This window comes from Glandiceps talaboti, chromosome 3 (assembly GCF_964340395.1).
Source record: "Glandiceps talaboti chromosome 3, keGlaTala1.1, whole genome shotgun sequence".
In the NCBI taxonomy this organism is placed as follows: domain Eukaryota; kingdom Metazoa; phylum Hemichordata; class Enteropneusta; family Spengelidae; genus Glandiceps; species Glandiceps talaboti.
In genome coordinates, this window is record NC_135551.1 from 24,697,392 (window position 1) to 24,835,294 (window position 137,903).

At 34.7% G+C, this 137,903-nt stretch overlaps 3 protein-coding genes across 3 annotated transcripts; 2 read left to right on the forward strand and 1 right to left on the reverse strand.

The window, feature by feature from the left end:
• The first annotated feature begins 15,426 nt into the window (after positions 1-15,426).
• LOC144432882 (organic cation transporter protein-like) lies at positions 15,427-23,661 on the forward strand. The gene is made up of 10 exons (XM_078121179.1): positions 15,427-15,867; positions 16,496-16,602; positions 16,958-17,112; positions 18,360-18,528; positions 18,941-19,094; positions 19,559-19,650; positions 20,290-20,510; positions 21,917-22,031; positions 22,307-22,516; positions 23,037-23,661. Exons 1-10 carry the CDS (start codon positions 15,427-15,429, stop codon positions 23,137-23,139), a joined length of 1,767 nt encoding a protein of 588 aa, XP_077977305.1. The 3' UTR covers positions 23,140-23,661.
• A 3,683-nt stretch (positions 23,662-27,344) lies between these two features.
• Positions 27,345-32,679, forward strand: LOC144433261 (oncoprotein-induced transcript 3 protein-like). Its single transcript, XM_078121570.1, has 7 exons — positions 27,345-27,405; positions 29,099-29,301; positions 29,882-30,015; positions 30,581-30,838; positions 31,341-31,545; positions 32,143-32,249; positions 32,667-32,679. The coding sequence occupies exons 1-7, from the start codon at positions 27,345-27,347 to the stop codon at positions 32,677-32,679; spliced, it is 981 nt and encodes a 326-aa protein (XP_077977696.1).
• Positions 32,680-33,427: 748 nt separating this feature from the next.
• On the reverse strand, positions 33,428-99,617 carry LOC144433262 (uncharacterized). Its single transcript, XM_078121571.1, has 28 exons — positions 99,574-99,617; positions 55,471-55,543; positions 53,671-53,751; positions 53,203-53,337; positions 52,607-52,738; positions 52,022-52,153; positions 51,262-51,393; positions 50,476-50,524; positions 49,514-49,642; positions 48,370-48,483; positions 47,719-47,856; positions 46,735-46,863; positions 46,292-46,417; positions 44,958-45,074; positions 44,664-44,774; positions 42,332-42,436; positions 41,381-41,491; positions 40,436-40,543; positions 39,966-40,136; positions 39,444-39,554; positions 38,760-38,936; positions 37,808-37,972; positions 37,286-37,494; positions 36,298-36,434; positions 35,790-36,041; positions 35,143-35,320; positions 34,884-34,987; positions 33,428-34,692 (listed from the first exon to the last, which is right to left on the reverse strand). Exons 2-28 carry the CDS (start codon positions 55,525-55,527, stop codon positions 34,680-34,682), a joined length of 3,423 nt encoding a protein of 1,140 aa, XP_077977697.1. The 5' UTR covers positions 55,528-55,543; positions 99,574-99,617; the 3' UTR covers positions 33,428-34,679.
• Between the last annotated feature and the right edge of the window lie 38,286 nt (positions 99,618-137,903).

Sequence of the window (137,903 nt, forward strand, 5' to 3'; positions counted from 1 at the left end):
CCCATCCACATGGAGGGTCTATGGATTAACCGTTTGTTATTCAGCATTTATGTCTCTGAAATTGGAGCGAACAAAGTTTGTAAAAGACAGATCTAAACATCACATTCGTTTTAAAAAATTTGCCATTTCAAAGTAGCTATATTTTACTGTCCTTTTTCATTCCGGGAACAATTAATGAAAAATATATTTTCCATTCTAACTGTTGTTTTGCTTCGCAATTTCATAATTGTAAATGGATTAGCTTGTTTTGTGTAGTTCTACCAAAATAGGTCTCGTCAAATACACCAAATTTAAATGATTTTTTAGACTTTTCGCATTTTCTCCATGAACACATATGATTTAACTTTAGTACTTCAACGGACATCTCATTGCATTTAATTGACATGACAACTTCGTACAGCATTTAGCCAATGACGTCACAATGTTATCAAGTTGAATGAAAATGAATTTTTCCCAAGGTACAAAGTAAAGAATGAAATTATTGTCTTGGCGTGACGTAACTATTGGACAATAGGAGACAGCTTTGTTCTGTACAGCTTTATAGTGATATTTAAATGAACATAATTATGGAAGTGTTCATCAATTTAACAGGGCATTATGGATACACTTCCAATATTTCCTAATTATTTGATATTTCGTTCTGTATTTTATTAGGTTGTTATTTTCCTCAATTCTAGGTCAGCTATTATTTTTGATCTGCAAAGTCACCTTTCTGTAGAAAAGATGCTAGACTTTGTGTGAAGTCTGGTTAAGACTACCTGTTTCTGAAACTTCCAGCCACTGTAGCAGTGTTTGAGCCAAACCATTTCAAATTGCACAGCTTATGAAAACGATTTTTGATTGGCAGAATGTAAAGGTTTGCATTAGCATTGCAGAATGGTTCTAATGTCTTTAAATATTGTTGTTTAGATCACAAACAATCTTCCTAGTCTGTGTTTAGGTCGTGTGCATTCATTGTTTACGTCCGGATTTGTATATGAATATCTCATTAACGAGGGAACCAGTATACATACTTAGGTGAAAACTCACTACTTATACGAAATTCTTTTCATTCTGCCGCACTTTTGATTCATTTCCTCAACATTTACTTGTACGGCCACAGAGAACACCACAGGTAATATTACACATCATTACCCAGAAGATGCTAGTCTGGCATTCAAGTGACATAGAGTTTTGTAATAGTGTAAACAGAGTAAATACCCAAGTGTTATCCATTCTTTAGCCGAAAATTGGTTTTCCTTTTTGCAAATACGAATAAGGTGACAACAGCAAAATCTTAGCAGGTATTTTCAATTAGTCCAATGCTTAATGTTCTCATTGAAAATGAAAAGAAAAAAGAGAAAGATCATTCCTACGGCGTGGCTTGATTTCCTTGTGTGATCACCATATAGTGTTGAATGTGCCACTGTGACGACAGCTAAATATGAAAACGGAAATGGCATACACAGTCACCGAGCATAAACGAGGTAAATCACCCTGACCCAATGACTGCTTAATGCAAACCGATATTTGAAATGGCATTATGTAGCATAAGTATTTGATTTGAGGGAACAAATATTGGGAAAGAACCCAGCCGATACATCACATCTTGATGGACATACATACATACATACATACATACATACATACATACATACATACATACATGTTACATACATACATACATACATACATACCATGGACGTGTAGGGGCTGTGTATGCATTCACATACATACATACATACATACATACATACATACATACATACATACATACATACATACATACATACCATGGACGTGTAGGGGCTGTGTATGCATTCATATACATACGTACATACATACATACATACATACATACATACATGTACATACACACGCACGCACGCACGCATGCATTCAGACAGACAGACAGACAGACAGACAGACAGACAGACAGACAGACAGGCAGGCAGGCAGGCAGGCAGGCAGACAGACAGACAGACAGACAGACAGACAGACAAAACTATGATGTTACCTTTCTTTGATTGGTAAAAGCTAGATATGCTGTGTAATTCACATACGGTTGTACTTTTTCTTGACTTACATAACAAAGGTAGCTTGCAACAGTTTTTCGTATAATAGTTAACGAAGTTTATTTTTAATTGAGTTTCAAACACGGCCAGTGTGTCAGTTGACATTTTTTAATTTTTTAATAGTTTTATTGATTAAACATCCAAAAATGTATATTTTTCATCCACATGGTCACTTGAACGTAATACTGATCGCACAATAGTGCAAACTGTTTACACTATAACTTTACAGTAAGTAGCAGCAATGTACATATACAATATCCGCGTTGCTTCAACTTGTTGAACCTCGTTTGCATAAATCTTCTGTTATAGAAGCAAGTTGTAACACGAATAAGAATATGATCAATCAATTGTAAAGATTAGCATATGAATTAAATATTACAACAGCTAAAAGCTGATGATTGCAATAACTCTTATTCAATTCACTATAATATTTATAGTAGTCCATGACCTGTCACGATGCTAAAGTATTAATATCATGAATCGATTGCTGTGGAGAGTCACATAACAATTCTATGTTTTACTGAAACGAACACCAATCTATAGGTTATTAGCTAAAATGCTTGATTTGGTAGATTTCAACTTCTACAGCGTTTAGCGACCATTCTGTATAATTTTCATATTGCAAATAAATCTCATAGTTACATTAGGGGAAAATTGTGTTGCTAGTTATCATGTACACGTACACGCATAGGAATCTATAGGAAACATAAACTTTATATCAAGGTTGTCAAATCTAATTTGAATCCAAGAATTGTCAGCAAGTATAAAAACTATCGGAACGTTTTAACCTCTGTTCTAAGGAATGCTGAACAAATGTATTTTGGTAATTTATTTTATGAGATTAAGGGCAATATCAAGAAAACTTAAAGAAAGAAAGAAAGAAAGACTTATTTAAAGAGTATGTTGTATAGCAATGTATATATATATATATATATATATATATATATATATATATATATATATATATATATATATATATATATTGCTTTGCTTTCTTTCTGCAAAGATAGTGTATTTAAGAGAGGGATGCGGGGTGGGGCATAAGGAAGAACTATAATTATTAGACTCTAATTTGCATCCAAGACATCTACTATTTGTATATTCCTTCCAGGGGTCAGACCCGACTAGCCTAGCTATTATGTGACTCCTTTTTTCCGAATTCATTCTTTTCCCTTTTGATATAATTGTGATGTTAATTAATTAATTTTTGTTGATAATAAAATCAATTTCACAACCAATGGACATACATCGACATGGTTGTCTCTTAATCCATTCAGTATGCATCACCAGGGCCAAGTAAGCTGAGGCACAGTATGTACGTATACTGTATAATTTTTGATTATTTGACTCATTTTTTACCAACCTAGGTATTTCTTTTTCTCCATCCAATACATAATCAAAATGTGTTGTAGTACACATTTCTTTGTAGAATGAGAACTACTAGTATTCATACTATCTCTTCACTATTTCATTCTCAATCAAAATTGAAAATCTTGCTTGTACTTCGTTCAATACATGTGTACCTGTTTGCACTCCCATGTGTTTCTGTTTGCCGTGAAAGCATGCATGAAAAGATCGTCGGTCAAACCCGGTCAGCCTCAACTTCTACGTCAAATCTCCTGCTTTCTGCGGAAAACTCTTAATGGAGGATTCGCCAAGGTAAATCCATAAGATCTCTTCTTCGATCAAGATTGAAAATCTTCTGTCTTTTTTTATGTAAATCTTTCGATACCGAGGAGCGAGTTTGCTGTCAGAACGCAGTGCAATTATTTGTATTAACATAATCACTACAATGCAAATGAGAAAAGTAAATGCTGTTATGGTGTTTGGCTCTGTACTCAATGCTTGAATTGGGTCAAATTTCCACCAATTTTCCGACGTTGATTGGCTTAAGCCGTTCAATGTATTCGGGTTGCTTGTATTAAAACGTACTTATATAGATATATATATCGATAGGTTTCTGTCCAGATTTGATTTTTAGATTTTGAGAAACCAAACGAATATGAGAGCCATGGAAATTCACTTCATTGTGGCATGCATCGCGAAATTCTTGAACTGAGTGTTACATTAAAAGGATGTTGCCGTAAATGACTTGTATAGAATCAAAGTATAGACGTTTATCGTGCTTACCACGAAGTATGTAACTTTACGATCCATACTAGTGACGTGACGAGGGTTTTGAATTTTGTTTATCATTTGCCGTTGAAACGAGTGTACATATCCCGGATATGTAGGGGGTCGCAAAGGCCAGGTGAAGTCGAGAACGGCAACCTTTCCTGTACTGTGAATAACTAGCGGGCATTTGAACAACTTTTTCGACAGGTAACTTTAACTGGGACATCGAAAATCACAGCTGTAGAGCTAAGTTCTTGCATAAATCATGAAATTCTAGTCGCATTAATTTGACCTGATCGCACAACATCACGTCACGTCACGTCACATACGTGTAATTCTACCAATACTCTGCCGTTGTATTGACACTCGTGTTGTGCGGTAAGCTATTTCCATTTCATATACTTGAAATTTCATCTTTTTCACTTGTTATGAAGACTTGGTTTTTCTGTTTATTTTCAGGTTCGTTGCAAGACTAGAAAGCACTGCATTCAGCTCCGGTTTATGCAGCTTCCTACTTTCTTTTCCAAGTTTGGAATTTTAATGTAATATTCAGATTTGATATAGATATTACAATGAATCCATCCAAAGATTCATCACTAAACAAGTTTTATTTTGTATAAGCAATCCTAACATTTGTTCTGTATGCATGGGTAAATGTTATCTGTATGTATGTGTTTCTCTGTGAATGTGAATAATTATAACCCCATTTCAAAACCATTACACCTGTTCCACTACATAGTAGATTGATATCACAAAGTCCTTTCACATTGCGTATAGTTTGGCACACCTTTTTGCCAATTGAGGGGTATATCATGTACTATAGCCAAGATTTTTACATTCCAGCTATTATTATGTGTAGGAACAAAAAACTCAAAGCTATCCTTACGGAAGGCATTCAGTTTAAATCTGGTGAATGTTTATGATTATCACGATGATGCTCTTGTTGGGTAGATTGAAACTGTAGCAAACACCCGTCCTCCTCATTCTTCTTTCGAAAAAGTCACAATACAATTCATTACAGGAATGGACATAATATAATAGTTTAGGGAAGGGCGTTACCCTAATCAAAGTGTGTAGGGCCACATAGAACGCTTTACCTTTTGAACGATACAAGAATGAGCGAGACAACATGACTGCCAGTATTGAAAATATATTATAGTTTGTCGTGCTTACCTCTCGAGAGTATCAATGTGTCTCGACGTTGCACTCGGAGGTATTGTTTCCGTAGTATAATTTAATAATATAGTTCCAACAGATCATTCAAATTTGCAACCCTTTGCAGGATTGCAACCAGTGGGGATGAGTAAGTCAAACTCACGCTTATATAGGCAGCGCCTCCTACCCGTCGAGGGCGTCCTTTTGGCAGGCGCTGTCTGGCCATAGCACTCTACTCCCCCTACTTTATGGAAACATAAGTTACTGGAGAGAATATAGTATGAGTGCTACAGAGTATATATAGAGGAGATTTACTAAAGGAGAGTTATATTTAGCAAGTGCAGCCAACCAGCCATGTTTTCAGAAATTATTACAGAAAGCTAAAATATAGCTAATAAACACTTTTTACATAATTTTACGTTTGATTCAAGATTGGAGGAGAAAGTGAAAACTGTTCGTATCTGCAACAGTTTCTCCTAATATATACGTATTGACGGTTGTCAGATGACATATTGAGATTGTGCTGCAATCACAATGCACTGCCTGTCCAGTTTCGATGACACATGTGGTCAACAATTAATTATTGTATTATACAATTAATTTACATCTTTAAAAAAAATAGTAAAATTTGTTCACTAACTTCCTGAAAAAATATCGAAAACTGCCCGCTATGCACACTGCCTTCCCTGTTCTACATATCTTATAGCTGAAATATATGTTGCCAGCTGAAATACCGGGCCATTTTCCCTTCCCTCTGGCCAAGCTTGGAAATTGCCCGCCCACTGAAAAATCGTGTACGAACAGCTTTTTGCACGAATAGCGCTAGCTTCGTTGGCTGCACCTAATTTAGTTACCTACCTCATATTGTAAGGTGCAACTAAATGCAAACACCTTGCTATTTCTTAGTTATCTACGCTTGTTATCTTAATGTGGCTTTTAATATGTATCTAACTTCAGCAGTTTAACTGGGAACCCAAAATAGTAATGCTATCTTACAGGGGTTCATCTGGGCTGGGTAGTTATACTTCCTAACAATTTCGCCTACCACCACCAGTCATCGTTTCACCTCAAGGCTTGAAGTGCACTTTACTACACAGAAGTACCACAATCTGCCTACAGTCAATTCTACCTTCCTTAAGGGAAGTCTATATTATATTTTCGTCTGTCTGTCTGTCTGTCTGTCTGCTGTCATATCTCTACAAACACTGTATCAGTACTTTTCGTATTGTAATCACCAACTAGGATAGGGAGATTGTATAAAGAGTTTCAATATTTACATTTAAATTTCTTTATATGTAATATGCATACGATTGTTCAATGGTCTAACTCTGCTTTTTCATGTAGTTTCAACAGAACCGGTGGGCCTAATCCCATTACTGGGTGAGCGTAGTGCACTTGAAAAACTTACTAGTTTATTGTCCAAATTGCAGATAAAATAATATTATGTAGAAATATTAAATGTGAAATGCTGAAAAACACAATATGTTGCATGCATACATTTCCTTTCATCACGGTTTACTAATTACACACTTGCTAATTGCTCACCTTGAATAGTTGTAAAAACGATGTGGAAAAATGATATAATTCTAAAACTGATAAACAAATCGAATTCTTATTATTATAATAATAAATGAGTCGAGTATAGTATTCAGATATTTCAGTCAGTGTCGCGTTATCTATTTGATGTTTGTCCATTAAAACAAAGGCACAGTATTCCACCTAGAACCAGCATCAAAATGTACATCTTGAATTCGACTATGCCCGTTGCAAATATTCTAGTTCCACACACACAATTTACCACAAATATATAACGCAAATTCTGGAGATAGCATTTACTAGTGCCACTATAAAATACATTATTTACAAATTTACGAGGAATTTAAATAGCAATAACTACATGTCATCTGTTGCTTCTTTCTTAGTGTGACGGGGGGGGGGGAAACAACATGACAGAAGCGGTATAAAAAAATATTGAAAAGCCAATCTTTCAGAAACCATTGTAATATTTGACCATTGGTTTGAAACATGTCGGGTAGTAATTGATTTTTCTGAAAGCTTCAGAAAAGGTCATGCATATAACACTGGCCGACTAGATCTCAACATAAACTCCCTTTGTAGTTATCTGTTTACGATTATGTAAAATAGTATCATCATCCTATTCAGTTTTATTATTATGAATATTTGTTTTTGAATATTTGATCACTCTTTTCTCTTTATTGAAAAAAGTCACTTTTGAAGCTTTCTGGCGAGACACCTTTTCTTAGTTTCCCTTCAAACAATTGCCATTTCTAGTCCAATGATCGAAGATGGCCTTTTATTTTCATGTTACGAATTTTTGGCGATCTGAATTGTACAATTCATTTTACTTACTTAGTATTCAAACTCTATAAATAACAGTACCACACATAAAAGAAACACGCAGCCAGTGATATTTCCATTCGTGCAGTTTACTACAAACGTTATATCAGGTATGTTGACATTGCATGCTTGTTCTTGAGTTCGAGATTTAATTTATTTTATTCCAGTTCGTATGTACGATGTAATTGAAACACGGTTCTCAGTTGAAATTATTCCATGTTACCAGTGTTGGTTGTACTATATTTTCTATATAAGAATATCTTTTATCATATACCTGTGCTTAGATCAGTCATTCTTGATGACGTTTAATGCGAAATATCACTTTGATATGGCACGTTAAACGACATAATGTTCATGTTGAACATCCTAAAAAACGACTTTCTGATTTGACAAGACACAGCGATTCCGAACATAAACAAACATTTTTAAAAAATGCCAGTCGATATACGATGTTGATGTTACAGCGTATGGCCACAAAACTGAGACATCTTTCAAAAAATGCCAGTCAATATACGATGTTGATGTTACAGCGTATGACCACAAAATTGAGACATCTTTCAAAAAATGCCAGTCAATATACGATGTTGATGTTACAGCGTATGACCACAAAATTGAGACATCATTCAAAACAGGGAAATTTTGACGAAAATATCCATACCCAAATGATACTATTTATGATCATACATTCAATTGCAAATTCACAACCACACTTTTCAAGTACGTTCATTATTATTATTATTATTATTATTATTTTAATTTCTTAGAAAACGCACTACACATACGTCACAGTGCGATGTACAGAAACTCTAAAAAGAATATGCAAAATTTAAAAATACACATTGCAAGTGGTAGGGTAAAGAACACACAGTCCTGCGGTGAAATAAATGTACAGCAAAGCAAAAAACGAATCACTGATAATACATATTAAAAAGATAGGTTTTCAAACCGCGTTTAAAAGACTCAACATTCCTTGCAGTACGAATCTCTACAGGTAACTTATTCCACAGTGATGGCGCGCAAACTGAAAAGGCTCTCTGGCCGTATGTCTTACTGAATGTACCGCGGGGTGGAATCAGACGTAACTTGTCTGCAGAGCGGAGATCTCTAGAAGGAACATACTGCTCTATCAGCTCTGTCAAATACACTGGTGCAAAGCCTCTGATTACTTTAAAAGTAATTAACATAACCTTGAACTTAATACGTGCTTCTACTGGCAGCCAATGTAAATCAACTAATACAGGTGTAATATGGTCAAATTTACGGGAACGACTAACTAAACGTGCTGCAGCGTTTTGAAGAGATTGCAAACGGTGAAGCTGATCTTTGTTAATTCCATACAAGAGACTATTACAATAATCTAACTGAGTTGTTACAAATGCGTGTATCAATGTCTCGGTAGTGTCCCGATCGAGAAGTTTACGGATCTTGCCAATTCTGTATAATGAGTAGTGGGCTTTTCTACAAACTTGGTTTATGTGATCGGACATAGCACCATTCCTATTTAAAATCATGCCAAGATTACGGACCGAGTTCGAAGGGATGATATCAATGTCACCGATCCTTAGGCTAGACAGTTCTGTTGCATCAGGTTTCAAGCTTGACGAGAAATGGACAACTTCCGTTTTGTCATCGTTCAGAATGAGTAGATTTGACTTCATCCAGCCACGTACATCGTCGATACATTCCTCGAGAGAGGTACGTACATCATCTGGTTGCCTACAAACAACATAGACTTCGGAGTCGTCGGCATACATCATACAATCCAGACCATGACCTTCGATGATATCCTCCAAAGGTGATGTATATAGTGTGAAAAGGATTGGCCCAAGTACCGATCCCTGTGGAACACCGTACTTCATTGTCGAACTGGCCGATGTTACATTGCCGACTTTGACACACTGATTGCGATCTGACAGATATGATCGGAACCAGGACAGAACGGTGCCAGTTATGCCGAATCTTGATTGCAGTCTGTTTAATAGAATGTCATGATCGATCGTATCGAACGCAGCCGACAAATCCAACATGATGAGAACGACGTCCATTTTATCGTTCATTTCACATAGCATCTTCCACGTGACTGTCGGCGACCCATGATGTGTAAACTACACTGTACCACCGTACCATACTACCGAAGTTACGATCATCTGGTTTTATTAAATATTGAATATTTGAAACTTTTAGAGAACCTACACTATAGTACTACTACCAAGTAATTATGACATTTTACTCCGAAATCTTAGGAAAGTTGACGATCATTTTACCGAAGCAGGTTGACACGCACACGGTCACCAGACTATGTGCACATGAACGTTACCTTTAAATAGAGTCGCTAGATACACAAAGCTCATAACAGACAGTGCTCTTACATATAACCCTTTAAGTTACAAACCAACAGATTAAAATTCAGCGAAATCATAACTCCATGTCCTCCATTGTTAACTCTACACTTATTTAAACAGGATAGCTAGCGTTGCAGGTAAAGTCAACATTTTCAACTAATATTTCGAACATGTGCGAAACTTTCATTAAAGGGGCCATATGGATGAAGATTGGATATACATTTTGGATATGAAACAATTTTATCATGTTTCACATTAATTGTTCAAGTAGGAGGCCATGATAAAGTTGTCTTATAAATCAAACATCAATACCCAAGTCCTCATCCATATGGCCACTTTAACGTTTCCACCAAAGTATAGTATTGGCTGATTGTTTTGTCTTAAGGTATGAAAATGATGAAGCACTGCACTCCACATAAAAGAACATGCAAACGTAGGACTGTATGAAAGATGACTCACTCGACGACCAATTGTTGTAAGCCTGGGTCTTTCTCAATATAATATACTGTTCTCCCTGAAATGGACTCTCTAAGATAAGCGTTCATGGAAACAGAACACCAGTGCCAATTGTTAAAAAAATTCACAGTCTATCGATAAAGAAAACTTTTTAAGTTGTATCGCTGAACTACTACAAATGTATTATACTTTGAGTAGTGTTTTTACTTTTGGCTTATTATGTTTGGCTGGATATATTAATAAACAAGACAAAGACAGACTGGAAAAAATCATCAAAAAAAGGGGAGGGGTGGTAGGTAAAAAAACAGAATAACATTGACAACAGACATACAGACTCCTTACGGACAGACCGAGAACAATATTAGGTGACGACACACATCCACTAAGGCCAGAACTTGACAGTCGACAAATATATAGAAGTAGCAGATTCGGATTTAAACGCACCATCAGTCATCCCATGGCCCAGCATTAATTATATTACACAACCAACAGACAAACAGAAAGACAGACAGACACATATTTTAGCCCTAAATGATAATTTAAAGACCATGCTTTCCAAGTGATTGTTGTTCTTTTGTTCTGTACTTGTTTACACATGTTTGCATATGTACTCGTTTTAATTGTTTTTACCTTCCGTAAAGAAGATTTTACAATAGGGATGAAAAGTCTGTGTGTATGTGTTTGTCTGTCTGTGTGTATCATCATTTTCTAAAACACGACTGGCCCAATTCAAACGGAATTTGGTGCATGTGTTCTTTTAGAGTAATGTCGAGAACTGATGAGGTTTTGGTAAACATCCATGAATATTAATGATGATTTACATAATTATTGGTTTCTATATCTTTAAGAATGCACATTTCATATTCAATATAATTTGGTACATACATTGTGATACCAACGCAATGAAACGCATCTGTTCTGAAATGTTGTTGATGTAGCTTTTAGCTTTGAAAATTTATTTTTCATATTTTTGGTAATTAGATCTGTAAAAAAAAACTCTAGCTACAGAGAGGCCGATGCTACAACGTTCTATAAACGCTTCATATTGTATGTTGTGTTGACCGTAAGACCACATCAACAGGAAATCATGCTGGAGAATTCGACGAGATAAATTCATACGATCATTCTCAATCAAAAGAAATATTTTTGGTACTTCGTTGATACATGTTTGCACTCCCATGTGTTTTTTCTTGCCATGAAAGCGTGCATGGGAAGATCATCTGTCAAACCAGGTCAGCTTCAACTTCTGGGTCAAATTACTCCTCTTTCTACCGACTATTCTGAACAGATAATTACACAATTGTCAATTTTTCTTACTATAGTCATTTAAAGCATATAAGAATTCATCTTTTTTGTGAAATTTGAGATGTCAGTGGAGGTTTATCTTTTTCAGTGTCTAATTTGGTGTGCTCTAGTGAAATTTACAGCGAGTTGAAAATACGCTAAACTCAACTTTTGCAGAAGTGGATATGTACAATGTGTCAGCCGGAGTTCCGAAGCTACGTTTTATTTATTGATGTAGTAACTAATGGATATACAATATCATGTCTGGTTGCGCAGAAATGTTCGTTTTCGACAAAGCGTGAAGAACAATAGCCTAAAGGTTTCCCCTTACGGAAGGCAGTCAATTTATATCTGTTTATACTGTCAGCCATTGACATTTCTTCTTTATTGTATTGCATTGTATTGAAATACACATCCTGGATCTAGCCATGCAAACAACATACAGTAGTGTTAAAAAGCAGATGACAAACTACAAAATCATGTCTGGACTTGAAAAGGATAAAAATATGACCGATGTATTTACGTGTACCAATCATTTCAGTTTATTATTAAACAATGGCATACGTGTTAATGCCTCATATATTTCATATTAATTCTTTGCCCTCCAGTGCCGGTCAGTACAGTTAGTTTTTGGTCAGGTTAGGTTAGTTCAGTTCAGTTCAGTTCAGTTTAGTTCAGTTCAGTTTAGTTCAGTTCAGGTCAGGTCAGGTCAGTTCAGTTCAGTTCAGGTCAGTTTAGTTTAGAATAGTTCGATTAGGTTTACTTGAATTTAATTGTTTAATGCATACGAATTTAATGTAATGTATAATATTGTTTACAATGGACGTTTTAAATCAAGTATGCCATAATTCACTCAAAAGAAATTTATTTATCCTAATAATGATAATTATCATTATAATAATAAAAACTGATGAAAATATATTTTGCAAAATTATTACAAAATGCACATGAAAGAAAAATAGAAAAAGAAATTATAAACCTTATCAACAGCTGGAAACAATCATAATTAAACTTTAGGCTGCTTTCACAAAAACTTGTTGGGGGGGGGAAGATTTTTTGTAAAACCCTAATTTTTTTTCAAGTACCCCCCCTGCCATTTTCCAATTTTTTTCAAGTACCCCCCCCCTCTGCCAAAGCCCCAAATATTTCAAGTACTCCCCCTACCCGAATAAATTTTCAAGTACCCCCACCCGAATAATTTTTTTTGGAATACTCTCCCTGTGCGTTAACATTCCACACCAAGTACAAAACTGTACATAATACACTTAATACCAACTTTGTCCATTATATATATAACCAATTTGTATATTGTGTGTATATATATACACAAACACCAGTTAAAACGAAATGTTATGTTAGCTAGTACATTGCCTTTCCAAAAAACAACATATACTTGTAATTTGTAAATGAATTACACTTTGAATAACTCTTGTAAAATGATCAGCAGACCAACTGAGTCTTTGTTTTCTGTTCAATATTGTATTAGTACATTATACTAGTAATGTTACAGTTGAATGTCATTTTAGTTGTATTTGCAAATATTGTGATGCACATGTTATCTAAAGAGAGTTTTATACTGTATTGTTCCAGTTCATTTTCCTAAATGTGTGCTAAAAGAAATCAAATTGGTCTAAATAACACAGAAAAAACTCTTAATAAAATGCATTGCCATGTATCCCGTTCCTGTTTGATGTAAATTAGTTCAATATAATGTCAAAAGAAAATAAATGTATGACTCAAAAATGCCAGCCACATTTCATCTAACAGAATAGGAATCAAGTGATATATATTAGTGGTAATGATAATTAAGATGGCCCTATTATCATAGTAATTGTATATCTTAATGAACCTGGTAATACATTTACCTTGTAAGAGCCTGATTATTGGACTGGTTTTGTTTAAATTTTTTATTTCCAAGTGGTAGCTCTCCTTCCAGATCTTGTGAATATAAACATGGCATTGTCATCATCATCATCATCATCATCAGACTCAATTTCTCCTTCAACTTCATCAGAGTTGGAACTAGCTGTATTTTGATAATAGTGGCATCTTACAGCCTCAACTTTGACTATTTTGTGCATTCCTGCCACAGCTGGAATTTCATAGTTGGAAAGGTACTTATCAAGTTCTTTCACTTTCAATTTGGAAATGTCACCGTTTCTGACAAGCGCATCCCAGTCATATTCATCAAATTTTTTTCAGCACGTTGCTCCCTTTCTTTCATTCTCTTTCTTTCCCTCATAGAGTCAAGTGTTCTCTGTTGTTCTAAATGAAGGATTGCTCCCTTTAATATCTCTTTCTTGACACACAGATTCTTGCTCAATTCGTCAAGTTTCTTTACAATTTTACTTGATACTAACCCTTTACTATACAGGTGCTTTAGTTGTGCACGGGGTTGGAAGTCATCTGGTGGTCTTTCACTACCATCATCTCTTGTTAATGGTGTTGAGAATACATCCATATAGTGTCAAAGTTTATTTATTTATCTTTATATTTACAAGTAATAGTATATTCATGCAAAGTTGAAAAGTATGTGCAAAAATCTTATTTTACTTTTTCTCTGTTAACTCAGCTTGTGAGATATTGTCTTCTGTTTCACATGTAGCAGACGTTGCCAATATGCTAATTTTAGGACATATTTAGAATGTGTTATTAAAAGTTTGTGTTGAAAATTATAGTCATATCTATAGGATGAAAAAATACCGTGCACAGAAGTTTTTGATACTTGTCGAGTATGTTTTAGTGCAGGTGCATCTTTTTACAGTTTGATGACAGGCTGTGATAAACCTTATCCAACTCTTTTTTTTAACTTCCAAGAGCTGCAAATGTAAAATGTTGTCTGTCATATTTGTCTGTCATTTAATACTAGTAAGAATTTACATGAAAAAGTTACATATCATTGTGATAACCACAAACCAAAACACAGTCATGTCACAAAGAATATTTTCAGTACAGTGTAAAGGTAATTTCACACATTAAATGAACCAAATTTAAGTAGATAGTATTGTACATGAAAGACACTGGTATTTTCAGAAAAAAAACCAACAATCTGTACCACTCAATTCGCCCATTTCAATTCATCATTACATTAACAGTTTATTAAAAGAAAATTAAAATTTGACTGTTTTTGTTTTTCATTTTACTAACTTGTGAGCAACTGTTGTTTGCAGCTGCTGTTTTGTTGTTGTTGTTGTTGTTGTTGTTGTTGTTGTTGTTGTTGTTGTTGTTGTTGAAAAAGGAAGACCAACATTTTAAAAGCTTATTTTCCCATGTTTGAAAAGTCATGATGTCAATTTATTTTCAGGTACACCTCTACAACCCATAACATTTTTTCAGGTACCCCCCCCCCGCACACACTATCCATATATTTTCAAGTCCCCCTATAATCTCCCGACCCCCCCCCCCCCAACAAGTTTTTGTGAAAGCAGCCTTAGTTTCTTATTATTTCGGACTTCTAGTCCAAAGGGACTTGGAACATTTGGTACTTGATAAAAATAAAGTGAACATCTTTGTTTTTTCAATACATGTCTGGTGGTATTCTGTAAAGATGTGTTTGAAATTAACAAACAAACCAACATACTGACAATAAACACTTTATCTATAGTAAATGGAGAAAAACGTGTGAATATTTTCACATGAACAACGGTTTCTCTTTTTTTAGAATGTTGCAGTTTGATGATGTGTTGAGGTATCTTGTTGGTGAGTTTGGCCCCTACCAAAAACTGATGGTGGCTCTCATTTTAACAGTTGGCATACCGTCTGCACTCCAAGTTATATCTCCGGTATTTCTAAATGCTAAAACAGACCACTGGTGTACAATTCCTAATGTGGAAGAGATTAGTAAACAAGTATGTCTGTCAAATTTCACTGGGAGTTGCTCAGAGTTGGTAAAGAATTTAACATTGCCAAGGGAGACGACAAATGTAGGATGTGGCATGGTTTCTACCTTCAGTCAATGTTATCGATACAATATAACACAAGATTTTATATCCTATTATGTTAATGGAAACATGAATGCTTACGTAAACAGTACAAACAAGATTGGGTGTGATCATGGCTGGGAGTACGATCGATCACAGTACAAATCTACGGTCATGCAGGAGGTAAGGGTATTTCTGATGGCATATTTTACCAATATGTGGGATTATACGTTTAACATACTCGAAAATAATACAATATTGCAAATACACTATTTTACGTTGGTTCTTTATCTAAATTCACCATGTGTAATGTGATGACGAAAATAGGAAATCTGGTATAATTACCGTATTAAGAATATATCATCCGGTTTCTTACATCTGATTATGTTGTCGACCCTCAAACCAGTGACTAACTTTTGTGTTGTTCTATTTGCTATGGTTGAAACGGAAGTTTGGCGAACAGCTGATTTTCTTTATAAGCTTTTGTGTATATTTGATAATAAAATAATGTTGCAATACATAACACTAATGTGGTCATTTCACACGCCTTGCAGTACATTAATAACAATAATGATACTAAAAAGAGAGATTAATAAAATTGATAAACTTAACCTTCTTGGTCTGATTTTCAACAACAGAAATGTCACACCAAAACTTTGGTATTTAAAGGGGAGGGAGTGCCTCCCATAAAGACGCATTATTTCCTTGCATAAGTCGAGCAGATCTAAAGAACCGCTATTGAATGTATATGTTAACGTCTATTTTAAGCTACGTGGACGTCATTTGTCAATTTTCTCGTCTTAACCTGCAGTTTGACCTTGTATGTGATGAACGATTTTATTTGAATGCTGTTGCTACAACAATATTCATGGCTGGATATTTCGTTGGATCATTACTTTTTGGATATGTAGTGGACAGGTAAATAAGAAAAGAAGTTCGGGTATTCATAAAGAAAAAAAAGAAATGAAGGAAGCCAAAGTTCAAACTTAACAGAGCGAAAAGGCACTATTAAAGCTATAATACAATATGTCGTAATTGGTATTCGAAAAATTGTTTTCGTGTTCCTTGGATATTGCATTACCATGCGTACCACAATCAGAAACAATCATGTAGATAAAACATCAACGCTTTCTATATATGTGATCATGATGTGGGACATTTATAAAAATTGTTACTTCGAATAAAGCACTTTCTGTTGGAACATTATATCCGCTAATTCCCAACAGCTGAATATCTAATGCAATGTTTGACCTTCTATTCTTCTTCTTTCAAGATTTGGGCGTATGTTTGGCCTGATGGTTTCTTTGACTGGACTGATCATTTTCGGAACTACAGTGGCATTTGCACCTAACTACATTGCATTTGTCATGATTCGCTTTCTCGCAGCTATTTTTGCCTACGGCACTTATCTAAGTGGATTTGTCATGGGTAAGTCAGTGGTTAGATAATTATATATAATCCCACTAAAGCAATGTTAGTTTTACGTCATAATGTTCAGGGGTGTATGATTCCGCGGACTAATATAAATTCATGACGTTAGGCAAGAATTTGTACTCCACGGAATCATACTAGGAATATTATTACGGAAAGCTAACATCGGTTTCGGGGGATTATATATTTATCACATAATTTATAAGTTTTTCTACATATTTTTTTCTCCGATGTTGGATGAGTACTGCATCGTTTCATCGCACTTTATTGTTCATCACCCATCAAAAATGGCGTCTGACGGTTATGCAAATTGAGTAATCGCGTGACCTGTTGCGAGGTCAAGTTTACCTACACGGTACAAGTCAAGCTATGCTGTGATTTCTCAACCAAAATTATCGGTTATAACCTTGCGATGTACATGTAATACCAAATTTAGTTTAAAAGTAAGTAAAATTTGTCTGAATGCGGTCATATTTGCTCGGGATGCGTAAGTTCGGAACTCTGCTCGACGGAAAATCGGAAGTAAGCTTGCCGGCTGCTACTTCGATATTAAATCTACATGCTTTTTAGATAGAATAGAACTTATCAAATAAAACTGAAGTACCTCTACATATCAGACTCATGCCACCCAGGGGTATGTGTAACGTAATGTGTGCATTTACGTGTTGAAAGTTCATAATTATTACCATATATTAACTTGCTCGTAGCGAAGGATTGGCAGGAACACTCGAACAGTATAGAGAGCTATAAAGCAAAATACTGCATGCAATTGACGTATAAAATATAGAACAACCGAAACAACCTATTTCTTGAGTAATAACCACAACAATTTAATCTGTGCATTAATATGTCGAGTCTTAATTACCATGCTTGATTCGTTCATTTGTTCTTGTTTGTGGAACTTCTTGCAATCTTATACATATGGTATTACCCATATTGTTCAAATACACCGTTCACTTTCCCATCTGGAGTACATTATCATGCACAAAAAATAGTCGTATCACATTCAACGAAATATTGAAAATGTATCGCTAAGTGATACTCAATAATGATATCGTTACACATAATTTTGTCAAGGATGTGTTGATGCAAGGAAAGCAAAATACAGTGAACAGAATAAGTAACATAAAAAACACATTTCAGCAATCGCAGATATGCTAGCCTACACAGAATGCAGTTTTGTACTTACATTGATTATTGATGTCCATCCCACTATTAAGTTTTATTTTATCTCAAAATATTAGCTACCGAGGTGGTAGGTCCTTCATATCGCAAAGTTGCTGGCATGGTGTATCATTTTGGTTTTGGTATTGGTTACATGTTGCTTGCATTATATGCATACTTCGTGCGATACTGGTGGAAACTGCAACTTCTAATGACCATTCCACTGGTTGCAATATATTCACTATGGTGGTAAGTAGACGGATATTCATGATTATGATCAGAGATATTTGGTTGCATGTTTGATATCGGCATGTGCACGACATGTTAATGTTTTACCCAAAGCTATATATGTAGTGAATAACAACAACAAAGTTCCATTCGATGATAACTATCCATGTCTGATCATCTTACGGTTGAGAGAGAAACAAATTGGGGTTTCAATTACATTGTTGAGACATTAGTCACCAATAATCATTGAAGTGTAATGGTAAATATGCAATATTTTTAGATCTTGAATTTAATAGAGATAAAAGGACGGTTGAATTGGTTAAGAAATGCATAATATCGTACAGACTTTGGCCATGAAAAAAATGTTTAAAAATATAATCCCAAATTTGTTTTAATCCTGTACACAAATCTTTTAATAATGATACTTACAAAGGGTTATCCCAGAATCTCCAAGATGGTTGCTTTCGATGAAAAGAAATGAAGATGCTGAGGAGATTATAAGAAAATATGCAAAATACAACAAAGTTTCATTACCCGATGACATCTTTGATGAGAGCTGGAAACCGAAAACTGGGAATGGTCAGCAGGTAAACTGTAATAAATCTTTCACCTTCTTGCTTTAAAATTATACCTTTTTACCTTCCATAAGGGGGAGGGGGTGTTAAAAGCGAAATCCACCAACACTATATACAACACCGAGGGATAATATACGATCTACTGTTGTTGAGAATTCTACCTAACGAGTTTAACATATTGATAATACCAAGTGAAAGATATTGCATGCATATTACTTTGTCAGTATAAGATAATATTTTGTTTGTAATGAAGGAAGACATTTATTCGTAGAGTTGGAAAATGTAAGTATTTGGAGATATTGCTCGATATCATGCATAATGGAAATACGACACAGATTCAATGGTCAATATGCTTCACAATAAATCAATATGAAACTTACAAGTGACCTTCAGTTACAATTCTACATTTCCTTCTTCACCCCCCCCCATCCACATTATTATTAGTTATCACTATGTTATATCTTACTCTTGGTTAGGTTAACAAATATGAGGACCGCAAATATGGTGTAACTGATCTGTTCAGACTTCCAAACACGAGAAAAAAGACTCTTATCCTGTTCTACTGCTGGTAAGGTTCCATCTAAATCTTTCAAAGGACAATGATATATGCTTATTGCATAATTGGTTAGTATGCGAGTATATTGCTAGCATATTAAGTACCCTTACTTGCAAATCATCTTACAAAATTTATTGCGTTTTCATTATATCAAGAATTTGATAAATGAAAGAATACTTTGTGGAGCTCGAGTCATGCGCTGGCCTCGCTGGTGCAATTTATCCTGATCAGCTTAAGTCTTTGGGCAATATTTGAACCACGATTATGCCTCACCTAGGCAGACTGTATAAGTGGGGATCTGGCAGGATATAGGTTGTAGTGTAATGTGAATGCTCTCATTATATGCACTCATAGAGACTGCAATGGATTGTACGCTCCTCAGTGAGTTTGGGAATGGGCCGATGTGCAACTACAGGTCTATGCTGGCGGTAATAAATATTAAGCACTTTGAGCACAGTTGTGGTTAAGAGCATATAAAAAGTAACATTGAACAATATTATTATTTATATGGCTAAAAAATTTTATACTGAAATTCTATAATAAATAGCACAATAAGCATTATCGTTAGGTAATGTTCTCAATTAGCAATTGCAAACTAACTTATAGAGTACATTTTTAAATCCGGTTTTGTTTCTCTATTCCAATGAACAGGGTTGTCATTACACTTGTGTACTATGGTCTATCCTTCAATACGTCCAATCTAGGCGGTGATGATTACGTAAATTGCTTCCTAGCTGGTGCAGTTGAAATCCCTGCATATGGTCTAGGCATTCTTCTTTTGGACGCGAAAAGATTTGGTCGTCGGTGGTCCATGTTTTATACATTAGTAGTCGCTGGGGTTTGTTGTATTGCAGCAGCGTTTGTGCCACCTTGTAAGTAAAATACAAATCGTTAACTTTTATTTTAACATATTTACAATAGTAGTATTGAATAGAAGGTTATGGTACCATGTTCATGCACACATGCCCTTGACCTCATTTCCACGTACTATGTACTACTCATGACAACCATAGGGATCTTTATTTCACATAATGTAGCATTTTATTATAATACAATCAGCAAGTACTGTATCCTTAAGATTATAATAAACCAATACATTTACTCTGAAGACTGCTTATAATAATAACATACATGTATGGGATATATACATTTGAACTGGAAAAGGTTGGGCAAAAATCAAGAAATATGTAGATAGCAAGAAAAATATATAGATTCCATTGAATGCTGGCAGAGTAAACAACTCAGTAGCCTTTAACTAATAGTTATAATACACCTCAGAGCACATTTACTGTTTTATTAGGAGTTTTGGTTAACTTTACCGAGGACAAAATAATTGATGGGTTAAACCAAAACTGTCCTAATAAAAACAGTAAATGGTCGAGGACGTGTGCTATAACGATGTTATACTTCGAATTCGACGAGGTTTTAGGTTTTTCACCAGAAAGTCAACCTTGTTATCTACAGCTCTGTTATATAACCTCTTACCCATCCATTATCATGTTAATTACAAACTTCGCTATAGAAATCCCATCCCGCATATCTCGGCAAATGATCTGATGTTTTTCCAACAGTTCAGTGTGAAATCCATTAACCTGGCAAAGACTCGTACTGCAACAAAATTACAGTCCCAATTCGAACAGTTTTTTTCCGTTTTTACCCGCCCATAGCTCTGTTGCTAACCCTGGTGCACATACGCATTGTCATGTCAGTGAACAAATTCTATATGGAAACCTGCTTACTGCACAAGTCACTTTGTAGTGAAGTAGTTATAGAGCAAGTCTTTGAATAGATAGGTACAGAGCTTAGAGGTACTGTGTTCGAGACCCAGCAAAGTAAGGGCGAACTTTTACACGTACATTACAGAATGGCAGGTGCAGAATTAGATAGTAGAACACGGTTTTAGGAGGGCATTGTAACAGTTAGCAAGTTGGGGTCAGTGCTATAGAAATGATTTGCTTGCTGAAGACAGTTAGATTCATTCACTAGTTGAAAGTGTTAGCGGACAGTTCCTTTTAGGGATTAACGGTATGCAGACACTTTCTTTGTGTAAAAGTGTCCCGTTAACTAAAAAGTGTCCGCTAAATGAAATTAAGAGCACAGTTGAAGCAATGGGGAAGAGTTGGAAAGAGGGAACCCTACAAGAGTCGATGACTATTTAAGATCTAACTTGAGAGATTGTGTAGAAACAGTTGCAATCTATGAAATCTATAAAAGAATCAATTACAAATTTATCATCTGGAATGCAATGAAATCTTAAATATAATTTGCTTTTTTTCAGGTGGAGACCTTGTATGGTTTGGTATAACATTGACAATGATAAGCAAGTTTTCAATCACCTCATCATTTGGTATGGTGTATGTGTACACGGCTGAATTGTACCCAACTCCAGTAAGGTGAGGATGGACATAACCCCTCTTCTCTAAAATTCATAATCTCACAATTTCCTTGTTCATGAAGTAAGAGTAGAATTCTCTGACCATTTAAATATTATAATTATAAAAAGAAGTTTCAGAACCATGGGTATACTTTTGTCCAAGGAAATATTTATATGTTTTCTCAAACACTCTTCTCTCTCAAAAATCAATCACCTGCACATGGGTAACTGACTGCCCCTGACATTTAACAAGACTCAAGACCAACTCTTTACACAATGCATTAATATACACAGGTGCCTCGGCGTCGGTCTGTGCTCTATGTGTGCCCGTGTTGGTGGGATGTTGGCCCCACAGCTGTTACTGATGGGAGAACTGTGGACTAAGCTGCCGCCTTTTGTGTTTGGGTCTGCATCAATCATCGCTGGATTTGTTACTTTGTCCTTGCCGGAAACCCGGGGAATTAACCTGCTGGAAACCCTGGAAGAAGGAGAGCAATTTGGAAAGTATGTTTCGTTATCCAAAAAAAAATTAAAGTGAAAAATGATATTTTGTGACCTTTGAAATTGAAACACAACTGTATTTTATGGACAGCATACAGAATGTCAATAATAAGGTTTAATTTTAAAATATTTATTTATATTTTATCATCTAAATGCAATGTATCGATATTTCATCTAAAGTGTACGCTCCAAAGCTCAATAAAGAATATCTGATTAAAAAAACAACTATTATGTAAATGTCCACTGTCACTAAAATCGCATCGACCACAAGTGTACGTACAGAAAAAAGTATGTTTTAATACACCTGAACAAACCTGGCGTATATAATATGAGGGTTTTAATTTCAGGACTTGTTATAAATCTTGTAATTCAACACCCAAAAACATAAGTTATGTTTCACCATACACTCTTTACTTGTTTTACATAATGCTGCTGCACGTCAACTAAATTTAAACGTTAGCTAAAAATTATATATTATGTGATTAATTATTATATCAATTTTACTTTGTATTATCACTTTTAGAAAACAGGAAAGAGAAGAAACAACCAGTAGTTGCCTAGCAGGTGGAGAAGTCAGAAGAGTGAAATTAGTTGTAACAGATGATATTGCTATGGATTCTATTTAAAATGGATGAGAATCAGAAATACCTCCGGGTCATAAAACGTCATAATTCTACCATTGGCGGAACACAGGCCAATAGGTCTTTAGATTAATACATTGCCTTTACACATCTTGATGTTAGCAGTGGAAACCACAAAATTCAATGTAGTTTTGTTACCAATGTGGTGGTAGCAGTGGGATAGTTATTACTAGTGAATGAGTCTCAGATGCAGATCTCTTTTCATTTCTGACTATATTAAACCATGTTGATGAAATATTATGAGGGTCGCGAAAAAGGATATTGCAGATGGACAATTTTTTAGAAAATGGAAACGAGGGAGGGGCATATTTTACACGACAAACAGTACTTGATTTTCTCCCCCCCCCCTGTCATTACTGAAGGCTTCATAACACGATTTTAAATTCCAAACATAATTTTAAATTTCACATTATATTTCTTTTGTAAGGCAAGGTATTGTAAAATTGGGTAAACCAGTGTATTATTTCTACGCTAGTGTTTACAATGATATATTACTTTGATATTTCAGGCCAGTGAAATTACTATAGATATATTTGTAATAACATATGGTGTGGGTGCATGCTATTTTGAGTGGAGTTTGATGCATATATTGACATATATTTCCTACATTTAAAAATAGATGTTTTGGACACAGGTAAATGGTGAATGTGTTGTCTTTGTAGTACTTTACTTATACCTTTACATTGTTTTCGTATAGCTGATTATTCCATCCTTTTATTCAGTTTTACATCAATAATTACATATTATTGCTCAAGAGGGAGAAACAATATATAGGCTAATAAAATATAGATAATGTTATTTAGTTGTATGTGTGTTAATGTATAAACTCAAAACCTCGGGGGGGGGAGTACTCCGGTGGGTAATGGGTACATATGTACCCTGGTGGACAAAAATTACAACCACAAACTCTACAAAAATTAAAAAATAGGGGTCAAAAGTTAATATTGTAGCCAGAAAAAGGGGTCAATTGTCATGGGTTTTGAACACTTTTGATACACATTCACGTTATACGTACATGCTCCACATGCTCATCGCTTGTTCATTGGTTGCCTGGGGCGGGGAGAGGGGCGCCTACTTCTGATAAAGATGACTGAAAACAACTCCTTGTAACAACATTGTTCAAAATATAGGGTCAGACGGCGTACGTGCATTCAAGGAGGTGGGTCAAACCTCTACATAATGCTTTAAAAATCAAGATTCAAAAGTTTACATGAGTCGAAAAAGGGGGGGGGGGTGTTCAAAACCGCGGTACATACGTATATACCCTTTCTATGGGAGTACCCCCCCCCCGCAAAACTATACAACACATTATCAAGACATATTACTCACTCTATGTATGAATATTGTTAAAATATATCACCATAACTTTTTATTATGTTCTATATCGCAAACTAAGGAAAAAACATTGTCTCAAGTTTCATGGAACAGCTGCACTTTTACCGTATAGTTTGCTACATTTTCCGACGTTTGGCTTGTCTATATACTGGACAGGCATTTCATGTAAATAGATCGTAAAATGGGAAGAATGTATTTATTTACAATCTATCAAAATGGCTACATCAGAGGAACGCATGACGTTTAAAAAATAATAATCTATTTGGTATCGAGATTTTAGCTAATGTTTTGAGCAAATCTTTCTAAATTTACCAACACCAACTAACGGCACGCGGACGGCATATTAGTTGAAGGCACTTTATTCATTGAATTTAAATTGTACAAAATGTTAGGTAAGTGTTTTAGAAGCTATCATCTACTTAAGTCAATAATTTACCAATCCTATAATATAGATTTGCGGATCTGTAGCAGTCAATTTGGAACACGTTTGCATTTACAATACTACACAAGATTCAATTAACACTATAAATAGTATGATGGATGAAGAGTGACAATTATTGAATTCACCGGGTTTCATTTGTAGTGATGTGCAATTGATATGTAAAAAATTGCCATACGACTATCACAAGTCGCCATATTCCTATCTCTAAAATTGGCCAGGCTCTTTATGTCTGAAATTGATTCGCTGGCTCTGTACAATCGATAGATAACATGCTTACTCGTGTTACAACATGCTTATGAACACATAGTGCAGAGGTATCAATCATATTATCAGTCATAAGAAATCGAGCCATTTAAATAACAAACGCATATATATAGACAGTGCTGTAATTTTACCATCAAATTCCGAATGTTAGTATGACCTACATGCATAATACTTTCAGTATTACTAAAAATATACTTACCCACTGTACCATAACACATCACAATTTATGGACATCCATTCATTGTCAAATGTAGAGCAAAACGCAGTAAAATTCATTCATTGTAATATATCACTTTACAATGCATGAGTAACTTTTGAAGGGCTCCACGAAGATAGTGTCATATGATGTCACTTTACCGGAAGTGACGAAATGAAGCATTGCTAAATGGTTGCAATGTCGTCTGCTGTGAATGTTAAAATACAATTACTATATTTGTACAGTAAGGAAAGTATCCAGAATTGAAATTAACAATAATCAGAAACTAATTAATTCAAACAAATTATGCTTATGGGACTAGAAATGATAGAAAAGTCAGGAATAAATCATTTTGTAATTGAAATGCAAATAGCTCTCCGCTAATGAAAATGTACCAAATTCAAAGAAAAGACACCAAAGATAATTATATATCAGAATATCAGTCAAATGTAGTATATTGCTGCTTCGACAAAGGCTCAATGAAGCCCCAGTATAATCGTGATATACAACAGTTGGGAACATACAGTATGACGTATTAGTACTAGTACTGCATATACCCCTCCCTCTCATCCCAACAGGTGAAAGGGTAAAGGTCGAACATCTACATTTCGGCCTCACGATTATCTCTCTATAACTAGGATAATGTGCATGCAGATTCTCAATGACTTATTAGAGTACTTCAATACAACGAGTTTGTGCAAAATACTTTTCTAAATATACCTGCTGTTATTGGTGGGGCACTATATACCTCATGTATCACAGTCGATGTATATTTAGATGTCATTCCCCAATATTTTTCTTCGTTCAGCCAAGGAAAATACGAGTGACCTAATAAGGGGTCTTTGTGACTACGAGTCGACAGACGAGTAGTGACAACCCTTAGCTTAGGTCACAAGTATTTGCAAGGCCACTCAGCATTTATATAATCTTTTTAATGATTTTATGTCACAATCATGCCTAGCCTATAATGCTATGCTGTTAGACAACATACCAGTTACAGTCTTGATATAGGCTGCCGGAATTCAGTTTTAGAACGGTAGGAGAACAAATCTCCTTTTTTTCTGGCAATACCAAACTGTTCTCTAGATATTTCAACATCTCACCAAATTAAAGCGAATTAGATATCTTGGCCGAGTACTAGTATAATTATGCACATGTGAAGCGAAGAATTTAGGAGACAATATCACAGCAAACCAATGTATCGGCCATTTTCATGCAGAGAGCACAGTACAGACAAAGAATACCAACATGGCACAATGTCATTGGACAACAACTGCATGCCACCTTATATTTTCATTTAGGCACGAGAGTAACATGAACTAATTAGGCCCAAAAGCCTTAACAATATAAAAGGAAGGATAAAAATTGTGGAAATCTTCGCAAGAATGCCTCCTGTTCCCTGTGGTATAACGGCTCAATTAAATAACACGTGTTCAGTACGTGTTTAGTGAAGTATAGGGAAAGTTTAAATAATCAATATATATCTATGTAAATACCTATACATCTTGGACATCAGAATGACGGGCTGTTGTTATGACAATTGATGTTTTATGTTTGGTGTTGTACGTAGAATTCAAGTAAAAAGCTTTACATTTCCTGAAATATCTGCAATTGTTTGACATAATTCACTTTTTGTTTTATCATGTTTTGTTTTTATGTTGATTAATATCGTATTTATAAATATTACCGTGGCTTGTCCTTGGTGTTTGACGAATACATTATATACATGCATTGTCAACTAGTCAGCCTTTATTTATGCATACATTCCTGTTGACTTTGCAACATATTTCACTGGCCGTGAGATGTTTGATTGCAATTATTGTCACTCTGACAGCTGTGTTCAACGGTAACAATAATAATGATTTCATTTGTTGAAGTCTATTTAAGAAAACCCCGTTGAAATACAGAATGTTAGTATTGAATAGTGGACCAGGCGTAAACAACGTTGCAACCATGACGGCTATAATGACGATGGTAGTTTTGGCAACATTTGCTATTTGCGGTGTCAAATCAGGTAGGGTACACAAAGTAGTTTTTGTTACCACTATGTGACGTTGTTGTATAAGTTCCTGGATAAAGCTAAAATGGGTACCTCACCTCTACTAAATAATATATATTATCAAAATAGCATAACCAGAAAAAACGTCGTCTACAGTGTGACAAAAATCTTACTTACACTGCTACATTTTATCGTCTGGCTTACCAAATATCTCTGTTGGTAAGATTTTTGTTGATTCAGGCGATAAAATGTAGCATTATTAGTAATATTTTTGTCGAGCTAGGCAACGCTTTACGATTTCCTTATTTCGATTGTAATGGAGTCCATTGTCAATTTCTTTTCTACTGTACCGAACTGTGTTTTTCTAACACCGCATACATTCCTTTCACTTATAACATACCCACCGCAAACACTTAATTTGACGTGGTGAAAAAATCATGTTATAAATAAAATATTACTAATACTTCTTACTGATATGTACAATCCAGTATATAATTTTCATTTTAAAGGAATAACATTTGTATATGATTGGGAACATTATGAAACTTGAAACTGAAAACCCGACTGTGCCTTTTATCGTATTCAATCACCATGTGATGTCCTATCATGTAACAGTCAATTACATAGCTATTCTTTGCAAATAGAATAGATTCGTTAGTGAACTGGATGTAAGCCGAAACCTGAAGGCAATAAATATACAATGAGTTCTCACATGACCATAAGGAAACCATGTATAGATACAAAAATGCAACTATGTTCAGTCTTATTCCATGGATTTCATAAAAAAACTAATTACTTGCTTTAAAGCCAAAATTATTTTTTGAGCGAAATATGCAGTTTATGATATTATATTTTGCGTTCAACTTCACAAATTTTCTTTCACCGTCCACAGCGTGTCTGTGCATTCAAATTATTTTTCACTGTTGGAGATCAAAGAACAGGAAAGAAGATAACCTAAAACTTGTTATTTTAAATATAATACTATATCACGATTATTGTGAATCGTAAATGTAAACCACGTGATAGATTGCCCCTGACTTGCACATTATCACATGTTTGCAGATTAAATTAGCCATTTAAAAAGTGCGCCCTCAATCATTACATGCAATTATCTTGTGTATGGACGCCTACTATATGATTGGAAATTAAACAAGTTTTTTCGTAAAATCTGTATTGCTGTATATAAATACTGATCACTGTGTAAAGTGTATGATGGATGGGGAGATGAGTGGGGGCAGGACTGATGTTCTATTTATAATTTTCCTTTTGAGAAATATTAAGGATGGGAACATTCGGGTAAGTTTTCTTTGACCAAGTGGTTAAAACACTTGCCTCTTATCACTGCGGCCCAAGTCCGCGTCCTTGCCAGGGTTCGATTAAATTTGCCTACTGAAAGTAAGAATCGTGTTGTTCACTTGTAACTCTGTTGATCTACTCAAATTTTCACGAGCATTCCTGTTTCCTCCTGCATTGAAGCCATGAGGTAACGTAAGGCCCTCACTGGACTTCTTGGAATACAAGTATAAAGAAGTATACAGAATGCATACAGATTATTGTTACTACTTGAATATTTCAGGATGATAGGATATGTGTTCATGGGTGAATACTTTATGAATGTACTGGTGAATTGTAATCAGCGGTCAGCTAGTAGGCATATCATTCGTTTATCTGTGATTTAAATATATATGTTTATTCTATCTTTACACAGATGAATTAGACAAGAGCATTACTTGTCTCTCAGACAGAATGACAGCTTTGGTTGCAGTGAGTTGGTTGGATGAGGTATTACCGGGATATAGTGATACAGCAGAAGATTACAGGTTAAATGGTGACAAGTGTGTTGGCGTATCTCGACGTGTTGGAAACAAAGAGTTCTCCACTACTGTAGAGCATTGTGGTACAACGTCCGTTGTAGGTGTTACGGTTACTCGAAACTTAATGAACCGCAGTAGCGTTTGGACAATTTATATCTTGCCACCTATCGTCATACATACATACATACATACATACATACATACATACATTCGAGTTTATATACTTTTATACCCACGTTTATTTTTTAAATGGGGGCGGGGGGGGGGGGGTTCTTCCTTCTCAGTTGTGAGTAAGATATCAAAGACAAAATACTCCCAGCGCTAGCCATTGAAAACGTCTGATAAGGAAACGTTCAGTTTGACTTTTCAAAGCTGCTTCTGAGTGTTTTTCATTTGCTATCCTGGTAGTTATGGATTGTTGTTACATCTACTTATTAGACGTATACATTTTGAATAAAAGGGATGGAACTTTATACATATTGTGAATCTTTATGCCGCGCCTCTTTCGCTAAGATAAGTTATACCTCGATTTTATCACCTCTCAAATGCATTTATGGTAGTTCTAGCCACACTTTCATTTCCGCGATTGATGTACCCATATGTTGGCGATGTATGGTTATGGCAAAAACAAAAGGTCTAGCAGAAATATTTTGAAAAAAATCCTGTCTTCCTTTCAGGAACACAGTGCTGATAGTACCATCGTCTACTACAATACCATACGCACTTCGAGAGGAACACAAATATTGGAAATTGAATGTGTGTATAAGACAGTATACGATATTGCTCCTATCATGGTTATAACAAACCCATGGTAGGTTAACTACCTATATCATTGCTACATGCTGTCTCTGTGACTGATAACCTCCCCCATCATGCTGATATGTCTCATTGAGACTCAGTATACGGTGTAATAATATTCTCACTTAGACAATTTATTTTTAACTCGCAAAATTGGAATGTAGAGAGAGAGAGTGAGAGAGAGACAGACAGACAGACAGACAGACAGACAGACAGACAGACAGACAGACGGACAGACAGAGACAGAGCGAGACAGACAGACAGACAGACAGACAGACAGACAGACAGACAGACAGACAGACAGAGCGACACAGAAAGAGAACCTACTTGTGATATATATGTATATTTAAATATATATATATATATATATATATATATATATATATATATATATATATATATATATGTGTGTGTGTGTGTGTGTGTGTGTGTGATAGTACAACTGAGGCGACCTTGAGTGGGAAAGGTTAAGCTCTTAAAAGTAAATGTAGTTCATTGCCCCGTTTACTTGTCATATGTACATATTAAATTATTATATTACTAATACTGCCTTATGTTGAATCATCTTCACTTTGTAGTTCTGTAATGGTAACACTGCAGGGATTTGGCTCATTCAACATCACTGCATCGCTTTTCAAAACTCAAGAGTTCAAAGAGTCAGATCTGTTCGATGAAAAAGACTTCCCTATCATGATATGTGATGGTGTTTTGATCTACTTTGGTCTCCAAGTCAACATACGTGACACGAATTTGGAGTTGTTCACTGAAGAATGCTATGCTTCAGAAAATGTTGATCCAAACGCTGATGTGGCAAAACATTATATGATTGTTGATGGGTATGTTTATAATTTTAAAAAAATAGTGGATTACATAGAACTAAACTACACTGGAAGCAATTCCCAGCACAAAAATCTTCTTTAAAGTTTAAAAACAAAAAAAAACCTACATTAGATCATAGAAAAAAGTGTGACACTTCAAGCCGTACTTGTCAGGATGAACTTCTACTGCATTTGTAAAGCAAAGTAGATTGAAGCGTGCAAATATGAATATAGCGCCCTCTTTTGGCATAGCCGAAAGCCATCTTGCGTCATCATGGAAATAACGTAAATGTATTCACTTCCGCCTATTGCATATTGAAAAACAATCTTCTCTCCTTTGGACAGCAGTTAGATATTTCCCGCAGTGAATACAATAGTGTCATACTTGCCGACTGTTTTTACTTCTCCAAACATTGATGTTTCTTTAAATGCCATGTGAAAATATTTATGAGAAAGAAAGCAACAAGATCTTGATTAATAATAATTGCACCATTGTAATATATGGTGTATTGATGTACAGATGTCGTCGGAATAACATAGAAGAGTTTGGCAGCGATTCTTTAACCAATAATTATGGATGGGATGCATTTGAAGTAGTTAATGATATTGGCGGAGATGATTCTGATTATAGACTAATTGAAGTTCAAGCAGAGGAAATGACACTTTATATACACAGCAGGGTACATGTGTGCAGGAAAAATGTAGTTGGAACACGCTGTAGCCAGGTAAGCCTCGACTGAGTACGACTTCTCTCCACATTCTATAACCAATTCACTGTGCACTGTCACCGTATGATGTCATCATGACGTCACTTTGCCTAATAATCGTTGTCGATAGGCTAAGCAATTCAGAATGAGATAACAGGAGACTAGTAGCGAAATTTGAAAAAAAAAAGTTTCTTAAAATATTAAAAATGTTTATTTTCTTTAATATTGTTATACTACCCAATTTAAGCGCTTACCTACGGCCTTGACATTAGTGTAAAAAATGTCAATCACATTCATGATAAGATCAATAAATGATAAAAATTCGACTGTAGGCTGACCACGTTATTGAGATAACCTGCTTATTCAATACTATAATTAATATATTGTCAACTGTACAATAAACTGATGATGATGATGATGATGATGATGATGATGATGATGATGATGATGATGATGAAGATGATGATGATGATGATGATGATGATGATGATGATGATGATGATGATGATGAATGTGACACATTGCACATGATGTTCGTTATAAAAATTGGAAACATTTCATTATATGATAACCTGGGGATGATCGATAAAATACTTATAATTGTTTTGTTTTCAGGGTTGCATGAATCGTAAACGAAGATCGGTCTCCGACCTGATTGACACGGACTATCCCGGCTCTACAAGTACTGTTATTACCCATGGTCCTCTCACGAAACCACCCACGTATGTTACTTAAGAATACATTTATATTGTATCAAATTAAACTTTTGTTCCAAACACAAAGTCGAAAACTATGACCTGACATTTTCGACTGTGCACTTCAGTCTTTGTCAACAGGTTGACCCGCTATTCAGAACACGTGACCTTACGAACACGTCAGCCTAATGAAGAATCATAGGTACCTTGTATCGCCCTCTGCTCGTCGTTTAAAAACCTGAACCCCCTGTTCAAAATCCATAGTCTCAGAGTCGATATTAAATTGATAAATGACCAGTCGGAATTATGAACTTGGTAACAAAAATATGATTAGTTCTGATTTCAAATGCAAATTACTTCCTTATTAATAATTAAATTTGATTGCATGAGTGGCTAACTAAATGAATACATTACTGAACTATTTACATATCTTTTATATTACAGTTGTGGCAACTGAATGAATGGAACATAGTCCAAAGGTGGCAGAGATGCAGGTATCTATATTGAGTAATGCACAATCGTTCACTTAATGAACTAATAAATGCATCACTACTGAATATCATTTGTGTGTGCTTGTGTAGTTTTATTTGTTTGTTTGTTTATTTGTTTGTTTGTCTGTTTTGTTTGTTTGTTTTTCTGTTTGTTTGTTTGTTTGTTTGTTTGTTTGTTTGTTTGTTTGTTTGTTTGTTTGTTTGTTTGTTTGTTTGTTTGTTTGTTTGCTTGCTTGTGTGTGTGTGTGTGTGTGAGTGAGTGACATATGTGTGTTCGTTTCGATCTGCTTCTTTTTCCTGCCAATATTATTGTATTATAATTGTATTTTGTGTTTGGAGTTCATCAATGGACCTTTTGTATACGATAATTGCTTTGTTTATATATGGTTACACCACGACTGACACAGCGTATGGGAATGGCGCTATGAGAATGGACCGAGTCCGTCCGAAAACAAACCGATTTTTGGCACCCATGTCTCAATTTCAACCAAACCTGGTAAGGTGTCAGGTACCATAGGAGACATATGGACAATGTTTTATTTTGCGATCTTCGTTACCATTGTAGCCGAACAGCAGCCATGGTTGTAAAAATGACCGTTTTCAGCAATTAATACTCAGAGACGCCATTAAAGTATGATAAAAGAAACTTAAACAACACGTAAACTTACACTCAGAAAGATATAATTGAGACAATTTAACTTCCCAATATATTTTATTGACCATCGAAATAAAACATATTTTTGAACACCATCACCAAAATAATCAACAAAATGAACACTTTATGCAAACAAAGTGGTTGTAACCTTTTGATTACTGTCTGTCTAAGTGTTTGTTACCGGATTTGTCTCGTCACTATTATTAGTTGACACGTTCTGAACGGATGTAACAATGAAACATAGTGGGATGATTATTTTGTTATTTGAATGCGGTCACCCGGACTTTTTTATGAATAGAACTTACAGAAAATGAAGCACCTTCTTAGCTAAAGCCTGTTTACTGAATAGTTGGTAACTCCGCATTTATCGCAGTATGCATCTCGAAATTAAAAGTCTTATATACACTTTTATTTCAACTTTATTCAAGGCAACTCTAAACCCATTATGTAAGTTAAATAACATATCAGGGGTCACCATACAAATGTTTGATATAAGGGTATATCAGTTATATATCAAATTTAAGTCATTTTAGAATCCAATATGGCCACCGAATACTGTGTTTATTCTATGGGAAAATGACAAAGTCGAAGAACCCTTATCATTAATATATTATTTTGAAGGACCAGTTACAGGCTTTGATGTGGCAAAGAACTTTGATTTGAAGGGGCCTCTAGGTGCACAAAATACGTTACGTCAGGACAACGTGATTCATGACGTTTGAATAGATAGGTTATCATTCAGCCATTTAAACATCTAGCCTACACTGCCACTATCACCATTGATTAAATAGGGGCTAGCGTTAATTTAATTGAAACAGTTTATGGAGTTCGTGTGAGATGGATATCTATAAATTAATATTAAAGTTACAACCATTTTGTAATTCACAAAGTTTAACAAATCAAATTTAACATGAATAAGTTAACAAAACTAATAATAAATATATAAATATAAAATATGTGTGAATTGGAAAAAATACCCTCAAATATCCCCATTCTGCTGCAATCTGATTTTCGGCCTGTCAAAAACTATGAAATGGCTACTGGACAATTAAAGCTAATCTTGATATTGATGACACGTGATCTAATAAATCATGTAATGATATGAATAAATATTACCATAAAATAACAGATAAATGATTATTTTTCAATCTTAATAAAGTTGAATCCACCACCATAATGAATTATAATTTTTTAGTTATTTGATAAACATGATTGTAATAAATATATTATATAATAATTTAAGAGGAAAAGTTTCAATGAATTATTGCTTATTAATTTTCCGTCAGTGTCGTCATTTCCAGTGCTTCCTTCTCAGTGGCCACAACTGTGTGAAGAAAAAATACATTGAATTAATATATATTTTCACTGGTCCGGACAGGCTATGTAGCCCCTTCACCACAAAAAAACAATATCGACTTCAAGATGGAATATTCTTCACTATCAGTACCATACTCACTTTCTATGGCACTATGTATTAATTAAGAAATGCTTTGAAAGAACCTAAAGTCGACTTACTTGTCGGACTTCTTTATCGGGCCATGGGTAATAAACGTACTGGTAGACCCAGCTGAGCCCTTCATCTCCAATGTTGATCTTCGTTTACGTGCTGGAATGCAACCCTTCAAAGAAATGAAATACAATTGTTTTTAGTTTGACTTATATGTCGAGATGTGCAGAACCAGTGACTTTGACACAGGTTTATATAATCCATATTTTTTGTGCAAAGACAACAACTTGGCTTGTGCATAATGTAATAATGTTTATTCAGACTCACCATGCTGCATCGTGTCCCGACTTCGTACTTCCTACAGACGTGAACCTCGCAGTGAATATAGAAAATAATTTCTTGACCTGGCACAACGCCATCACGGTTCACTACGTCATAGGCAGCCCATGCGAAATGCTTGGTAAGTGAATCAGCAGCAAATTCGGTGACTTCACTTCCAATGCATCTACAACGGGAAAAGGTTACAGAAATATAATCATCAATTATTGATATTATCCCCAAAATTCAGTGTATTTATTGATCTGACGAAGAGTTTTTTTTATGTATTTGAATGTATTTTGCTAAAATGACATTTGTTATCAATGTCTGCAATTTGATCGTTTGGACGTCTCTAAAGCAAATCTCACTGAAATTTCAACAAAACGGTCCCAGAAGTTTTGCTTAACCTTATAATTGTACAGTGCAAATTTGATCATAAAATGTTTTTATCTCACGAGATAGCTGATTGTTTAAGTGAAAGTTCATCTGTGTTGGTTAAACATTGTGAATTGCAGCTATGACTTCTCCCATATTGACGAACAATTTGTTTTTTGTTGTTGTTCTTCTTTCTTAAACATTACGTCACCCCCAGGCCATGCTTCTACTGCAGACAAGAATTTACAAGCCACCGTGAGGCGTAATCATAACTAGCTTACCCGTCTGTGATCATGTAATGTCTGTCAACATTAGCATGGGGATCTTCACTTTCTGTGGCGTAGCAATTCTCAATAAACAACTCCAAAGTATTGATATTCAATTCAACGTGAATACCAAAGTAGATCAAGACATCTTTACAGATCCTTAGAGGGAAATCGGCTTCATCAAATAAGGTGAGGAATGCATCCGAATCGTAAAGTGATGCAGTGACATTGAAGGTACCAAATCCTCGGAGGGTGACCAACACAGAGCTAAAACAATAAAATGCATATTGACATGAAATCATCTTTTTTGACAGTTTAAAAAGCCTAATATTTAGAGACGTGTAAGTTAGGAACCGATATATGTGCATTTGTGTTGTTGTGAAATCATACTAATCTGTTTCAGAAGATAACTCCATATATCTAGTTAATGCACAACCTATTATGTTTCCCCAAGGTAAATTAAACACATCGCCACCACTACCCCCACCAAGACATAATGTAAAGGTTCATGTTATTGACCTACCAAGGGTTGGTAATGACCTTTATTGTGATTTCGTATAGAGTCTCATAGCAGCATTCCATTTCAATAATTTCCAATCCCCCTTCTGATTCAGAGTAGACGATGTTTGTGAAAACAATTCGGTCGTCCTCAATACGTTCCTAGTATGGTAACATGAACTCATATTAGATTGTCTGTACGTGTTGAATATAACCGTAATGTATCAAAATACTATGATCGTCATCTGACATTGGAAACATTCAATTTGAACGTGTCCTTTCCCAACAATTGTTGACTCCTTTTCCTACATGTCGTCCCACAAATACCCAACTTTATTAATCGTGCATGTTATACAAATTGTACCATCCTTCATTTGTTTTTGTTTTTTTTAAGGAATGCGATTTTATTACTGTCAAATGTTTATGTGTGTTTCATTCACTCGTCACTATTATGGACATTTGTGGTCAAAAGGGAAAAAAATGATAAAAACATGTAGACATATGTTAGGCCTAAAAAGACAACTTCAGAAACCATGGTTGCTTGAAGCATTATTATTAATTGTAGGAAGCGCGCTTTTGGGTTTCTTATGTCTTTCATATTAATCACACACCTTTGCATCACGCACAAAATTTCATTGCTTAGATAATTATTGTTGATTGCAGCTAGCTTGCACCCTTGGGTGTCAATGGCCATTGCCATCACCTTACATATGCTGTCCCCCATCACCATATGTGATAATAACATGCCCTGCTAAGTTGGTGATCTGGTAATTATTTAAGGAGTGAATAATATTGCCAATTGTAATGCTGTGTGGCTAACATCACATACATACTCAACAGGATGCATTCTGTAGTAAAAAAGTCCGTTCGGTGCTTTCAGCAATCAACAATTTCAACAATACTAAAAACATATACAACAAAGGTTCATTTTTAGGTTGACGTACAAGTTGTCTACATCTACAGAGTAAACTTCATGCTTAGTCTTTCGCTGATATAATTAAAATTATACTTACAATTGAAGTGGTGCCACAGTCTTGTAAACCAGTTGAGAACTGGTAATACTCCTTTCCACCTATGTACACTCCCTTTCCTGTGCAATTCTCATTATTTAGATAATATCCACTTGGTCCACTGTTGTCATGAGGCAACATTTCATTTAGCCACTCGGTCGAAATCGTAGCAACCATTCTGTCAGCCTCGCATGTGATATTTCTGTTAAAAGCTATGACAAAGAAAATTTTTAAATGATTGAGTAAATGTGTAAAAGGTCTAAAATACAACCAATAAAATTGCACTCACATATTCACCAATTCTATACTATGGTAGAGTTGACAAAAGTGCTCTTAGCCAGAATTGTTCATTTTTTGATGCAAGCATATAATTTGGTACAGACAATGTCCAATGGCTATCCAGTAGAAAAATACCGCTACCCACGCGAAATCACATTATAGCGGAGATTTCTTTTTTCAAAGTGTTCGCCAACCTAATTGTAAATTAGATAATACCGATGAAATATAGGAAATGGTAATCCTCACCTTGACAGTCGTTTTCACAAACTTCTCTACTCCAGTGTTTGTTTTCGTTTCCTTCACAGCCACCATAAATGAACTCTTTGCACACATTGTCTCTTGGGTCAAAATACCACATAGTTAGGTTTTCGTTACAGGGTCCTTTTACAGGGTCAAGGCAGCACGAGTCGGCTAGGTACATTAAAATACATTAGTGTTACATAGCGAATAATTTCATTTACACTCGGTAACGAAAACCTATCAGTGTAATTCACAATGTAATTTTGGTCGTTAAAGTGATCATGGCATCGTAATTCACCATCAAAATTTTATTCGATTTTTCCCTTATTTCTCGAACTCGATGTGGTAATTCTGGTTCAGTTAATCTGTATGGTACTAACTGGTTTAATACACTTTATCAAGCAAATTGATCGTATAATTAAGTAATGGAATTGTGTTGTAAAAAGTTTTTGAAATCTTTCCGGAAAACAAATGATATTACTACACGCCGAGAATTCAAGAGTGCTGGACAAGATTTGATATGTTCTCCAGTAAGGCTTATTTCACTGACATGTAAACTACTTTAGTTTCCAAATCTACTGAACCAAAACAATTCTGGTGTGTCGTCTGGAGACTCTTGTCTTCCCGTCCTCCAACCGTTAAGATTACTCTGGATGACTGGTTTAAATACTTTCGTAATTTATTTGTACAAAATGTTCATACAGAAGACGAATTTGCAATGTCCGACGAAAGAGTAGAAATGGTTAACTCTGCTGAAAACGACTTTGATGTTTCTGACTGTGTTGGTTAATTGGGACATTGACTACCTGTTCGAATTTCTATTAGTCCGCGGAATCATACGCGGAGCATTGTGACGTAAAACTAGTATTGATTTCGTATATTAAATATTTATATATACATCGCATTTATATCATTTGATGAAAAAATTATTATCATTATTATTAATGAAGATACTTACCTGCACACTCTTCGATACATGTTTCCTTGCTGTCAAACCTGTTACCGTTACCACCACATCCGCTGTACATAAACGTGCTACATATTCCTTCGTTACAGTCGTAGTACCACATGTCTTCATTTCCATAGCAACTACCATAGTCTGGAGTCAAACAGCACATAGTTCGCGACCCATCTTCTGTGAAAAATAAATAATATAAATAATGCACAATTTTAATTTTTGTCATTTTTTAGAATGGTGTGCATACCATTTCTGTGTTTTGTGTTAGCTTAGTGGCTTACTCATATCAACACATGACGTTTCTTAAAGTACAGCAACTAACCCTACTGACAACGCCTGATCTATTTCTTTTATCTTAGCAAATGTGATACATTCTACATCATAAGCTTGAAGTTGCTTATCTCTTTCAAAGATTACGGTTTGCAAGTGAAAATACTGTAAACACATTACCAGTTATCCGAGGTTTTTGTAATGTTGCATTTTATCGGCACATTAACAAAAAAGGTGTACGAAAATAAAAACCCAAAAAAGATTAATTAAACGGTTTTCATGAAAGATCATCAGTGATATAGCGAAGGCATTCGCCATACGACTTTTAGGAAATTAGTATTTCATTATCACTTAAATTGCGATATCATGTCTAGAATAACAAAAATCGAATGTAAACTGGATCATAATACTTGCCGCAGTTTTCCTCGTCACTGTTATCCCAACAATGTTGATGTCCATCGCATTGAAAGAATGCGGCAATACAAGTCCCATCATTGCAAAGGAATTCTGACTCGTCTGTGCAATCTACAGAATATACAACAAGGATTACGTCATCGGACAGACAACAATGTAGCATACGTGTAGAGTAACAAAGATATGTTGTCTATAATATAGGCAATGTTGGCTATGATTGACATTTACAAGTTCTTTCGTTTCCATCAAATACTATTTATCACAATTATTCTACAAATATCGAATGGAGGGGGGAGCATATGTCTTGAATATTAATGTTAGGACACCAAACATTACGTCATCTGAAATTAGGGTATCCTATTACTATGATACTGAATTGTTTTCTTTTGTATTATGTGAAATGACTGAATTTCAAAAGATGACCTTGCGTTGTCCTATTATAAACTCTTAGCGCTATTCCCCAGTCATGAACATGACGAAACTAATTAATGAGGTGGGTTTAAAAGAGAAATCATAACTTACCACTGTCACAACCGATGAGATGACTAAAATCCATGCAATAGGATAGTCCATCATACAAGTACATGTCGTAGTAGTAGTAGTCATAGAAATAACAACGTTCATAGTAGTAGTAGTCCCACCAATTTATACAAACGCCATTCCTACAGTAAAAGTGATATTCACCACTACATTCTGTAATTAAGAAACATCTAAATTTAACCCTTTCTTGTTTTAAGAATACATTCTTAAAGGTACAAATGAATGCATGTGGAGAGATATTTACTGTTCATTTGTTTTACATAGCATGATTGTATATTAGAGCGATCATGGACAACACTGTTATTCTCGTTGTAATTTTCATAAAACTTGATATTAATAAAGCAAGATGGCCGTACAAATAATATGTGCAGATGCTAAATTGTTGTCAAGTAACCTAAAATGATCACGGTGTTCATTTTTTCATAATATCCCCGTTATCTGAGATCACTTACCACAGTTAATTTCATCACTATAATCACCACACTCTGGCCAGCCGTTACATCTACTAGATTCACTAATACACATACCGTTGTCACACCGGAATTCTTCTCCCTGACATTCTTTAAATGGTAGAATGGGTCAATAAATCACTGTTACAAATATAATGAATGCTGTAGATTATGCTTTCAAGCCTACGAAAGTGGTCATATGGATGACAAATGGGTATTTATTTTAGGATTTGTATGTTTAAAACAGCTTTACTATAATTTTTCCTTGAAAAGAGAAAGTTAAACAACATATACCAAAGTCCTGTTTGTAATTATTGAGTTAGAAACAAGGATTTGGTATATGTTTCACATTCTTGTGAAGGAAAACAGTAAAGTTGTTTTATGAATTAAAAATCCAAAATAAATACCCATTTGTCATCCATATGGCCACTTTACATGGTGTAACCCAGTTGTACTTCCTATTGCTGCGCTTCATAGATTCAAGCCTAGTAATCATTACATTTGGGTTTAGCGCAATTATATGGCTCATTCAAGGTACATTGTAGCATACGAATGTAAGGTAATGAAAAACACACCAGGTCACACAATGTAGAAACACTCACTAACATGGAGACGTTGTCTTCAATATTATTCCAAAAGTTAGCTTTTACATCAAAATACGACAGGTGCTAACTATCCTCTTGTCGATACGCGATGCACATTCACCCCATAATTGGAATCCGATATTTTGATATAAATCGATATTTACTACATGCGTATTGGTTATGTCATTCTCGCAAGCCAGAGCATACCCACCCACCCCAAACCAACCTCCAACAAGTCTTGTGGTTTGACGACGATGGGAGTTACCCTGAATGTCTCAACTCTACATTGAATTTAACCACTATAGCAAATTATCATAGAAAAACAACAAACATATCGTAGCTAAGCTTATCATCAAAGCCCTACCTGCACAGTCCCTCTCATCACTGTAATCTCTGCAGTGATCATAACCATCACACACAGCATGTTGTGCAACACATCTACCATTATTGCACACAAAACTTGTTTCAGTGCATTCTGTAACGTAAAACAAACTATAATCAACGATGAAATCATAGGCTGCGCCTTTACATTCACTTAGCTAGTCTACGTATTTTGAAAGTATTTCTCTTGAATGATTTGAAGGTTTTGAATCATGGACCGCTTTTATATTTTTGCTTGTATTAGTAATCACTTAGAGTACTAAAGTTTTAAAGGAACTGTTTCATCTGTAACAAATCACATCATATATCCCACGAAATTAATGTTAGTATTATGTCATACGAGTATAATTTGTTGACGGATAGACTGTCGAGTTGAACCTCAAACGACCCCCACCCCCCTCCCCACGCCAGCCATAAATTATGCCTTACCGGGGAAAAACGTAAATTGTAGAACCATCTTCTATTCTGGACAGATTGACCTTACATTTCTTAATATTACCTATGGCCGGGATACTTTTACGTTCCATACGGGATCTTGATTGGTCACATTGTATGTCAGCCATCTTGGATATTCATAAAATCCCCAAACAAGGAAAAAAGAGAACGTCCCCTTTGTTCAATCAAACATAATCTCTTGTAATGGAAATGACACCGAAAGGTGTGACTCTGACTGATGTCAAGAAGGCCTCGCATAATTTAACACAGAGACGAAATTATTTCTACTGCTAATATTAATAAAATGATACATCAACATACTCTCTGGACTGATCATTTGTACTTTTTGCCAACACCCCCCCCCCTATCCCCGAACATCAAATTTGTATTCCTAATAAGCAAAATATCTAGCTATCATTTCAATCAGAAACAAAGTTTATGTTAATGATGTGATAGACCATAACAAAAAGGAACACAAACTATAGACAGGCGTACTCACCGCAGACTCTTTCATCAGAAAAATCACCACAGTGATCAGTACCATCACATAACTCATATCTCTCTACACACAATCCATTCTCACATTGAAATCCATCATCACAGCCTGCAATATGCAATAGAAGATCAAATTAGTTGAATATATATATATATATATATATATATATATATATATATATATATATATATATATATATATATATATATATATATATATATATATATAGTTTTGGTAGTACTGGAACTCTTTCTTGGTTGTAACTCGGAGTTTCACGCATAGTGCGATCATCAGACAACGCTGTCTGATGATCGTACTATGCGTGAAACTCCGAGTTACAACCGAGAAAGAGTTCCAGTACTACCAAAGCTATTGCGCTCTGCCACTGCGGTATAGAGCACTGTCTTAGCAGATTGATACTCACCGAGTTATATATATATATATATATATATATATATATATATATATATATATATATATATATATATATATATATATATATATATATATATATATATATATATATATATATATATAGATAGATAGATAGATAGATAGATAGATAGATAGATAGATAGATAGATAGATAGATAGATAGATAGATAGATAGATAGATAGATAGATAGATAGATAGATACTCGACCGTACACATTTACCTTAAAAATCCTAAAATTGATTCAAACTTGTTGGGAAAAGAATATCTTGAAAGGGCATGAAAATCAGACGATATTGAATTGGAATATTGATTTAACACCTCGGCCACAGTGTTGCCATTTGTAATATATATTCGCATATTTGTAGCAAGTGAACAGGACTGGTGGAAACGCAAACTCAAAGAAACCATATAAAAAGAGAAGGGTTTGCAATCATCTAAATATCGTAGAGCATCCATCTTAATCCTAGATAATCCCTCTTAGTCTTAGATAATCCCTCTTTTTGTTCATATGCTGGTCAAGTCTAATTTTAAAGTCAACAACTGTCTTGGCTAGAATGTATTCTGTTAAGTCATTGCAGTGAGATACAGTCAGCTGAGTGAATAAATACTTCTTAATATCCAATCTGACGGTAGATTTAGCAAGTGGAATGAACACAATTATTCACTCAGCAGACGGTATCTCACAGCAGTGACTTACCAGAACACGTTCTGGCCTCATGTTCAGCTGTACTCGATATGGTTGAACCATTTGTCTGCATATACTTCACCATGCTAAGTTCTGTCTTATGGTGTAGCTCCTTTTGATAATTCATTGTAAACAAGTGCTGCAGTTCTGATATCAACATTTTATTAACTCTTCCTTCGATCTTATGAGATCAAATGCCAAGTTGGTTGTCTTTGCTCTGATACACACTGATAACTATGCTTTGGTGAATCATGGATTAAAACGCCTAAATCCTTTTACACTTTGACACACATTCAAAAGTTTAGCATTCATTGTATATTTATAGGATGGTTTTGCCAAAGCAATGTGATTTACACTTGTCTATATTAAATGACACTTGCTAATCTGCGGATTAACATATATCTTGAATTGAACTAGTCATTTTGGAGACTGTCTTTATTAGCCAAGGAATTAAGAACACTACAGAGTTTAGTGTCATCAGCAAACTTCAGTATGAATGTCTTTACTGCATTGTCAATATCAGGTTAGGAAATAAAATATGTCCTAACACAGATTCTTGGTGAAGACGTAGACGTTAGAGAGATATGATATCCTTGGTCAAATGGAGTGCACTTGTTAACTGTCAAAGTCGTATTAATGGCCAGATGATAAGTGTTTATGCAAATGATAATTCTCTTATTTGTAATGATATTTTAAAGAATATTGTTCTTTGGAGTACTGTGCTCATCTTTGCTCTGAGTTCCTTAAATTAGGTATGGGTTGCTTTACTTGAGATTGAGCGGCCGCGGCTTGCGTGTATCTCTAAAACCTTTATTTACAGCGGCTTTTGCGAGTTAATAACACATGGCACGCTCGGGAGTTTACTTGAGGATAAATAACAGTCACGATACCTTGATTACAACCGCGTTATCTTCGGTTGTCATTAGAGAAAGTAAGCTTTGGGCTGAAAAATCTTCGTCGAGTTTTGAAAAAGTTGTATATTATTTAGTCCTTGTATTTTTGTATTGTGTGTACTTGTTGGTGTCGTTTTTGTTGTTATGTGGGCTTGTTCCAGAAATAAAGATATAAATAAAATAACTGAAATAAGTCATCATTATATCTGTAATTCATGTTTAAAAATATAATACTTGTATCATGGTTTTCAAATTATGAGCATATCATGGATCTAGGTGCATTGTTTCTCTATCGTCCTGAATTTTGTAAGTATTTCTTACTTTCACAAGATGCTTCATCTGATGCATCACCTCCTCCACAGTCAAATCTGTTGTCGCACACTTCCCAATGTTCAATACAAACTCCATTTTCACATTGGAAGCCTATGCAATCTGTTGTTTATTAATGTAAAATAAAATAAAATAAAGTATCGTGATTTATAGATTTATGCAATCAAAGATCGTTATTACTTTTTTCGTATTCATACACATTGTTGAATTCGAATACAGTTATATAGCTGCAGTTATATACAACCAATGCAACTACAGTTAAAATGGTATATTCGAAGTATATACCTGGACAATACTTTTCATCACTTTTATCTTCACAATCAGCATAACCATCACATTCTGCCCCATCCCACACACACTGACCACTGTCACATTGGAAAGCATCACTACAGTTACCATATCCTGTAAAATTAATCATTACATATTAATATCATACACATGGATTTCCATCATATTTGTGTTAATTTGACATCCTTTTATGAAAGTATTACATCAGTGCAGACTGTCACAACAGCTATATACAGTTTAAAACAAATTTAGTAAATAATGATGTCAAAATCATAAAACTGACTATTATTGTTGTTTCTATTTATAAAATGATTCTGAGTCAATTGCTACGGTGAAAGGGTCAGATAGTGGTTTTGAAATAATGATGTCATCATCATATATATATTTGTATTTAATAATTATCAATATTTAAAACATATTGTTTGTTACTTGCCACAATATATTTCGTCGGATTTATCATAACAGTCATATGCCATCGTATTCCTGCCAATTCCCAATGCATAGACCGTCGTCACAAATGTATTTAATGAGTATCAATATTTCCCAGATAATGAAATAATAACAAGCTGGATATTTAAGCTAAACCTATCACTATAAGTCACACTTGACGTAATGCAAGACACCTCTCAAAACTGCAAGTCTGACAGAGCAGGAGCGACAGGTAATGTTAATGATGAATAATGATCCCTATTGTACAAATATTGCTTGAGTTGAGAATTTCTTTTATACAAATAGGTTTGCTGTTGAGATATGTAGTATTTTTTTTATAATTTAGGTGTTGTACTTACATACATACATACATACATACATACATACATACATACATACATACATACATACATACAATAGTAAAAACAAAGAATAACAATGTAGTATAAAAGGCACTCCTCTCAAACAATCTAAAATTATTAAGCAAGTGTTGCCAGTGCAACACTTTGAAACATCCAAATGTTCTGCTGATCTATGGATAATATATTGTTAATGGTTCGAAGAATCAATATTGCAGTACAATGTAGTTACTTTGGAAATGTAAATTGGAAGCAAATGCGACGTTTCGATATGTCTTGCTAGTTAGTGCATGGGTCCTGAAAAGCTAATCAACTCTTGTGGTAACTGTAACAAAGATATGTATCTAATTACGTTATTTCTTATTTGACTTCTTATAAGTCATTGTGTATTCACCGGGACGGACAGACATACATACACACGCCAGCAAAACCACCCAGTGTGCTCCTTACGAAAACAAAATTGTTTCTGATATATGTTGGTTGATATTTGCTCTTGACATTATCAACACTTTTTTCCACAAGCATATCTTATATATTACATACCACAAATGTTGCCTTCGAAGTTGTTATTTTCATCACTCCAATCTCCGCAATTGTTGTAACCGTCACAAACTTGGTAATCATAGATGCATGGCCCATTTTGGCACATATACATAGGCCGCTCGCAATCTGAAATCGTAAATCGGTGTCTTTCAGAGATAATATGGATTATCGTAATTTATGGAAGTATGATCCATAAACAGCCTGCCCGCCAATCGTTTTAGGACTTTTTTAACGTAAAGGATCAATAAGACCCATAATGATGTACATTATCTTATCTTCGCAATCAAATTAAGTCAGTGTTGGCCTTAAGAACTAAAACAACTTCATTTGTTGACAAACATGTGCCTGTTATTGCCGATAAAATATGTCAATATGATGTGGGACCCAGTTTCTATGGATATTATGGTAGTTTACCAGATCTGTATGTTTTATGACTATCTTACCACAACCTATTTCGTCACTCATATCGGACACACCCCAAAAGTCATTCCCGCAGTTTGGACTATTATCGCAAACATATTCTAGTGAAATACAGCGGCCATTACTGCACGTAAATCCTGGACAACGGTCACCTGTAATTAATTAGAAGAAAACAAATAACGTTTGAAAAAAAAATCATTTCGGTTTGACAGGTGAAATGGTAAGCTTACCAAAGATTGAAAATTTTCTGAAACTTTGTGACAAGCAATCATTGACCTTAAAGATTGTCTTAATCGCACTGTGATTAAACCAAAACATTCAAGAAAGGACACTTGTGTATGCAAATATCCGTGTTACCTCTCTACACCTCATCCTCGGGCCCCATCACTTCCCAGTTCAGAAAGTGGTCATTTTCCATTGATTATCGAACACCAAACTGACCAAATGTTGCATGTGACCAGATAATGATTGAGAACAGAGTAAGAATCCGTGATGTCAACGAAAAAGGGCATCTAACTTTCATTCAGTTGTCAGCATTCCAATATATTTTAATTTTATATACATATTATATTACAATAAATTTCACAATACCGTGGCAGTAGTGTTGCTTTTCTGTTTGATACAACCACGCAGAAAACAATAAGGAACTAGAATTGCTACACTTTATAGTGTCTTGCTACATTTTTGTCTAAGTGAAAGGAACTACATGTGCCACCATACAGACATCAAATAAACACCGCAAAGGACATTTACGCGACTTTCATCGGGTTTTTGAGACTATGAAAATCATTGCCGCCCGAATGTCTGCATGGAGTTGCAATATAGTTAAATAGTTTATTTCATTTAGACCAAACGCAGCAAAAAATGTGATCTTGCTATTGAAGTATGGATATGCAGTTTCTTGTTGGTTTCTGCATGGTGGTAGCAAACAGAAAAGCTGAACAGTATTTTGAAATAGACTGTAGAAGAACTATTATGGCATAAGTATTGTGATTACGGAAACCTACCACAAAATAATTCATCATAGCCACAGTGATTGTAGCCATCACAGATCATGGTATTGTGTATACATTGAGTTGCATCATAGTAGTAGTAGTAGTTGTTGTTGTTCCAACCACAGTACGAAGTATCAGGAAGAGTACAGTCTGTGGTAAAAATAAAAATAGCGAAACAAAGAATTGAAACAATTTAGATCATGGATTGCCTGATAATTAAAAGAAAAATAACTCAATAAGGTTCAGTTTTAGTTGTAGTCTGTGGTTTTGTTTTCTTTAAAAGGTGTGTCATAATTTAATGATAACATACACATTAAGATTATAATGTGAAACTTCATGATATGAATGAATTCAAGATTGCAAATAAACAAACAGAGAGAAAAGAAACTGAAGTATTAATTATAATTACAGGATAAAATTGTAATATGTCAGTCTTGAATGCTTTAATATGTAGTGGCGCAAGTCATACTTCACGTCATATATGGTCAAAACACAATGAGAAACGTACTGGGAATGTATGATAAAAATCCCCTTTATCCATTGACCGATATGGAAATAAATGATACACATATCTATAAATAAAAAAATAAATAGAGTGGAATAAAATGAAACATTTTCCTGTCAACTGAAGGTAGGATTTATGTTATAATCATATTGACTTACCACACAATTTCTCGTCGCTCCAATCACCGCAATCAGTCCAGCCATTGCATAGGTTTTGTCGGCTTGTACAAATACCATTATCACATAGGAAATCACCGTCTCCATCACAGGTTTCTAAGTGTGCGAAATATTTTATTTCATTAGGATGGTTGTTCCAAGTACTAAGCATGTAATACAATCGCTAGTAGTAAATTTCAAGGGAGAGAGAGAGAGAGAGAGAGAGAGAGAGAGAGAGAGAGAGAGAGAGAGAGAGAGAGAGAGAGAGAGAGAGAGAGAGAGAGAGAGAGCGAGCGAGCGAGCGAGCGAGCGAGAGAGAGAGAGAGAGAGAGAGAGAGAGAGAGAGAGAGAGAGAGAGAGAGAGAGAGAGAGAGAGAGAGAGAGAGAGAGAGAGAGAGAGAGAGAGAGAGAGAGACAAAGGCACAAACTATTTCGGAACAATTTCCTTATGATCCTAATTCAATTTAAATCACACTTTCTCTCCGAATTATATGTCTTCGCCCATAACATATTTTGGTGAGATAAGAGAATAAACAACAAGCTATCGAAAAATGTCATCGGGGCTTTAACAAACTGTGTCTTTTTAAAAAAAATAACAAGAAACCCCTCAGCCCTTTTGATTATGAGCCAACTGTAATTCATGTTTTTACAGTTATATTTCAGAATAATGGTTGACCTTTTCTGAAATCAGATATCACACATGGGCAAAACTAGATTTTTTAAAAGTGAGTTGGGCCCTTTCAATTGGTAGTAACCCCATGATGTATACATTTAGTACTAAACAGCTTGAATTTTGCAGAGACGGAATGACATACGACTGACAGACAGACAGACAGACAGACAGACAGACAGACTGACTGACTGACTGACTGACTGACAGGCTGACAGACCAGACAGACAGACAGACAGACAGACAGACAGACAGATAGATAGACAGACAGACAGACAGACAGACAGACAAACAACCAAACAAACAAACAAACAAACAAACAACCAAACAAACAAACAAACAAACAAACAAACAAACAAACAAACAAACAGAAAAACAAACAGAAAAACAGGCAGCATGCCATTGTACATGTTCCCCACACTGAAATACGTCATATAGTGTTGTTGTTTTTTAATCATCATATTGTTTGTTACTTGCCACAATTGATTTCGTCCGATTTATCGTAACAGTCATATACGCCATCGCATTCCTGCCAATTCCCAATGCATAGACCATCGTCACAAATATACGGAGTGTCTCCGTATATGGCAAAGTAGTCAGGGCAATCTGTGGTGGACAAATATACATAGAGCTATGCCACTTTAGTTGAAAAAACAACAGATACAGATAAACTGCATATTGTAGGTAAGAGTATATTCAATCAATTCTTTATTACCCTTGAGCAATTTCTGTCATCAGTTCAATACGCAAAAAGCAAAACGATACATCACAAAGGAAAATTAGTGGTGGATGATAAATACAATGTAGTGGAGAAGGAATTGTTTAAAGGAATATGTTATGTATGGGTAGAATGTAAATCCCTTCCCCTTTTACCCAGATTACAAAGTCGCTTATAACGCTTTTCGTAGAAACTAATTGTACGAGTTTGAAAACATATGTTTTTTTTCCAATAGTATATTTTAATGAATCGGGCACGTAGTTCTGTGTACAATGGACATCTGAGTAAAAAATGACATATAAACGTCACACACTCATTACATTCTAAAGTATACAATAGTTAATGTTGCTATAGAAACCATGATTTCATTTTGGCAATTGTTCCATATCTATTACCTATTAGATTAAATAGCGCCATACAGAAAAATAATATCGCACACTCTGTAACCCCTAATAATTAGATTTTTGTTACGTTGTTAGTAGTGAATATACAACTGCTGACAATACAGATACTTTTGAAATCAACGTAATCACATATGAATTTTTGACAACTGGGTAAAGGTCAACAATACCCAATTAGCAAACACTTTTATATACATATCTGAGGACAATAGTTAACGCACATATACTAGATCTGTTAGAAAACATGACAAAAATATTTTATGTCCATGGTCGCCCATTACAAGAAACTTTACGTGACTGACAATCAAAACAACTCTTACCGTAAGCTTCTCTCTTTTCAATAGTCCCCTCTTTATCCTTTAAAATATCCTTTAAAATAGACGCGAATAAAAACATTTCATTCAAAAGAGTTTAAAGTGATTTATGGCAGATGTATATTTATTTTATAATTGTAATGATTAAAATAACTTTATAGTGACAAATTATCCTGAAAAACAATAAAAACAATATGGAAAAACGTAGACGAAATCCATATTTGTATCTCAATAAATTGCAAATACTAAACCTAACAAATAGTGTAAAATGTTTGTCTTTCTAAACGATACTAATCACTACATCACGTCCAATCTTGACACTCACCTGTTGCTTCCCTATATATTGAAACATCATTACTTTATCGTGTTTACTTGAGATTATAAGATATTAGTTAATTGTGTTCATATATTTTTTTACATTCACTTCTTGTAAGTACGATAGTAAAGCTTTTACAATTTCTTTCAGCTTTTCGCAATTTATTGCGTAACAAATTTGGACTTTGATTATGTTGTTTCGCACTATTTATTAATCAAAAATTTAAAATAATGTTTTCATCTCTATGGCAATTGAAATTTTTTTTTTATATAGACCCGGTTACATATTTTACCATGAAATGGATTTGGCAACGATCAATATTTTGACGTCCATTTTTACCTCTTGTAAGGGAAGGTTATACTTTACTTGCCCATAATATGAATTTTCAAATAAATAGCGCAATAGCTATAGGCAGACATTTTTCATTTATCCCTGTCAAAAAAACTATTTTATATAAATTTTACAAATTTACTCACATCTTTGCTGCTTGTATATCTGGGGTTGTTGCCGTGTCTACTAGCATGCTTGTTGTCACCAACAGGACGTCCGGGATATTCATGCTCTTTTAGATGAGGCTGGTTTGAAAGACGACCATTTTGGGAGAGTGTCTATTTGTGGAAAATATATAGATAGCGTGGTTATGCCCTATACAATTCAGAATTGTTGTTTACGCTATAGCTATTTATTTGTAAATTCACATTATGGGCATCTCACATGACCATATATACCTTAACTCCCAACAACGTCTCTCTTCCAACTTCCATTATCATTCTACCCTATACCACCACGCTATGACCATGCACGAGAATTACTTGATGAGACAATTACGTCATACTTAGATAGAAAGAATGCACGAGAATTACTTGACAAGACAGTTACATCATACTTAGCCGGAAAGAATCCTTTTTGACGGAGAATCAGAACCGATGAATCTCCCACCATCACTCTCTCCGTTCTGATCGCAATCCACCTCAAAATCGCAATGATGCTCTCGAATGATATCACAAATACGGAATGATCAGAAGTCATATAGCATGCGATATTAAAAGTAACCTCACACTCAAACAACGCATGGCCCCTACGTCATTGAAAGATGAGTCTAAATTGATTGGCAGGGCAGGCAAAGGAGGGACCACAGTGATTTGGAATGCTATCGATTATGAGAGAGAATAGCAGACATTTTTCAATTATCCCTGTCAAAAAACTATTTTATATAAATTTTACAAATTTACTCACATCTTTGCTGCCTGGATATCTAGGGTTGTTGCCGTGTCTACTAGCATGCTTGTTGTCACCAACAGGATGTCCGGGGTATTCATGCTCTTTTCGTTGAGGCTGGTTTGAAAGACGACCATTTTGGGAGAGTGCCTATTTGAGAAAAATATATAGATAGTGTGGTAATGCACTATACAATTCAGAATTGTTATTTATGGTGATGATCCAAATTGTGCAAATACAGTTATTGCAATTGGCTGCGTTTATTCAGTACATTAGGCCACCAGCCCCGTCGTACAATATGGAAATAAAGATACAGAAAACAATCGACGAGAGAGTTATAAACGAAATACACATCACATAATCTGAACTAAAGGTTTCTTAGGATCTTGTCCCTTAATTTAAAACTATATGCAACACATTTGGTTAGATCTAGCCAAATAAGGTTATTTGCATATACGGTTTACCACGTCACACATTCACAGGTACTATACTCATTATCAATATGTTTGCTGTATGATGCATACAATTTGAAACACTATAATAAATGTTGCATAACGTTCGGAAAATGTTATGAAGTAACTTTAGACGACAATGTGTACTTACACCTTTCCTTTCTTGATCCCTAGCTATGTAACCATGTTTATTTACAGTGTTTTCCTGTTCGACTGATTGTGCTGTATTGGCCTTTCGTTCATCAGGGAACCTATTCCTGACTGATTTGTCTCTGGATGGTACCTAACACACATAAACACACAAAATGGTTCGAATTAGTATATGATAAGTATTCAAAAATACTTATAAAAGAACTATGGGATTATGGTGAAATATCAGTTCATATCTCGTTTGGGTGTTGTTATTTAATCTAAATTCTTTGTTACGTTATCGCTATCTGATTGTTAAAATCTGTGAAAAAGAATGAAATAACTGTTTAAAAAAAAGAAAATATGATACTTCTACGTGATTGCATATTAATCGTGAAAATGTATAATTGAACAACAATCTGCAAAACCAAAACCTGGTGATAATTTTACTAGACAGGACGAACATGATTCGTTTTAACAAAATTGTTGCCAGTGTAACTTCCCTCTTATGGTGTGTGAGTAACAGAATGTAGCGATTTGTAGCCTTGGTATTGATTAACGGATCATTTTAACGGCATGTTACGGCAAAGACTTAAAATTATAACCATAATTACTTACTTCAGCATCATGTGAATAGCCAGGACTATCACCACGCCTGTCAATTTGTTGATTCTCTTTCTTTAATTCACCCCAGTGATCTTTATTCTCTGTAAGGCGACGATGATATGGATCGTTTCTGGCTCTGAACGGTTCCTATGAAAAAGTAATGAAAAAAAACCATAGTTAATAGTGGTGTGTTGTGATGAACTGTAGTTCTGTCGAAAGTTGACACATTTTTTTTTTACAATTTATGTATGAACAAACCGGATGTGCATGACAAATAAACTATAAAATGGTCCTAAAACACCATTTATGAACATCCTTTAATGCAAACAAACATAAATAACAAACACGCTTCAAGGAAGATAAAATCTAGTCGCCATTCGTTGAGATTGAAGGTTGTGATGATTGATGTCTGGCCGTTGCATGACAATAAATAAAATAAATAAATAAACTTTAAACGAGGGTTTCAAATTAATTACCAACCTGTCTACGTTCTGCTCGGTCATGCATCTTACCAGTAATACCAGTATCGCTGATTTTAGCCCATGGTCTCTCAGCTCCGCGCTGTTAATAACAAAACATGTGATGGCATAGTCAGGGTTGTAGTTATGTTGTTTACACTATACAAAATTTGGACGGGAGGAAGACGAGAAGAGTGGTGGATTGTATGGAAAAAACCGAAGAGATCGTATGAAGTATACGAAATCATTCAACTGGGTAGAAATGGGGATGGTTGGACCAATGAAAAAGTCCACAGGGTAGCAATTCAAGAATACTCACAAAAAAGTGACTATATCCGCTAAAATGCCTGACACAACTGAAAATAATTAGGGAGTATATATGCATGCACGCACGCACGCACGCAAACACACACACACACACGCACACACACACACGCACACACACACACACACACACACACACACACACATACACACAGTGAAAAAGTAATGAGTAGAACAGTTCTGATAAATACATTGAATCCTGACGGTTCGAATGAATATTCTTTAACAGAAAGGATACCTATAGGCGAGATATAAATAGGTCATCACCTGGCATTATATTATTATGTTATGACATAGAACGAAACACCGCAAGCTTTAAGAAACGGTAATACACACACACACACACACACACACACACACACACACACACACACATAAATATTTAAGCTAAACCTATCACTATAAGCCACACTTGACGTAATGCAAGACACTTCTCAAAACTGCAAGTCTGACAGAGCAGCAGCGACAGGTAATGTTAATGATGAATAATGATCCCTATTGTACAAATATTGCTTGAGTTGAGAATTTCTTTTATACAAATAGGTTCGCTGTTGAGATATGTCGTGTTTTTTTTAAAATTTAGGTGTTGTACATACATACATACATACATACATACATACATACATACATACATACATACATACATACATAAATAAATACAAAAACACACATACATACATACATACATACATACATACATACATACATACATACATAAATACATACATATATACATACATACATACATACATACATACATACATACATACATGCATGCATGCATGCATGCATACATACATACATACATACATACATACATACATACATACATACATACATACATACATACATACATACATACATACATACATGCATGCATACATGCATACATACATACATACATACATACATACATACATACATACAAACGTACGCACGCACGCACGCACGCACGCAGACAGACAGACAGACAGACAGACAGACAGACAGACAGACAGACATACATACATACATACATACATACATACATACATACATACATACATACATACATACATACATACTGTCAAGTGATAACAGATTACACGACCACAGTACGTAATAGACGAGACTTCGCAAATGCTCATATCTAAATGTAGCCATCTGGCACACGAATCTTTGAAATGTAAATCATAACTTAACAAGAGTGATTGTTATAGGGACTATTTGTTGTGAAGTGGAGCTTAAAAAAATATAACAAAAACCTACTCCATTGCACAAAATTAATGAAGTGAAACTGCCAAAAGCTCGATGCTCAATATGCTACACAGTTGCCAGTAGTAAAACAATCATTAACATACCGTTTACATTTGCCAGATAAGAAATCTACAGGACTGTGCACACCGTCTCATATAAGTCTCAATATAAATAACTTAAGTCTCGTATACGTTCAACAAAAATCATTTTGAATTGTAATTCACTGTCGTACCTATATCACGACATTCAAAAGGTAACTTACGTCAATAAGGGCTGACGCTACGACAACGGCTAACATCAACAATGACGGCCTTATCATGGTAATGGTGAGGTACCTGTAAAAAAGGTAAAAATGAAAATTAGTCTTTTCGAACATCAAGTGCTTCTTCACAAACAAAACTCAAGTAACTTGGTGATCTATTCAAATTGAGTTCCAAGTGATCTTTGAGTGTCAGCCGCCTTTAAATTGTTTTTGATGACTTTAAGTGTTTCATCAACTGGGACGCTCGTGAACAGATCCGTGACGTCATAGGAGACTAGCTTTCGCCAGGTGAAACCTGAAGATCTTAAGTTTGTCGGTAGACCTACTTTCTTGTAGTGGCTATGGTTTGTCTACCAATTCTTTGTTGTTCTTGAAACTTTATATGGTCTAATTATAACCTACAAGTGGTGTAAGGATTTTAGCTATTTAACGAGTAACGTCGTAAGTGATACTGTCACAGGTAAACATAATGGGTCGTAATGGTGCATCTTGTTTATGTGTTTTGGGCGTGCCGTATAGTTTAGGGGGTTCATCAGAGCTGGGATAAAGTTTCCAGTAAAGTTGATCTCTGATATTGCCCCCTTTCTTCATATCTTTCATGATGTTGACTAGGTAGTTCTTGCACAGACAAGGAACTTCCAGTGCTTATATGCAATCAGCTATAGACATCTAAGTTCCGATTGTGTTTTTCTGTTGCATACTTATGATTGAAAATCCTGCGTGTAATTTTTCGCAATGTTTATTTGCCTATTAAGTGAAATCGATTTGAAACTTAAGGCGCAGGTGTGATATTGATGCCCGTGAATTGGGTACACTAACAATACGTTTTGATAACAGTCGCACGCGTTCTTATGCACAGAAACTTGACATTCGAGCTCGGTTTTGGTTTATGGATGATACGTTCACTTTTAACAGACACGTATTTTGTCTGAATAGTCATTTTGTTACATAGAAAGTATACATTACCTGTTTCTCTAGAAGGAAATGTCTCAGACGTGAACGCCAGAGTGCTGATATCTCTTGAAACACGCTACTTTAGTTCTTATGCAAAGTGTTCTAACTTAAGTACTCATTACTGAAAATGTAAAGTTGGAAAACATACAGTAATCCTTTGTATGTAATTATATTTGAAACTGCGCAGGCGTTGCATATTATTACCGAGTTACACATAAATCTTTATTGCTTTTATCCAGACACAAGACTGTTAATACCTGTACATTGTTTCCAACCATACTGCATATAACAGATGGCTCTCTGTTTGCAGTTCTATGGTAAGAAAAACTTGTTAGCTAATATAATAAAACTAATATGGTATAACGACATGTAGTTCTCAAATTTGTAATTTCCTTTAGGCTGAAAATGTGCATAGTTTTTTCTCCAGTAATTTCAGTAATTTATCATGTTTCTTTGAAATATAACTGATTGTTATGCATTTGTAGTTTGTTGGAAATTAAAATTTCAATTACTTTATCAAAAGAAACTATTTCCGCGTAGGGTAATTAGGGTAATTAATCTTGTTTCAAGACTAATTTGTATAGTAAAACTATGTCCGTTCTGCACAAAATTTCAAGCCCGTCAGTGATCGGTTTAAAAGTGTTACCATTTGGTCTGGTATTAAATGTAACCCGTGATTTCATGCACAGAATACAATCACCTCCAATACTTTTTCAAATTAAGAAAGGTTGTAAGGCACGATAAGTGTTGTGGTTATGGGCATACTTGTAGTTCACGTTTGTTATCTATTGTTATCTATTACAATCACTCCATTTGATGCACCATTGGCGTCCTTGAGGTGATTTTTATAATATCTCTATAGGACGTAACATATACTATAGACATTACACAACGTAAAGGCGAAACAGGGGTATAAAGGGCCCTTACTTCATGGGGATTATTGTCAAATTGAATGCGAACAGTGAACAACGCATTGATTTCTCTATGAAAATCCATGACAACAATGGGAAACTGGTGATTTTTGCAAAAAATATGGCATGTGTGGACATGTGAATGTCTTTGTAATGTATGTGTTGTCACAGAAAGTTGATATTTTAACATGATATCTATAATATTGGACTGGGTCTTATTCGTTATTTGTACAGAAAAACAAACCCGTTACTATTCAAATTACTCTCAATCATACTTGTTCAAATACGGATACGTTAATTCCAACGTTTGTCTGGTAATCAATGCTAAGTGTGAAGTAAACATGACATAATAAATGCGTAAACATAGCGGTATAAGTTGTACATATTTTTTCTCACTATTCTAGATACATGAAGCATTGGCATTCTTTCCAATGTCTATACACAGAGTAAGAGTGCAGACGATTTTATATCGTATGAACAAAATGAATAGCGAATTTAAAATGGTGGGTATAGGTATAAAATTACGGTATAGTAGTTATCTTTGGTGACCATAAAAATGTCAGCGTACACTAAAACGACCTTTTTGTGACAAGAAAGTTTACTCCCACCTACATTTTGAATGACCCACGTACGATCAAAGAGGGGGATTTGGAGACAAAAATAGTACCGTACGTACATGCTGAATGACGCATTTATCTGTATTAGTTGACATAGACACGGTGATGACGATCTCATCAATTCAGGTCAGTTATTTTTCAAAGTGATTGACAAAGCTGATATGGTGGGCTCTTAATATTCGGTTCTACAAAGTATAACACTATACACTATACACATACATGTATACAATGACTCTTGAGTAGTGCTGAAATGTCGGCAACTAGTGACAAATTCTGTAGATTCATTCACGAACTCGATCGTTGTTTACTGTTTACGACTCAGAACTGGTCTCATGAAACGTATGACAAAACGTACACATTTCAAATCTGTTTTAGTTGATGACAGGTTAAGTGAGTATATGCTGGTTTGTACAATCGTTCTTTTGCTAACACTCAAGCGTAATACTAAACTGGGACGCTCGTGAACAGATTCGTGACGTTATAGGAGACCAGTTGTCGCCAGGTGAAACCTGAAGATCTTAAGTTTGTCCGTAGACCTACTTCCTTGTAGTGTCTATGGTTTGTCTACCAATTCTTTGTTGTTCTTGACACTTTATATGGTCTTACCTACAAGTGGTGTAAGGATTTTAGCTATTTAACGAGTAACGTCGTAAGTGATACTGTCACAGGTAAATGTAATGGGTCATAATGGTGCATCTTGTTTATGTGTTTTGGGCGTGCCGTATAGTTTAGGGGGTTCATCAGAGCTGGGATAAAGTTTCCAGTAAAGTTGATCACTGATATTGCCCCCTTTCTTCATATCTTTCATGATGTTGACTAGGTAGTTCTTGCACAGACAAGGAACTTCCAGTGCTTATATGCAATCAGCTATAGACATCTAAGTTCCGATTGTGTTTTTCTGTTGCATACTTATGATTGAAAATCCTGCGTGTAATTTTTCGCAATGTTTATTTGCCTATTAAGTGGAATCGATTTGAAACTTAAGGCGCAGGTGTGATATTGATGCCCGTGAATTGGGTACACTAACAATACGTTTTGATAACAGTCGCACGCGTTCTTATGCACAGAAACTTGAGATTCGAGCTCAGTTTTGGTTTATGGATGATACGTTCACTTTTAACAGACACGTATTTTGTCTGAATAGTTATTTTGTTACATAGAAAGTATACATTACCTGTTTCTCTAGAAGGAAATTTCTCAGACGTGAACGCCAGAGTGCTGATATCTCTTGAAACACGCTACTTTAGTTCTTATGCAAAGTGTTCTAACTTAAGTACTCATTACTGAAAATGTAAAGTTGGAAAACATACAGTAATCCTTTGTATGTAATTATATTTCAAACTGCGCAGGCGTTGCATATTATTACCGAGTTACACATAAATCTTTATTGCTATTATCCAGACACAAGACTGTTAATACCTGTACATTGTTTCCAACCATACTGCATATAACAGATGGCTCTCTGTTTGCAGTTCTATGGTAAGAAAAACTTGTTAGCTAATATAATAAAACTAATATGGTATAACGACATGTACTTCTCAAATTTGTAATTTCCTGTAGGTTTAAAATGTGCATAGTTTTTTCTCCAGTAATTAAGTAATTTATCATGTTTCTTTGAAATATAACTGATTGTTATGCATTTGTAGCTTGTTGGAAATTAAAATTTCAATTACTTTATAAAAAGAAACTATTTCCGCGTTTCATAATTTTGAAACCTTTCCTTAAATAGGGTAATTAATCTTGTTTCAAGACTAATTTGTATAGTAAAACTATGTTCGTTCTGCACCAAAATTTCAATTACTTTATAAAAAGAAACTATTTCCGCGTTTCATAATTTTGAAACCTTTCCTTAAATAGGGTAATTAATCTTGTTTCAAGACTAAATTGTATAGTAAAACTATGTTCGTTCTGCACCAAAATTTCAAGCCCGTCAGTGATCGGTTTAAAAGTGTTACCCTTTGGTCTGGTATTAAATGTAACCCGTGATTTCGTACACGGAATGCAATCAACTCCAATACTTTTTCAAATTAAATAAGGTTGTAATGTATGATACATGTTATAGTTATGGGCATACTTGAAGTTCACGTCTGTTTGTTATCTATTGATATCTATTACAATCACTCCATTTGATGCACCATTGGCGTCCTTGAGGTGATTTTTATAATATCTCTATAGGACGTAACATATACTATAGACATTGCACAACGTAAAGGCGAAACAGGGGTATAAAGGGCCCTTACTTCATGGGGATTATTGTCAAAGTTGAATGCGTACAGTGAACAACGCATCGATTTCTCTATGAAAACCCATGACAACAATGGGAAACTGGTGATTTTTGCAAACAAATATGGCATGTGTGAACATGTGAATGTCTTTATAACGTATGTGTTGTCACAGAAAGTTGATATTTTAACATAATATATATAATATTGGAATGGGTCTTGTTCGTTATTTGTACGGAAAAACAAACCTGTTACTATTCAAATCACTCTCAATCTTACTTGTTCAAATACGGATACGATAATTCCAACGTTTGTCTGGTAATCAATGCTAATTGTGAAGTAAACATGACTTGTAATAAATGCGTAAACATAGCGGTATAAGTTGTACATATTTTTTCTCTCAGTATTCTAGATACATGAAGCATTGGCATTCTTTCCAATGTCAATACACAGAGTAAGAGTACAGAAGATTTTATATTGTATGAACAAAATGAATAGCGAATTTAAAATGGTGGGTATAGGTATAAAATTACGGTATGGTAGTTATCTTTGGTGACCATAAAAATGTCAGCGTACAAAAAAACGACCTTTTTGTGACAAGAAAGTTTACTCCCACCTACATTTTGAATGACCCACGTACGATGAAAGAGGGCGATTTGGAGACAAAAATAGTACCGTACGTACATGCTGAATGACGCATTTATCTGTATTAGTTGACATAGACACGGTGATGACGATCTCACCAATTCAGGTCAGTTATTTTTCAAAGTGATTGACAAAGCTGATATGGTGGGCTCTTAATATTCGGTTCTACAAAGTATAACACTATACACATACATGTATACAATGACTCTTGAGTAGTGCTGAAATGTCGGCAACTCGTGAAAAATTCTGTAGATTCATTCACGAACTCGATCGTTGTTTACTGTTTACGACTCAGAACTGGTCTCATGAAACGTATGAAAACCACTTTCATTTCGTCACTTTTCAAATCTGTTTTAGTTGATGAAAGGTTAAGTGAGTATATGCTGGTAATTGTACAACCGTTCTTTTGCTAACACTCAAGCGTAATACTAAACTGGGACGCTCGTGAACAGATTCGTGACGTTATAGGAGACCAGTTGTCGCCAGGTGAAACCTGAAGATCTTAAGTTTGTCCGTAGACCTACTTTCTTGTAGTGTCCATGGTTTGTCTACCAATTCTGTGTTGTTCTTGACACTTTATATGGTCTTACCTACAAGTGGTGTAAGGATTTTAGCTATTTAACGAGTAACGTCGTAAGTGATACTGTCACAGGTAAATATAATGGGTCATAATGGTGCATCTCGTTTATGTGTTTTGGGCGTGCCGTATAGTTTAGGGGGTTCATCAGAGCTGGGATAAAGTTTCCAGTAAAGTTGATCACTGATATTGCCCCCTTTCTTCATATCTTTCATGATGTTGACTAGGTAGTTCTTGCACAGACAAGGAACTTCCAGTGCTTATATGAAATCAGCTATAGACATGATATTGATGCCCGTGAATTGGGTACAATAACAATACGTTTTGATAACAGACGCACGCGTTCTTATGCACGGAAACTTGAGATTCGAGCTCAGTTTTGGTTTATGGATGATACGTTCACTTTTAACAGACACGTATTTTGTCTGAATAGTTATTTTGTTACATAGAAAGTATACATTACCTGTTTCTCTCGAAAGAAATTGATATCTCTTAAAACACGCTACTCTAGTTCTTATGCAAAACTCATTACTGAAAATGTAAAGTTGGAAAATATACAGGAATCCTTTGTATGTAATTATATTTCAAACTGCGCAGGCGTTGCATATTATTACCGAGTTACACATAAAGCTTTATTGCTTTTATCCAGACACAAGACTGTTAATACCTGTACATTGTTTCCAACCATACTGCATATAACAGATGGCTCTCTGTTTGCAGTTCTATGGTAAGAAAAACTTGTTAGCTAATATAATAAAACTAATATGGTATAACGACATGTACTTCTCAAATTTGTAATTTCCTGTAGGTTTAAAATGTGCATAGTTTTTTCTCCAGTAATTAAGTAATTTATCATGTTTCTTTGAAATATAACTGATTGTTATGCATTTGTAGCTTGTTGGAAATTAAAATTTCAATTACTTTATAAAAAGAAACTATTTCCGCGTTTCATAATTTTGAAACCTTTCCTTAAATAGGGTAATTAATCTTGTTTCAAGACTAATTTGTATAGTAAAACTATGTTCGTTCTGCACCAAAATTTCAATTACTTTATAAAAAGAAACTATTTCCGCGTTTCATAATTTTGAAACCTTTCCTTAAATAGGGTAATTAATCTTGTTTCAAGACTAAATTGTATAGTAAAACTATGTTCGTTCTGCACCAAAATTTCAAGCCCGTCAGTGATCGGTTTAAAAGTGTTACCCTTTGGTCTGGTATTAAATGTAACCCGTGATTTCGTACACGGAATACAATCAACTCCAATACTTTTTCAAATTAAGAAAGGTTGTAAGGCACGATAAGTGTTATAGTTATGGGCATACTTGAAGTTCACGTCTGTTTGTTATCTATTGATATCTATTACAATCACTCCATTTGATGCACCATTGGCGTCTTTGAGGTGATTTTTATAATATCTCTATAGGACGTGACATATATTATAGACATTATACAACGTAAAGGCGAGACAGGGGTATAAAGGGCCCCTTACTTCATGGGGATTATTGTCAAATTGAATGCAAACTGTGCACAACGCATCGCTTTCTCTATGAAAATCCATGACAACAATGGGAAACTGGTGATTTTTGCAAACAAATATGGCATGTGTGAACATGTGAATGTCTTTATAACGTATGTGTTGTCACAGAAAGTTGATATTTTAACATAATATATATAATATTGGAATGGGTCTTGTTCGTTATTTGTACGGAAAAACAAACCTGTTACTATTCAAATCACTCTCAATCTTACTTGTTCAAATACGGATACGATAATTCCAACGTTTGTCTGGTAATCAATGCTAATTGTGAAGTAAACATGACTTGTAATAAATGCGTAAACATAGCGGTATAAGTTGTACATATTTTTTCTCTCAGTATTCTAGATACATGAAGCATTGGCATTCTTTCCAATGTCAATACACAGAGTAAGAGTACAGAAGATTTTATATTGTATGAACAAAATGAATAGCGAATTTAAAATGGTGGGTATAGGTATAAAATTACGGTATGGTAGTTATCTTTGGTGACCATAAAAATGTCAGCGTACAAAAAAACGACCTTTTTGTGACAAGAAAGTTTACTCCCACCTACATTTTGAATGACCCACGTACGATGAAAGAGGGCGATTTGGAGACAAAAATAGTACCGTACGTACATGCTGAATGACGCATTTATCTGTATTAGTTGACATAGACACGGTGATGACGATCTCACCAATTCAGGTCAGTTATTTTTCAAAGTGATTGACAAAGCTGATATAATAATAATAATAATAATAAATTCTTATCAGCGCATTACGCAACAGCCTCAATGCGCTTTACAATACTGAAAAAAAAAACAACAACAACAAAAAAACTTGATTTGCATAGAAATCAAAACCAAAACCAAAAACTTGACGTTCACTATTGATTACTATTAAAAACAACAACTTGAAATTCACTAAAAAACAAAACTTATTGATTACTGCATATAAAAGTATAGTATGTTCTAAAAGTTTGTAAACAAGTATGTCTTTAGTTGGGACTTGAATGTTTCGATCGATACCGCTCTCCTAATGTGAATTGGGAGAGAGTTCCATAACTTAGGACCGGCAACAGAGAAGGCGCGATCTCCGTACGTGGTAGTTGCAACACGTGGAATGGCAAGTGTAAGATGAGTACTAGAACGTAGGGCACGTGTTGGCTTGTGTATGGGTATTAGTTCAATGATGTAGGATGGTGACAGTTTGTTGACAGCCTTGTAGGTGACGAGCAAGATTTTGTATGCAATACGTTGACGTACAGGTAACCAATGAAGATTATGTAATACTGGTGAGACATGATCATATTTGCGTAGTTTGGCAACAAGTCTAGCAGCTGTGTTCTGCACACGTTGAAGTTTGTTGATCTCTTTGTCTGGTAATCCATAGAGGATGGAATTGCAATAATCCAGCCTAGAGGTAACAAATGCATGGATTAGTCTTTCGGTACTGGTATTGTCGAGGTACTTTCTAATTTGGCCGATCTTTCGAATGGCTAGGGATGCTGCTCTGCAGATGTTATTTACATGACAAGTCATTCTAAGTTCGATAGAGGCAGTACGCGCGTTGTCGAGTTTGCAGACATGAGAGTTGCCAGTAACGCATGTGACTGGTAAACAACGCCTGTGTCTGGTTTAATACATATTCGGGTTTACGCCTGCGCATTTTGCACACGTTACAATTTGTTTGTGTATATAGTTATTCACATCATGCACATGTGTCACTTGTACTTCACGTGCAGTGCTAGTGCTCCTTCAAGTCACAGAATTGTCTGTGTTCCAGTCTAGATGTATACATCGCGAGAGCGTAGTGCAAGTGCGAACCAGAGGTGCGAACTTTCACGGTAAGTTGACCCCTGTTCTTTCATCGACAAAAATGTACATGTGTCACTATTATTAGAAAAACTATGCGTGTGTCTGGATCACAACAACTTGTAATTGTGTGCTAATAAGTATACACTATTCCATGATGGCAATATTCTACTCTATTTCGACCGTAATACAAAACAATCAATATTGGCAGCTGAATATTCCGGAGCAATCGCCGGCAACGATAACTTTGAATATTGTATATACCCAAATAACGTCATTATTTTGTATGATCATCATAGATAGCATTCTTGAATAGAATCTTAGCTCACGTCACAAGGGACTGATTCTCCATTGTCAGAAACGTTTCCCGTAATATCAAGCAGGACATGCAGTTTAGAAAGTAGTGTGTTTGTCGCTAGTATAGACCCATCCCTATGCATTGTCTCACTCTGAGTTGTAATACATAAACACAGATAAAGATAAGATAACGAGGTGTAACATTTATTATGCGTACATGATTATGAATGCATCTTTATGCTCAAAATACAATGTACAAAGCAATTGACACAAGTACAATTAACATTCTGTGGGTTTAAAATGGGCCATATAATGAGTTTTGAATAAACACAGCTGTTGGAATGAACGATGTTTTGAAGAGAACCATGCAAGATTGTGTATACATAGACAGTTTTCTGAGCTTTCCTAGTGACTAGCATGAAGTTTAACAACAGACATTGATACTGGTAGTAGTACTGTATTCTCAGCTGTGTCTACAGTCAGTCAATCTTTACATGCATGGTAAAGCATACAAAAATAACATGCAGAAATAAAATGATTAAAATATATTCTTTTAACCAACTGATGGAGCACTGTTTACATCGACTAGAAAGTTTCCAAGAGGAAGTCTATCATCTGAGGTCAAAATATGCAGAAACTGAATGAAAATTTGAATTATCTAATGAAAAAGAAGAAGAATAAGTGCCTTTCTTTAATTTGTATAATGAGAATAAAGCATGAAATGATGAAATTCATCTTCTACCGCATAATTTGACAAAATTTAAAGATTCTTTCATCATGTACAGGAATCTTAGGTGTACACCATCTCCCCAACTCAATATAAATATTATAATCCAAAATTCTAAATTTAGTCACTAGTCTTCTACCAACTGGATTTTTAATTTGCAGAAGATGTTTCTCAAAACCAAAAGCTGTTTTAAATAATCTAAATGTTCTCATTTTGTTTTTATTAGTACTTTTTTCTTCTAATGTCATTATGTAATTCCCTGTACCATGATTACAAAATTCTAGACATAAGTCATAAAATTATGATGAACCTTCCTAGTATAATTAAACCTGCAAAGATTTGACCACACACTGTTCTCATTATATTTAACAAGTAAGTTTCTAATAATAAAATATAAATACCCCATGTTGAATAACACATAGAACAAATGTAGGCTGCTCACAATAAATTGTCCATCGACAATTAATCTATACCAATACTTTAACAGAAGTTTAATTACAGTGAAATTAGTGGGGAAATGACCTAATTCTCCAACAATACCACATCTTGATATCTTATAAGAAACCCAAAGTAGAAATCTATAAAAAGAAAAAAAAAACATCAACAAGAATCTGAAAATTTCTCAATTTCATAACCCCAAACTTCACATCTGTAAGTCACAATAGCAACAATTAAACAATCAAAGAGATCTAAAGCCACATCAATAGAAATACTCTAGTTAGAAGAAATAGTTATACATGAACTTAAGAGAGCTCTCGTGGATTTACACTTCAAGTTATTGAGGTTTTGTTTAAATTTACTGTTAGAAGAAATAATGATACCAAGAAAACAGTATTCTCTTAGGCTTACATTGTCGAGAGTAAAATTATAAAAAATAAAATTTGGATTTCCTGTATTTACATATGACCTTGATTTCTTAATGTTGATTATTATTTTCTACTTTGTACAAAATAATGTAATTTAAATAAACAACTTTGCAACTCAACTTTAATTTCTAGTGGTAGAGACTCATCAGCATATAAAAGACAATTCAGAGACACACTTGTAAGTTTCACAGGGCTATCATTCTTGACAAAACAAGCTCTTTCCAAACTGGTGGATTCTAAATCAACTCTTTCCTTGTTTTTGACCTTCCTTTACCAATCTTAGACTAAAGTACTAAAATTTATTACAAAAATGTTCGCAATTTTCGTTTTAAACATGTACAAATGTAACTACATTTTTGTATGAGTCCAGACACCAGAGTTATACCTAGCCTTACAAACTATGCTCTATTCCAAATTCATTCATGCTACAATAACACTGTCACTGTTTCTCACCTACTTCTATCCATCTTAGTCTAAACTATTAAAAATTATTAGAAAAATGTCAGCCATTTTGATTTTTAGCATGTAACTAGGAGACCAGACACCAGAGTTACCTAGCCTTACAAACTATATTCTTTTCCAAATTCATTCATGCTACAATAACACTGTCACTGTTTTTCACCTATTTCTATCCATCTTAGACTAAACTACTAAAATTTATTAGAAAAATGTCCGCCATTTTGATTTTTAGCATGTAACTAGGAGACCAGACACCAGAGTTACCTAACCTTACAAACTATACTCCTTTCCAAATTGAATCATGCTACAATAACACTGTCACTGTTTTTCAACTATTTCTATCCATCTTAGACTAAACTACTAAAATTTATTAGAAAAATGTCCGCCATTTTGATTTTTAGCATGTAACTAGGAGACCAGACACCAGAGTTACCTAACCTTACAAACTATACTCCTTTCCAAATTGAATCATGCTACAATAACACTGTCACTGTTTTTCAACTATTTCTATCCATCTTAGACTAAACTACTAAAATTTGTTAGAAAAATGTCTGCCATTTTGATTTTTAGCATGTAACTAGGAGACCAGACACCAGAGTTACCTAACCTTACAAACTATGCTCCTTTCCAAATTGAATCATGCTACAACAACACTGTCACTGTTTCTCACCTACTTCTATCCATCTTAGACTAAACTACTAAAATTTATTAGAAAAATGTCCGCCATTTTGATTTTTAGCATGTAACTAGGAGACCAGACACCAGAGTTACCTAACCTTACAAACTATACTCCTTTCCAAATTCATTCATGCTACAATAACACTGTCACTGTTTTTCACCTATTTCTATCCATCTTAGACTAAACTACTAAAATTTGTTAGAAAAATGTCAGCCATTTTGATTTTTAGCATGTAACTAGGAGACCAGACACCAGAGTTACCTAACCTTACAAACTATACTCCTTTCCAAATTGAATCATGCAACAATAACACTGTCACTGTTTTTTACCTATTTCTATCCATCTTAGACTAAACTACTAAAATTTATTAGAAAAATGTCAGCCATTTTGATTTTTAGCATGTAACTAGGAGACCAGACACCAGAGTTACCTAGCCTTACAAACTATACTCTTTTCCAAATTCATTCATGCTACAATAACACTGTCACTGTTTTTTACCTATTTCTATCCATCTTAGACTAAACTACTAAAATTTGTTAGAAAAATGTCCGCCATTTTGATTTTTAGCATGTAACTAGGAGACCAGACACCAGAGTTACCTAGCCTTACAAACTATACTCTTTTCCAAATTCATTCATGCTACAAAAACACTGTCACTGTTTTTCACCTATTTCTATCCATCTTAGACTAAACTACTAAAATTTGATAGAAAAATGTCCGCCATTTTGATTTTTAGCATGTAACTAGGAGACCAGACACCAGAGTTACCTAACCTTACAAACTATACTCCTTTCCAAATTGAATCATGCTACAATAACACTGTCACTGTTTTTCACCTATTTCTATCCATCTTAGACTAAACTACTAAAATTTATTAGAAAAATGTCTGCCATTTTGATTTTTAGCATGTAACTAGGAGACCAGACACCAGAGTTACCTAACCTTACAAACTATACTCCTTTCCAAATTGAATCATGCTACAATAACACTGTCACTGTTTTTCACCTATTTCTATCCATCTTAGACTAAACTACTAAAATTTGTTAGAAAAATGTCCGCCATTTTGATTTTTAGCATGTAACTAGGAGACCAGACACCAGAGTTACCTAGCCTTACAAACTATACTCCTTTCCAAATTGAATCATGCTACAATAACACTGTCACTGTTTTTCACCTATTTCTATCCATCTTAGACTAAACTACTAAAATTTATTAGAAAAATGTCTGCCATTTTGATTTTTAGCATGTAACTAGGAGACCAGACACCAGAGTTACCTAACCTTACAAACTATACTCCTTTCCAAATTGAATCATGCTACAATAACACTGTCACTGTTTTTCACCTATTTCTATCCATCTTAGACTAAACTACTAAAATTTGTTAGAAAAATGTCCGCCATTTTGATTTTTAGCATGTAACTAGGAGACCAGACACCAGAGTTACCTAGCCTTACAAACTATACTCCTTTCCAAATTGAATCATGCTACAATAACACTGTCACTGTTTTTCACCTATTTCTATCCATTTTAGACTAAACTACTAAAATTTATTAGAAAAATGTCAGCCATTTTGATTTTTAGCATGTAACTAGGAGACCAGACACCAGAGTTACCTAGCCTTACAAACTATACTCTTTTCCAAATTCATTCATGCTACAATAACACTGTCACTGTTTTTCACCTATTTCTATCCATCTTAGACTAAACTACTAAAATTTGATAGAAAAATGTCAGCCATTTTGATTTTTAGCATGTAACTAGGAGACCAGACACCAGAGTTACCTAGCCTTACAAACTATACTCTTTTCCAAATTCATTCATGCTACAATAACACTGTCACTGTTTTTCACCTATTTCTATCCATCTTAGACTAAACTACTAAAATTTGATAGAAAAATGTCTGCCATTTTGATTTTTAGCATGTAACTAGGAGACCAGACACCAGAGTTACCTAACCTTACAAACTATACTCCTTTCCAAATTGAATCATGCTACAATAACACTGTCACTGTTTTTCACGTATTTCTATCCATCTTAGACTAAACTACTAAAATTTGATAGAAAAATGTCAGCCATTTTGATTTTTAGCATGTAACTAGGAGACCAGACACCAGAGTTACCTAACCCTTCAAACTATACTCCTTTCCAAATTGAATCATGCTACAATAACACTGTCACTGTTTTTCAACTATTTCTATCCATCTTAGACTAAACTACTAAAATTTGATAGAAAAATGTCAGCCATTTTGATTTTTAGCATGTAACTAGGAGACCAGACACCAGAGTTACCTAACCTTACAAACTATACTCCTTTCCAAATTGAATCATGCTACAATAACACTGTCACTGTTTTTCACCTATTTCTATCCATCTTAGACTAAACTACTAAAATTTGTTAGAAAAATGTCCGCCATTTTGATTTTTAGCATGTAACTAGGAGACCAGACACCAGAGTTACCTAGCCTTACAAACTATACTCCTTTCCAAATTGAATCATGCTACAATAACACTGTCACTGTTTTTCACCTATTTCTATCCATCTTAGACTAAACTACTAAAATTTATTAGAAAAATGTCTGCCATTTTGATTTTTAGCATGTAACTAGGAGACCAGACACCAGAGTTACCTAACCTTACAAACTATACTCCTTTCCAAATTGAATCATGCTACAATAACACTGTCACTGTTTTTCACGTATTTCTATCCATCTTAGACTAAACTACTAAAATTTGATAGAAAAATGTCAGCCATTTTGATTTTTAGCATGTAACTAGGAGACCAGACACCAGAGTTACCTAACCCTTCAAACTATACTCCTTTCCAAATTGAATCATGCTACAATAACACTGTCACTGTTTTTCAACTATTTCTATCCATCTTAGACTAAACTACTAAAATTTGTTAGAAAAATGTCCGCCATTTTGATTTTTAGCATGTAACTAGGAGACCAGACACCAGAGTTACCTAGCCTTACAAACTATACTCCTTTCCAAATTGAATCATGCTACAATAACACTGTCACTGTTTTTCACCTATTTCTATCCATCTTAGACTAAACTACTAAAATTTATTAGAAAAATGTCAGCCATTTTGATTTTTAGCATGTAACTAGGAGACCAGACACCAGAGTTACCTAACCCTTCAAACTATACTCCTTTCCAAATTGAATCATGCTACAATAACACTGTCACTGTTTTTCAACTATTTCTATCCATCTTAGACTAAACTACTAAAATTTGATAGAAAAATGTCAGCCATTTTGATTTTTAGCATGTAACTAGGAGACCAGACACCAGAGTTACCTAACCTTACAAACTATACTCCTTTCCAAATTGAATCATGCTACAATAACACTGTCACTGTTTTTCAACTATTTCTATCCATCTTAGACTAAACTACTAAAATTTATTAGAAAAATGTCTGCCATTTTGATTTTTAGCATGTAACTAGGAGACCAGACACCAGAGTTACCTAACCTTACAAACTATACTCCTTTCCAAATTGAATCATGCTACAATAACACTGTCACTGTTTTTCACCTATTTCTATCCATCTTAGACTAAACTACTAAAATTTGTTAGAAAAATGTCCGCCATTTTGATTTTTAGCATGTAACTAGGAGACCAGACACCAGAGTTACCTAGCCTTACAAACTATACTCCTTTCCAAATTGAATCATGCTACAATAACACTGTCACTGTTTTTCACCTATTTCTATCCATCTTAGACTAAACTACTAAAATTTATTAGAAAAATGTCTGCCATTTTGATTTTTAGCATGTAACTAGGAGACCAGACACCAGAGTTACCTAACCTTACAAACTATACTCCTTTCCAAATTGAATCATGCTACAATAACACTGTCACTGTTTTTCACGTATTTCTATCCATCTTAGACTAAACTACTAAAATTTGATAGAAAAATGTCAGCCATTTTGATTTTTAGCATGTAACTAGGAGACCAGACACCAGAGTTACCTAACCCTTCAAACTATACTCCTTTCCAAATTGAATCATGCTACAATAACACTGTCACTGTTTTTCAACTATTTCTATCCATCTTAGACTAAACTACTAAAATTTGTTAGAAAAATGTCCGCCATTTTGATTTTTAGCATGTAACTAGGAGACCAGACACCAGAGTTACCTAGCCTTACAAACTATACTCCTTTCCAAATTGAATCATGCTACAATAACACTGTCACTGTTTTTCACCTATTTCTATCCATCTTAGACTAAACTACTAAAATTTATTAGAAAAATGTCAGCCATTTTGATTTTTAGCATGTAACTAGGAGACCAGACACCAGAGTTACCTAACCCTTCAAACTATACTCCTTTCCAAATTGAATCATGCTACAATAACACTGTCACTGTTTTTCAACTATTTCTATCCATCTTAGACTAAACTACTAAAATTTGATAGAAAAATGTCAGCCATTTTGATTTTTAGCATGTAACTAGGAGACCAGACACCAGAGTTACCTAACCTTACAAACTATACTCCTTTCCAAATTGAATCATGCTACAATAACACTGTCACTGTTTTTCAACTATTTCTATCCATCTTAGACTAAACTACTAAAATTTATTAGAAAAATGTCTGCCATTTTGATTTTTAGCATGTAACTAGGAGACCAGACACCAGAGTTACCTAACCTTACAAACTATACTCCTTTCCAAATTGAATCATGCTACAATAACACTGTCACTGTTTTTCACCTATTTCTATCCATCTTAGACTAAACTACTAAAATTTGTTAGAAAAATGTCCGCCATTTTGATTTTTAGCATGTAACTAGGAGACCAGACACCAGAGTTACCTAGCCTTACAAACTATACTCCTTTCCAAATTGAATCATGCTACAATAACACTGTCACTGTTTTTCACCTATTTCTATCCATCTTAGACTAAACTACTAAAATTTATTAGAAAAATGTCTGCCATTTTGATTTTTAGCATGTAACTAGGAGACCAGACACCAGAGTTACCTAACCTTACAAACTATACTCCTTTCCAAATTGAATCATGCTACAATAACACTGTCACTGTTTTTCACCTATTTCTATCCATCTTAGACTAAACTACTAAAATTTGATAGAAAAATGTCCGCCATTTTGATTTTTAGCATGTAACTAGGAGACCAGACACCAGAGTTACCTAGCCTTACAAACTATACTCTTTTCCAAATTCATTCATGCTACAATAACACTGTCACTGTTTTTCACCTATTTCTATCCATCTTAGACTAAACTACTAAAATTTATTAGAAAAATGTCAGCCATTTTGATTTTTAGCATGTAACTAGGAGACCAGACACCAGAGTTACCTAACCCTTCAAACTATACTCCTTTCCAAATTGAATCATGCTACAATAACACTGTCACTGTTTTTCAACTATTTCTATCCATCTTAGACTAAACTACTAAAATTTGATAGAAAAATGTCAGCCATTTTGATTTTTAGCATGTAACTAGGAGACCAGACACCAGAGTTACCTAGCCTTACAAACTATACTCCTTTCCAAATTGAATCATGCTACAATAACACTGTCACTGTTTTTCACCTATTTCTATCCATCTTAGACTAAACTACTAAAATTTATTAGAAAAATGTCTGCCATTTTGATTTTTAGCATGTAACTAGGAGACCAGACACCAGAGTTACCTAACCTTACAAACTATACTCCTTTCCAAATTGAATCATGCTACAATAACACTGTCACTGTTTTTCACGTATTTCTATCCATCTTAGACTAAACTACTAAAATTTGATAGAAAAATGTCAGCCATTTTGATTTTTAGCATGTAACTAGGAGACCAGACACCAGAGTTACCTAACCCTTCAAACTATACTCCTTTCCAAATTGAATCATGCTACAATAACACTGTCACTGTTTTTCAACTATTTCTATCCATCTTAGACTAAACTACTAAAATTTGTTAGAAAAATGTCCGCCATTTTGATTTTTAGCATGTAACTAGGAGACCAGACACCAGAGTTACCTAGCCTTACAAACTATACTCCTTTCCAAATTGAATCATGCTACAATAACACTGTCACTGTTTTTCACCTATTTCTATCCATCTTAGACTAAACTACTAAAATTTATTAGAAAAATGTCAGCCATTTTGATTTTTAGCATGTAACTAGGAGACCAGACACCAGAGTTACCTAACCCTTCAAACTATACTCCTTTCCAAATTGAATCATGCTACAATAACACTGTCACTGTTTTTCAACTATTTCTATCCATCTTAGACTAAACTACTAAAATTTGATAGAAAAATGTCAGCCATTTTGATTTTTAGCATGTAACTAGGAGACCAGACACCAGAGTTACCTAACCTTACAAACTATACTCCTTTCCAAATTGAATCATGCTACAATAACACTGTCACTGTTTTTCAACTATTTCTATCCATCTTAGACTAAACTACTAAAATTTATTAGAAAAATGTCTGCCATTTTGATTTTTAGCATGTAACTAGGAGACCAGACACCAGAGTTACCTAACCTTACAAACTATACTCCTTTCCAAATTGAATCATGCTACAATAACACTGTCACTGTTTTTCACCTATTTCTATCCATCTTAGACTAAACTACTAAAATTTGTTAGAAAAATGTCCGCCATTTTGATTTTTAGCATGTAACTAGGAGACCAGACACCAGAGTTACCTAGCCTTACAAACTATACTCCTTTCCAAATTGAATCATGCTACAATAACACTGTCACTGTTTTTCACCTATTTCTATCCATCTTAGACTAAACTACTAAAATTTATTAGAAAAATGTCTGCCATTTTGATTTTTAGCATGTAACTAGGAGACCAGACACCAGAGTTACCTAACCTTACAAACTATACTCCTTTCCAAATTGAATCATGCTACAATAACACTGTCACTGTTTTTCACCTATTTCTATCCATCTTAGACTAAACTACTAAAATTTGATAGAAAAATGTCCGCCATTTTGATTTTTAGCATGTAACTAGGAGACCAGACACCAGAGTTACCTAGCCTTACAAACTATACTCTTTTCCAAATTCATTCATGCTACAATAACACTGTCACTGTTTTTCACCTATTTCTATCCATCTTAGACTAAACTACTAAAATTTATTAGAAAAATGTCAGCCATTTTGATTTTTAGCATGTAACTAGGAGACCAGACACCAGAGTTACCTAACCCTTCAAACTATACTCCTTTCCAAATTGAATCATGCTACAATAACACTGTCACTGTTTTTCAACTATTTCTATCCATCTTAGACTAAACTACTAAAATTTGATAGAAAAATGTCAGCCATTTTGATTTTTAGCATGTAACTAGGAGACCAGACACCAGAGTTACCTAACCTTACAAACTATACTCCTTTCCAAATTGAATCATGCTACAATAACACTCACTGTTTTTCAACTATTTCTATCCATCTTAGACTAAACTACTAAAATTTATTAGAAAAATGTCTGCCATTTTGATTTTTAGCATGTAACTAGGAGACCAGACACCAGAGTTACCTAACCTTACAAACTATACTCCTTTCCAAATTGAATCATGCTACAATAACACTGTCACTGTTTTTCACCTATTTCTATCCATCTTAGACTAAACTACTAAAATTTGTTAGAAAAATGTCCGCCATTTTGATTTTTAGCATGTAACTAGGAGACCAGACACCAGAGTTACCTAGCCTTACAAACTATACTCCTTTCCAAATTGAATCATGCTACAATAACACTGTCACTGTTTTTCACCTATTTCTATCCATCTTAGACTAAACTACTAAAATTTATTAGAAAAATGTCTGCCATTTTGATTTTTAGCATGTAACTAGGAGACCAGACACCAGAGTTACCTAACCTTACAAACTATACTCCTTTCCAAATTGAATCATGCTACAATAACACTGTCACTGTTTTTCACCTATTTCTATCCATCTTAGACTAAACTACTAAAATTTGATAGAAAAATGTCCGCCATTTTGATTTTTAGCATGTAACTAGGAGACCAGACACCAGAGTTACCTAGCCTTACAAACTATACTCTTTTCCAAATTCATTCATGCTACAATAACACTGTCACTGTTTTTCACCTATTTCTATCCATCTTAGACTAAACTACTAAAATTTGATAGAAAAATGTCCGCCATTTTGATTTTTAGCATGTAACTAGGAGACCAGACACCAGAGTTACCTAACCTTACAAACTATACTCCTTTCCAAATTGAATCATGCTACAATAACACTGTCACTGTTTTTCACGTATTTCTATCCATCTTAGACTAAACTACTAAAATTTGATAGAAAAATGTCAGCCATTTTGATTTTTAGCATGTAACTAGGAGACCAGACACCAGAGTTACCTAACCCTTCAAACTATACTCCTTTCCAAATTGAATCATGCTACAATAACACTGTCACTGTTTTTCAACTATTTCTATCCATCTTAGACTAAACTACTAAAATTTGATAGAAAAATGTCAGCCATTTTGATTTTTAGCATGTAACTAGGAGACCAGACACCAGAGTTACCTAACCTTACAAACTATACTCCTTTCCAAATTGAATCATGCTACAATAACACTGTCACTGTTTTTCAACTATTTCTATCCATCTTAGACTAAACTACTAAAATTTATTAGAAAAATGTCTGCCATTTTGATTTTTAGCATGTAACTAGGAGACCAGACACCAGAGTTACCTAGCCTTACAAACTATACTCTTTTCCAAATTCATTCATGCTACAATAACACTGTCACTGTTTTTCACCTATTTCTATCCATCTTAGACTAAACTACTAAAATTTGATAGAAAAATGTCCGCCATTTTGATTTTTAGCATGTAACTAGGAGACCAGACACCAGAGTTACCTAGCCTTACAAACTATACTCTTTTCCAAATTCATTCATGCTACAATAACACTGTCACTGTTTTTCACGTATTTCTATCCATCTTAGACTAAACTACTAAAATTTGATAGAAAAATGTCAGCCATTTTGATTTTTAGCATGTAACTAGGAGACCAGACACCAGAGTTACCTAACCTTACAAACTATACTCCTTTCCAAATTGAATCATGCTACAATAACACTGTCACTGTTTTTCAACTATTTCTATCTATCTTAGACTAAACTACTAAAATTTGTTAGAAAAATGTCAGCCATTTTGATTTTTAGCATGTAACTAGGAGACCAGACACCAGAGTTACCTAGCCTTACAAACTATACTCTTTTCCAAATTCATTCATGCTACAATAACACTGTCACTGTTTTTTACCTATTTCTATCCATCTTAGACTAAACTACTAAAATTTGTTAGAAAAATGTCAGCCATTTTGATTTTTAGCATGTAACTAGGAGACCAGACACCAGAGTTACCTAACCTTACAAACTATACTCCTTTCCAAATTGAATCATGCTACAATAACACTGTCACTGTTTTTCACCTACTTCTACCCATCTTAGATTAAACTACTAAAATTAATAAGAAAAATGTCAGCCATTTTGATTTTTAGCATGTACATGTAACTGAGACCGGACACCAGAGTTACATGTACCTAGCCTTGCAAACTTTGCTCTTTTCCAAATCTCATTTAACAGAAACATAACTAGCAAAAGAAATCATGATCAAATACTACACCAATACTTTGACCATAAATATTTGCAAGTTTTAGAGTTGAACAATAAATGTATTAATCCTTTGTTAACTTTCTTATCTCTTACAGGTTTGTTACACAGTACATAACAGATGTCCTATTCAAAGAAGCTGTTGTTTTGCTCGTCTCTAAGAGAAAAAAATAACTTCAGACTCTATGTGTAGTAAAACAGAAATTTAGATCTTAAATCAATTAGTTGTGCACAAGGACATGAGCTCTATTTTGAACATTTTAATACAATTGAAATGAAGAGTGTGTGTGTGTGTGTGTGTGTGTGTAAACAACTTAGTCGAAAACTGCAGTCCGATTTCTTTGATACTTGGTGGTCATGTTATATTGGATGTCTAGTAGTGAAATTGTTCAAATGAAAATGATCACATCAGATATATGGGTTTTGGGTCAAAAATGTGATTTTTGTCAAAGAATTTAAACTACAAAACTACTGGGCAGATTGGCCTGAAATTTGGTGGGAACATTCTCAGGGGTGTGTAAATTAAGATTTGTTCATGACATGATGTTTCCATGTGTAATATGCAAAGTAGGGCTTTTTGGTTAAAAACCTACAATTCCAAAACTACTCAGTAGATTGGGCTGAACTTTTAACAGGGATGTATCTGCCGGTGTATAGATGAAGAAATATTAAGCATATAATGATCTCATCAGTAACATCCAAATTAGGTGTAAACATGTAAATTGGTCAAAAATTTATATCTCAAAAAGTACTTGGTCAGGGAAACTGAAATTTGGTGAGATGGTTCTAGAAGTGTTGTTCTGCAGATTTCCTTTAGAATAGTTTGACACAATTGGCCCTAGCAACCATGACCATGGCCTTAGCAACAACCAAATGGCAGTATATTTTGGTTAAATAAGAACACCATCTGGTAGGCAGTTAGTAAACATTCAAAAAATGTATGCAAATATCCCTAGCAACAGTGGCCCCGCCCATGGCAACAGCCCAATAATCACATATGTGACAAACATAACATGTTTGGATAGGCAACTGGATAGTCATTCAACAAATGAACACCTATTTTTAGAATGGACTAGCATATGGATAAATATTTTTAAAAACTACAGTTGTGCTACATCGCCATTGGCAGTATTTTGGAAAACAATAGTTGTGCTACAATGCCATTTTATATTTCTTTTTTTCTAAATATTTTTTTTCATATCTGAGGTAGTTATGTTTTTCATTGTTCTCCATATGCTCTCTGTTTTTGGTTTCTTCTCATCAGATGTACAGTCATTACATTTTGGAAGAAAAGTTTTATATTGTCTTTTTAAATTGATGTCAGTTTGTGCATCCACCAATTCTTGCGAGACTTCATAATTTTTGTGATGTTACAATTTTTTTCTTGAACTTGTTAATAAAAAGGTTAGGGTCGGCAGTGAAAAACTAGGCAGGGTCAGATAACCGGAATCAAACAATTATTTTTTTTTATTGCTTTAAGAATTATTCAGAACATGATGATTCCATTATTGATATGCAAATTATGGCTAAAATGTGTCTTTTTGGTAAAATAATCTTTAATTCCAAAAGTAATGAGCTGGAAATTAATTTGAATGGCTCTTGGGGTATATAGATGAAGAAGTGTTAAGCATATGATGATCTCATCAGTGACATGAAAATTAGGTATAAAAATGTGAATTTTGTTTAATCTTGTCTCTTGGCTCTCTTCGTTGGTGTAAACACACATGTGTTTTTGTAATTTGTACTTCAAGCACTTGTTAAATGAGAATGTTAAAAGACACAATCTTTTGTCATTAGAAAAATTTTGGATATTGCAAAGAGATATAGTCATATAACTTAAATCATGGATAATATTAATAAGTATTAATAAGTAATAAAATGTAAAATGAACAGAAAACCAGTGTGGACTTCTATATATCTGACAATTTTACATGTTATACACAGAGTGAAGCTAGCATGTAAGTGGTGAATGATTTCATTTTATTTGATTCAGTTTTATTTTTTGTTGTTGAATGAGACTGATTTTAGGGAGCGATCAGATTTTACGCTGACTTTTTGTTCACCCCACCCCTGCTGACAAATACAAAAACACTGCCCCCCCCCCCCACATCTGTTGACAAGAAATATTCTTGTTCTTTCTTGCAATATATAAAGCTCTTTAGGCAGGAACCCTATGAGAAGTATGATTGTCTGTTCATAGCTGTGCAAAATATTCATGGTTTTAGTAACCAAAAGTTCTAGGATATCTCTTACATTGAGTGAACTATTATCATTATAGATTAATTCAGCTAATTATAAAGTACATTATTAGAAATGAAATTAACATAATTGTAAACCTAGGGGTTTCAGTAAGTTTCAAAGTAGGGAGAGAACTTGAAAAAGTGTCGGGAGAAGTGCATGCTATGCCCATGCGTGCATGCTATACAAGTGGGAGGGGGTGTCCCCCTCCCATGGTAAGATCTTTTGAAAAATGAACACCTTTTGGAGGCCATTTAGAGCACCATTCATAAGTAAAACACAACTTAGTTATATCATAAAAGTATCACTAATTTTAGGGTTTCAAAAGTTTAAATCATTTCAAGTCATATTGACACAAATGATAATGAAAAAAAGATCAAGTACAAAGTATAGTATAGTTTGTTTTATTTATTTACTTACCCTATGTGGGCTTACCAAGTGAACATTTTGTTCAATACAAATACATCCACTGGGCTTATAATAGTGTATGGTACTATACTATAAACTATACAAGACTATATACTATATACTATGCTATGCTATATACTATATACTATATTATACTATACTATATACTGTACTATACAATATACTGTACAATACTATACTATAATATTCTATACCTATACTATATTATATAGTATATAGTCTAGTATGGTAGTCTAGTATAGTATAGTATAGTAGAGTATAGTAATGTATACTATATGGTATATAGTCGTGTAGTATAGTAGAGTATAGTATATGGTATATAGTATAGTGTAGTCTAGTATAGTATAGTATATGGTGTATAGTAGAGTATAGTATAGTATATGGTATATAGCATAGTATAGTATAGTATCGTATATAGTCAAGTATAGTATATAGTATAATATAGTATATTATATAATATAGTATAGTATATGTTGTATAGCATGATAGCATAGTATAATATAATATAGTATAGTGTGGTATAATATAGTAGAGTAGAGTATATGGAATATAGTATAGTGTAGTGTAGTGTAGTATAGTATAGTATTAAATCAAGTATAGTATAGTATATCATATAGTATGGTATATAGTAAATTATAGTGTATAGTATAGTATAGTATATGGTATATAGTATAGTATACTCTACTATATAGTATAGTATACTATATACCAGACTATACTATATACTGTACTATATAGTATACTATACTATATTATACTATACTATATAGTATACTATACTATACTGCATGTATATACTAAACTATACTATACTAAACTATACTATACTATACTGTACTATATACCAGACTATAATGCTATATTGCTATAATGCTATGTACTGTACTATATATTAAACTATACTATATACTATGTATTTTATTATGCTATATACTATATACTATACTTTACTATTCTGCACTATACTATACTGTACTATTCTACACTATACTATACTATAATATACTACACTGTACTGTACAATGTACTATACTATATTATACTATACTATACTATGCTATGCTATATACCATAAACTATACTATTTTATACTATACTATATACTAGACTATGCTATATACTGTACTATATACTATACTATATTATACTGTATACTATACTATACCATACTATACTATACTATACTATACTATACTATTCTATACTACTAGTATACTATATACTATACTATATACCATACTACATAGTATAGTATACTATATACTGTACACTACTATACTATATTATTCGATACCTATACTATAATATATAGTACATATTATATATAGTCTAGTATAGTACATTATATAGTATAATATATAGTATAGTATACTGGTAGTATAGTATAGTACATAGTATAGTATAGTAGAGTATATGTTATTTTGTGTAGTATAGTATAGTACATAGTATAGTGTAGTATATATTATAATATAGTATATTATATAGTATAGAATAGTATAGTATAGTATAATATAGTAGAGTATATAGTATAGTGTAGTGTAGTATAGTATAGCATAGTATATCATATAGTATGGTATATAGTAAAGTATAGTATATGGTATATAGTATAGCATATCATAGTATAGTATTGTATATTATAGTATATAATAGTATAGTATATTATGGTATAATATACTAGAGTATAGTAGAGTATGTGGAATATAGTATAGTGTAGTGTAGTATAGTATAGCATAGTATATCATATAGTATGGTATATAGTAAAGTATAATTTATGGTATATAGTATAGCATAGCATAGTATAGTATTGTATATTATAGTATATAATAGTATAGTATAGTATAGTATATTATGGTATAATATACTAGAGTATAGTAGAGTATGTGGAATATAGTATAGTTTAGTGTTTAGTATAGCATACTATACCATACCGTACTATACTATATACTGTACAATACAATACTATAATATTATTCTATACCTATACTATCATATATAGTCTAGCATAGTATAGTATAGTAGAGTATAGTAGAGCATATGGTATATAGTATAGCATAGCAAAGTATAGTATAGTCTAGTATAGTATAGTATAATATACTAGAGTATAGTAGAGTATACGGAATATAGTGTATAGTGTATATTATAGTGTAGTGTATAGTATAGCATACAATACCATACAGTACTATATAATATACTCTACTATATACAGTACAATAATATACTATAATATTATTCTATACCTACACTATTGTATACAGTATAGAGTCTAGTATAGCATAGTATAGTATAGTATAGTATAGTGTAGTAGATTATAGTATAGTAGAATATATGGAATATAGTGTATAGTGTATATTATAGTGTAGTGTATAGTATAGCATACTATACCATACAGTACTGTATAATATACTCTACTATATACTGTACAATAATATACTATAATATTATTCTATTCCTACACTATCGTATATAGTATAGAGTCTAGTATAATCTAGTATAGTCTAGTATAGTATAGTATAGTATAGTTTAGTAGATTATAGTATAGTAGAGTATGTGGTATATAGTATAGTATACAGTCCAGTATATTGATGGCGCAAATCGAGAGATCTGATTGATCTAGGCATCGAACTAGCGCGTCTAAACTGAGCGATAATGCACAGTTGGCACGTGTCCAAATTCTGATGTTCTCTCACTGTTCGTCTACGAACAGTATAGTCCGCGCAGGGATGGGGGCACAAATGAAACCAGAAAATGTTGCGTCATATCTTGTTTCCGACAGTTTCAATATACTGGTATAATATAATAGCGATAAACCACCCCTGGGAATGGTATACCACTCGGTTTTGACCAGTGAACGAAATATATTGAGTTCACTGCTCAAAACCGAGTGGTATACCATCCCCAGGGTGTGGTTTATTGCTTAAGTATACTATAGTATAATAGAGTATAGTAGAGTATATGGTATATGGTATAGTGTCGTGTAGTATAGTATAGTATAGTATGGTATAATATACTAGTATATGGAATATAGTATAGTATAGTGTAGGTTATAGTATAGCATACTATAGCATACCTATACTATTGTATATAGTATATAGTCAAGCATAGTATCATATAAAATTAGTATAGTATAGTATAGTATAGTATAGTATAGTCAAGTATAGTATCGTATAAAATTAGTATAGTATAGTATAGTATAGTATAGTATAGTATAGTATAGTATAGGATAGTATATTCTAGTATAGTATAGTATGGTATAATATAGTAGTGTATAGTAGAGTATATTGAATATAGCATAGTGTAGTGTTGCATAGTATAGTATATAGGCAAGTGTAGTATATAGTATAATATAGTATATTATATAGTAGAGTATATAGTATAGTATAGTGTATCGTATATATTATAGCATAGGATAGTATTGTATAGTATATGGTATATTATACTATACTGTACTATATAGTAGACTATGATATATACTATACACTGTACTATATAGTATACTACACTATATTATACTATATTATATACTATACTATACTATATACTATAGTATACTATACTATACTATATATTATACTATGCTATATACTATATATTAAACTATACTGTACTGTACTATATACTACACTATGCTATTAACTATGTATTTAACTATGCTATATACTATATACTATAATATACTAAACTAGACTATGCTATACTATATACTATACTAGACTGTACTATATACTATACTAGACTATACTATACTAGACTACACTATATACTATACTATGCTATATACTATATACTACACATTATACTATACTATACTGTACTGTACTGTACTGTACTGTACTATACTATATTATACTATATTATACTGTACTATACTATACTATACTATATAGTATAGTATACATACTGTACTATACTATATACTAGACTATACTATATTCTGTACTATATATTATACTATACTATGCTATACTATATTATGCTATACTATACTATACTAGACTATACTATACTATATACTATACTATAATATACTATACTATACTATACTATACTGTATTATGCTATACTATACTATATACTAGACTATGCTATATACTATACTATATACTACACTATACTATACTATTCTATACTATATTATACTATATACTAGACTATGCTATATACTGTACTATATACTGTACTATATACTTGTCTTTACTATATACTATACTATATACTATATACTAGACCATTCTATACTGTACTGTACTATATAGTATACTATACTACACTATACTATACTATACTAAATACTAGACTACACTATATACTATACTATGCTCTATACTGTGTACCATACTATACTATACTATATTAAGCTATATACTGTACTATATAGTATACTATGCTATATCATACTATACTATACTATACTCTACTATACTATACTATTCTATACTATACTTTTCTATATACTATACTATACTATACTATATACTATACTATACTAGACTATACTATATAATAGACTGTGCTATATACTATATATTGTACTATGTACTATACTATACTATATTATACTGTACTATACTATACCATACTATATAGTATAGTATACAATACTATACTGTATTATACTATACTATACTAGACTATACTATATTCTGTACTATATATTATACTATACTATATTATACTATACTATGCTATATTATATTATGCTATGCTATACTATACTATATACTATATACTATACTATACTATACTAGACTACACTATATACTATATTATGCTATATACTATATAGTATACATTGTACTATACTATACTATACTGTACTGTACTGTACTGTACTGTACTATACTATACTATACTATACTATATAGTATAGTATACAATACTGTACTATACTATATACTAGACTATACTATATTCTGTACTATATATTATACTATACTATATTATACTATACTATGCTATACTATATTATGCTATACTATACTATACTAGACTATACTATACTATATACTATACTATACTATACTGTACTATATACTAGACTATGCTATATAATATATTATGTACTATATACTATACTATACTATACTATACTGTACTATGCTATACTATACTATATACTAGACTATGCTATATAATATATTATGTACTATATACTATACTATTCTGTACTGTACTGTACTCTACTGTACTATACTATATTATACTGTACTATACTATACTATACTATACTATACTATATAGTATAGTATACAATACTGTATTATACTATATACTAGACTAGACTATATTCTGTACTATATATTATACTATTCTATATTATACTATACTATGCTATACTATATTATGCTATGATATACTATACTAGACTATACTATACTATATACTATACTATACTATACTGCACTATATACTAGACTATGATATATAATATATTCTGTACTATATACTATACTATACTATACTATACTGCACTATATACTAGACTATGCTATATACTGGACTATATACTACACTATACTATACTATTCTATACTATATTATACTATATACTAGACTATGCTGTATACTTTACTATATATACTATACTTTATACTGTACTATATACTTGTCTTTACTATATACTATATACTATACTATACTATATACTAGACTAGACTATACTATACTATACTGTACTATATACTATACTATACTATACTATACTATATACTAGACTCAGTATATACTATACTATGCTCTATACTATGTACCATACTATACTATAGTATACTAAGCTATATACTAGACTATGCTATATACTGTACTATATACTACACTATACTCTACTATACTATACTATACCATACTATACTCTACTATATACTAGACTATGCTATATACTGTATACTGTACTATATATTATACTATACTATATACTATAAACTATATTATACTATACACTATACTATACAATGCTATATACTAGACTATGTTATATACTATATTCTGTACTATACTATACTATACTGTATTGTACTATACTATATACTATACTATACTATATACTAGACTACATTATATACTATACTATGCTATATACCATATACTATACATTGTACTATACTATATTATACTGTACTGTACTCTACTGTACTATACTATACTATATTATACTGTACTATACTATACTAGACTAGACTATACTATATAGTATAGTATACAATACTATACTATACTAGACTATACTATATTCTGTACTATATATTATACTATACTATATTATACTATACTATGCTATACTATATTATGCTATACTATACTATATACTATATACTATACAATACTGTACTATACTATATACTAGACTATACTATATTCTGTACTATATATTATACTATACTATATTATACTATACTATGCTATAATATATTATGCTATACTATACTATACTATACTATACTATATACTATACTATACTATACTATACTGCACTATATACTAGACTATGCTATATAATATATTCTGTACTATATACTATACTATACTATACTATACTGTACTATGCTATACTATACTATATACTAGACTATGCTATATAATATATTCTTTACTATATACTATACTATACTATACTGTACTATACTATACTATACTATACTATACTATACTATACTATACTATACTATACTATACTATACTATACTATACTATATTATACTATACTGCACTATATACTAGACTATGCTATATCCTGTACTATATACTATACTATACTATACTATTCTATACTATATTATACTATATACTAGACTATGCTACATACTGTACTATATACTGTACTATATACTTGTCTTTACTATATACTATACTATATACTATATTCTAGACTATTCTATACTATACTGTACTATATACTATACTATACTATACTATACTATACTATATACTAGACTACACTATACACTATACTATGCTCTATACTATGTACCATACTATACTATACTAAACTATATACTGTACTATATAGTATACTATACTATATCATACTATACTATACTATACTCTACTATACCATACTATACTATACTATACTTTACTATATACTATACTATACTATATACTATACTATACTATAATATAATATACTATATACTAGACTGTGCTATATACTATATATTGTACTATATACTATACTATACTATATTATAATATTATCTCGTTTTATTTCCGCTAGATTTTTAAATTCGGAATGCTGCAATTGAGTGTTGACCTATTTGTCTTTTAAGTTTATGTTTCGCTTCTGTGCTATGATTGGTCTTTTTGGATATAATTGATTTCATATCTCATTGTCTGCTATTACGTCCCAGTGTTTAGTTATTGCATCTCGTAGATGAGATCCGTTAATATAGAGACTCTATGTTGTGTTGAAGACCAATGGGATCTCATTTGTGGGTGTCCAGCGAGATATGTCTCACACTTGCACAAAGTGTATCATCACATGGCATCAGAAGCTACTGTATGTAGTTCCTGAAAATTGGATACTAGTCACTTTACATGTGGTATGTACACACATACTTTGCAGTCTGGCGCAATGCAGTCAGTTGTCGAAGCACTTGACTCGCCAGTTACACAAACAATCGACTATAGCATTCCAAAACCACCACCTGTGCATCTCCTAAAACTATTATGTGATTCTCACGAAAAACACATTTAAATTTAAAGGAGAATTCTACACACAAACATGCATGTGCATTGGCTCTTGGGCATCACCCGAAATAGCCGACATTCCATGAACTGGAAAGTCGCATTATTGAAATCTACACGGATAAAATATCACTCTGGACACATTTCAGGGGTGGCGTTTTCATGATATTTTGTGGCACCCAAGTTGAACTAAATAATCTGAGTGAAAAAATAAACCAAATACATCCAACTTTCAAATTTTCGTTGGAAAGCTCAGATACGGAAGTAACATCACAATCTACAAATGTCAACGGCACCAATAACACAAAGTATTGGATATCAAAACTCATTCCAATATTTACACAGGTAATACTGCCGCCCGAACTCAGTCTTCAAAGGGTCCATTAAGGGTCAAACGATCAGATACATACGAACATGTAGTAACGAAAAAGAATTTCAAAAGAAAATTAAATTCTTCACCTGGAAACTGGCGAAAAGAGGCTATAATGAAACAGAAATAAATACTAGTAACCTGAGTCCACTATCATAATACTGGCATCTCTATTTGATGAACAATACAAGTAAACTCTGGGCAAACAAATACGGAAATACAACACTCCTCAATACTATACTACACTACACTACAATACACTACACTACACTATAATGTAGTATAGTATATACTATACTATAGTATAGTATAGTATAGTATAGTATAGTATAGTATAGTATAGTATAGTATAGTATAGCAATGTATAGTATAGTATAGTATAGTATAGTATAGTATAGTATAGTATAGTATAGTATAGTATAGTATAGTATAGTATAGAATAGTATAGTATATAATAGTATAGTATAGTATAGTATAGTATAGTATAGTATAGTATACTAGTAGTATAGTATAGTATAGTATAGTATAGTATAGTATAGTAAAGTATAGTGTAGTATTGTATAGTATAGTATAGTATAGTATAGTATAGTATAGTATAGTATAGTATAGTATAGTATAGTATAGTATAGTATAGTATAGGAGACCGATTTTTGAATTAGAAGACCGACACTTGAATTAGAAGACCAACACTTGAATTAGAAGACCGACACTTGAACTAGAAGACCAATTTTTGAATTAGAAAAATACGATCGGGTCGACAAAAACTCACTGACCTCCCCCCTTTGACCTCTGGCGCTGAGGGAGTCCTTGGGGGTTGTCGTCCTGACAGATCGGGAGGTTTTTTGTTTCTATTAAGGCAACTTTTAGGTTATTCATAACCTTTGAGGTAATATTTCCCAGCTTTGAAAAGCTAACGTAAATGTAAGTTTTAAATGAGTTTCCCATGTCACATAAAAATGGGCCCGTAAAATTGGTACAGGGACATTATTAATATTGCATGTATAGTATAGTCACCGGTATGTCAGAGAACTTTAGGTGGTCATACCTAGAGTATAACAGAAACTGGAATCTGATGAGATGTGGTGATTTGTAGTGTCAATAACATGACGAGTAGAACAATTTAGATTAATTTCATTTATAAACTATCTATGAAAATTGCCATTACGAAACCTTCAAGTTTGCCCCAAACTGCAATATAAGTAAAGCATTGATTGTGAAACAGCCAAGCATTTACATAACATGTTCTGTAACTAGTGTGGTAGCTAGGTAATACATGTATATGTATATGTATAGTTATGTTTGAAGTTATAAGTAATATTAAAGAATTCATGTAAGAAACAGGGACAAGAACAAATATTGACATGTACCACATTTCAGACAAGGCTATATGCCATTGTAGAAAGGATGTTTTTCTTCAATCACAATTTAAAACACTATGACCACACAAAAACACAATATCCACCTAAAGTTCTCTAACATACCGGTGACTTTATTATACATATATTAATGCCCCTATACTAATGTTACATGTCTATTTTATGTGATATAGGAAACTCATTTAAAACGTACATTTACGTTAGCTTTTCGAAGCTTGGAAATATTACCTCAAAGGTTATGAATAACCTAAACATTGCCTTAGTATCTCAAGCAAAAAACTCCATATCTGCCAGGGGGAAAACCCCAAGGACTTCCTCACCCCCAGAGGTCACTCATGCATTCAACCAACAATCAGATGCACCAACAACCTTTTTACTGTCATAATGGTATTAAACTTTTCTTAAATATTTTCACCCTATTCTAATTTGAGATGATATTGTCTTTTCAAGATGTGAAATGTTTGCCAAGATAGTCTAAAATTGCCTTAATCTCCAAATCTCCCCTACCAATGATACTATCATTAGATGTGCTATGTGTATATAATGATGCCATTTAACTTTTTAAGAACATATTTCAACCCTTAGTGTAAGTTATAAAGAATAGTTTCTGATACTTGCTGTCTTGTAAAGCATGGATTAAGTTATTGCTTGAAGGGTCTAAATAGTGTAAATATTGGCTATAAGAGTAAAATTCCTCCAGGGCTTCTAGAGGGAGACCCCCTCAGACCCCCGCCCCCGCATGAGGTGGACATATCCCAGTCTCAAGCTCTTCCGCTCTTACTGTCAAGATGCTATTAAAGTATATTTCAAAAGTATTTCAACCCTATGTAGTTGTTTTTTTACATGTTGGTGTTGTCTTGTAAGGCTTGGAAATTATTGTCTGAAAGGGTCTGAATAGTCTCAAAATTGAGGGAAAAAACCTCCAGGGGTTCTAGGGGGAGACCCCCTTGGAACCTTCCTCCCCCCCCATGAGGTGTACACATCCCAGTCTCAAGATCTCCCCCTACCTCTTACTGTCAAGATCCTATCAAACTACTAGTATATTTCAAAAATATTTCAACCTTATGTAGTTGCTTTTTACATGTTGGTGCTGTCTTGTAAAGCTTGGAAATGATTTTCTAAAAATGTCTGAATAGTCTCAATATTGACTTTTCAGAGTTAAAAACCTCCTGGGCTTCTAGGGGGAGACCCCCTAGGACCCCCCATGACAGCTGTACATATTCCCTTCTCAAAGCTTTCCCCCTACCTTAAACTCCTTTTCAAATATATTTACCCTGGGTAGTCAATAATTATAATTATGATAGTGCTATATAAAAACCCGGGATCTTATAAAGTAGATGCAAGACAGTCAAGCAGTCCACACTGAGTCACGATCAAAAAATACCTGTCACTCATGCGAATATCATATATGGGGGGGGGGGTCCATCATGTTTTAGAATTAAGTGATAGGGGGGTCAGCCTGTTTTGGGTTTTACAGATAGGGGGGGTCAGTGACTTTTTGTCGGCCCGATTTAAGAATCCACCGCCCCCCCCCCCACCCAGGCTGGAGAAACTGACCGGTCCCTAAGAAAAGCTGAGAAGGGCTTGTTTCTAGGAATCCAATGAAAAGATGATTGAAAGGAGGAAAAGGAGAGGCAAAGAAACATGAATTCAAAGATGATTTTTTATTTATATACTTTTTTAAATCGACCGACCGACCAAAATTTTCCATGGAAAAAAACAAAAACATTTTTAAACATTAGGATCACCCCTACACACCAACCTTGGTGACACCAGGTCGAATAAATAATAGTGGGTGTCTTTGCGATTTCTTAGCTTTATAATGTTATTCATGTTTTTATCAGATAACATCTCTAGTTGATAAAGTTTTAAATCAAAACTATCGTCTTCTCTGTCTCTTTGTAGCTTACCAACTTTGAATTAATTAGTGCACAGCTAATATCCTTGATCAAACTGGTAGGCTATTTGGCAAATTACTAGTAACATATTTCCATAACCAGTGTAAATATCTACTAACTGACAAATGGTAATACACCAACCGTTAGTCGGATTGGTAGATGTCAGTTAGTGAACTATAATACTTTTTAAGTTAACGTGAATGTTGGTGGCGCTATACTACTGAGAACGCATGAACGTACGTATAAAACATCTTGGTAATATAATTTTGTGTACAATGTATCTGGATGCGTAATTACCAAGTTGCGGCAAACATTAAACGCAAGACGCACATAAAGACCACCATGCAAATAAACAATAAACAGAGGATACATTGCATTTATTAATCAAACGTTAATACATGTCAACACAATATACTAGGAAATTCCCTTTCCCTGTCTATCTTTCTGTGTAAAGACTTTTTAAGTTTTACTGTTCGTCACCGTGGTCTCTGCATGGACGTACGAGTGGGGTGGGGTGCACGGGGGTGGGGTGGCACAAACAATAATTACGTAATCAAACGCTATATACATAATATATACTAACTGTCAGTCAGTCGACGTAGGAAGATTACGCAGTGGGGTTTGACCTTTACTTGCACACGACAGCGCATGACAGAACTGGTAACGCTCATGACTGTACCAGACACAGGAGTTGCTAATGATACTCGCAACGCATAGATCTGGTACTCGAGTAGTACATGTCTTGCTAAGTTCCGAGTCAAGTATAACCCCAAGGTCACGTGTTGTGGATGATGTGTTGACAGTGCTGTCCCCAATTGTGATACATGGTACAGGATTGGTTTTACTGAATCGAGATGAGAAGTGGATTATCTCTGTTTTACTGTCATTTAGCTTTAATTTATTCGATGCATACCAAGTTCGTATATCAGCAATGCATGCTTCAATACGCGAGACTGTGTTCATGTGTTGTGATCGTTTCATCATCTGGTAAAGTTGAGAGTCATCAGCATACATCATACTGTTTAGATTATGTTGTGAAATCAGATCCTCTAAGGGTGCGACATACATGGTAAAGAGTATGGGACCTAGAACTGATCCCTGTGGGACTCCAAAGTTTAGGCTGTGACAGGCAGACTTTGCATTGTTTACTGTTACATGTTGTGTTCGATGCTGGAGGTATGACCTAAACCAGGAGAGTACTGTACCATCTATCCCAAACCGCTTATGCATTCTGTCTATTAAGATTTGATGGTCAATCGTGTCAAATGCTGCAGACAGATCTAATAGGACAAGTATAACATCTTGGTGTCCATCAATAGCATGAAGAATATCATTATAAACACGAATGATAGCGGTTTCTGTACTGTGGTGTTTACGGTATGCAGACTGCATCTTTGCATATAGGTCATTGCTTTGTAGGTGATGATGAAGTTCATGTGCCACTACTTTCTCCAGAACTTTTGACAGGAACGGTAAGAGGTGATGCTTGGATGTCTTTGCGCATTTCTGTCATGTTGATGCTCTTGAAATTACGATAACAAACTTTGCGCCTTGTTGACTTTACACGAGGTACAGCAAGATTACAACTCACAGCATCATGATCAGATGGAAGACCTCTGTGAATAGTGGTACTTGAGACGAGGTTATCTGTTTGACGTGAGATGATCAAATCAAGAGTGTGCCCACAACGATGTGTGGTTTCCGTAGTATGTTGTTGAAGGTTGGAGGATTCAAGTAGCTCAAGGAAGTGTGATGCCTCACGATTTGTTACATCATCTATGTGAAAGTTAAAGTCACCCGCAATAAGTAGGTAGCCAGGAGCAGTTGTTAATGTTTCAATCAGGGAGGAGAATTGGCTAAGGAACATTGATGTTGTCAACTTGTTCTTCTTTGATGGGGGTGGGCGGTATAGTGTGATCAGGCGTACTGTGGTAGACTTTGAGCTAATTGTAAGATCAGTATGTTCAAATGAGTTATACTGAGTTGACGATTTATTAACTTTGACACTGAATCCCTTTCGTAATAGGACACCAACTCCACCACCTTTACTTTTGCGAGGTACGTGATATAAATTATGATCAGGTAGGGTACTTCTGAGTTCAGAGATGGCGTGATTATCGCCAGAGTTACCAGTTAGCCAGGTCTCTGTTATAGAAATAACATCAAGTTGTTTTTCAGTTACAAAGTCACATAGTGATGTTATCTTTGACTTCATGGCTTGTGCATTCCATAATGCAAATGAGATGGTCCTGGGGTGATGATTTGTCCCTTTCAGCAGTGGAATGTTCATCAGGTTGCTTTTGTTTTGGTGTATGTTGTTATTCTGTTCCATCTGTGCATTTGTAATCACTTTGGTCTGATGAGTGATCATTACAGGAAGAAGTTGTTTCTTTTTTGTTCCACTGGCACATCCTCTTTTGGTTGGCCACGTCCTGCATATATTAAGTGTCTTCAGTTGATTCCAGGTGTTGCAGTTAACTCTAGACAATGCACGATTGTTGAGTACTCCATTCTTGATACTAATTAAGGCAGCTCTTGTGTATATTAATGAAGCCATACTTACCAGGTGTAAGGTCAGCAGAAGACTTTCCAGGGCAGCAACAACAAAACCCAGCAAGTAAATCTGCAGCAAACTACCAACTAAACTTCAAAAAAACTTCTTCTGATAGGTCCAAAGATATCACAGGATATTCATAAAACTAATAAGAGCAGTGATTTCACGGAAAGTTCTCCAAAACGGGTAAAATTTTAAGCTAGATCAGGAGAGCAGGTTGAGTGCAGCCTCACAGCGCAACAGCGCAACTCATTATGTATGGTGGGCGCAACTCATTATATATGGTGGGCTCTTAATATTCGGTTCTACAAAGTATAACACTATACACTTTTCACATACATGTATACAATGACTCTTGAGTAGTGCTGAAATGTCGGCAACTCGTGAAAAATTCTGTAGATTCATTCACGAACTCGATCGTTGTTTACTGTTTACGACTCAGAACTGGTCTCATGAAACGTATGAAAACCACTTTCATTTCGTCACTTTTCAAATCTGTTTTAGTTGATGAAAGGTTAAGTGAGTATATGCTGGTAATTGTACAACCGTTCTTTTGCTAACACTCAAGCGTAATACTAAACTGGGACGCTCGTGAACAGATTCGTGACGTTATAGGAGACCAGTTGTCGCCAGGTGAAACCTGAAGATCTTAAGTTTGTCCGTAGACCTACTTTCTTGTAGTGTCCATGGTTTGTCTACCAATTCTGTGTTGTTCTTGACACTTTATATGGTCTTACCTACAAGTGGTGTAAGGATTTTAGCTATTTAACGAGTAACGTCGTAAGTGATACTGTCACAGGTAAATATAATGGGTCATAATGGTGCATCTCGTTTATGTGTTTTGGGCGTGCCGTATAGTTTAGGGGGTTCATCAGAGCTGGGATAAAGTTTCCAGTAAAGTTGATCACTGATATTGCCCCCTTTCTTCATATCTTTCATGATGTTGACTAGGTAGTTCTTGCACAGACAAGGAACTTCCAGTGCTTATATGAAATCAGCTATAGACATGATATTGATGCCCGTGAATTGGGTACAATAACAATACGTTTTGATAACAGACGCACGCGTTCTTATGCACGGAAACTTGAGATTCGAGCTCAGTTTTGGTTTATGGATGATACGTTCACTTTTAACAGACACGTATTTTGTCTGAATAGTTATTTTGTTACATAGAAAGTATACATTACCTGTTTCTCTCGAAAGAAATTGATATCTCTTAAAACACGCTACTCTAGTTCTTATGCAAAACTCATTACTGAAAATGTAAAGTTGGAAAATATACAGGAATCCTTTGTATGTAATTATATTTCAAACTGCGCAGGCGTTGCATATTATTACCGAGTTACACATAAAGCTTTATTGCTTTTATCCAGACACAAGACTGTTAATACCTGTACATTGTTTCCAACCATACTGCATATAACAGATGGCTCTCTGTTTGCAGTTCTATGGTAAGAAAAACTTGTTAGCTAATATAATAAAACTAATATGGTATAACGACATGTACTTCTCAAATTTGTAATTTCCTGTAGGTTTAAAATGTGCATAGTTTTTTCTCCAGTAATTAAGTAATTTATCATGTTTCTTTGAAATATAACTGATTGTTATGCATTTGTAGCTTGTTGGAAATTAAAATTTCAATTACTTTATAAAAAGAAACTATTTCCGCGTTTCATAATTTTGAAACCTTTCCTTAAATAGGGTAATTAATCTTGTTTCAAGACTAATTTGTATAGTAAAACTATGTTCGTTCTGCACCAAAATTTCAATTACTTTATAAAAAGAAACTATTTCCGCGTTTCATAATTTTGAAACCTTTCCTTAAATAGGGTAATTAATCTTGTTTCAAGACTAAATTGTATAGTAAAACTATGTTCGTTCTGCACCAAAATTTCAAGCCCGTCAGTGATCGGTTTAAAAGTGTTACCCTTTGGTCTGGTATTAAATGTAACCCGTGATTTCGTACACGGAATACAATCAACTCCAATACTTTTTCAAATTAAGAAAGGTTGTAAGGCACGATAAGTGTTATAGTTATGGGCATACTTGAAGTTCACGTCTGTTTGTTATCTATTGATATCTATTACAATCACTCCATTTGATGCACCATTGGCGTCTTTGAGGTGATTTTTATAATATCTCTATAGGACGTGACATATATTATAGACATTATACAACGTAAAGGCGAGACAGGGGTATAAAGGGCCCCTTACTTCATGGGGATTATTGTCAAATTGAATGCAAACTGTGCACAACGCATCGCTTTCTCTATGAAAATCCATGACAACAATGGGAAACTGGTGATTTTTGCAAACAAATATGGCATGTGTGAACATGTGAATGTCTTTATAACGTATGTGTTGTCACAGAAAGTTGATATTTTAACATAATATATATAATATTGGAATGGGTCTTGTTCGTTATTTGTACAGTAAAAACAAACCAGTTACTATTCAAATTACTCTCAATCATACTTGTTCAAATACGGATACTTTAATTCCAATGTTTGTTTGGTAATCAATGCTAAGTGTGAAGTAAACATGACTTATAATAAATGCGTAAACATAGCGGTATAAGTTGTACATATTTTTTCTCTCACTATTCTAGATACATGAAGCATTGACATTCTTTCCAATGTCTATACACAGAGTAAGAGTGCAGACGATTTTATATCGTATGAACAAAATGAATAGCGAATATAAAATAGTGGGTATAGGTATAAAATTACGGTATGGTAGTTATCTTTGGTGCCCATAAAAATGTCAGCGTACAAGAAACGACCTTTTTGTGGCAAGAAAGTTTACTCCCACCTACATTTTGAATGACCCATGTACGGTCAAAGAGGGGGACTTGGAGACTAAAATAGTACCGTACGTACATGCTGAATGACGCATTTATCTGTATTAGTTGACATAGACACGGTTATGACGATCTCACCAATTCAGGTCAGTTATTTTTCAAAGTGATTGACAAAGCTGATATGGTGGGCTCTTGATATTCGGTTCTACAAAGTATAACACTATACACATACATGTATACAATGACTCTTGAGTAGTGCTGAAATGTTGGCAACTCGTGACAAATTCTGTAGATTCATTCACGAACTCGATCGTTGTTTACTGTTTACGACCCAGAACTGGTCTCATGAAACGTATGACAAAACGTACACTTTTTAAATCTGTTTTAGTTGATGAAAGGTTAAGTGAGTATATGCTGGTTTGTTCAATCGTTCTTTTGCTAACACTCAATTGCAAGCGTAATAATAAAAAATGTATGGACTGTGTCAGTGTTTTTCATTTGAAAGTACAAAAACAATTAACAACGAAATAAATACTTTCCATTCTTCATGGTATAGAGTAAGACTGTTTACGTATTGGAAAACAGAAATATAGTTCACTTTGGATAAAATGTATTTAAAAAAGTTATTAAACTGGCGGTTCCAAAATCAGTGTTCTCGAAGGAAATAACAATTTACATAATTTAAAAGCAAAGCGACCGTACACAACCAAAAATACAAAATGTTTACCATCAATCTCACTCGCAAATAAAGCTTTAAAACTTTCAATGCTAGAGTAGGTCTGAGTTTCAATCCAGGCATTGCCAGTTAAAAAGCTAGCGCGCTAATAATCGCACATGTACATTGTTCCTTGGCATACTCCGTATAGCAGGTGGCTCGTTATTTTCATTTTCACGAAAATTAAAACTAGAGTCTAGTAACTAATATAATAAAGGAGAATATGGTATCCCCATGTGTTGTTTTGGTGCATTGGTTTTGCAAGTATGTAGTTTTCTCCAGTCATGGTAATTTATCATATTCCAGATGGCTGTCCCTTTCAGGTTTGTTGGAAGTTAAAACTTGCGATAATTTTATTAAACCAAACCCTTCCGTGTTTGACCGTGTTTAAACATGTTTCAAGGCTTATTCGCAAAAGTAGAGTTACTTTCTTTTTGCACCAAATTGCAAACCCGTCAGTTTTCTGCTTAAACGTGCTAGCTGATGACCTGGTATAAAAATATAACTCGTCGCTTCGTACACGGAATGCAATTGGTGTAGAAGTTATAGCGTGAATTTATTTAATACTATATGGTTACATGTAATTATATAACCCAAGATCAAAGTATCTTATACTCAATTTGATATAAAGAGATTATAATACCTTGTGGAATATGTCACCGTAGGAAGACGACAAGCACTTTATATTGCAGATGAAGTGAACAAGATGTCTTTAGCTTGATATTTGATTTCGCCAAAAATACACTTGAAAGGAAATTTTACACTTAACACCTTATGATCTATTTTGGGTTTTATTTTCTTATCAAATGTGATACATTTTACCTCATAATCTTCAAGGTTTGGTTATCTCTTTCAAAACTTACACCTTTCAAGTGAAAATAGTGCAAAACAATAATTGTTCATTCAAGGTTTTTGAAATGTTGCATTTTTATTGGCAAAATACCAAAAATCTCTAAGAAAATTAAAACCCAAAATAGATCAGAAGGCATTACCTGCCACATAGGCCACGACATGAAATCCGAGTGATACAAATCACTCCAAGCCCCACCAGAACACTCCTACAAGAGCTCCTCATTGGCATAACATTGGAACAGACTATGGGCCTTTGTGATTAATGTTCATATATGTCAAGTGGAGACGAATACTACCCTACTTTAATATCTCTCTATTCATTACCAGGGATCGCAAGGCTTCACACATGCAACGAAAAGTAAATCGCTATGTATATACAGACGTATTAGAAAAATGTTTAGGAGGCGAAGGTTCGCCTGACCAAGTCTCTGATAGACATACAATGTTGGGGAAAAGTTATATTACCAAGTACACATTTTAATTTACGTGATATAGGTATTTCTTAGAGACAGTTTGACTCAACCAAACAACTGATTGATATCCTCATCAGGGCTTGAAATTTTAATAATATGAAAAATTACAAAACCCAGCCAGTTTCTTTGCACTTACAAATATATTCAAATAGATTCCATCAGATGCTAGATAGTCTTGTCATACTTGCATGTTTGGGTTTTAAAATATTTTTTGAATTGTATTTTTTTGTTAATATGTTTGACTGGTGTCTTTTGCTTAGTTCCTGTCGTATTTTAACATATTCGCTACTGACCAACCGTATAAATATGTTACATGAATCATTCGAACTAACCCACCCCTAAACTACCTGCAAAGCACCTTGCTACTTTTTCAAATTACAGTGTAGCCTAGTGTAGCTAAAGCTGAGTTGACGTATACATACAACAGTATTGGATGAAGAAGACTGAAATAAGTAGCCAAACTCTCTGCCAACGTCAATCACTAATTATCTATTCATAAAAAATTATAGTCAAACGACTGTGAACTACCCTTGTTCCATTTTTAGGCTCAATTTGTTTGCCATTACATTATAGATTTTGCTAATTTTTCTCCATCCATGTTTGGCGTTCGTATCACATTTGAGAAACGTTTAAGCTGAAATGCCCTTAGATTAGACTTGTTGTATAACATGGTGATGAGAACATATAGAAAAAAACACATTTGCTATTGCAAAATGTTCGTTTCTTGAACTACTCTCGACTCTCGTTCTGAATGTGTTTTATGGATAGACACAGTGCAATTGAATAAAAAGTATATCATTACCTCTCTCTAGGAAGAACTCTTCTCAGACGTACCGATAGGAGTATGCTATCGAAAGCTTTATGAAATAGCCCTATTTTGCAGCTCATTTAAAGCCAAATAGTTTTTGTAACAAAGCAAAATTAAGTGTATAGTTAGAAATGATTAATTATTGAAATGATTAATTGTTGTTGCCATACATCATAGCGATTGATATTGTTGAACATTTTTAAGGTTTCAAACAATTTAAATAACAACATTAACAGCATTCTCCTGTAGTATGTTCTGTAACAGATGTTTTCGGTTAGTAATTCGTAGAAAAGTTAAATGCGCATTTTCGAATTCAAAACAAACTGTTATTCCTGTACTGTTTGGAAAGAAAGTCCAGCCTTCATCTAGCTAAATGTTACAAATCCTAGTTAAAACATTTATGTCTGACTTTCCACAATCTCAAAACAGAGAACAGAGTTAGTAACCACACACTTGTGTAACACAATCAATGCACAAAATAGTACTGTGGGGAAAATGGTCGTGTGTCCATGGTAGGTTTATAACACAAACAATGCAACATGCACAAAGGATTCAGATTTAAAGGTCATATTACCAACCCACTTTGTATATGAAGTTGCGGTCAAAGGTTAAAGTTTAAGGGACAAATGTTACAGAGGTCCCCAAGCTCCGATTTCAACATTGTGTTGACATAGTCCCAAATGTCAGATCACATATGTGTAAGGATAGCCACGGGTCAAAGGTTACCATCTAGCAACCAGACTGCCAAAAGTGTTTTAGTTAGACTAAGTTGACGCAGGTAGACACAGGCAGCAGACATTGGAAGCAGGCAGAAATGACCTTTGACCTTGAACATCGAACCCTCTGGCTTATTAGTTAAAATGTAAAGTTAGTAAATTCGTCAAGCTAATTTTTGGACCCATCAACATCCATTCTTGGTTAGAGAGCAAAGAGGAAACATGCACAAATTGCATAGGAATATGTTTTAGACAAACCACGTCATAACCTTATACCAAGATTTAACCACTCCGCACTTAAAAACTGAAAAAAGCTACATTGTTTTTTTGGTGGGAAAAACGAGTGTTTCCAAGTGTATATGAAATAGTGTAAGAAGTTTAGTTCAGCAGGCAAGACGAAGGGGTGTGGGTAGGGTTGGTTGTTGGTTTCACGAAGAGCACCAAATTATCTGATGATGCGTCCATCTAACGCTTCTTTACAAATTGAAAATGTTTATTTTTACCTCCGTAAGGGGAGGTTGTGTAATTGTCTGTCTGTCTGTCTGTCTGTCTGTCTGTCTGTCTGTCTGTAAGTCCGTGTGTATGTATGTATGTATGTATGTATGTATGTATGTATGTATGTATGTATGTCTGTCTGTCTGTCTGTCTATCTGTCTGTTTCAAAAACTATTGCGTCGATTCTAATGAAACTTGCTACATATCGTCCAAATACCAATCACAAGAACTGGTTAGATTTTGGTAAATATCTAATGCATCTATTAATTAGCAATTTACATAAATAACGATTTTTGGTAATTAAACGATATCTTGAGAAGTAATTCTTCAAATTGCATATAACTTAGCACATACATTGATGATAAGTAAGCACATACGTTTTGCTATTTTTTTTCGAATTAAATTAACGTTCACACTGCTTGTCGCAAGAGGGCGCTACAACTTCCCCATGCAAGCGATCTTTAGTGACTGTACTTGGTCCTCGGTGGTGGCTGTCCCAGACGAAGTGGGCACGCATGCTTGTTAGAAATTTAACGTTAAATGGGATGTTTTTCGTCGGCCATCTAGATCCTTGGAATCGTAAAAAAGGGGTACTTTTTCAAAAAGTGTATTTTGTGTTCCTTTATCACCAAAGGTCAGTACACTTGTAAACAATAGTATTCAAACATTAGGGCAAACAGTGTACGTGCGGTGCCTTGAAGGTAAACCTCCCGGATTTCGGAAATAAGTTGGTGTTTTTTGCAGTGATTTTCTCCCAGATTAACAAAAGGGGGTGTTTATCATTTAAATATTCCGGAGAAAAGGGGTTCTTTTGAAATTTCACAAACAAGCATGGGGTACCCATTCATCCAGGGACTGCCATCGCCGAGACTTGGTCACTGAAGTTGTCTTTACAAGGCCTGTTTACAGCGTTGTCGAGATACATCACTAGCTGGCCGTACCTATTGATACGAGGGCTAGAAGTTACAACCAGTTAACGATGTATCTCGACAGTGCCATATAAGTCTGGACATAATCAAACCAAGGCCGGCCTTAGATTGGCGTCCTGTTTGCACACGTACTGTGTACTCACCTGAATTCTGAGAGACTGGGCAAAGAGGATTGTATTACTTCGTAATCGGAACATTTTATTTTTCGAAAACTAAATCATTAGAATAAGGCCCTTAAAACTGTATTGAATCGTCAGCATACTGCGTAACGAACTGTTTATTTTGACTGAAATCTGTAAAAAGTACAACTTTTTCGTACACGTAAAAGAAAAATGCATAAAACTGTACCGCAATTGTGCGACGTTTCAATGTGTCTCTGACATGGGAGTCTGTGACATAAGCACCACTATAACCGCGACTGTCCGAAATACTGACTCTAGTAAAAAGGCACTGTGAATGTGCATGTACTCGTACCCAGGACAGTGCAAACATAGCTAAGTGGTCATATCAGATGTCTTGATGTCTTGATACAATGTGTCTTTTAGGGGATCAAAGTTGAATTGCGGAAAAAAAAGAATGCCCCTCTAAGGTGAATTCGGGAATGAGGTATTAAAGTTCAGAGAGATCGTCCTTCTAATTGACTAATGTCACAGGATATTCGTCAGCACAGTTCAATCATACAAACACGTATGTACTGTTATGTGAGGTCAAATTTCATATGGTTTCATATATTAATTAATTTTCATATTAAGGGCGCATCATGTATGATACAAATGATAGCTATAGCTCAGAATTTTGCAATTCAACGATGTGTGTAGGAACACAAATCTAAGGTTTTGCCCGTACGGGAGGCATTCATTTTAAATCTGGTCATTGTTATGATTCTGTATCCCACATCAACAACTTAAATCGTTCTTAGTATCAGCCCTGGCTCAGCTAAAATGGATGTGAAATGGTAGATTCGAACTGGCACAGCCTATGGGAATGGCGCTATGAGAATGGATCGAGTCCATCCGAAAACAACCCGATTTTGGGCACTCATGTCTCAATTTCAACCAAACCTGGCAAAGTGTCAGGTACCATGGACATTGCTTGATATTGCGATCTCCGTTACTATTGTAGCCGAACAGCAGCCATGGTTGTAAAAATTACCGTTTTCAGCAATTAATAGTCAGAGACTCCATTCAAGTATGATATGAAACTTAAACAACACGTAAACTTACACTCACAAAAATACAATTGAGACAATTTAACTTCCCACTATATTTTATTGACCATTGAAATAAAACATATTTTTGATCACCATCACCAAAATTATCAACAAAATGAACACTTTATGCAAACAAAGTGGTTGTAACCTTTTGATTACTGTCTGTCTTAGTGTTTGTTACCGGTTATGTCTTTTTGTCTCGTCACTATTTTTAATTGACACGTTCTGCACGGATGTAACAATGAGACATAGTGGGGTGACTATTTTGTTATAGGAATGCGGTCACCTGGACTTTTTTATGAACGGAAATTACAGAAAATGAAGCACCTTCTCTGCTAAAGCCTGTTTACTGATTAGTTGGTAACTCCGCATTTATCGCAGTATGCATCTCGAAATTAAAAGTCTTACAGAAACTGTTATTTCAACTTTATTCAAGGCAACCCTAAACCCATAATTTAAGTTAAATAACATATCAGGGGTCACCATACAAATGTTTGATATAACGGTATATCAGTTATATATCAAATTGAAGTCATTTTAGAATCCAATATGGCCACCGAATACTGTGTTTATTCTATGTGAAAATTACAAAGTCGAGGAACCCTTATCATTAATATATTATTTTGAAGGACCAGGTACAGGCTTTGATGTGGCAAAGAACTTTATAAGGATTTATGGCAAAATTCACAAATACAAGTAGATTTACTAGAATAACGACAGTCATCATTATTGTAAACATCCGAGTCCCGATCAATCTATGCATAAAAACTTCAAGGAATTAGTTCAATCATCCTTTCAGGATAGTCGAATGATGTGAGATAGACAGGGGTCGTTTCTCAAAGTGTTTTTCTTACAGATATGGTCATAGTATATGTTACCACTGTGCATAGAAACAACAACAGTAGGTTGATGCGAATGCTTTCCTGTGATTCTCACTGCCAAAGTTATAAATATAAGGATTGATGGCAAAATTCACAAATACAAGTAGATTTGCCATGTGTAGAATACACATAGCGCTACTAAAATATGAGACTTGGAAAGTAAAAAAAAAAGAAGAGAAATGTAAATGGTGATAAACAAACTATGAATAATACAGTTACTGTTACACACATAACTAGGGCCTGCCTTTCATTCTTTTCTAATGTTGGGGATGTTAATCCAAGATTTTCTCTGCGTTGTTTTAGTCTCAATACTTCTCTGATGATAAGAATGTACAATACTGCGACCACAATAATGGGAAATATTGTAAAGAGAGTAAGGACAAATCGTGTGATAAGCCGAGAGGCATAATCCATAGCAAATAAAGAATATGTGATACACGAGGTTGGGATTATGGCTAGAAGCCATGTTGCTGAAATCAACACAAAAAATGTCAATCTTCTCTCCATGATCCTACTGGTCAAGAAGGGGTGACATACAGCGATGTAGCGTTCTATCGCTATTACCATGATTGTGTTAAAGGAAGCATGTACAGACAGATTGCCCAATATATAAATTACATATGTAGAGTTAATGGACGGTAGAAAACTCTCTGTCACAAGCCACGATATTGCAAATATTGTATCAGCAGTATCAAGGTTCATGAAGCTCGCATTACGTAAGATTCTCATCGATGAAACGCAGACAACTACGATGAAGAAGGGAACATTTCCGATTAACGATATGAAAAATAAAGAAGTTTTGATTATGCCTTCTGCCTCAATAACTTCTTCTGTGTAGCATTGGTTCGGATATTCCCATGTGTAGTTGTAGTCTTCATCTGCAGAAATTGTCTGATTGTGGCTTTCATTCCAAAAGATTGGCTCTTTGTTGCTTTCATATGTTGAACCCATGGTCAATTGACGTAACTGCATATAATGATTGTGTAACAAACTGTACAGTGGCAGGACGTGACTGTGCCAAGGATCGTCGCCTTACACAAACTAACGGTTTGTGATTGGATCAACACATTTTATTATTATTAAGATACAATTTCCGGACAAGTCTGCAACAAAATAGGCAATGTAATTTTCTAATGTTTTAGATTTTTTCGGAAATTGCTGTAATTATATCAAATAGCATGTGTAAATACATCATTTCACTATAATCTATCATTTACATTTGACTGACAAATGAAGCTTGTGATAAAGTATAACAACACAAAAGGGTTGACATGAATGTCTCCTTGAGAATTTTCACTGCCGATGTGATGAATATCATGATTGGTTGCATAATTAACAAATATCAATATGTAATATGAAACGTCTGCAATATAAACAATTAAGAAGACGAAGTATTGAAAGTTTTAAAACAAAGACATTGATATTCGTAGACAGACAAACATGCAATGAAAATAGGGTATTTAAAGTGATAAAGTGTAACAACACAAAAGGGTTGAACAAAGACATTGATATTCGGAGACAGATAAACATGTAATGAAAATAGGGTATGAACTTCAGCTATTTAAACAATGGCCATCCAAGCTAGTTGATGTCAGCTCTAAGAACAAACAGAAGCTCATAACATTGTTGATATCCATAATGTGTCACCCATCGAACGTCTTCTTGGTTTGCCAAATTTACATATTTCATCTTACAGAGATTGTATAATACAGCGTTGGTGCAAATAATGATTATTCTTGTCTTTTAAACATAAAGAAATACGATGACGTCAATGGATAAATCTGATCTTGCCAAACGACGTCGATGCTACGTTCGTGTGAGAGTACCAAGACAGTGCGCCACCACCGGCAGTCGAAGCAATGGTTCGATATATTCTGCAAACACCTCTGGAATTTCTGGATTAATTTTTTTTTATAGTGACAAACACTCTGAAATAGATAAGAAGCTTCACGTACGTTCTTTTGATAAAATGACCACACAATGCCTAGTTCACCTATGGCAACAAAATCAAATGCATAACATCCTTTACATTCAATATAATGTCTCGCCCAAGTGTACAGCAGTTCTCTCAGTAAGATTTAAGTTTCATCCAATACAACTTGGAAGTTCCTACTATGATATCGACAGTCATCATTATTGTAAACATCCGAGTCTCGATTCAATAATAGAATCCATGCATAAACCAGATTTAAACTGAATGCCTCCCATAAGGGAATCACTAATTATGCAAATAAAATTTAAAAAATTAACAAAACTATGGTAACAGGCTTTGTTTTTGGACAAGCGTGCTTTCTTAAGATAATGTATGTGCCATATTACGCGGAATTCGAAGAGTGCATGATACTGCTCAATTACTGAATATCGTTCATTATTCAAAATACTCATTAAAAGGTAAAAGTTGTAGCAACAAACTTCATAGGACAGGTGCGTATTATTATGGTTGATATATGTATCATATTATACGAAATTTGAAGCTTGCATTTTTAAGATACAACGTAGTTACCTAAAATCATTAATTATGCAAATATTTCAGAAAAACTGTATGCTATAGCACCAAATTTTATAGGACGTACCTGCTTTGTTGTGGTTAACATTATGTACTAATTTGTATTGAAATTGAAGTATTCAATCTTAAGATATAGCCTAATTACTGAAAATCATTAATTATGTAAATTATCCATTAACACTGTAAGGTACATCAACTCACTTTATAGGACATACACAATTTTTTATGGTTAATGTATGTACTGAATTGTATTGACATTGAAGTATGCAGTCTTAAGATAAAGCCTAATTACCAAGAATAATTAATTATGCAAATTATTCATTAACACTGAAAGGTACATCAACCAGCTTTACAGGACATGTGCGATTGTTATTGTTAACATGTGTACTGAAATATATTGAAATTGAAGTATGCAGTCGTAAGATATAGCCTAATTACCAAGAATAATTAATTATGCAAATTATTCAGTAACACTGAAAGGTACACAAACAAGCTTTACAGGACATATGTGATTGTTATGGTTAACGTGTGTACTGAATTATATTGGAATTGAAGTATGTATTCTTAAGATATAGCCTAATTACTGAAAATCATTAATTATGCAAATTAGTCATTAAAACTGTACGGTGCATCAACAAACTTGATAGGACATATATTTTCTCTTATGGTTAACGTATGTACTAAATTATGATGAATTTGAAGTATGTATTCTTAAGATATAGCCTAATTACCAAAAATAATTAATTATGCAAAGTATTCATTAACGCTGTAAGATACATCAACGAATTTTATAGGACAAATGTATGTTGTTATGTTAAACGAATATACTAAATTATATTCAAATTGAAGTATGCAATCCTAAGATATTGGGTAATTAGTTGATTTCATGAATATGCAAATTTCTCTAATTAAACATTAACAGATCTGTCTCAAAACCTAATCAGGTCTAGCTATTACCCTAAAGATTATAAATCCCAAATTTCATTACAATTGAGCCAGCCGATTTTTAGAAAATGATGACACAGACACACAGACAGACAGACAGACGGACAGACAGACAGACAGACACACAGACACACCTTCCCCTTTTAATACCTCCCGCACCCTTACGGGAGGTATAAACTTTTAGTTCAACTCCTATTTCCTGATATTCGAATGATGTGAGCTAGACAGGGGTCGTTTCTCAAAGTGTTTTTCTTTTTGATATGGTCATAGTATATGTTACCACTATGCATAGAAACAACAACAACAACAGTAGGTTGATGCGAATGCTTTCCTGTGATTCTCACTGCCAAAGTTATAAATATAAGGATTGATGGCAAAATTCACACATACAAGTAGATTTGCCATGTGTGCAATGCACATTAAGCTACTATAATATGAGACTTGGAAAAAGGAGAAAACAATGACAAATGTTAGTGGTAATAAACAAACTATGAATAATACAGTTACCGTTACACACATAACTAGGGCCTGCCTTTCATTCTTTTCTAATGTTGGGGATGTTAATCCAAGATTTTCTCTGCGTTGTTTTAGTCTCAATACTTCTCTGATGATAAGAATGTACAATATTGTGACCACAATAAAGGGAAATATTATAAAGAGAGTAATGACAAAATCGGTGATAGGCCGAGAGGCATTATCCATAGCAAATAAAGAATATGTGTTACACGAGGTTGGGATAATGGCTAGAAGCCATGTTGTTGAAATCAACACAAAAGATGTCAATCTTCTCTCCATGATCCTACTGGTCAGGAAGGGATGACATACAGCGATGTAGCGTTCTATAGCTATTACCATGATTGTGTTCCAGGAAGCCTGTACAGACAGAGTGCACAATATATAAATTACATATGTAGAATTCATGGACAGTGGAAAATACTCTTCCACAAGCCACGACATTGCAAATATTATATCAGCAGTGGCAAGGTTCATAAAGCTCGCATTACGTAAGGTTCTCATCGATGAAACGCAGACAACTACGATGAAGAAGAGAACATTTCCGATTAGCGATATGAAAAGTAAAGAAGTCTTGATTATGTCTACAGCCTCAATAACTTCTTCTGTGTAGCATTGGTTCGGATATTTCCGTGTGTAGTTGTAGTCTTCATCTGCAGACATTGTCTGATTGTGGCTTTCATTCCAAAAGATTGACTCATTGTTACTTTCATATGTTGAGCCCATGATCAATTTACGTAACTCTATATAATAATTGTGTAACAAACCGTACAGTCGCAGGACGTGACTGTGCCCAGGATCGTCGCTTTATACAAACTAACGGTTTGTGATTGGATCAACACATTTTATTATTATTAAGATACAATTTCCGGACAAGTCAACAACGAAATAGGTAATGTAAGTTTCTAATGTTTTAGATTTTTTCGGAAATTGCTGTAATTATTACAAATGGCATGTGTAGTAAATACATCATTTTACTATAATCTATCATTTTAAGACATTTACATTTGACTGACAAATGAAGCCTGTGATAAACAACACAAAGGGTTGACATGAATGTCTCCTTGAAATTTTCACTGCCGATGTGATGAATATCAGGATTAACTAAACTAACCAATATACGAAATATATCAAATTTCTGCAACATGAAACAATTTAAGGAGGAAGAGTATTGAAAAGGTTAACACAACGACATTGGTTTTAGGAGACAAACTTATAATGAAAAATATTTCAAACAGTGACCATGCAAGGTTAGGTCGGCTATGAGAACGAATAGAAGCTCATAGCTTCTAACATTATTAATACCCACAATGTCCCCTTAGACCTGGTTTGCGAAGGACCTCGTCCTCGTTTGCCACGTTTAGAGAGGTTGTGTAATAATAGTGTTGGTTCAAATATTGCCTATTCTTGTCACTTAATTAAGTATGAAGAAATACAGGTGACGTCCATGGATAACGTTTTTGAATCCGGTCTTGCTAAAAGAAGTCGATGCGTAAAGAGAGTACCAAGTGCGCCACCACCGGCAGTCAAAACAAAGATCTGACATATTCTACAATTTCTTTTTAAAATTTATGGCTTAAATCACCCACTGTGATTAGCTGTGCATGTTTATACTGCACTTGTCCGATATTTCGTTGAAATCCTACATCAGTCACGAAATTCAGAAGATATTACATTTTTGAATATTTTGATTTTCATTTAAAAGAATTTATTTCGATTGAACATAAAGTGCATCGTGACTTCAATCCCAGTTACAAACTTGAGACGCAAAGAAAAATCCGTAACTGAAAAATACCTCGATGACAAATATGTTTACATAATAGCATTCAACACAACTATCAAACAGGTAAATTTTATGTCAGGAAAACATATGGATCCATTATGTTAGTTATGTTAGGACGTCTTTGTATAGAAGTGATAATCCCAAGAAAGAAGTTGCCTTGAAATATTTACTGTTATTTTACTTTATCAGTGAAAATAGTCTGTGGCTAATTTTAGCGTGATGTGTTTTAATTGATGTACTTGTAAACGGGCGGGAAACTCAATTAAACTTAGAATAATCAACAATATATTTCACTAAATATCTAATAAACACTATTAAACGCAGTTCCATGTTTAGGGATTGAGTTGGGTATCATTACATGGACAGATTTGACGCTGCAGGGCTACATCAAATTTAATAACAAATCGAATGACGTAGGTGACATTCTAAACTGCCATCATGACATTCCTCTTCAAGCAACAGTAGCTCCATCTACACGGCACTAAAAATCCTACTTGAGGTAGGATTCGGGATAGTTTGAAGCCCGTGTAGACGCAAACGTGTCCTGAACCTGTCCTGAAACCGTCCTGACTCAGGACAACTTTCAGAGGTTCCCTGAAACCCTCCTGACTTCATCCTATGTACTGTCAGGGCGGAAGGCGCGGTATCTCCGCTGTAACCTTCCTACGTGTAGACACAAATTTATCCTACCTCAGGTAGGACTTGGGACTGCCTCAGGTAGGACGACCTACGTGTAGATGGGGCTACTGTGTGACTTACATCGCCCCGTCTACGATCGAGCGCACGCGCTCTTTGTGAGCCGTAAAATTACGAAGGCCTTCATCAACTAATTTTTCAAAGAAGACGAAGATAAACCCAGGATTGCGTTTATCCCTGTATGTGTAGTAATCTTTGATTTCGCCATTTATATAATAAATTATTGTCTTTCCATGAAATAAGGTCTGTCAAATGCCCAAACCATACAATACAACTTAAGACATCAATCAAAAAAATGATTGTCTGAACGTTCGCAAAGTGATATATTTGTATCAACAGACAGGCAGGCAGGCAGGCAGGCAGGCAGGCAGGCAGACAGACAGACAGACAGACAGACAGACAGACAGACAGACAGACAGACAGACAGGCAGGCAGGCAGCCAGACAGACAGACAGACAGACAGACAGACAGACAGACAGACAGACAGACAGACAGACAGACAGACAGACAGAAGCAAACGAAACTGTCTCTTTTGGCTCTAAATATGATGAATCGCCTCGATCATTTTAGAAATGATTCTAATTGCAATACCTTTGTCGGCAAGGTTCGTTCATCTATAAAGGGGATGCTACAACTTATCCGTTCTAGAAGTATAGTAACACACACTGACACACACTGTATTTTCAATTACATTCAATCCCTTCATTGATCTGCGAAACATACTAGAAAAACTGCTGAATCAACATTTTGTTCTATGTGAACAATTTAACTTTATTATGCATAAATCTCTAATGACTGAAACGTGTCATTTTTACGTCCAAGCTGGTGTTCCTAGTCAAATTATGGCAGTCACGCCAATCGCAAACCAAGACCAAAACTGTAATTCCTCTTTATTTATATCGTAATAGTTGTAGTCAATTAAATAGCTCCATTTGTCCGGATTAATACACAGTGGCCGTGTCTTAGAGTGTTTTTTTCTGATGTTGTCAAAATACAGTGAATATACATTATTGTGTACTTAGTCTACGAAAACAACAAATGTAGGTTGATGCGAATGCCTTCCTGTGATTCTCACTGCCAAAGTTATAGAGATAAGGATTGATGGCAAAATTCACACACACAAGTAGAAATGAAACAAATGTAGCACCTCTGAAGGTATCCGGCGAATGAAAGACTTGTAGAGAAGCTAAAACGAAGATAAAACTTAGTGGTGATAAACAAACAATGAATAAAACAGTTATTGTTACACACATAATCAAAACCTGCATATCATTCTTTTTCAACGTTGGAGATCTTATTCCAAGGTTTAATCTGCGTTTCTTCAGTCTCAATACCTCTCTGATGATAAGAATGTACAAAATTGTAACCACAATCAAGGGCAATATCAAACACAGAGCATGAACAAGAATTATGGCATATAGAGAGGCAGTATCCGACGAAAAAATTATACATGTGGTGGGAATCATGCCTAGAAGCCATGTTACTGATATCAGAGCAAATGATGTTAATCTTTTTTTCCATTATCCTACTGGTCAAGAAGGGATAACATACAGCAATGTAGCGTTCTATAGCTATTACCACGATTGTGTTCCAAGAGACATACATACCGAACTCAGACAATATGGAAACCATAAACACATCCGTAAAATTGATCTTTGGCATACTACTCCCAAATTCGTCTAAAACCCCAGATAGTACAGCAAATGTATCAGCAATAGCAAGGTTAATTAAACTACAATTCCGTAAGGTTCTCATTGATGGAGCGCAGACAACTACGATGAAGAAGAGAATGTTTCCAGTGAACGAGATGATAAGTAATACAATCATGATTATTCTTACAACAGTAACAAAGTCATCCGTGAAGAGTTGGTGTAGATATCCCAATCTATAGTCGTAGTGTTCATCTTTATCAAATGTCTCATTGTCATTTCCATGCCAAAAGACTGCCCCATTGGTACTTTCCTCTGTTATAGCCATGACTTGAGAGTACAGAGTTGTGTACCGAACCTTGCAGTCAATTTCAATATACGGTGTTCTGTGTAGGTGAGTGTACTCCGAATCTCGCTTTATACAATGAGTTGGCGATTGAATTGACTCATTTATATTGTTCCCCAAGACATAATTTCCGGGCATATCAACAACGAAATTGAGACTGTAACATTATATTGATATTCTTAACTTTTAATGTATAAACAAATTATTCGCAAATTTGCTGTAATTTTAACAGATAATACGTGTCGTAAAATCAATACATTTATCTTGCTAATAACCTGTCCATTGCATTTGATTGACAATTTAATCTCGTATAAAGTATGACAACACATATAAATGGTTGATTCATAGGCCTTCCTGTGATTCTCACTGTCGAAGTTATAATTATAAGGATTGGTGGCAACATAACTGACACTAGACAAGAACACTTGGAATGTTTACAAAATGAAATAATGCAGGAGGAAAGACTTCTAAATACTTTATTTCCTGGAGTGGCGTTCACCTTAAATTTGGCAAACCTGGCATAGATGGAGTCTGCCATGCTTTCGGGCGAGATTTTGGAATACGAAAAATGCTAGTTTGTTCTCACAACAGGCCATATCATTGTTTCAAGTGATGTGAAGCCCCTAACCCTTTCTAAAGCATGGTTGTCACCAACGACCTACCACTTTGTCTTATCATAATAAAGTAATCTTCCTCAACTTTGGGTCCTGGTGAGTCATTTTATGATTTCACCTTGCTGTGGTTACCAAGAAACACCAGACTGAATCACTTCACCTTCATTGTTCTCGTAGTAGTCCACTGTTGCCTCCTGGGACTTGGCAGTCATACACGTGTATTAGATAAACACTGAATAATAGTGACTCCTAAGTGCTTATCACCTTCCGATAAATGGTCATGAATATTCATGACTCCTAAGTGCTTATCCCATTCCGATAAATGGTCATGAATATTCATGACTCCTAAGTGCTTATCACCTGCCGATAAATCGTCATGAATATTCATGACACCTAAGTGCTTATCACCTTTACATAAATGGTCATGAATATTCAGTGTTCATCTAATACATATATTTCTCTGCTTAGGCTCATGAAGCAACAGTGGAATGCTATGAGATCAATGTTTATTGGTTATTAGCCTTTATATGAATGTGAAATCTTAAAGTGACTCAATAAAACCCCACACTAATTGAATTCTCCTTTTAATAGAGATTGCATAGACGGTTTCTGAAAATGAATACTGTATTCTCGGTGCCCACATGGATCTACTAACATATTTCTATTAAGGTTGAAGGCCCTTTGCTCCGACCTTTTGTCCACGGTCTTTTGGTGTCCCCCCCCCCCCTCCTCCGGCCCCAGGACTTCTTGTTCCCCCTCCCCAGCCCCCTGTGCACTAACTGAAGATGTATTTAAAAATATCAAAAACACAGTGAACTGATATTTGTCAAGAAAGGATACATGACCCCCGCTTCGGTTCATTCAAGGGAACATTTATGATTTTTTTGTGGTTAACTGTCAATTTATATAAATTAATGTAACATACAACTGTAATGCTATCGAAATTCAATTATTACAATTCATATACTCTATGTATACCTATTTTTCTCATTGCAATACCATGGTGGATAGGGTTTATATAAAAAGGTGCTACAAATTATCGGTTCTAGCAATATAAGACATAGACTGTCAACTGCCGTCTTGACTTTTTTGTAATTTATCTTTAATACTATTGTCGCTGAAATCAATAGAATCGAACATGGTAGGCGTTGGACGTTTCATGAAGTCGACGACTTCGACTGTTCTAAACCACCGGACTTTCATTTCTATGAACATTAATGAGCGCCTTCGTTTATGGAACGTTTAAATTGGATGCCTGATAATCCAGGGACGTATAAACAGTACGGTTCCTGGATTAACCACTATCATGAATATGACTAGGTGGCATTTGTGAGGAGATAATACAGACGCTAGATTATATTTTTGTGTTCGAATCCTCGATGTCCAGTGATGAGTAGCGCGTCCTGTATGTGCAGTATGCTGACCATTAGATTGTACGCGTTATAGGTTATGTACACACAACACAATTAGTATTTTAAATAAAACATATTTCAAAAGTTATTTAGGAATACGACAAAATGAATTCTGTGTCTGAATACAGACACTGTAACACGCAATCTCTTTTCAATTAAATTCAATCTCATTCAGTCATCTGGTAAACATACTTGAAAAAACTGCTGAATCATCTTTAAGTTCATTGTGAACGATTTAACTTTATTCATCAAATATACTTACCATAAATTTCTAACAATTTAAGCTACTCATTATTTTATGTAAAAGCTGATGTTCCTATTGGCGACAGTCACACTAATCACAAATGTCCAAGTTCAAATCAATAATAGAATGGATGTATCAATAACCAAGACAAAAACTGTAATTCCTCTTTCTTAATATCGTAATAGTTCTAATCAATTAAATAGCTCCAATCCGAATTAATAGACAATAGTCTTGTCTTAGAGTGTTGTTTTTTCTGATGTGGTCACAATTTATCTCGTCATTGTGTACTACGGAAACAACAACAGTAGGTTGATGCGAATGCTTTCCTGTGATTCTCACTGCCAAAGTTATAGATATAAGGATTAATAGCAAAATTCATAAATACAAATAGACTTGCAATAATCATAGCACACTGTAAGCTACCAAAATGAAAGACTTGAAAAGAAAGTAAAACGGAGATAAAAGTTAGTGGTAATGAACTAACAATGAAGAATACAGTTATTGTTACACACATAATCAAAACCTGCATATCATTCTTTTCCAGCGTTGGAGATCTTATTCCAAGGTTTAATCTGCGTTTCTTCAGTCTCAATACCTCTCTGATGATAAGAATGTACAACATTGCAACCACAATTAAAGGTAATACCATAAAGAGATTTCCAACATGACGTGCGGCATCTTGAAAGTAAGTACCCACCGAAAATATATTATATATGGTACGTATGGCGGGAATGATGCTTAGAAGCCATGTTGATGATATCAGCGCAAAGGATGTTAAATTTCGTTCCATTATCCTACTGGTCAGGAAGGGGTGGCATACAGCGATGTAGCGTTCTATAGCTATTACCATGATTGTGTTCCAAGAGACACACATTCCGATAGTCGACAGTATAGCAGACATATACAAAACAGTAAGACTGTACTTTGAGATAGATGAAAGTGCAGCGATAATATTTGCTAGTAAAACTAGTGTATCAGCAATAGCAAGGTTTATAAAGCTACGATTCCGTAAGGTTCTCATTGATGAAACGCAAACAACTACGATAAAGAAAAGGAGATTTCCGATTAGCGAGATGAAGAGTAATAAAAACATGATTATTCCTACAGGAATAGCAAAGTCAGCCGTGAAGCAATTGTTCGGATATTCCCATGTATAGTTGTAGTTTCCATCATTATAAAATGTCTCGTTATCAATTCCATACCAAAGAATTGTCTCATTGTCACTTTCTTCTGTTACAGCCATGACCGTGCAGTCCCAGGACTTCGATATCCAGATGTTCGAATGTTCTGTCTCGGTGAGTATGCCTAGCACCGTCGCTTTACACAACGAAATGGTGATTGGATCAACACATCTATATTATTACCAAGACATAATTTCCGGGCATATCAAGAACGAAATTGGAATTGTAACATTATATTGTTATCCCATAATATTTAATGTTTTAAAAATAATTGTTCGGCAATTTGCTGTAATCTTAACAGATAATGTTTGCCGTAAATACATTATTTTGCTAATAACCTTTTCATTGCATGTGATTGTCAATTGAAGCTCATGTAATGTATAACAACACCACGCAAAGGGTGTATTCGAACACCTTCCTGTGATTCTCTCTCCCGAAGTTAACAATACTGGAATGGATGGCAAAATTAAGTACTACAAGTGGATTTGAAGGAAAGACGTCTGAATAAAAATATATCACAATGATTCATTTGTTTGAAATTGAAGCTCGTGATAATAATACTACTAATAATAATAACAACAACAACAACAACAACAACAACAACAACAACAACAACAACAATTCGATACGAATGCCTACATGTACTTTTGAAAGCAGAAGTTATAAACATAAGTTTGGATTGATGGCAAAATTAAAGGGAAACGCCACTCCAGAAAATAAAGACTTGTTGATGAAGTTTGGGTTCTGGAGAGTCATTTTATGATTTCACATCACCTACAATTATTTGCGATTTCAGAGAAATATCAAGTTGATCTCATGATTTTATCGGGTATCTTTGTTATGGGCTATTGCACCATGGGAGCAAGCAGAAATACATTATTCAATGGTTGAACACTGAATATCCATGACAGCAGTTTCAAACTGGTGTATAGTATTTTATATTCACACACACACACACACACACACACACACACACACACACACACACACAGACGGACGGGCGGGCGGGCGGGCGGGCGGACAGACAGACAGACAGACAGACAGACAGACAGACAGACAGACAGACAGGCAGACAGACAGAGGAGGAGAGGGAGGGGGATATGATGGAGGATGGAAGGAAAGGAGAGAGAGCTAAATATAAGTATTTTAATTCAGGGTTTTTTACTAAAAACTTGTGTGGCTCCGGTTATCCTACCCGGGCCCACCTAGCTTTTCACTGCCGACCCCTAAACTTGTTTTACCTTTTCGAGAAAAACTAATAAAATTGCGAAAATTGTGAAGATTCGCGAATTATTCTAAACGTGAGTGTAATCGGAACCACGCTTTTTTTATTTGGCTTGGCCTAATATAGAAAGAATGTACTTTGTCATTTTCTAATATTATATCTTTAATATCAAAATAAGACAAGCTGAGATATATTTTGTAAAGTATGAACAGGTGAGCGTGAAATTTACCTTTATAATTGAATGAACAAGTGTTCCCAATGGCACGTAAATAGCTAAATTGTGTATTTGTAACAAAGAAACTTTAGTTCAGTATTTGTAGGCATTTGAAGGTACTTTAACATTCGGAATTACTCAGAAATGACACTTAATTAAAGTCAGAAGGAAACTGTGAACCATTTAATTTATTAGCCGACCTTAATTTTAGTAATAAACGACAATTTTCGCTCAAGATAGTATACGCCCTTGTGGGGGTCACAAGACATCATGCATCAGTGACGATGAGACTTTTTCTAATCCTGTCGAAGAGGGCGTAATGTGATATTTCGCAAGGTTGAAGAGATACTATACTATAGTATATGTAAAGGGTGAGAAACAAAGAATTCACTAAAGCCGCTGTAATTTTAGATCTACGACGTTGGAAAGAGGGCTATAGAATGATATGAGAGGTATAACTTTTACAATATTTAGTAACTACATGTAGACTATTAATGTCAGTATGTTACTTTTATTGGATTATTATATCTCAACAAATAAACTCGACGCCCAATACCATCAAACTGTCTTGTGCTTAAAATAGGTATGAATAGATTTTATAGAATTAATTTTGTTAATTGTATATTGATCTGATGATATATTAGAATTGTCTGACATTGATAAAACAAACAGCACCCACTTGTATATAATAATCTAGAATAAGAAAAACATGTCCGGCAAACATTTCTGTTTTAAAAGTACAAAATTTAACAAACATCAATAAACAAAAGTGGTACCGATGTACGGCTAGCTTGACTGTAAGATATGTCGTGTCGTTCAGCCCTCGCCGTACCGGCCTCCGTGAGAGAGGTTGGACGATGTGTGAGGGCGCCCCGTCACGGCATACCTTACACCTCAGACCACTAAGTGGTCGAAGTGGTCTGAGCTTACACAGACTAATGTTAGTCATTAACATCTACCTGTGACGAGGACACTTATTCCTTTGTTTTATTTGAGTAGATGATAAAATTCAGTTGTTTCCAAGTAAACAGTATATATTCAGAGATCGACTTTGTGCCAGTCATACCGACATTCCTACTAAACTAAGGACAATACACATTAAATGTTTTCGTGACTATTAACTTCAATAATAAAATACAACTTCTGCATAACATTCCACTTACGAAATCTGTTCAGTATAATTATTTTAAATACAACGTACCAATCGAAATTAAATACGACTTTGCCTGTTTACATTTGTTTACATACTGCGTTGAAAAAGCAAATCCTATTCTTTAAGGAACAATAACATCTCTCGCCCCCACCTTAACCCAGGATAACGTATATTTTACAACAATTTACTAAAAGTTCAAAATGAACATGAATTGGTATTCTAGTATAAAGAAAATTATCTTACTTTGAACTTACATTATCTGTTTATAAATTTCAAATCCTGTGTATTCTGAGAAACACTTTCCCTACCTAGCTTCTTACATTATGTTTTATATAAAATGGCGACATAATCCAAAGATTAATGCTGTAAGATTATGTTTTCGTAAAAATTAATACCTTGCATGTCTAGGTTCTCAAATTTTGTCTTGTAAGTTCTATAAATTGAAAAGAGAAAGTGAAAATCAGTAATGCTGTAAGACTGACCGCGCGCACTGATATATAGTATTGTACCAAGGTATATATAAATATATATATATGTGTGTGTGCATGTGTGTGTGTATGTATGTATGTATGTATGTGTGTGTATGTGTGTATGTGTCTGTGTGTGCATGTGTGTGGGTGTGTGTGTGTGTGTTACATTTAAGACATAAAACTTGACTTGAATCCGTTGTCATTGTTAGTATTGCAATAAGCTACATAGTAAATGATATATATAGCAATAATATCGCTGTGTGCTGTAACATATCCAGTATTGCCAGGATTATATTTCAAAACTTTGACTTTAGACCAGTTAAATACAACATAATAAAATACTCCTGATAAATATACAAATATGAAATTGTTATCGATTTCAATTTTTACTGGGATGATATGTAAATATTGTAATGCTATCCCTTAACAATTATACGATAGATATCACAAACACTCAAAATATATCTTTAAAAAAATGCAATCTCTCAAATATATTTGGACTGCAAGTCAGTTAAATATCAGACAAAATAATTGATATGGAAATGTTAGTAGCATAATTAAAAATTTCAAATAGTACTATATTGTGAGAAAATTCACAGCATTAAAGTGATAAATCACATTAACAGAAATTGATTATACAAAAAATGTAAATTGAGTAAATATGATATGTATAAAAGTTCTTCATAACAGTCACGTGGTTTACTGATATTTTCTACATTAATACTAGACTATAGTTTTACATGGTGATTTATATATTTTTTCATATGTGTACGTCATCAGTTCAGAATTCGACATTCAAACGTCATTAAACAATCCCTCCTCCAACCACCACACCATACGAAATGATTTGATTGGTACGGTGTGTACGAGCGTTATTGATTATACTAGTACGTGACGAATATTGAACTGAAGGGTTTGACCCCGTTTGCCAGATCACAGACACAATGCTTTATTGTGTTCGTCAACGGAGTAAATTATCAATTTCTAAACATTTTGACATAGAAGTATCAATATTTTAATATCTCGTCACGCTTTTTTTTTAAATGGTATTCATATGAAGTTCATTATATTTTGTATCTGTTTTCACATTGTTGACGTCCAAAACTTTAAAATGACAAACGGTATAGCAAGTGTTAATTCAGACATAAAATGCAACTGTCATATAAATGCAAATGTAAATTCTATTAGTGATCTCACATCATCGAAACCACCCTATTCCAGGTACATGGTGCATAGACGAATTTCACAATTTCACCGACAACACTAGTCATGTTCTTGTTATTCTCGCAAACCAGACCTTAGTTTTCGTCTGTGACACTGTCTTTAATAGACGGTGGAAAGGTGCCGTAAAAGAGGCTGTGAATTACGACGATGTGTCCTTGAGGGAATCACGACTTTGAGACTCCCACTAAATGATCTATGTTGTAGTTGATATTAAATCTGAAGTGAAGAATTACTTGGGGTAAATTTCACAATCTTAACTTCATGTCCTACTCTTCTCTGGCAAATAGTTCTAAATCAAAAACTGAATACACCACTAGCAAATGTCTAAACTTTTAACTCTGCATAAACAATTTCTTCGTCTTGTTTGACCCCTTTCTTTGTACTACGTCGTGGTTCTACGTTTGACAGATCTAATTCTGCGTAAGTCAACCCCTCCACATTCTTCACCGGTGCAGGCTTTTCAGCTTCGTCTGACCTTTCACCTTTGTTATTTTCACCATTGTTAAAAGTCACAACGTCTCCATCGCTGCTTGTTTGCTTTGACTGAGTGACTTCATCGTACACAGACGGTGTACGTTTGTCTACATCATCCACATAATTTGCCTTCGAATTGGGGCCAACATCTTCATACTCGCTTTCTCTACGGCGTCCTCTCTCCTTGTCATTCTTTGGTTTAGGTTTCACCTCTGGTCTTTTCTTCGACTTTTCATTCTTTGCCTCTTCCTGAGTTATAGCTTGTTTTGGTTTGGGCTTGGTCTTCTTCTTCATTGGTTTTGCGTACATACCTTCCAGCTCGTCTTCATTGGAAAGGCCATCTTCTCCCTGGGACTTTCTTTCCTCATTAGTATTTTCAACGCCATTTCTGTTTCCCCTGTTCTTTATTTGTAACTCAACAGCAACAGAGGCTGTACTAACAGTAGAATCTGCTTCATTTTGAATTGCCAGATTAACAGTGGCATATGCTGCTGTGGACGAATCATTATTATCCACTTCGTTTGCAATTGTGTCATAGTCATTTTCTTGACGTGATTTCAGAGACTTTGGTCGTGATTGCCGATGCTTCACTGCACATATGACAATTATCAATATAACAATAATAACCAGTAACCCTGCACCAGCTGCACCACCGGCGATAATAGGAATATCACTCCCTTGTTTTTCTGGTTTAAGAGTCGGTTCCTTATTTTCCTGTGTAGTCGCGGTTTCTGTCGAACCCCCGTCCGATGACGTACTTCCTGTATATGTTGTTGTCTTCTCTGTATTTTTAGATTCTGTCAAGGTTGTTAACTCAGGTAAATCAACAATTAAAGTTGAACTACCACTACCTGTACCAACACTATTCTTAACATCACAACTAATGATATTTTCTCCATTTTCATTGAAATCTAAAGAAGTGACCGTATGGGAAGAATACACGCCAATGGAAGTATCATCACCAGATGAGGCATTGGCAACTCCGTCGTAAAACCAAGTGTAGCTGGTGGCCAAGGGGTTTGCCTGATAGCTGCAATTAAATACAACTGTGTCATTGCTCGTCTGAATTGTAGCAGTAACTGGTTCAATAGTCACAATTGGTGCGTATATCACATTGAATGGTCCAATTGTACACGTTTCAACATTAGTTGGTCCTCCATATTGAGCAATACAAGTAAAATTTAAATCGGGAGATTCAGTTGTCTGTGGAGTCCAGTCGTACTCATAGTACACCCAATCGTTGATTTGTTTATTTGGTGAATTAAAGCCTTGTGGTTGATTACTACGCTTCCATTGCACCAAGGTCACGGTTAGTTCTGATTGACAAGATAATTTCACTGTTTCATTTGCCATCAATGTAATTGGTAATGTGACGTCATTTGTCTGAATAGTATAACCTGTACTGTTAGTCAGTGAACATAGTGGATACTGTATTATAGTTACTGTAGCTATACGTGACGATCCACCAGGTATAACAGTACCATTTGACCATCTCACTACACACTGATATCGACCACTATCCATTGCAGCGGTATCACGTGTTAGTGTAACAATTAATGAATATATAATGACCTCATTTGGGTTAACCATTATATACCTGGACGGATCTACCAAATCACCTTGATTACCTCGCAAGGTGTGGCCGTCACTGATATATTCGTCATTTTTTATCCATGATACAACTTGGTTCTGTTGGAGTTGACTCACAATACAGTTTATGGCAATCGATGTAGGATCAGCACTTCCGTGTGTAAATTCATGTGTTTTGTCTTCTGGTTCACCATTAAACACAGTAGAGTTAGCATTCATTCTTGAAGGAATCACAGTCAAGAGTAGACAGTTCACAAGTATCTTCAAACAAGTCAAATTGATATTGAAGTATTCCATTATGTAAGTTTTACACCTATCAGAGTCACAACTGTTGGCCAAATAGTGTAGTCCGTGTCCGTCGTGGATATAGTGACAATATTTACTTCCCTATCCGGGACTTTCACTTTGTAAACAATGAATATTTAAATGTAACCTATATATACATTCAGTTGTTGGTAGGCATGGAAAATTCAAGTTATACATTGATATACTCTGCTACTAGAAACGAATAAATTTGTATATACGTATTAAATTAAGAACAAATCTGTATCGGTAGACTATATCAAATATAACACGTCTTGTGTATACGTAAAAGTACAGAGCATAAAATCTCACCTCTCACCTGGTATGATTTACATAACAATATGTATTGTCCCATGATGACCTTCACAGCACATTGTTTCCGACTACTGCGTACAAAATTCAAACATGGGAAAGTTGCATATCATCATAACCAATCAGCTGAGTGAGGTTCGGGATATTATGTTCATTTAAATCTGTAAAATTATGTATACCGTGTGCAGACTGCACATTTGACACAGATCACTGACCAAGAGAGCGACAGTGACCATGCATTTCTATAAATGTGAAGCAATATGGACTGACTACTATATGGAATGAGTGTCATCGCATTGTAATATAAACCATAATAATAGGGAATAACAATGTTGTAAAGAGTGGTGACATTCTTGTCATTTGACAAGTCAATCCTATACAAAAAAAAAAAAATTTTTCTGATATTCTATTGTGGTTTGTCTTCTTGAAGCATAGTGGTCTCATTAACAAGTCAGAAACACAGAAAACACATATCAACACTCCCAAACAAGATATGAACGTCGGACAAAGTAATTTGATATAAACATAAACGTTCGTATGCAACGCATATAGGATTTGTACTATGTATTGATAGTAACGTATGTAAATTGACATCTTGAGTTAAACTGGATGGTTAGGGGCCTACAAAATACGTTGTAGTACGAAATTCAATCATTTTATTGTTCAAGATAATGAATGACTAATGAATAACATTATAGATACAGGAAAATGTATTGTAAATTTTGTTGTATAGCAACAATAATATTGATGTTTACATAGTATTGTTCATGTACGTCATATTTGTGTTGATATAATTATGTTTCTTTGGTGATGTCTTGTTTGTTTGTGCGTTTATTTTCGTGTGTACAGTAAACCATATACAGTGGAGACCATTGCCTATGAGTAAACATAACCAGTTATTTTAAGTCTTGATCCAATGTGTTTGAATGTCTCAAGTTCTCCGTTATAATTACTAATCACATGAATGAAAGTTATTAACTTCGATGTACACCATATAGAAAATTTGCCTATATTAGTCAGGAGGCATTTCGGACTATACAAATTCAAAAGTCGACAGACAGCGATATTCTCTTCCTAAGTAAAACCCAACAAACAAGTATCATTCTATGTATGTAAATATGATATTTTATTATATCGGTCAATGAATTTAACAATGCTTTTCGAATTTCCTATGGCTTGCAGACAAATGCCATATGCATAACGTTTTCAATTGCGGCTCACAGAAAACACAAGCGACAGACCTAATGTTGCTCTTTCGTTTTCACAACAACCTTTCAAACCGCAGGATTACAACAGGCTCATACACATTTTTACGATTGCGACATGTCGTTTATTTGTTAATGGTACTGTTTCCAACTTTAAGAACCCTGGTAGTGGTATATTTTTTTCCAATGTGTTATCTTGAAACTAGGATTAGTCCAACTACACAACAAACATCTAGTTAAAAGCAGGTCTTGAAGGAAATACAAATATAGTTAACGATAAAACAAGAGACTGGTTACAAATAAACCATTTTAGTCATATTTACTGACATTTTGATTTTATACACGCACGAATAAATATCATCAATGTTCTAAAATGTATAGTTATCTCAGACTGTGTCCTCTTGAAGATGCTTTCTTGTTATTTTGATAATATACTTTCTACTACTGTTTTACATTCATGGGTACAGGCACTCAAGACTCGCGACTATTCAATGTGCAACGTGAATACATTATTTCTGCTGACTGCCATCCATGATGCAATAGTCCAAGCAATTCATAACAGAATCTAAACCAGTAGTCTGAAGCCCCGGTCTGAAGCCTTGTGGTAGGGGTCACCGTAGGTCAACGTCCGAAATAAAACTGACAGCCCTTTGTCCTCGAATAAGTTGACAATAATTATAACATCAAATTTTTAATATCTTAATAAATAGTGAGGTATTTGGATTCAAACCCTCAAAACATGTTGCTATATACTTGACGACACAAGAGTAAATAATCATAAAATAACTGCAAAGTTCAAGTACAAAGACTGGGGCTTTGAAGGTCATTAACAAGGTCGTTACGGTCTCGGGTTATGTGTTTTATCATAATGAATCGAACGTTTAGTTCGTTGGACTGTCATTTTGGGATTTTTTCGCGAAGTTTTCCAAGTTTATCAAACTGAGTATTAGTGTGTCTTTTTCGTTGGAGTGCTCGTTAATACTAGTATACATAGTCAAATTTCATTGTTTTCTACATTTGACGAAAAGGTATCTGTATATCTATATCTGTATCTGTATAAGTTATCTGTATAGTATAGTATAGTAATAATTGGCTGTGTATACTGAGTCTGTGGTGAGTGTTTTATTACTTGCAAGCCTTTGTCGTTTACTGACAATATATAAGACCACTGTAAATAAGTACATGTTATTTGCCAAATACCGTTCCATATCTTTCTGCAAGAGGTAATTTACCGTGCGTTCGCCGTATCTGGACTGTCGCCGTTCTGCATGGAATTTTTGACAGTTTCCCTCTGACACAAAACATGCAGTTCAAAGACTTGTATACAATGTATACAACGATGATATGTCATACGGTTGACAATAAATTTGGCATTTTGAAATGTTGGTTATAGCTGTATTTCTAGTTGTCTGCTCGGTTTGTTTACAAGGGGATGTCCAGTGATCACGTGACACAACAAGCAAAAATACGGCTATTGGTGAAAAATACGCCCGTGTATCTGCAGGGCTCTCGACCAATCAGAATGCGAGATTGGTGACAGGTGACGTATAACGGGGAATGAGTGGAATAGATAGCCTGAGACTTCTTGGAGAACAGTCTCACTCACCTCGCTAATTTGAGGTACAGAGATCGTAAGCTGGGATATACACTGGATAAAATCATACACAGTCAGGATTTAAAGTTGTTTGAGTCGTGATAGATTTATGATACCACTATAGAAATTCCTTTCAGTGGTCTGAGATCACATGACAAAAGACAGACTACTGCTAGTCTAGTTCTTCTACGTTATCGTTAGGATTTACACCTCCATTCACTACTTTAGTTAGAGACCACGTTGGCATCCAGACTAGACTACTTCGCGATTGTGTAGTCTTTCATTGAGACCAACTGACTTATACTTGAATGTGTTAGATAACTCACATCTTCAATTCAGCATATACAATGCCATCACTTTTCAATGTAAAGTCTTTCCTGGTTCCGGGACGAGATTGCGCATCTGATAAATCAAGTTCCGCGTATGTCACTTCTTCCGCATTCTTCGTGAATGACTCTTTCTTTTCAGAACCAACTCCCTCGGAAGTTTCAGTCTTGTATTGTGCTGTGGAACTTCTATCGATCGGCTTGTCCTTTGTCAGTGTAGCAGGCCTGATCTCATCGTACAAAGGGTTGAATGGTGCTACGTTCGTTGACGTTGTTGTTGTAATGTCTCTAACAGGTTCGACCGTTCCACATTCATTTTCACTTTGTTTCTGCTTTACAGTGACACTTTTCTTCAACTTGATTGGTTTGGGTTTTATCTGTGGCCTTGACATCGTCTCTGTAAAGTCGGTTTCTTCGTTGTCAGGTAGATCTAACACCGCATCACTGGCTCTTTCAGGAATGGTCTCGATCTCCCTCCCCTTGTTTGGATCTAATCTCTCATTACATCTAGCAGAATCACTGGTCATGTCTTGCTCCAATTCATCCAAATTGGCATTATTTCTACCGGGTGACGTTTTCATTTTCTTGATTGGTTTTGCGTACAAATCTTCAATACATATCTGTCCATTCACATTTTCATCCGCATTACGAATTTCCTTCATTTGCAACTTTGTTTCCGTTTCCATAGAAACCAAAGTTGTTCCCTGATCTCTTTCCAGGACTATCATATTGACAACGTTCATCGATGACACTGTAGCTTGGGTATCGCTATCACAGACATCGTCCCTTATATTCTGACCATTCCGTGTTTGGGGTACTCGGGCTTTACGGCGTTTTACGACACATACTACTGTTACTATGACAACAACTATGACTATCACGAACACACCACTTCCTGCTGCTGCACTAGCAATAATAACAGTGTCGTCTTGCTTTTGGGTGACCTTCGTCGGAACTACCCTAAATTCATTTGTTGCCGATGTGAAATCTGGAATCGAAGTCATCACAGGGATAGCGATCATAACATGTATGTTTGCAATTGCTTCACTTGTTCCAATAACGTTTGTCATCTTACATCTTATTTCATGCTCGCCATTTTCTTTTTCATCGAAGCCTGATATTTCTAGAGCCCGACCTTGTATTTTGAAGCGATCGTCGTCACTAATTTCATTGTTATCATAATACCAAATAGTTTCGTGAACAACTGGATTTGCATCAGAAGTACAGTTCATTTTCCGGACTTCGTTTCGGTTGACCACAAACTCTAAATTCTGGTCTACATCTATTGTTACTATCGGGGAGTATTGGATATCAAACGGTCCCATTGTACAGAATCTCTGAGTTGACAGACTGGGATGTTGAAATGTGCACGTAAAGAGAAGAGGTTGGTTTCTAGCGTCGCTGATAGACGGCGTCCAGGTGTAAGAAATATGAAGGTGTCCGCCAATGTTTACTCCCGGTTCGTCCAATTGTAATTTGTTACCGTTGTTATCACTCCAACTTAATAAATCGACATTTGGAATTTCTTGATCCGTCAGACATTTAAATTTGTAACTTTGACCCTCTTCCAAGGCTGTAGGTGGTGTTTCTGTTATTTCAATATCCTTGCCAAAGGAGTCAGACAACGAGCAGATTGGATCACTATCTGGGTGTTGAGCTCCATTATTGACAAGTACAGTAGCAACTCTTGATTCTTCGACAAGGGTGTCGCCTGCTTCTGCTACTACACATTTATATCGCCCTGAGTCAAAGGAAGCCGTGGAGGGTGTAATATCGCCCACTCCTAAACCGTACCCTTCCCCACCATTTGTAACAGCTAGCACACGCAAATAGTACCTATCTGTGTCCACAATGTTTGCAATTGAATCTCGGAATTGGACGTCATCAGAAATGGGAATACCATTTTTGTACCACACTATTTCCTGTGTTGCAGGTAGTTGACGTACTGTACAGAGCAACTCCACCATGTTATTAGTACTTCCTTCTTCCAGATTCAGTGTCACATTCGTTGGTTGTGAATAAAATAACGACGTACTTGAGGCAACAACATTAGCTAGTCCAAGACACATTACGATACGATATGCCATAGTAAATAACACACCCGTCTTCGCCATGTCTTAAGCCCGTCGTTTTCTTTCAACACAATAACTTTTACTAGTCGGACCGATGAGACGTACAGTATATCATGGAAGTGGGTGATACTATATATATAGTATATCTATTCAGAGTACCGTGCGTGTGAATGGTTGACAGCCTTCAAAACATATGAACCCGGATGTATCTTTTGTTTTGCAAAGCAGTGACACATGGGATACTTAACTTATCTTACTACAAAGTATGTACTAGAATGTAAACACATATAACACATACTATGTCTGTAGCATGTAGGATTACTCAGGCTTGTCTAGGTGCGTAGGAGTTTAAACAAGAAACAAACCAGACTGTTTCGCCCTCAGGACATCAATATACTCGTATTCAGAATAGTGTGTATCATACAATTATATGGAGCAGTTAGACTTTAATATTGTGTTAATTTTTCTTTTCTTTTTCATTTTTTTTTTCATTTTTTCCTTTGTTAAAATGACTATGTTTCACCTTAGAAATATTTGTGACCAATTTTCCAGTTAATACTGTCTCTTAATGTATCCATCGGTCATCATGAGGAGAGGGGTCGATAGTCTTCTGATGTTATTCCTGTGACGCTTCATACAAGTAATCTGCGCGTGCGTCAGATCTCCCTCATCAATGATGTTCATGGACTTTTTGATGGAGAACTTTTATACACACATGACATGTCTTAGACAGTAACGATGAACAGCAGTTATACTTCAAACAATATACGTGAAATGATAAAGTGTAGCTAAGTTAAATGGAAAACATTAAGAACGTTGCAAATGAATTTAGAGCAAAATGGGTTAAAGGAACCAATGATAAGATTTGGGATTTCTACACGGATTTTCTTGCCGACAATATTTCTCTCACCAACCATTCTATTGGTAACACATTCGATACAAGTGTGACCCATAAAACAACTATTTCATATGCTTTCTTTCATTGAAGCGTCTTAGTTTTCAATATGAGGTACCGGCATTTATGAAAACATGTTTTGCTAACTTTGTGTCGTACTATGAAAGAGACAATAAAACTGTCGATAAGAAAAACAAGTAGGCATTTATTTGTGACTCACTTTGTACCACAATCACAGTGGGAACTAAACAGTCAAGGTAATGTAGTTTATAACACAATCGGCCTTGCCTTTGTGCAAACATTTACGTCAAGATGTAGGCGAGTTCATATCAAATCAATGCCCCCGAGTACCAGTTAATAAATACAGCTATGCCAGATTTTTATTGAAATGGCATATACAAGAAGGAAAGAGAATTGATACGTCCGTCATGTTCTGCTTTTGTTTTTATTTTATTTACTTTTGTTGTAATTGCATTAGTTTAAAGCAACGTGTACATAAGTTCATATGGATATGTTGTGGTATATTTTTTAATCTGCTATGTATGTTTCTAACGAGTTTTTAACCTCGTGTCACTCTAATAAAATTACTACACTGTACTATACCTCAGACCACTAATTTAAAACGGTCTTTTTTAATAGAAGCATGGAACTATAGATACAATTTCTTACTCTCAATAGTCAATGAAGCAAAGTGTCAACTCGTACCGAAATATGGAAGTCTGATTCTAGCGCATAAAACACACTGTGACATAAACCAAAACGCATACATACTTAATATTGGGAGGTAAATGGTAGTTACTAGTAGGCTAGTGAGAAAATTCTAATTTTTAAGGTAGACAAGGAAGTTATCATATGGTTTTTTATAACGGTTGTGTATCATGATCGCTTGTTTACAGTATAAGGTAAACATTTGTATATTTCATCGTAGTACTGTTATTTTTTTTTTACTTGCTATGGATTGTGCTCTTTCCATTTTTTGGTGATTCTTAAGAGTATGCGTACTTATTTAATTTCATAATGATATATAAGCCTGGTGGGCTGGGTGATGCATAAACTTTTTTTTTGTATTGTCAATTTGTAAATGTTATTCACATGTCACTATGGTAAACAACTCTGACTCTATAAATTGCAAAAACAAAAAAAACAACGTGAATGCTTTGTTCTTTTGACTTCCATCTCCCCTCTTTCCTTTTCTTTTCATGGAGAATATATTTATTCAAAATGATTTTAAAGTCAGGATTAATTATAATAAATCAAAAGTTACTGCAAAATTATTTTTACAGTTATGGGTATGTGTGTATACAGTAATTATGGTTAAAATGTGCATGTAAATACTAAAGGGTCTTTATCAGTGCATCCAGTGACTGTAGTATAATGTATGGAATTCAAAGTTATAATTAAAACAATGAAGTCATCGGGAAACGAGCGCAGTTACTGAGGTCAGCATTTTCTATTCCGTAGGTTTGTTTCCTGGTACAGCTGTGAAGTTTCACGTTTTGAGAGAACCTAGTCTAGGCGTCACGGTACCAATCATATCCATTTTATCACTGACTCGTTGTCATCAGAATCACTCAGTAACTTTATTTGGCTAAAATCTGTTAAATCTCATTTTCCGCACATTACCACTGTGCGACCAATGTGAACTGCTTTGAATGAGAATGTGGGTGTTTATGTAAAAATAACAGATGAGGCAGGAGTGGTGTAATGAATATTAACAATTTATATCCACAAAGGAAGCCGTATAGTTTCGTTTCCTAAACGCGTTACGATTATACTCCACATGGTGATCGTTAGAGAACGTCGACATGTATAGGATCAAGACTATAGTATCATTCCTAGCTAACGCGACTCGTATTTCCCATACTTACGTATATTTTCTATCTTACAACTCTGTAAACTTATAGACACTCCGTTTAGTTGGTTTATTGATTCGACAAAGTGACTTATAGAGACTGTGATGTTTCTTTATTCTGTATATCATTAACTGTGATTTATTTAATCTATATATAATATATATATACATATAATATATATATACATATAATATATATATATGTATATATATATTATATGTATATATATATTATATATAGATTAAATAAATCACAGTTAATGATATACAGAATAAAGAAACATCCTGAGGAGCACAAGTTACATAAAATTTTCAACAAGGGGAATGTGAAAATGAGCTACAGTTGTATGAATAACATGGCTTCCATCATCAAAGCTCACAATACTATGATCCTTAAACGCGGAAATGAAGCTCCCATAGGGACATGCAACTGTCGTGATAAATCAACTTGCCCGCTTGATGGGAAATGCCGATCAGATAATATCGTCTACAAAGCCCAGGTCAAAATAAACAACAGAGATACTAAATCCTACATTGGCTCAACAGAAAACAGCTTCAAAACGCGTTACGGCAACCACAAGTGTTCTTTCGCCAATAACAAATATGGAAATTGTACTGAACTTTCAAAGTGTGTCTGGAAAATAAAGGAGTCGGGCCACCAGTATTCCATCAACTGGGCTATCATTGCCCATGCAGCCGCCTACTCTAATGCAACAAAAAGGTGCAACCTGTGTCTTACTACCGTGGCCGATGACGACAAATCGGTCTTCTAATTCAAGTGTCGGTCTTCTAGTTCAAAAAACCAGTCTTCTAATTCAAGTGTCGGTCTTCTAATTCAAGTGTCGGTCTTCTAGTTTAAAAAAAACGGTCTTCTAATTCAAGTGTCGGTCTTCTAGTTCAAGTGTCGGTCTTCTAATTCAATTGTCGGTCTTCTAGTTCAAGTGTCGTTCTTCTAATTCAAGTGTCGGTCTTCTAGTTCAAGTGTCGGTCTTCTAACTCAAGTGTCGCGTCCATCTTCTCTTTCAAAAGTTTTCTATACTATACTATACTATACTATACTATACTATACTATACTATACTATACTATACTATACTATACTATACTATACTATGATATGCTATACTATACTATACTATACTATACTATACTATACTATACTATACTATACTTTACTATACTATACTATACTATACTATACTACCGTACTATACTATACTATGATATGCTATACTATACTATACTTTACTATACTATACTACCGTACTATACTATACTACACTATATATTATGCACTATACTATACTATACTATACTATACTATACTATACTATACTATACTATACTATACTATACTACCGTACTATACTATACTACACTATATACTATGCACTATACTATACTATACTATACTATACTATACTATACTATACTATACTATACTATACTATACTATACTATACTATACTATACTACACTATAGTGTAGTATAGTATAGTATAGTATAGTATAGTATAGTATAGAAAACTTTTGAAAGAGAAGATGGACGCGACACTTGAGTTAGAAGACCGACACTTGAACTAGAAGACCAACACTTGAATTAGAAGACGGACACTTGAATTAGAAGACCGACACTTGAATTAGAAGACCGACACTTGAATTAGAAGACCGACACTTGAACTAAGACCGACACTTAAATTAGAAGACCGACACTTGAACTAGAAGACCGACACCTGAACTAGAAGACCGACACTTGAATTAGAAGACCGACACTTGAACTAGAAGACCGACACTTGAGTTAGAAGACCGACACCTGAACTAGAAGAGCGACACTTGAACTAGAAGACCGACACTTGAATTAGAAGACCGACACTTGAATTAGAAGACCGGTTTTTTTAACTAGAAGACCGGTCTTTTGAACTAGAAGACCGACACTTGAATTAGAAGACCGGTTTGTCGTTATCGGCCACGGTAGTCTTACAGAGAAGATGTTCATCATCAGTGCAAATAAATTGGGACTCCTTAATAAACGATCAGAACTGATTTCAAAGTGCCGCCATGAAAACAAATACATTCTTTCATTCCACCATGTCAAACCTCAACGCGCATCACATCCGGGTACCAGTTCTTCTGCGAGTTCGAATTCCATCACTTGAATTTCCATTAAAATATAGTCGTCGAAGATCGCATTCAAGCGTGAAACTCTGAGTAACGGCTCCGTACCATAACTTGTGTATTTTGTGTATATATATATATATATATATATATATATATATATATATATATATATATATATATATATATATATATATATATATATATATATATATATATATATATATATATATATATATATATAGCTACTACTACTACTACTACTACTTCTACTTCTACTATATGCAAATACATGTCGTCATGGCTGTTATCACTGAAACTCCTATTTAGTTTCGCAATCGACTACTTCCTTTCTGGATTAGAGTTTGGTTTTATCTCACGTTTTACTCTCCTTACTTAATGCATATTTCCTTCCGTTTATAAATGTTTTGACATCTTTCTTCACCTATACTATAGCAATTGTTACATCGAGCATGGTGTGTTGGACTCCAAATCTTCCCTGTCAACGTTTTGTCTATCCGCCAGTGCCTTGGCTTTCTTCATTGGCTTCGCATACAAGTCATCAACACAAACACGCCCTTCCCCATCCCCATCAAAACCATGCGTCTCCCTCATTTGAAACCATGTTTCCATTTCCATAGAAACGGATGCCTTTCTCTGATCTCTCTCAACTACCAGATTGGTAGTAGATGATGACGAAATCATAGCAAATGCATTGATATCATCTATGTCGTCGTTATTGTCGTTCATGCTACGTCGGTCGTTCCGTGACGTAGGGGTTGGCATTTTTCGCCGTTTAACGACACAAATCAGTGTTACTATGACAACTAGCATCAAGAATAAACCACCTCCTCCTGCTGCTGCACCACTAACATGACTGATATTGATAACATTTTCGTCGCGTGTTTGTACGATCTTTGTCGAAATCTCCCACTGGTGTGTAGTTGTTGAAGGGATTACTACAATCGATGTCTTTTCAGGGATATCAATGGTAAAAGTCGTAGTTGCCAGGCCCGTTCCAACAAAGTTTGTTTTTTGGCACCTAATTGTATGGCCGCCATTTGAGATTTCGTTGATGTCGGTTATGTCTAGGGAAGATCCTTGAAGCTTGAAGCGATCACTGGCAACTATTTCGATATCATCCAAATACCAAACGGTTTTATAGGGTTCTGGATTTGCCTCAGAAGTACAATTCAATTCCAGAACGTCGGTTGCGTTGGTAATAATATCAAAGTTCTGGACTACTATTACTGAGGGCGAAAACAAAATATCAAACGGTCCGATCGTACATTGTCTCGATGCTGGCTGGCCGGGTTGTTGAAGGGTGCACGTAAAAAGAAAAGTTGGCATCGTAACATCATTTCTAGAAGGAGTCCACTTATATGATATGTACGTGAATCCGTCTTTATCTACCCCTGACCTATTTGGTAGCTGTTCGTCATTACTATCGTTACGACTCCATTTTAAAGTTACAGTGGGAAACACAGGATCAGACTGACAAGTCAGAGTATAATCCTCGCCTTCTTTCACTTTTAGAAGTCTTCCCATTTTTTCACTCTCAACACCAGTTGAATCAGTCAACAAACAAATAGGGTATTCTGGACGAGGGACCGCATAGACCGTCACTACTACGGTGGCAACTCTTGATGTTTCCACGGGAGTGTTGTGAACTTCTGTAACAGCACAGTGATATTGTCCACTGTCAAAGACAGCAGTGGTAGGTGTGATGTCACCTACGTGTAACTCGTATCCCTTTCCACCAGTAACGTGTAGATCGATCAACGAATACCTGTGTTTGTCAGCGATATCTGCTATTGAGTCTCGGAATCTATCATCGTCAGAAATGGGTGATTGGTTTTTATACCATACTATCTTCTGGGTTGCTGGTATCTGACGTACTGTGCACAGCAATGAGAACGATCCAGGTAGATTACTGTTTAGAATCACTGTCTTGTTCCGTGGTTGTGACTGAAATATTGTTCCCTTAGCGACACCGACAGTATATGCCATTAGAAAAACAGAGATATAATAAAACTTGGTGGATAGCATACTTATCCCTGCCAGTTTGTCTTCCCCGAATTCGATGAAACGTCTAAGTCAGTAATTAGCTACAATGTACGCATGTAGTTGAGATCAGCCTTATTAGTTCCTTTATAGACAAGATGTGCGATTTGATTCCAAGATGCGATTGCATTGACTATTCCACCGACTTCAACCCATGATCACTTGCTTCATCAATTATACAGTAACGACCATTATCTACACACATCCATTAAAAGTGTCCATCCGAAACGAAAGAACTCACTAATATTGGGACTATAAACTCTGTTTCCCTTTACATTAATCTTTACAATTGATTAGATAAATCATCTTGTGTATGGGTTTAAATAAACACCGTAAAGCATATTTCTGAATGTTTCTAAATGGATCACAATTCGTGAGGCTGTAATGGTGTGTTTATTAACATTTCTCTCACGTTATAAGTTTGTCGTTCTCGTAATGAGATTATTGACCTGAAGAATGAGAAACCACCCCTGTCTTTTAAAATTCAGTCTCGGTTACCCAGACTCCCGCCGTTGGGGGGGGGGGTGCCTCGGCGGGTGTAGACATCAACGACGAGAGTCTGGGTAACCAAGACTAATCAGATGATACCCTGTGAATTAACGATTTTTAATAAAACTATGAATGTAAAACATGATAAAATGTGTTGGTTTCATTCACTTTCACTTGTCCCTTAAAAATAATTGTTTACCCGACCCAACCTAGTTTTTTTCTATAATTTAATCATTTCGTGTAATCATCTGACCATCACACGTACGTGCACGTACCCTTATTTTCATTGGTGGCGTCCTTCAAGCTTAAACCACGGTTTATAAATACCAGTAAATACCACAATATCCTCATACACATAAACTGACATAAGGCCACTAGCATAGTTTCCTTCCTCTCGTTGAATAAACACACACACACACACACACACACACACACACACACACACACACACACACACACACACACACACACACACACACACACACACACACACATCATGGCACATATGCCGGTGCCTAGTCTGAAAGATTCTCCGTTTTGTACACTACTTTATCACTAGGTACTGCTACTGAGCTCAAGTTTATGGTTAACAGGAGCGCCATCAACGACGAATTGTTCAGTCTAACCGGCACTCACCAAAGAATTCACGCTTAGCCTAACAGACAAGGAGTCAAACATGTAAATTTACTTAATCCGATGTTTGAACTTATTAAATTCAAAGTTGGAACAAAATCTCAACAAACTGGAAATCAATTTTAAAATATCTGAATCAAGTTACAAAGTCACTACAAATAACTGCATGTGAAAGTTCATCAAATCAAAATCTCATAATTTATTCTACACCTAGTGTGAACTGATCTCTTAGCATTAGTCTCTTATTACAAATTCTGTGAAAATCCATTTTTATGATGCAGCAAATGGGACCACAAATCAAAGCTATGTCCGTTTCAATGCAAAAGGAAGAAGGGGGCTGAAATGTATCGGATAATACCTGCACATAGCCGAGTAAATAGTGTTCATATTTTTTGATGAAATATGCAAATAACGAAATGGTGGTAATCCTAACCAACATACAATTAACAATCTATACATTGATTTCTGCATATATTACAGCGTCGTCTTTCTTCATCGCCTGATCTGTATTTGGTCGCGACCGTTCATTTGAACTTGAAAGATCCAGATCAGCATAAGTGAGGCCCTCTATGTTCTTTTGAGAAATATCGTTCGTTTTTAAGTCATCACGCCCCTGATTCTGGCCATCCTTGTCCTCACAGACTTCATCATATATTCTTTCCTTTGTCTTTGCTATATTATCAGCTATATTTTCATATTGCGTTTTTCCATTGTCTTCAGTTCTACCGTCGATCGGTTTGCCGGGACTATCAGCAACATTGTTACCATCGTCCGTTCCTGCTATGGCCTTCTTTTTGAACGGTTTGGCATATATTGGAATTTCCTTTGTTTCATCCTCCTCGCTTGACAATTTGTTATTGCCTTCCCCGTGTGGTTGTTGTAGTTTTAGCTCCAATTCGATAGAGGCAGTACTCACTGTGTTTCGACTTTCGTTCTGAAAAGCAACATTCACCGATGCGTATGCTGAAACAGCGTTTTCACCGCCATTGAATCCATGGTTGCCATCTCTACTTGTTTCTAAGGGAATGTCTTTTTCTTTCGCTTCATCGCTGAATTTTGGCTGTGTCCTTCTACACTTTATAACATATATGAGAACGACAATTAAAACGATAACCACTGCAAACAGTATAACACATCCAACCACCACACCGGCAATAAGACCGACATTTCCCTTATCCCCTTGTCTGCCAGACACTCTGATAGTCGGACTTTTCTTGAGAGTGGCGCTTCCACGGCCCAAACCAACAGAGTTAATTACCGTACACATAACAGTGTATTCGCCATCCTTCCAGTTGCTAACGTTGAGGAATTTAAGAGTTGGGCCTACGATTTCAAATCTGCTATCGTTCGTTGCACTGGTACCGTTGACAAACCAAGACATTTGTGTTACTTGAGGGTTTGCATTTATATTACAAGTGAATAACGCTTCGTCCGTGCCACTTGTTACATCAATATGACTTGGTTCTATCCTCACTATTGGCAGGTAGTGGATATCGAACGGTCCAAGTGTACAGCGTTGATCCGATGATAACGTGGGATGCTGAAGAGTGCATGTAAAATCTACAGTAACTGTATCCATCGGTATCACATACCAATCATAGTCAATAAAGTACAACTCATCCGCGTTTTGTCCCGAGCTCGACGTACTCAAACGTTCACTTTCACCATCAGCATCACTATTCCATAACAAACTGACGGGTGGCATACCTGGATCGGACAAGCACCTCAAAGTATAACTGTCCCCGGCCATCACAACTGTCACTGGATTCGTCATTTCAATTTCACCCGTCGGATTGGATATACTACACCGTGGAAACTCCGGACGTGGCGTGGCGTAAATTGCGACTTCAGCGATTTGGGATGCACCATTGTCAACGATTACGTCATCTAATGACGTCACGGCGCACTGGTAATGACCTCTGTCCATTTCAACTGTTTGAACACTAACATGTAAAGCAAGAAGTTTGACTCCAATTCCAGTACCATAACTCAATAA

Coding starts and splice junctions, on each gene's coding strand:
- LOC144432882 (XM_078121179.1), top strand. CDS start 15,427: ATGTTGCAGTTTGATGATGTGTTGAGGTATCTTGTTGGTGAGTTTGGC. Junction 15,868..16,495: donor AATCTACGGTCATGCAGGAG/GTAAGGGTATTT, acceptor CTTAACCTGCAG/TTTGACCTTGTATGTGATGA. Junction 22,517..23,036: donor GAAGGAGAGCAATTTGGAAA/GTATGTTTCGTT, acceptor TATCACTTTTAG/AAAACAGGAAAGAGAAGAAA.
- LOC144433261 (XM_078121570.1), top strand. CDS start 27,345: ATGACGGCTATAATGACGATGGTAGTTTTGGCAACATTTGCTATTTGC. Junction 29,302..29,881: donor ATTGTGGTACAACGTCCGTT/GTAGGTGTTACG, acceptor TCTTCCTTTCAG/GAACACAGTGCTGATAGTAC. Junction 30,839..31,340: donor CATTATATGATTGTTGATGG/GTATGTTTATAA, acceptor ATTGATGTACAG/ATGTCGTCGGAATAACATAG.
- LOC144433262 (XM_078121571.1), bottom strand. CDS start 55,527: ATGATAAGGCCGTCATTGTTGATGTTAGCCGTTGTCGTAGCGTCAGCC. Junction 46,864..47,718: donor CTATGATGAATTATTTTGTG/GTAGGTTTCCGT, acceptor AATTAATTACAG/GTGACCGTTGTCCAGGATTT. Junction 40,137..40,435: donor TAGTGATGAAATTAACTGTG/GTAAGTGATCTC, acceptor TCTTAATTACAG/AATGTAGTGGTGAATATCAC.